The 144,179-nt window shown below is 41.1% G+C and overlaps 1 protein-coding gene across 1 annotated transcript; it reads left to right on the forward strand.

Moving 5' to 3' along the window:
• The first annotated feature begins 2,452 nt into the window (after nt 1-2,452).
• On the forward strand, nt 2,453-113,010 carry RAMP3 (receptor activity modifying protein 3). Its single transcript, XM_050937824.1, has 4 exons — nt 2,453-2,787; nt 32,446-32,475; nt 36,150-36,282; nt 111,150-113,010. Exons 1-4 carry the CDS (start codon nt 2,595-2,597, stop codon nt 111,403-111,405), a joined length of 612 nt encoding a protein of 203 aa, XP_050793781.1. The 5' UTR covers nt 2,453-2,594; the 3' UTR covers nt 111,406-113,010.
• Nucleotides 113,011-144,179: the final 31,169 nt, after the last annotated feature.

Consider the following 144,179-nt stretch of genomic DNA (forward strand, 5'->3'; position numbering starts at 1 on the left):
ACTTCAGTTTTCCTGAAGAGGTAAATTTGATAGATCTGCTGATGGGTGTGAAACATTATTAGTGATTGTCAGGCTGGTAATTGAAAGCCCCTCTGTAACTATAGTTACATCACATCAAAGGTGCTAATCCTAAAGCCTGTTTGCTTACAAGGTGGGTCACAGATACATCAACTTCTAAGAATTATTCATTTTTGTTCAGTTTGCTGAAAATGTCAGTTTAAGTAGCTAACCTGTGAGTTTAAAATAGCTTCACTATCTCCAAGTTAGTGCACCTTCCTTTAAATGTCAGTTATTGTTCTGCCATAGGGTTTTATTTGCATTATGGTTTTTCAGGAAGTAAGCCTAAAATGGGGGTGCGGGGAGAGTATCTGCTGAATGTTACAACTTGAGAACACTTACTTTCATAGAAGATATTTGCTACAGTTTTGTGCACTGACTTTTCCACTCTGAAGCAGACAAAGGGAATGAACATGTGACCAGAAACACTGCCCACATTATTTAAAAACAAAACTTGATTCTTTATTTGAAATGTTTCTTATGCTTTGGCCACATCTCTATATCCTGTGTCAAAACACATGGATTGTTTTAACAACCAGTAAATTAATGCTCATGAAGATCATGTCCACTCTAAGTCCTTGGAACTGTTAAAGACTATGATTTATAAGGGAAACTTGTCATCTGCCAAAATCCTAATTTTTTAAAAAAGAGAAACAATCAATAAACATCATAGGGTAGCAAGCCTGTGGCTATATAGAATTTCATGGTTATCATTATCTCACAGTGGTTGCTCAAAACTTCATGTGGATAGTGGGAATAGAACTCAGCTCCTCCTTTAGAAGCTCAAGTGCTAATAGCTGGAGGTAAAGAATGATCTCCAATCCCTATTAGTTGTCTAGGGCCTATGATATTTCACCAGATGTTTCCATCCAGGAGAAAATAGTGGCATGCACAGACTAGCAAGTTCAATACAATATCTTTAAAAACTTAATTCCCATCACTATATTATAATACCTATGACTTAAAAGGCTTTAATGTGATTTGTTTACATTTTCCATTTCTCTCAGCTTGGACAATACAAACTGGCCAGTCAATTTCACGTTTGTTTATAGTCAATTTCACTTTGCTTTAGAACTGCAATACATAGCACCATGCTGCAATGTTTGGACTCTCCAAATTGTTTTGAAAGGCTGTTTCCCTGGCAGTTTCCAATCAATTGAAACATTACACACACAGTATTTATAAAAATAAAGTTATACACAGGCACACACATAACACAATCTATATTATAACATTAGGTTTTATAAAAGTTTAGTTTTTTAAAATTCGAAATATTGTGGTTAATCTGACCTTACCAGTGACAGCGACTTCATGCACTATTGAAATATAATTTCCTAGATGCAATCTTTCTGCTTATCTAGAAATACTTTCCGGCTGCGTATGAAACTGAACAGCATACATGTTTTTTAGTTGTCTTGCTACGTCTCCAGGAAGCCTCTCCTTGTTGCTTCGGCTCCTGGAATTTTTAAATCAGGACGCTAACCTCAAATGCTTATGGATCGAGGAACATAGGGTTTAAATATTGATGAAAATGAGCAATGTATGGTTTCCCCTCTGGACATGATCATGCGGAGATGAAATGGCAGCATTAAAACACATTCAGCACTTGCTTGAGGCTACTGGCTATTCTGCTCCGGAATATATATTTTATTAAAGTGTAGCGGCTGCCGATCTATACATATTACATTTTAAATAACACATTGGCATTTGACATAACTCATGATGTCCTCAAGCAAATGTGATGAGAAAAAGTGTCGAGGAAGATATCTCAGCAGAAGTTTAGCTCATGGCAACTATGCGCTGAACAAGGGATCCCTGGCAGACGGTGCCTGCCCTGGACAGCCCGTGGGTGAGAGTTGCCAAAGAGAAGAGAGAAAATGCCCAAACTTCCCCCTTAAAGACTAAAGCTTTACTGATCAATGGGCAGCCGGGGCCGCCCCTTTTCTGTTTGGAAGGAGAGACTGACGAGAATACGATTAGTGCAGTCAAACAGATGGACACACAAGCCAGGAGAGACAGTCCCACAGACACAAAGGCACTCAGCAGCCAGGCACATAGGCACGCTGCAGGTTATCACCCAAGGAGCCACACAAAGACACCGAGGCGCTCAAGAGGCTCAGATAACACAGAGACAAGCACACACACAGCTAGCAGCTCCCTGCTGGTCAGTTTCACTGTCGCCCCAGACAGCTGTGCAGGCAGCCTCCTCTGTTGTGGGCCTCTCCCTGTCTCCTCCTTCTCAGCAACCTCCAGCTGCGCGAAACTTCCCATCGGCTGCCCTGGAGGATCCCAGAATAGCCACAACATCCTCCTCCTTCCTCCCAGTCCAAAGGGGAACCGGAGAAAGGGGGAGGAAGAAACAAGGCGGGGGAGCGGCGGTGGGCAAAAATGGGAAATGGAAGTTGGAGTTGATTGGTGCTGCTCAGAGGCTGATGATCACATCTCAGGGTAGGGAAGGGGAGGAGGAGTGGAGCTGGGGGAAAGCTTGCACGCCCACCCACCCCCAGTTGCCGCTGCTTCGGCTTTGATGCAAAGGAATGAAGCGGGGTTTCCTGAGAGAAGAGCGTGTGGTTGATCCGAGGTGTGTTTGCTGGTGGCTGCAGACCTGTCGCCCTCTTTCCTCCCCATGCGGGCGCTTTCCTCCAGAGGCTCTGAGTCCTGGTTGCTTCTGCTGCGGGATGGAGACGCATGCTTTCTGGCTAGTGCAACTTTTCCTTTTCGCGCTGTGGGGTAAGTACCTGGCTTGCAAGATGCTGCTCAGAACATCCCGGGCAAATGGTCATTAAAAAGCAACTGGAGAAGTTATTAGCATTCCTAACTTACTAGCATTTATGAATCTTTGCTGTTCCAGGAAGGTGTTTTGTCTTAAATAACTTAAACCGTTTATTATATTACCCCAGCAACAAAAGTGTTCAAGGTACTGGTTAGCGGGTTTCCCATACGAGATAAAAGGAATAGATTTTTGCCAGGCATCTTTAGCTGAATGTACATGTGGAAATGTAAACCCTTTCTACAAGTCCTGATTCTGCTGGAGAAGCAGAGCCCTTCCAGAAAGGTGATTTCATAAGGGGTTATTACATGCCAGAGAGAAAACAATCATTCACAACCTCCCCCTCTCTAATTCCCACCTCACTTAAATTATTCAGTAACAGTCTGAGTAAGGGAATCTGAAAAGAAGTCCCTCTCTAAGGCATTAATGAGTTTGTGGCTGTCCTCAAGGAAGATGTGCAGGGTTGTATTTTGTAAGGTTAGTGGCTTTTTAGTGTCAAAGGCATTTTTGTGAGACTATATTAGCTGAAGTCTGATTTTCACCTTATTTGCTGGAGCTGTATATTAAAAATAAAGACTGGGGAAAGGCAACTTGGATTATAAAAGAATAGATCATCTGTTTGGGGAGAGGATTTTTCTAAGAGCAGAAGGAATCTCTTCCTATTATATCAAGCACTGGGAACAGACCTCTGATAGTATCCTGGTGAGAAAGGAGAAGCTGTCTCCAACCCTCTCCTTGTTTCCCCACACATGCCTTAGCAATTAGTTACAGTGTGAGAGATATGTACATTTCACCCAGGGTATTGGTGATGCTGTGACAGGCAAAGAACCACCTCCTTCTCAGGCATGCAGCAGATGTCTGTTGTAAGACCCAGAGAACAAGACTGAATAAATGTAAAAATAAGATGCCAAATCCTGAAAAGCTTTGAGAACTGAATTGGGGTTAGCTTGATTGTGTACACAGGAACTGTATGGCTACCCCCCCCTTTGTTCTTGCAATGATATTAACTAAGGTAGCACATTTTTCTGTAAAATAGTTCAAAATAATCATCTTTGACATGGTAGCTCGCTTCTTATAGATTTGGCCAATTCCCGAAGTCCTCACTCAGGCACAGTGATCATTGTCCTTGAATGAGAGCAGCAAGATTGGTAACTTAGTTTTTGACCACCAGCCCAATTCAGCCAATTTTGCCAGATGAGTCAAGACATACATCTAACTTTCCAGGAAGAATGAATTGACTAACTTCTGAATTATATTCATTCTTTTCACACCAGCTTCAGTGTGGGCTCCCTCCCCCCGTTTGGGAAGGAGGAATTTTCATGGTCTGGAGGCTGGATGATTCTATTTAAGATTTGCTCAAACAGTTACTTGTAACTGTGCAGATACCTTTCAGATTTTTCACATTTTTTAACTTCGGTTTACACTATGTTGTTAATCATTGATATTTCATTTCCCCCCCCCCCTTGTAGCTGTCTTTAGGAATTCAGGATTTAAAACCTTATAGTCAAATCCAGAGTTACTGACAGAGTTTTATTTACACCAGTGTAACTTAGGTGATGACAGTGGAGTTACTCTTGATTTATACAGATGTAAGTGAGAGGAGAACCAGGCCCAGAGTATTTAAGAGGGTATTCCATGTACTTTATAGGAGATAAAAACTTGAGACCAGAAGTTAGAGATATTTACATGGAAAGGCCTATAAATAAGAGGAACATCTGGTTCTGACAATTTTCAGAAACTATGGGCCTCTAGTAATATTTTTTGCTTTAAAAAAAGTAAAATGTTCATTTTGGTGGATTTTTCTCTCAATATTGTTTGAAACCTACCTTATGCAGTCAAATGTTTTGTACATTTCCATTTAAAATGCATTTCAGAATACAAAGTTTCCTGACACCTAATGGTTGATTTCTTTACTGCTGAACACAGGGAAATAATCAGTAAATTCTGATTAGGAGAAACTTCCAGTGTTAGATTTTGCCATGACTCTCACAAGTGAAACATGTTTACTAAGGATTTATTCCCAGAGAATGAATGGACTGAGGACTAGTCTTCCTGTACCTCCAACAATTACACACAGATCTCATCAGAGATACTAACAGGTCAGTCCCAGACTAGAGTTTCTTGCCTACGCCAGTTGCTCACCTAACTGAATTTTACTGAAGAACTGATTTTCATGGTGGTCTACAACTGACAATGGATTGCTTTTGGTGAAAAGCAAAGGGATAGATTTTGCATGAACAGCAAAGATGTAAATGGAATCAAACTAATTCCCTGTTTTAAAACCAACTTTTTATGATTACTAAAAATTCACAATGTGGATTCTGACTATTATAAATGATACTCAGTAACAGTAGTAAGTCTAAGCATAAGCCAACTATAATTTAGCTCAGTGGTCTGAGCATTAGCCTGCTAAACCCATGATTGTGAGTTCGATCCTTGAGGGCAGTCACTTAGGGATCTGAGCCAAATCAGTACTTGGTGCTGCTAGTGAACACAGGAGGGCTGGACTCCATGACCGTTCAGGGTCCCTTCCAGTTCATTGAGGAAGGTATATCTCTATATGTATTTTTTTCTGATGACGAGTAATATAAACATGGTTCCTAGCATCAGTAATTCTTCAGGGATATTGACTTTAATTGAACACTTTGAACCATCGTTGTTCCTCCTTGTTTTTATTTCCGTTTGATCCAGTTTAAACACTGACCCTTGTGCCCTTTCTCTTTCGGTCAAATGTTGTTATGGTTGATCAGTCAGTGCTCCCGTTGAATTACTCAAGCGTATATTTTGAGAGCCTGTTCTGCACATCTATTTATCTTAGGTAATTTACGTGGCACCCATTACCATAGCATATTAGCGCCTCACAGCCATTAATGTATTTTCATCACAACATCCCTGTGAGGTAGGGAAATATTATTATCTCCGTTTTTTTACAGATGGGGAACAGAGAAGCTAAATGACTTGCCCAATGTCACACAGGGTGGAGCAGGGATTTGAGTGCACAGCCATTTAACAGTCCAGTAGCATATTTTACAAGAGTAATTGTTCTGGCATCCTTTCCCAAACATTCCTCCATCCAAGCTGTAAAGATGGTTGATTATTAGTAGCGCTGTGTCTATAGGTAAGGATGAAAGATGCTATATAAGTGTAAGAAGTTATCATTTATATTGAAACTTCATATTTTTTTAATTGTACAAGCATCTGTCTCAGCAAAACATGTTAAAGTAGAAATGTGATAACTATCATGATCTTTAGCACTTTTAATGCCCGGATCTCAAAATAGTCTACAAAATTGTAAAGTATCATTACCACTGTATTTTACAGCTGGGGAACTGTAGCACAGAGAAGCTAAGTGTTTTGCCAGAGTTGCCCAGCAAATCAATGTCAGATCTGGAAACTCCCAGGCTCCCACTCTTGGATCTTATGCTCTGGACTACACCTCCACACTGCTAATTATCACAAGAGCTGTATCAGAAGGACCCAATCCTGCAAGGTACTCGCGCGCCTTGTGTAAATGTAGCGTGCCCTCAAGTTCAACTCCATGTAAGGCTGGATTCTAGTGAGAAAGAGAAACGCATGAATGATTTTAAAAAAACAAAACCAATTGATTACATTTGAAAAAAACTTCCCTATCATCTTACTGATGAATCTGGTCCACTGTTTTGTGGCTGAAAGGGTTGGGATGAAGGGAGTGAAAATCAGCGTGAGAACAACATTGAATACAATAGATCAAGGTGTCAGTCAGTCAGATATAAGTATGAGTCTGTGTGTACTCTTAAAATGAGAACATCTCATTTTGAAACAGACCAGACCAGCTTAGCAATACACTACTCTGCCAAAGCGCTGCTCTCGTTTGTTAGGGATCCTGCATGTTTTCAAACAGCAATCAACAGGAAATAGAATCAACAAACACTATTGCTATCACTTTTGAAGCAAAGCAGACAAATGCTGATGCAGCCTGTGCTTCCAAGTTGCTGTTAGATCCTGGCACAGCTCCACCACTTCACAGTTTCCATCTTCCTTTCTCTCTCTCTTCCCCTCCCCCTGTAACCTGAAGATTTTTAAGGTCTGCCCAGACCCCAGTGTACAGACTCATACTCGGTACAGTTAAGGTGACTGGAAAAAATGTACTGTGTTCATGAGAGAGATCTTCTGAAATGTACATGGATGTACTGTGGGTGGCAGCAGAGAGCATCAAATATTCAAGCAAAAGCATGCTGGTCCCAGAAGTCAAGACAAGATTAGAGGTACAGTCCAGATTAAAGATAGGAGATAGACAGACACACACAAATTGGCAGACTGATTCTGATCCCATTCCACTGATGCAATTCCACTGAATTCAGAGGAGTTACTCCTGATTTACATAAGTTAAAGAGAGGGTAGCACTTGACTCTGACACTTTTTTTTTTTTACCTGGGAGTGAAATCGTCTCATAGTGTGTGATTTAAAAATATATATACGTTGTATATACACAAACACATACACACAATTTTATAAGGATATTATTGTGGACAACTTCGTGGTGTAGGACGGCTTTCCTCAGTAAAAAGTGCACTAGGTATAGTGGTTCTGCTTTTTAAGCCATATTTCTTTATTACGCTATCAAATTGTTATTTGTTTGAGACGCTGTTTCTTTCCACCACCTCAGTGCGGATTACAGAAGCTTACTCACTGGTTGCCCTAATGGCAAGCAGATGAAATTCCACCTACTTCCATCAAAAAAAAAAAGAAAAAGAAATTGCGCAAAGGCGTCAGTGAAAAACTTCACTCGCCAAATACACCTCTACCTCGATATAACGCTGTCCTTGGCAGCCAAAAAATCTTACCGTTTATAGGTGAAACTGTGTTATATTGAACTTGCTTTGATCCACCGGAGTGCGCAGCCTTGCCCCGCTGGAGCACTGCTTTACTGCATTATATCCAAATTTGTGTTATATCAGGTGGCATTATATCGAGGTAGCGGTGTACCATTTGTCATCCATCTGTGGCTTTGTTTACTTCTTGCATCTCTCTCTCATAGCAAACTACCTTTCCCCATAGTGCTTGAGCACATACACATTTCCACTGTAATAATGACACCAGTCTTAATTCACACCTTTGGTGGAAGTCTGTGTGTGGACACTTTCTGATTTAAAAATAAGAGTCCTATTTCAATAAAAACCAAAATTGAAATAGGACACTTATTCCAAAATACAATTTAATTTTGAAATAAAAGTGTCCGTACAGACTTGCACTGAAATATAAAGGTTGTTATTCTGGCACAAATTTACATGTAGGCCAGCCCTAAGAAAGCTATGACTAGCCCCAGAAAAGAGGTGGGAATGAGGGAGAGATCTTGATTTTAGTATGACTTTTGACATACTCATCATCTCATAAATAAACTAGGAAAATGTGGTCTAGATGAAATTAATAAAAGGTGGTTGCAAATCTGGTTGAAAGGCCATATTCAAAGTGTAGTTATCAATGGATCACTGTCAAACTGAGGGATGAATCTAGTGGGGTCCTATAGGGGTCTCTCCGGGGTCTGGTGATCTTCAATATTTTCATTAATGACTTGGATAATGGAATGGAGAGTATGCTTATAAAATTTGCAGATGACACCAAGCTGGGAGGAGTTGCAAACACTATGGAGGACAGGATTAGAATTCAAAATGACCTTGACAAGTTGGAGAATTGAGCTGAAATCAACAAGATGAAATTCAATAAAGACAAGTGCAAAGTACTACACTTTGGAAGGAAAAATCAAATGCACAGCTACAAATGGGGGATAACTGGCTAGTTGGTAGTACTGTTGGTAAGGCTCTGGGGTTATAGTGAACCCCACATTGAGTATGAGTCAACAATGTGATGCAATTGTGAAAAAGGCTTATATCATTCTGAGGTGTATTAACAGGAATGTTGTATGTAAGACAGGAGAGATAATTGTCTACACTGCAATTAGATGCCCATGGCTGGCCTATGCCAGCTGGCTCAGGTTGTGGGACTGTTTCATTGCAGTGTAGATCAGTCTTGGGCTGCAGCCTGAGATCTGGGATCCTCTCACTACACAGTGTCCCAGAGCCTGACTCCAGCCCAAGCCTGCAAATCTATACTGCAATTAAGCTGCCCCTCAGCCTGAGCCCCGTGAGCCCATGTCAGCTGGCATGGGCCAACTGTAGGCTTTTAATTATAATGTAAATATACCCTAAGGGAAACCTGATAACAGTTTTCAAATATGTTATGTGCTGTTACAAAGAGAATGGTGATCAGTTGTTCTCTGTGTCCACAGAAGGCAAGACAAGAAGTAATTGGCTTAACGGGCAGCAAGGGAGATTTAGGTTAGATATTAGGAAAAACTTTCTAACTACAAGGGTAGTTAAGCTCTGGAATACGCTTCTAAGGGAAGCCGTGGAGTTCCCGTCACTGGAGGTTGTTAAGAGCAAGTTGGACAAACACCTCTCAGGGACGGTCTAAGTGTACTAGGTCCTGCCTCAGCACAGGGGGCTGGACTAGAAGACCTCTCAAGGTCCCTTCCAGCCCTACATTTCTCTGAGTCAATAGGAAGCATTAATGTGAGCCAACAAAAGGTTTCCTAAAACTTTATAGGACTGCTCTAAGATAATATCTTGACTTCATGTCTTCCCTGAAACTAATCCAGAAAGTACCGGGGAGAAGTTTGTTCTTCACTGAAGTGAATGTCAAAAGTGTATGAGCTGTTACAAATGGTTCAATGACTAGAGAGGAAGACAGCCTCTGTCTTGAGAACAGCATGACCCGATCTCACTGGTGTCATTTAGTAGTGGCCTTCATTTCTGATGGGAATTCAGAGCTATGTTTGCCAAATGCTCTGTGACATTGTTTTTGCATCCTCTTGTCTGCTGAGGGCTACGTGTTTAAGGATCTGTCCTTTTATTTTCTGTATTTTTTTACTTTATCTTAAAGTAAAGGGTATCGTGTTCTCTATTTGTTGCCCAACTGTTTTCAGTTCTGAAGAAGTGGTGATTGGGGAAAGGGGATTAAGAGCCAAGTTGCTGGTCTGAGCATATAGAGAACTGCTGGATCAGCCAACAAGCAGTGATGCTGGAACAATTTTTATAGTGGGGGTGCTGAAGGAGGAAACCATGGATTGCTATTCCTAATTCAAGCCAGGGACTGTGGCAGCACCCCTAGTTCCAGCACCTATGCAGACCAGCCCTCCAGAAGCATTCCTGGCATGGTCTAAGGGCAAGCCAGGCACCAAAAGAAGCATGGACAACGTCCCTGATCCTTCAGACTCTAAAATCTTTGGCTAAGTCTGTATAGGATTGGGCACAAGAGAGCAAGAACAGCGAAGTTGTTGACATGCATGCACATACACAGCCCCAATTCTGTCTACTGCTGACTGTCTGAGTGGCAGAGTTGTGTACTAGGGAGTTTTTCGAAGGCTGGGAGGAAGAAATTCCCCTGACCAGGCAGTGCAGCAGCAGGAGTTTGCTGCTTCACGGCCAGTTGTACATTCTGAAGGCTGAAGTAGTATTTGCAGCATCTACAGCCTGCCCTGCGCTGGGGCAGTGGAATGGCCGTTTGATCTAGGTAGTCTCTCAGTCTTATCACCAAATCTCTGCTGCTTGGCAGTGCATAGGGAGCTTCTGTGGAGCAGGGTGTCTGGTTAGCAGACAGGGAGAGCAACCCCAGCATGGGCCCCTGCCCCACTTCCTGAGCAGTAGCAACAGAGGTGAAAGTAAGCCGATCCTGTCCAGTACAGCCAGGGCTGGCTCCAGGCACCAGTGAAGGAAGCAGGTGCTTGGGGTGGCCAATGGAAAGGGAGGTCATGTTTGGGTCTTCAGCTGCGATTCAGCGGTGAGTCCCTCGGTCCCTCTCTTCCTCTTTGAGCTGCTGCCGAAGAGGAACAGAGGGAGTGAAGGACTTGCTGCCGAATTGCCACCGAAGAAAGAAGCAGCGTAATGGAGCTGCCGCTGAAGTGCCGCCAATCGGCTTTATTTTTTTTTCCAGCTTCGCTGCTTGAGGTAGCAAAAAAGCTGGAGCCAGCCCTGAGTACGGTGTACCAGCAAGAGCCGGTACGCCGTGCTGGACTGGACCGGCTTCCCTGGTGATGATTTAAAGGGCCCAGGGCTCCAGCCACTGCAGGGAGCCCCACCCCCTTTAAATATTGAAAGACCACACCTCTTCTGGTAGAGGCCACGCCCCCACTCAGGACTCCGGCGTACCGGTAAATCCTTTAAGTTACTTTCACCCCTGAGTAGAACCCCCCCAATTTTGCTGCTAACAAAGCTCTTCATGTCACAGGGGAGATGTGGCCAGATGTTCCCTATATTGTGTTTTTAGATTACTGCATTTAATAGCATAAATATGCACATTCATATAACTGCATCCTTAATATTAAAGCAGAATTAGGCTTACACAGTTATAAAAAACAAACTGAGAAATAGAAGTTAAAATTCCTACAGAAACATTAACTGTCACATGGCACATGCGTAACCTCACCTATTCCTGTTTTACTGTTAAATGAGCAGCCTAATATAGTGTTGTTAAATGTATAGCATACAACAGGAATGCTCAAATTCCCATTTATGCCATAGACTTTGTGTGACCTTTGGCAAGTCACTTAGGCCCAGATCCTCAAAGGTATTTAGGCTCCTAACTTCAATTGATTGCAGTGGGAGTTAGGAGTCTACATATTTTTCAGGATCTGGGTCTTAGTCTCTCTGTCTGTTTTCCATCTGTAAAATGGGAACAGTAGTGCTTATCTACCTCACAGGGTGGTGCGAGGATAAAGACGTTAAAGACTGTGAAGAGCTTTGAGATCTACTGATGGAAAGTGTGATATAAGAGCTAGGAATTATTAGTGTTAAACTTAAGACCTAATGTACCACACTGAATATTCAAACCCACCTGGCATCCCAACTTCATTTCCATCAGCAGACACAGAAGGGATTTTTATTCTGAGAAACCAACCTGAATCCCACCTGACTGGCGTGCATTTCACCAGTGGTACATGTTCCCACAGTGTGAAAACAGCTGCCACAGAATACTCACTATTGAGCAATGGGGCAGAGTGAATATTGCTGGAGGAACCTTGGGCCTGATTCTCCTACATCAGTGCAAATCAGAAATAGTTCTATCAAAGCCAATGCAGTTACACCAACATGTAAGTGAGGTGAGAAGAGAATCAGGCCTCTTAAAACATTTGAATTTCCAGGCTTTCTTTATATTAGTTCAGCGATTTGAATGTCATATGAATGTAGTTTTTTGATGTTTGCATTTGATTGATTTTAAGAGTGGAAGAACATTCCTGTGCTTAATCAATATTGTTACCTTTTTAAAGCTGGGGTTTCCAAAGTGGTCTAAGGCCATCTGGTGCCCAACTCCTGTTGTGCGGTGCCCTTATGGCTCTGATGCAGGACTGGGATGTTGTAAAAGAGTTTGGGTCTTCTGTGTAAGATCTTATCTCTTGCCTACAGGACAAGTTTAGATGTGGGTTTGTTTTTACACCCAACCGTTATGTATTTTATCACCAAACCAATTTGTTTTAAAAACTTGTTTGTAGACATAGGCCCAGATTTGTAGGTTTGGCTCCACTCAGTCTTTCAGTGCATAACTGACTTAGGAAACTAGTGCCTAGAGTTTTAAGGCTATTTAGATGCCTAAGTCTTGTTGAAATAAATGGGAGTTAGAAGTCTAAATACCTTTAAAGTTGGGCCCTAAGTATCACTTTCAAAAACGATTTAAGCCCCGAGGTGTCTAAGTGTCATTGAAAGTCAATTAGATTTATGATCCTAAGTGCTTAAGATGCTTTTGGAAAAAAGACTTCAATTAGGCATTGCAATGCAGAGCAGAGCAACCGCTGAATATCTGTAAAACTTGGGGGCATACTCCAGAATGAACTCTTCGCCGGGGATAGAGTGGTTATTCCACCACTTGCAGTTTTTAAATCAAGACTGGATGTTTTTCTAAAAGATCTGCTCTAGCTCAGATGGCTGTAATGGGCTTGATGCAGGAATTACTGGGTGAGGTTCTATGGCTTGTGTTATGCAGGTCAGACTAAACAACCATAATGGTCCTTTCTGGCCTTAAAATCTGAGCCTCTATATGCTTTCAAAGTTCAGCCATTTTTAGTTCTATATTGGAAAAATGGTTAATTCATTTTGGGGGGGGGGAGGGGGGCGGGATGGAGAAGTGCCCCTCCTCCTTCTTCTCCAGCTTCATATAACTCAGCAATGGCTAAAAGGGCTTCCTTCAAACTTTCACCAAAAAAATTGCCTTTTATCTGAGATCAAGCATAGAAAATGTCAGTCCAAGAAGAACACTTTGGGGCAAGTGAAAGCGCGGAGATTACAGATACTGATTTGCAGCCTTAATTATAGCATTTTTACCAAACATATCTTGCACTGTGAAGAGAGATAATAAACACTTGGCTCAAACTGTGTCAACACTTCCATTTTAAATCGTATTTGCCAAGTTGAAACTTCTTTGCATTCAATCAAGTGACCAGAGAGTTTATGGATTAATCCTTTCTCAAAGCAGTCAAGGCTAGGGTAAAGCATGTGCTATTAATGCTGTCGATAAAGAATTATGAAAAGTCTCCTGAAACAATGCAGGGAGTTTGGCTGCCTTAAACTAAGCAATTGGTTCCAACTCTGTTATCTGTGCCCCAGCTGTAAAATAGAAGTTCTAAGCCTAGGGAATAACATGGGTATACAATTAGTTCTGATGCTTTTTTTAAAAACAAAACTTACGTTTGCTTTTGAGTTCTGACTTCTGTACAAACGTATATTGTTCTAGTACAACCAGACACAAGGCGTCTTTTAAAATCTGAGATTTTGTAGGCATTTTAAGTATTTAATCTACACTAGTGCCCTATGAGAGTTTGAGGAAAAAACATATCTGAAGATGGTTTGGATATTGTATAAAATGAAAATTGCTGTGTAGTTATTATGGTGCTTGATGATAGTGCTTTGGATCAAGGGATCACTACCTCTGAGCTCAAAGGAGAATCCATCTCAAAGCCTGTCCTTGAGAGCAGACTCACTTCTGTTTTCCAGCCTGATTTTTAGGTGCTGGAATATAAGGCATTAGGGACTTTTGTGTACTTTCACTGAGTTTGGATTACTTCCAGGGATCCAGGGGAAGAACTGAGTTTCTTGTTTTCCCATATAGTGTTTTCTTTTTTCGTTTCCCATGCGTGTTCATTGGCATACCCCTAACACAGCCCTTGTTTCCCAGTTTCCAGTGCAGCTGCAGATCATCTTCAAATAGAACATCTGTTTGTGCTTGGGCTGGAAGGTGTTGTACATGTTACCTTCCTTCTGATTTTTTATTAAAAACATGTTGAGATAAAATACAGCAGAAAGGTAAATTGACAAAAGCAAAGAAAGCCACAGTTTAAAGGTGAAACACAGACTAAGTCATCTTGTTCCTGTAAGTATAACTTAAGTGCTAGAAGATGTTTCTTGAACACTTAACTGTGAATGGCCTTGGTTTTATTTATTTTCAGTCATATCTGTAATAAATCTGCAGTGTAGTTCTTATTCATGAAGATAAGGAGGTGGATAGAGAAAAAAAGTGACAGGATTAACCCTCCACCTAATGTCTCTTTGTCCTGAAGTGTTGTCTTCACCACTGAATATTTTTTAAATGAACTGGCGGTATTTGTGAAACTTGAAGATCAAAGACAATAGAGCTTCAAACCTTTGCCTCCTCTAAAAAGAACCATCACAACTTTCCCTTCCTGGGGAAAACTCAATTCCATTAGCCCCAGTTCTGCCCTCAGCTGGACATGTGTAAATTCCACTGAAGCTAATGAGTGACACCAGTGTAACGGAACTGGGCTCTGTCATTTGGGCTCAAGTCATTTCATATACTAGGGGTCTTTTTGTGCAAACGTGAATTGTTGCAAACTTCCCGGCCCCCACAATGTCACTTTAGTATGTTAGAGAGACAAGGGGAGTGAGATAATATCTTTTATTGCACCAGCTTCTGTTGGTGAGAGAGACAAGCTTTTGAGCTTAGACAGAGCTCTTCCCTTGGGGCAGGGACCTATTATTTTATTTATGTATGGAGTGCCATGCATACCTACCATATGATGCTATATAAATTACAATATGTGCCAAGGTCTGGGATCTTGTTGCTACTTTGTGACTGCCATGGTGAAAGTACTATTCTGTCATAAAAAGTCTTATGTGCTCATATGAGACCTGACAACCTGGAATTCAGGACCGAAACCTTGGGCAGTTTCAAGAACCTCAGGCACAATTGTCATCTTATGGTACATATAGACTTTACTGGAAAATTGACTTTGATGAAATCACATAAACATTAGGACATTTAACCTGTTACTGATTAGCAGGAACAGGCTGCAAGAAGAGCACACATAAGCTGGGGTGGGCAAGGTAATTAGGGTGGTAATCTTGTTGCAAGGAAAAAACATTTCCCAGATCTCCTGTGATATCAGGATCTTGATTTAAAATGTCTGCTTCTCAGGGGAAAAAGAAGTTTTAAACCTCTTTAAGTATCCCGGGCTATAAACACTTCCTCAGGAGGGAGTGTGCTGTGACCCTCGTGTGTGAAACTTACGTGGGTCACTTCCTCTTCCCAAGGCTTAAAAAAATATAAGCTTATTTGGCTGTCCCATGCAGTTCCTGTGATTAAAGTCCTAATTTGCCTTGAGGGACTCATACTGTACTTGCCATTCACAGGTGAATAGATGTCGAATTAAGCCAGTATTGGGCTGACCTTTATATTTCCTTATTATAAGTAAACTTTATGCCACATCACCTTTGCTTTAGTCTTTTCATGCTTCTTTGGCTAAAGACTACCAAGCATCACACATGCTAAAAATATTTGCTTCCTGGTAATCATGTGGTGCATTGTAGATTGGTAGGCTAAGGGTCATATACGATCCTAGAGTCCCATGATTGTCTTCCATTGCAATCAGAACTGAAGGCAATACCTGTATAGGAATAATTTAGATAGCTGACATTTTTTGTACTTCGCCTCAGCTGTTACCTCTTTTTTTTTTTGCACGCACCTTAACCATAATGTTGCACAGCCACATCTCACATACATCTTTTAGATAGAGATGTTCATGACTATAACACACTTCATTTGGACAGAAACTGTTTCTTTGAGACAGAGGGAGCTGGGATCTAGTCCTGGCACAGAACTGGCTGTTAGGAATGCATTATCCCAAATCTGATGCTGACTTCCCTCTGTGGTCTTGTGTAAATCACTTAACGTACCTTCATGTCCCTGCTTGTAAAATGGGAACAACAAAACAATACTTCACAAGGGTGTGATGAAGATGTATAAGTTCAAATGGTTGGAAAATAAAATAGCCAAAGTATTATAGTGTCTTTTCAAACCCTTGGCTTTTCCCCCTTTATAGGTAGTGTCCTAGGATAACAATCATGCCCACTTAACCCTTTTGCTGCCGGCATCTACCATAGCAGGACATGGCAACGTGCAGTGCACTTGCTGTTAATAGCTAAAATGACCAGATATCCTGATTTTATAGGCACAGTCCCGATTTTTGGGTCTTTTTCTCACATAGGCACCTATTACCCCCCACCTCCTGTCCTGATATTTGACACTTGCTATCTGATCAGTCTATTAACAGCTCACTGAGGATTTTAGCACCTGGATATTACACTGATTGGTGTTCTATAAAGGCCCATGAAAAGATTTACCATGTAGATAAGGGATCACATAGGGCAAAATGCATCTCCATGTTAGACAGCACTGAAGTGGTTAAAGGAGTAGCACTTAAAATCAACTTTTAGTGATCCAGTCACAAAAACAAACAGAAAATTTAACTGGTAAAGGAAGAGTTATTAAGATTGCCAGAAAATGTAAATATCCAGTGACTTTTTGATGTTTTTGTCAAACTATATTTTATAAATTAGCAGAGCCATTCTAAAAATAAAGGTCTCTTACAGAAATGAATCTATTAAAGAACAGTTTTCGTGTAAAACTGGATGGACTGGGATGATCCCTAGCCTCTCTTTGCCAGAAGCTGGGAATGGGCAACAGGGCATGGATCATTTGATGATTACGTGTTCTGTTCATTCCTTCTGGGGCACTTGGCATTGGCCACCATCAGAAGTCAAGATACTAGGCTAGATGGACCTTTGGTCTGACCCAGTATGCCATTCTTATGTTATGTTCTGAACATTAAACATCCAGGCATACTCTGTTGAGAAATTGTGCAGAATATAATAGGGATGAAACCAATGGAGTTCTATAGAAGCTACACTAAAAACCCATATAATTGAAGGGGAAAAAAATCTCTTTCTACAGTTTTTTAAACTGTCCTTTAAAATTCTATAGCTGAAATAGAATTTTCCATAGGATGGTCCAAAAAGCCTATAGGAATGTCCTCATTTTAATTAAAATCTATAGAACTTTTCCATAAGGTGCATGTGCATTCAAGAATCAGAGTAGAGTGTTTGTGGTCCAGTGGCACTTAAAGATTCCAGTCAGGACCAGAACTCTATTGTTCAAGGCAACACATGAACATAGAGAAAAACACCAATGTGGCCCTCAAAGCTGAATTGAACATCTTATGATCAACCAAGTTCTAAGTTTAAGATTTCTCTCGCAACACAACCACTTGCAAATTACAGCGCTCCGCAGACAACTGCAAGGAATGTCAAGGTAACATCAGTGGGTGTAGGATCAGGCCCATTATATTGTATGGGAAACATGGATCATTGGTCTCCTGTCTTGTGTGGTAAGCAAAGGAGGAAATAATTCCCCCCCTCCCATTTTATTTGAAATTATAATTATCAGTATTTTTAAAGTGCACAGTGGCAGCTCCAGGCACCAGCGCTCCAAGCGCGTGCCTGGGGTGGCAAGCTGCGGTGGGGGGGCGCCCTGCTAGTCCCTGCGAGGGTGGCAGTCAAGGAGCCTTCAGCGGCTTGCTTGCAGGAGGTCCGCCAGTCCCGCAGATTCGGCGGCAATTCAGTGATGGGTACACCAAAGCCGCGGGACCGGCGGACCTCCTGCAGGCAAGCTGCCGAATCTGCAGGATCTGGGACCTCCCGTGGGTGCCCCACTGAAGGCAGCCTGCCTGCTGTGCTTGCAGTGGCAAAACAGCTAGAGCTGCCCCTGAAAGTGCATACACATATTTTCTGCTAAGGAAAAATTCATCCCAGTGCAAAGAGCTTGTGTAAGGCTCTCCATACCATTTTACACCCTTAATGTGTGATTCTTGTGTAGCACGCAGGGGCCTGCGCACAGACGTGAATTCAAAAAATAGCGATTTAGGAGTGTTTGAAAAGCTTTTCTGCTTGCCTTTTAACAGGTTTACTCTGGGTCATCTTTTGATTAGCTTAATTCTCTGCAATTCTGCACTGCTAGACTTGAATTGATGCAGATCTCTTGGAGAGAGCACCATAAACACCCTGCACGTGGTGCTGGGAGTCAGCCAAAAGCAGTTCCTTATTCCACCAGCTCAGTTATACTTTTGAAACAAAGGGATTTTTTTTCTTTCTTTTTGGAACAGTGTTCCTCTGGGAAGGATTTGAGCTATGGTTCCCCGGAGGGGAAAAATCTACTTGAGAACTAATCTGTGTAAGTGTTTGTGTCACCATTTAAGAACCTGAAGGGAGTTTACTTCATGCAAATGATGCTAACACTAAATAATTAGTTTCTCTGCCAGCTACAGATTAGTTGTTGTGAAGACTGTCATGTTATATTTCTTTCTGTAAGAATTACTTCATCTAAATTTGAATAAGACAGAAAAGTTATGATGGAATCATAATTTAACATCTCTGGTTAAGTTTTTGTTGCTGAGTAGGGGATTTAGATGCACAGTTCCCATGATAAAATAGAAATTTTGTGTCTATAACTTACTAGTCACCTTTGAAAGTCTCTGCTTGGAACAGTAACAGTGGGTAGAGCCCTGCACGGACATCAAATTTATATCCGCAGATGTAGAAATCCACGGACACAAATCAGGTAGCCGAGGAGCTGCAGGGCACTACCGGAAATGGCAACAGTGAAAACAGCTGCACGTATGGTCACCGCTCACAGGAGCTAGCACCCCACACAGGCAGCTCCTCCAGAGTTGCTGTATTGTCCCCCATTCCACCCAGTCAGGTGGGCACCAGGCTCAGCGGCTTGCACAATACTGGACTAGCACGACCACAGACACCTGATGCTGAGCCTGGTTCCCACCCAGGGGGTGGGGTTGGGAGCAGTACAGCCACACCAGAGGACCTGCCTGCGCAGGTGGGGTGCTGGCTCCTGCGAGCAGCGGCTGGATGTGTGGCTGCTTTCACTGCTGCCATTCCCAGTGGAGCCCTGCAGCTCCTCGGATATCTGCTTTATATCTGCGGATATCCACATCCACGGATATAAATTTGGCATCCATGCAGTGGTTTAACAGTGGGTAAGTCTACACTGCAGTAAAAAACCTGTGGCACTGAGTCTCAGAGTCTAGGGCTTGGGCTGCAGGGCTAAAAATTGCAATGTTGACATTCAGGCTCACACTGGAGTCTGGGCTTTGAAACCCACTTCCCTTGTGGGGTTTCAGAACCTGGAATCCAGCCTAAGCCTGAACATCTGTACTGTGATTTTTAAGCCCTGCATACAAAGCCCTGTGACCCCGAGTCAGCTCATCTGGCCTGCTGTGTCTGTGCCAAAGGTCTTTTATTGCAAGGTAGATGTACCCAGTAAGAAAAAGAGTTTAAAGTAAAGAAGCAGAAAATCTATCTCAGAGACTTTTGGGAATACATATTGGTTATTCAGAAATTGTTAAGTATTTATATATTGCCAGCAGTGAGTTAAGCGTGTTACAAATACGTGGGAGGACAGTGTTTCTGACACAGTTGAAGTAAGATTTCAGAATAATTGGCAGGCTTCTTGGCAGTCTCAGAAAGGGTTGGGAAGTTCTGAATTGACAGGGAGACTTGAGCGACTAGTAACATTAGTAACGTTCCATGTTGAGGTGCACTGATGGATGAATAAGAGAAGTTTGAATTACTCCATCTTCTGCTTTACTGGCTCTGTGGAAGGAGAATGCCAGTGCCCTAAATTCCCTTACCAATTCAAAAAACAAACAATGATATTTCAGACTCTTGACATAATATAGCGCTGCCTTGTACTGTTAGTTCCAAATGTTAAATACATAACTTAGTACCTGTTTTTCATACCACCTCTACAGGAATAAAAATTGATTGGGAGGAGTAAATAAAAGGGTCAGGTAGTAGGGCAACGGTCAAAGCAAACTGGTTTTTCATTCAAACAAACCTGGATCTCTACTAGGTTCTTTCTTTCTTTCTTTCTTTCTTTCTTGCTAGATTTTGGCTTAGCCCAAATAGTAAACTGGTAACACCATCTCTGGCTGCATTCTTTTCATGTGGCCTACAAATAATCAATGCTAACTCACTTCCCCCTCTGTGCCTCAGTTTCCCTGTCTGTGAAACGGGGATAAATGATGCTGCCCTGCTTTGTAAAGCGTTTTGAACTCTACCAATGAAAGAGCTATAAAGGAGATAGATATGATGATTACTATTATTAGAAAAATACAAAGCAGATTGGAGGAAACTGGGATATATCCCCAAACTCCCACTTCTAGTGAGCACAAACTACCCATTGTGGGAAATACTTGATTCCTCTTTAAAGTGCTGACCCTAAGGAGAGTCAGCTTACATACTTCTTATTACCTCCTAGCTGTGAGTGCATCCTCTGAACCTGTGCTGGGAGTAACCTCCCACGAAGCTGCTGTCTAGCTTGGATGCGATCTTGTAGTAGGAGCAGTGTACAGCGGGGGTGAGGGGACCTCCTCTAGGGCACAAGATCACTATACCTGCCTTTACAGATTTATTTAACCTTTTCACTTTTGTCCCTGTTCCCTTTCTGATGTAGGATTCCCCCCTCTGTCCCCCCCCCTCCAAAAACTATTTTAAATTGGGCCTGTGATATTTCTTTCATGCCTTATATTTGTTACGGCTGTTTGTTTCCTACTTCCTTCGTTTGTGTTGTGTTCCTTCCATTGCCCAGATCTCAGCTTCATTTGCCTCATTTCCTTTGCTGCTTTCGCAGTGCATTATGATTGTTCTCTCTCTCTCTCTCTCTCTCTCTTTTATTTTTCAATAGCCTGCTCCTCTCATAAAGGACAAACATATAATGGACAATTAGTACCAATGAGAACAAAAGACGACTTTCTGAACCATGCATAGGTACTTATAATTTGGGTTATTAAAATTATTGGAGGTGGGAGGCAACCTTTTTATTCAGATAATGTCATTTTCCCTCCCAGTACTGTAACCTTCATACATGTCAAAAATCAGGATGTTTCATATTAATTTTCTCTTTGAGGGTAGGCTGCCTCATAATCACCTCTCCTCCTCCACATCCATGCACCAGATATATTTTCTTATCTTATTTAGCAGACAGGGACTTAGTATAGGCCCAGTTTTTCAAAGCTGAGATGGATGCAGTGGCAGACATTCACTTGTACCTACCTATTTTTCAGTGCAAATACCCAATGTATGCACAAATGTCAGGCATATAGGCAGGTAAATGGCCCACTGGGTACCTTTGCCCCTCCTCCCCCTTACCTCTGTTGCTTTCATCTTAATTTAGACTTACATCCTTCAATGATATCCACACAGTGAACCCCTCCAGATGTTCAATGTTGCACCATGCATGCAATGGTTTCTGCTTCCTCAGAACAACTTCCAGGACTGAGGCCTCAGAGTGTAAATTCTTCAGGGTGGGGACTTTGCACTCTTGTAAATAATTTGCAGGCTAGTGATGTATTGGGCCCAAAGTTGAAGCTACCATCAGGCCCTGTGACCTCATATGTTTTTGTAAAGTGCCATACTCCTCTATGGTGCTCCTTTTAGGTGCTGCTAATCATAACAATCAACTGAACTATTAGTGTCATTTTTAGTTGCTTCTGTGATGGAAAATTCAGTCTTCAATCAAATCTTTGGCTCTTTGATTCCCAGCTCTAATGCTAAGACACTACTCACTCTTCCACAGAGTTCTCCACTCTCCAAAGGCCTGTGAAGAAGTTGGCGCTAGACACCCAGACCAGGGTGACGTTTCAAACTGAAACATTTTATTGTAACTTTTGTAAGAATACCATAACACGGCTTGTGCAGCCCCCTGCTGACATGTTTGTCTAGCACCCAAAACACATGCTAGGACCTTGCTCTGCTGACCAGTGCAATGTGTGGCCAACCTTTCAGCAGAGAGAAAGTGAGATGGAAATACAGCCGTAGCATTCCAACCAGCTGTGTATAAAATGGACACTTTACACCAATCTCCCTCCCCCCACCCATACTCATGCTGAATATTAATTCTGAGTGTTACGCTCACGGTATGCCTGTGCCTACTACAGTCGTCAATCATTGTATTAGAATATAATGCAAGAACACATCCAAGGGAAGTAAGCTCAGGTATTAGTGAAATTCTAGTCCTACTACTAGGAGTTACTGTAGTGCAAAGTTTCTGTAACAGAAACTGAAGCCAAGTGAAACTAGCTTGACTTTGGGTTTCATTATGAGCCTTCAAATTTGGGCCAGATGCCCAAATTTTTCAGGAAAACTGGTTCACATTTCATGCAAAACAATTTAAAGTTTAGGCAGAAGTAAGAACATTTAGTTAGACATTGTGGGCAATGACTTTTGATGTTGTTCCACTGTAAACAAGAATGCCCAGACCAAATGGTTTTAGTACAAACACTGGGGTTTTTCCAGTAAAGGAAATTCTGAATTCTTATGAAGACTTGAGAAGACGGTGGTTTCTATTTAAGCTCCAGCAAGCTACCTTCATGTGGGCTTTCCCATGTTGCCTGATTGCAGGAAGGGTGAGTTTAATTCATTTTTAGTGAACTATGGCAGGTTTCTCATGGCTTCAGCCCCTTCAGGTTGCATGTTGACTCTTGTGAGATCATCCATTTTCTCTCCCTACTAAGCTAGAGTGACAATCTCCCTGATCAAGATTTTTCCAAAGTGACTAGTGATTTTTGGATGCCTCGGTTTTTGGGTGCCCAACTTTGGACAGTTTGAGTCCGATTTTCAAAGGGTGTGCTCTCAGCTTTTTCTGAAAATCAGGGCCCATTAAATACAAAGGTAGTATCTGTTCTTAATTTCGACACCCTTAATCATGAGTGACTTTTGAACATCACAGCTGTTGTATTGAGCTGTCACACGCTGAGCTTGATCTATGTTACAAAAAGTTATTTTAAAAAGCACTTTATCCTCTAAGGTGAACAAGAACTGAACTTTCAAATTAATCTAATTAAAGTAAAAAAAAATGAATTCTGTGAGAATGACAGCTGTGAAAGTTGAAGTTCTCTGTATGGGCGCAGAACAGGTACAACATAGAATACAGCAGGACAAGCTTGGCAGTGCCTCTCCACTCCTAACCTGGAGAGATCTGTAGATAGATAACTTAGCCTTCATAGTCTGTTCTCTGCTGATGGTGCAGACGATGCCAGTTGCTAATGTTTCTGTGATGTGATTGTGAACACGTGTGGTAGGAACAGTACTGACCCATAGGCTGTCAAACAGCCGATCAGTGATGAAATATTGGTTACTTCTGACCTGACTAGAACCAGGCGCCTAGATGTGAGCAAACTGTTGAAATTCTCAGCTGTGAGTGAGTGCACAAGGACACAGTTGTTAGTAGCCTGAGAAAGATTTTTTTCCTCTAGCTGTTCCAAACGCACCTTCTAGTACAGCTAAGATGCAAGCAGATGCTTTGAAAACCAGTCTAGCTGTTGCTGTTTAATGACATGGTTGGAAAAACTAGATCACAATGTACAACTTTTGAACTCCTTTGGGAAGGGGAGGAAGGGCTTTGCTCTAGGATCAGCCGAGCCACTCTGCTTAACACTAAGCCATGGTTCCCTTAAAATAAATGGGAAGCATTTGTGAGAGAGACAGAAACTCGATTGTTTTACTGTCGATTCCCCCACCCCCTATACCTTCCACTGCTTATTCCTTCTCCTTAGATGTTCTTTAACATGAGGGCCAAGCTACTTTTCCCTGGCTCCTCAGTGACATCCGTTTGTAATTACAGCGCTCATGAGTAGCCCTAAAGGTCACTCTCTTTAGTGAGCTGTGTCTAGGCTGTCTGAATGGGAGCTCATGTTGGAAACGTCAGTCATCAATTTTCACTTCCATGAGCCTGTTCCAGTTTTCTCTCTAACATCTTGCAGGTTTATGGTTGTAGGCCTAATCCATTTTGCAGGGTTTTGCTAAATTATGATTCAGTCTTTTCAGGTCCATCATCTCCATTTACAGCTTAACATCTTAATGTTGTTGGTAAATGAAAATTAGGCTCAGAAAAGCATTGTAAAATCAATGGCTATGTTCAGCTGCTGGTGTAACCCAGGCCACAGCCTGGGATGGTGTGAAATAGGTCAGAAAGGGCATTCACAGTGGTGCAAAGTGCCTGAAACTCAGGTTGTACTGGAGGGAGGGCTGGCCTTAAGATATCCAGTGCAGCTCAGAAAGTGAGCTGCAGTGCCTGAGGAGGAGATGTTCCTAGGTTCTCCCAGGAAATGTATTAATTCAGGCATCCAGAGGATAGCCACTGCCTGTTGGGTGTCTGTGGAGTCCAGTCACGATATAAAGCTTGTTTTCCTTGGCAGAACTCTGACAGAGGGCAGAGATATAAACACTGCTGTCTCTCCTCTTGGGATGATTCTCTCTGGGCACAGCCTCTGACACAAAAGGCTGCAGGATGAATTTTGTTCAATATCTGGGTGTTTGTATTTTCCCATCATATATGATTCATTTACAAGTTAAGCCAAGATGCACCAGGGCAAATCCTCAGCTGGTGAAAATCATCATAATTCAGTTGAAGCCAATTGGACCATGACAATTGACATCAGCTGAGGAGCTGCTGCTTTCAAAAATCCCTTTTTAAAATTTTTATATTATTCTAATTTTTTAATCAAAATGTTGAGCAGGACTAACTCAAACACCTGACAGAAGTCTAAGAATATTGCATGGGCGCTATTACCTTTATCAACCAAACTTGTAATCCAGCATAAAAAGATAACAAGTTAGTTTGACAGGATCTATTTTCCATAAACCCATGTTGTTTGGCATTAATTATATTCCCCCCCTTTAATTCTTTATTAATTAAGTCCTGTATCAGTCACACCATTATCTTTCTCAAGATCAATGTCAGACTAACAGACTTATAATTACCTAGACCATCCCATTTATCCTTTTTACCTATTGGCTCAACATTAGCTTTCCTCCAGTCTCCTGGAACTTTCCCAGTGTTCCAAGACTTATTGAAAATCAACATTAATGGTCCAGTGGGGTCCTCAGGCAGCTCCTTTAAAACTCTTGGGTGCAAGTTATTTGGACCTGTTGATTTAAAAAATTATAACTTTAGTAGTTGGTGTTTCATATCTTCTGGAGATACTAGTGGAATGAAAATAGTGTTATATTATCTGACTACATCATCTATATTTTCCCCAGTACAGAACAAAAATATTTATTGAACACTTCTGCCTTTTCTGCATTATTATAGATAAACTTGTTACATATGTGGAAAAACCTGTAAAGCATGAATAAGACTCCTCAGCCATCTGAAGTCTCATCAGTGACTTTTCCTCCTGGCAGACGACATCCTTGTATTGAGGTTTAGCTGTTGACGATTGATAATTCTACCATTTCCAATTGGTAATGGACCAATACCATTGCTAGGATTCTTTATCTGCTTAATATACTTTAAAAACTCAGTCTTATTGTCCTTAACTCTGCTGGCCTTAGATGTTTTCTTGTGTCTCTTTGCTTCCCTTATCAATTTTCTACAACTTCTCGTTTATATTTACTACTATTAACTTCTCCTTTCTTCTGTTTGTTATTTATTGTTTTAAATTTTTTTTACAGTTACCTTCACTCCCCTTTTAAACCAGGTTGGTTAAAAAAACTAGGATATACAGTTAACATTGTTGTTTGCAGTATTGTTGTAGCCATGTGGGTCCCAGGACCACATCCTGAAAGAAATCTTTCCCCAACCCCCACTTCAACTCAAAGTGGTGCCAGACCCTGCCAGAACAATAGATGCAAAGTCAGCTGACATATCTTCACAACACACTATGATGATCAATACCCCCCATAAAACCTTTTTCAAGATCCATGGGTCCTACACATGTGATGTACCTTGTCCAGTTCACCAAGTGCCCCAATAACAACTATGTGGGTAAAACCAGACTATCACCATACTCTTGAATTAACTCACAGGAAAAATGACAAAAGACAAACACCGCATCATCGATGAGCAAACACTTTTCACAAAACCATCACTTCATATCTGACCTTTCAGTCTTTGTCTTCAAAGGCAACCTGTACAACACCTTCAAAAGACAAGCCTAGGAACTTAAATTCATAACTATGCTAGACACTAAAAATCATGGTCTTAATAAAGACAGTGGATTGATGGCTTATTACAACAACCTGTAACCCACTAACTCCTCTTTCATGTCCTATGATTGGAAAAGTGTTAATAGGCCACTTCACCTTGAATGGTCTCTCAGAATATGTGTTGACTACTTATGCTAAACTATTTGTTCCACTTTGTATTTAGTTGTGACACTCTGAGTACCTTTTCCAGACCTGAAGAAGAGTGCTGTGTAGCTCAAAAGCTTGTCTATTTCATTAACAGAAGTTGGTCCAATACAAGATATTACCTTGCTCATTTGTCTCTGTGAAATTAATATGGCACGCTGTAGCAAAAGCACTTAATTAGCACCTTCCCAGTCAGCTCCAATCCGGGAAATAAATCGGGGCTGATGGAAAAGGCCTGATGCCGGCTTGAGGATTGGCAACACCTGCTGGCCTGACAAGCCAAGGGCTATAAAGGCTGGGAGGGAGCCAGAAGGCAGGGGGCAGCCTGTGAGAAGTCAGTCAGGGAGGGAATGGGAGGCCTCCTAGCTGAAGGCTGACTCTGCCTGTAAAGGAGGAGAATGATCCTGTAAAGCTTGTACATAGATGTACACTGGTGCTGGGACGAAGTTAAGTAAATAAAGACAGGGGTGTCGCACAACCCTGAAGCCTCTCTGAGCCTTATTGGGGAGGGCAAGCGGGATCCAGGAAGAAGGATGGGTCATGAACCCTGTTACACACACATTAAATGGATTAAAATCTGGCTAACTGAGAGGTCTCATCATGTAACTGTAAATGCGGAATCATCTCTAATGGGTATGTTTCCAGAACCTTAAATAATTTAACATATTTATCAATGACCTGGAAGAAAACAAAATCATCACTGATAAAGTTTGTAGATGACACACAAATTAGGGGAGTGGTAAATAATGAACAGGACAGGTCACTGATAGAGTGATCTGGATTGCTTCATAAGCGGGACCCAAGCAAACAATATGCTTTTTAATATGACTAAATGTAAAGGTATACATCTGGGAACAAAGAATGTAGACCATATTTACAGGTTGGGTGATGCTGTCCTGGGAAGCAGTGGCTCTGAAAAAGATTTGGGAGTCCTGGTGGACAGTCAGCTGAACATGAGCTCCTAGTGTGATGCTGTGACCCCTGAAGGATAATGTGATCTCTGGATGCATAAACAGGGGATTCTCAAGCATGAGTAGAGAGGTTATTTTACCTCGGTATTTGGCAGTAGTGTTACTGCTGCTGAAATACTGTGTTTAGCTCTGGGATCCACAACTCAAGAAGGATGTTGATAAATTGGAGAGGGTTCAGAGATGAACCTCCAGATTGATTAAAAGATTAGATTTGAGTGATGAGTGATGGACTCAAGGAGCTTAATCTATTTAGCTTAGCAAAGAGAATGTTAAGGAATGACTTGATTACAGTCTATAAGTACCTATATGGGGAACAAATATTTAATATGAGTTCTTCAGTCTAGCAGAGAAAGGCATAAGCTGGTCCAATAGCTGCAAGTTGAAGCTGGAAAAATTCATGAAATGAGGTGTACATTTTTAAAGGTCAGAGTAATTAACCAGTGGAACAACTTATCAAGAGTTGTGGTGCATGCTCCATGACTGACCATTTTAAAATCCAGGTTGGATGTTTTTCTAAAGGATACATGCTAAGAATTATTTTGGGGAAGTTCTATGGACTGTGTTCTACAGGAGGTCAGACTAGATGATCACAATGGTCCCTGCTGGCCTTGAAATCTAAGAATCTATGTACTTTTAAGTAAGAGGATAGACAACTAAATTTTGTATATTGAACACTAAATGCTCAAGAGATAAATTTAATGTTTAATTACTTACAAAAATTTAAATAGACTGCATGCTGCATACCTACTTGTTAATGTAAAGCCAGTCTTCTGAGCATTTAGCTTTAAGATATTATGTGGATAATGGTATATTATGTATATTATAGAGGGGTAGCAACAGAATTTTGTAACACTGTATCATAGCTTATGTCTTACAAATCAGAAATAACTCTTAGCCTGTAGCCACGTCACTTGAAACTGTAATCCTGCTTGTTCTTACAAACTACGTGGTGCTAGGCCACTACTTGGATAGGATGGCACCAGGAAAGTTATGGGTTTTTTGGGAAGTGTCAGAGGTTGATTTAGTAGGAGTCATGTACACCTCTAAGGCAACATTGATCCAGCCCTGCAGCATGCTGTTAAGGGGAAATCACTGGTGGTGGATTGCTGTCTTTAAAAAGAAAACAAAGGTCTTCCTTAAACATCCATTGGCACTTTTTGTAAGAGTAGAGATATTAATCTCCCTATCCTGTCCAAATACCAATTTGGGTAATTATATTCTGCCTATCTGATGTCTATCTCTAGTTTCCACCGAGTACAATATTCTTCACATCTAGTCCTATACTAGTTCTGTTGTGCAATGTTACATTGCTAGGTTTCAGTCCAGATGTAGCTGCATTTCAGTAGTGAATAAAGGGATTTCATTGGTTTCTAAAGTTCACTTGTGTGTAGAATATGTTTGCATCAGTGCTTGTCAAATGCTTTGGAATCTTTTAGGAATTAAAATGGAATAAATATAAGAAGTTATGGCAATGTATTAACACTTCTGTGGTAACAGAAGATTAGGGAAATAAAATTGCTTCTGTCCTTCAGTTAATGAGAAATGGGATTGAAGAGAAAGTAATTTTTTCGAGTGGCAAAGACAAATTTTGAAGACTAGTGTAGATATGCCATAGAACACATTATACAGGGTATTCCAATGCTACCTTTATTGAGGAAAGAACTTCATATGCAAGCCGAATAAAACAAGAGGTACTTAACACATCCTTTGGGAAATATGTAATTCTCTAAAATCATCGAGTCTTGACAGAAATTGCAGCTTCCTGAATAAATAGTTAGGCAAGAGGGAAATATCAAAATAATATTCTCTGTTATGAGCTTTCAGAAGGCATGATGTTCATTATTGAAAAGTGTTTGGGGCACCTTTAGTAGATATTGACATTAGAGCGTCCAAATGCTATTTTAAATTTATATGGCAATTGAGGTACCATACAAATAATACTGTGGGGAAAAAAGCCAATACATAATAAAACCACACTCCCATGAAGGAGTTCTAGTGATAGCATAAATTGTAAGAATGAACCGTGAGCAATTTGTCAATGTCACCAGAACCCAGTGATTATAGCCTCTCTTTCACAATTATAGGGCAAAAATTCTCCTCTTGTGAGTCCACACTGTTACTTTCTATATTGCCCTACATCCCAGTGTAAAACTCATATCGACATCAGTAGGAATTCTGGGTCCAAGATCAGAGTGCAATGTGTGCAATAAAAGTCCATTGGTGCAGCTTTGAGAATAGGATCTCATGCTGGGGGTATGCCTTCCCTGCCAGAAAGACGTGTTTTTACCATGTGCATTAGCTGCCCCGCTGTAAAATCCTAGTAAAGATAAGGCACTCAAGTAGTTTTACTATGAAGTAAATAGGCAAGACCAATCGTGGGGTGGGGAGGTGGGATCTAGTGTTGACCTCACCTACATCATTGTAAAAACTATAGTGCCTTCTCTGCACTAGGATTTTACAGTGGGATGCACATTACTCATCACACAGTAAAAACACACCCTTTTTTGGCAGTGAAAACAAAGCCTCGATGTGAACGATTTTTAAATATATGGTAATAAAAGAACACTTGTTTCCTTATTGCTTATTACTTTCTCCTGTCTCCCTCCCCTGTCATTTTTTTTTACAACACCTGAGCATTTCCAAACCTGCCTGTGATCAGGTTTCTCCCATCATTTGCTAGAGAAGGGGGAAAAAATCCTCAATTCTGAAACTGTGGGGTGATTGATTGATTGCCTCCTGGCCAGAGAGGGTGGAACTAGGTAATAATCCATTAGATACCTGGGCCTTATAAGGAATCTAAGGGAGCTCAGTTGAAGGGGAGATTATAGAGGAGTCAGAATTCTTCTGCAGGGAGCAAGAGAAGCTCTTGTAAGGAAAGTCCTGAGGGAGGACTGTGAAAGAAGTGAGGGGATCTTAACATAGCCCTAGGGAGGGGCACAAGGCTCTTTTTGTTGATGGCTGATTGGAGCTTGTGATGTTGGACTTTTGATATCTCAGGAGGGAATGAGACTGAAGAATCATCTTACCTAGAGGACTGGGCCACAGAACACAGACAAAGGATGAGCCTGTGCAGCACAGAGGAAGTAGCTAATTGCTGTCCCACTGCCATGACCCCAGGTGGTATGACCAAAGAGGATCTCGCACTAGTGCCTGGTCTTATCTGTGTGCGTGTGTGAGATCCCTGCGAGTGTTATTTATTTTTGTATTTTTAAGTTGCTTTTTAAAAAGGGGGCACTGGAGCTGCAGATAAGTGCAATATTGACTCCTGATGCAAAGAGATGCTACAACTATCAGTAGAGATGGTTACGCTGCCACTTCCCACCCCATCTGTCCTGTAGCTTTAGCCTCATCTCCAATTCCAAACTGATTGACCCCCTTAGCTTCCAATTTCTGACCTGTTTACTGGTAACCACTGTAGCTTCTTTTTATATATGTAGAAAATAAAACTTAGTGGCAGCTGTGATTAAACCAGCAGCCAGTTAGTGTGTTCAATCTTAACCTCTTTTTTAACTATTGGTTCAATTAAGAATGTTTGTGAATGTATCTTCATAATCATTTACTAGTGAAATACAACAGGCTCTTTCAGCACTGTAATTGCGCTTTACTTGTAGCTATATGTATTATCAAAATGAATTTAATAGTCAATTAATTAGTAGGTTTTTTTAAAGTGGAATACTGGGCTCAGCCCTTCCTAAAAGAATGACATGATGTTGAATCATGAGAAAATTGTCAGTCGTGTCTCTCGTTATGGTCTCCTAGTTAAATTTTTGTCAAGAGAGGCATATATTATGCTGCTAAGTCAATAAAGGGTGAACTTAAAAAGGTTTGGAGGTTTGGGGTCTTACATGAATGTTTTCAGACTCTTTTGGTTGAGAATAGGCACAAAAACTATCTACCTTGTGGGACTTCCCATATTACTTTCTTTTGGTGAGATCAAAAATGCTATTCAAGTTTCTTTTCTTTTGACTGATGCTCTTGTATTTAAAACATGAGACTGAGAGCCAGGAGCTGTGTTCCATTGCTGGCTTTGCCATAGCCTCCTATATGACACCGAGAAAGTCTCTTAACCTCTCTCTGCTCTGGTTATCCCACATGTAAAATGCGGATAAATTCTTACCTCCTTTACCTGTTTTCTTATGGTAAGCTAAGTTCTGACTTACCTCGCAATGGTAACGTGAGGAATACTTCACTCATGACTGCAAAATACTTGGAGATCCTTGATAGAAATTTGTAAAGAAGTGTAATGTAAGATTTCCAGAGGAAATCAGGAATTGTAGGGGTGAACTTGTGGTTATACATCAAAACTTTGATTGCTTGGGAGTGGGTAGTTTTATCCTCCCCAGAAAATGTTTACTTAATCTCACAACAGAGTTGCCTGCAATTGATAAAGCACATTTTAAAATGTAGATTTTAAAAAGTTGGTGAGGAATCCACTACATTTACCATTACATTGACAGACTTGAAAAATATGTACTGCTTTTACTAAATAGATAAAACTTTTAGGTGTATAGTTGAAGCTCACATCCTTATGCTATCAAAGCATGCTGATACTTGCATTCCTGTTCTGCAGAATTCTAGTAAATTCTTGTCCAATAGAGGTTTGTACTTGTCCATAATAAAAGTTTATTCCATAGTAGAGGCTGAATTCTTCTTAGATATGGGTTCACAACAATTCTCATTGAATGGACTGGGGTTTGGGCATATATTAACTAAGACAGAATTTGTATCTATGCAATTTGAGCCATATTTCGACCTCCCACACTGTGCAATCTAGTTGACTTCAGTGATATTGCACAGGGTGTAAATGAGAGCAGAACATAGCCATCTGCATGAAGTTACTCACTTAGTTCCCTAAAAAGCCTGTATGATTTGTGTACATTAAAAGACAGATAAGAGGCAATTCTTTTTAAATAAATGTTGAGCAAATGTAAATCTTCCCATTTCTGATCAAAATAAACCCTTATGCCGGTATTTAGGGCATGTAGTGTGACTTGGAATGTTCTGTTGAATCATTAACTGTGGTCAAGATTACTTACGTATTAGATCCAATACGACACAAATTTTCATCATGCTGGAATAAAACCAAGAAATTCTAATCAGTCTCTTCTTTTTTTTTTCCTTCTAGTTAATGGCCTAATGACACTTGGATTTACAGGTGAGCTTTTTAAATTTCAAACATATATTACCTTTTTGTTGACGAGAGCCCTTTAAAAACACACACACACAAAAGCACAACATAAGAGGGTTCAGCTAGTCAACTCTAGACACTTTTGTCCGTTAGCAGTTTGCTTTTAATTTGGAATATATCTGGGGGTTTTTCAATATGTCCTAGTCTTTAACCAGTCTAGATAGTGATGGGAAAACTTTAAAATATCCTTTGGGTCTGATTTCTCTAAGAAACTTTAAGAATCATGGTCAGGGAATCAGACTGAAATGACTATGTGATCAGATTCTCTCATGAGTTGTGTCCCTTTAGTTTTAGAAGATATGCACTCATCAGGCTCTATTCATATGTTCTTTAAATCACACAAGTAAAAATATTTAATCTCTGAACAAAGCCCACCAAAAAATCCAAAGTCTACGAAAAAGAAAAATGGAGCCCACTTAGGAATCTGAGTAAATAGCTAGATTTTGTATTGTGGCCTAAAAATCAACGAATTTAGGTTTTATCACATCAAAAAATGAATTGTCTTTCAAGTTAGACCCCCCCCCCCACTTAGAATACACTGCCTCTAGCACTTTCCCACCCCACAAATGTAGTGAACACATCACTGCTGATCTCCGGTTGCCAGACACATATTGTCACATCAATTTTTGAATTTGCTCAGGGCTAGTGTTCATCAACATTAGCAAAATTCTGATGCACAATTTACCACCAGTGCTGATCCATAGATGGTTGGAAAAGTGAAAATACTAGTGTAGACAGGGCTCAGGCATTTGTTACTACCATTCTGTCTAACCCCGATCAGAGCAGAATTATATGACAAAAGAGTAAAAATCCTAAACTCAGCTTCATAGCTTCTACAATAACTACCACCAGAGATAAATTATGGGTTTGAATTTTTCTAATGCAGACAAAACCTTAGCCTCAGGAATCTTTCTTTGATAAGTGAAGGTGGTGAAAGAAGTAGGATAGGAATGACAGTGCTGTCACTGTTTGAAAGTGCTTGGAAAGCAATGCAGTGCTGTGAGAAAATGTAATGCCACCATCTTGGCTGACACACTTGGGACTGCACAAGGAACCTCTAGAGCTAAAAAAATGAGCTGCTACAACTTGAGCTAAAGAACCAATATCTCTAGCTGCTACTGTAAGAAACACCTATCATCTATGGATGGGGGACCTGTATCATACACCAGGGGGTTACACAAATATACTTTTCATTCTCAGTGAAGATATTCCTTTTTGTAATTAAGTACAGCCCCATCTTAGCTAAAATCAGTCTGTTTACCTGAGTCTTAAGACTCTAAACTATATGCATTGTTACAGATGGATCCATGATCAAAGTCCCAACAACTGAAGACTCCCAATAACCATGCCATTCTCATTTAGTAGTGTTCCTGTCTGACACAGCATCTAAGATTGTAATACAAGATTGTGGGTTTTTTTTTTTTAAATTTTATTTATTTATTTATTTATTTATTTATTTATTTATTTATTTTTATTCAATTAAAAAAGCACCTGGACTTGGTGGTAAAACATCCTTAGTGACAGGCCCAGATTGTTAGCATTTGCTGTTGTTATAGCAAATGTTAATTGAAATAACTGTAGATGACAGAGATTTGAAAAATCCAAACTAGTGGCAACCTTAAAGAAGCTCCTGGTTAAGCAGCAGTAAAGAGTTTTTCCACAGAGGAAAGCAGGTGTGCAGGTTCTCTGAAATCACAGACAATCCATCTCTCTGGAGCAAGATGGCAGGTTCCTCCTACCACTGAAAGGAGCCCATTCCCGAAATGTAACTCAATAATGAAGAGAAAGCAAAGGTTTCCTCCCCTTCCTGTGATGTAAACAGGGTCCAAATTAAAGTCCTCCTTTTTCTGGCTGCAGAAGGAAAAAGGCACAAGTGTGAAAGTCTTCCACTTCCTGATCTACAGACTAGATCCAAATAAGAATCCTCTCTTTTCTGGGGTATAAGCAGAACAACACAGTCTCTTCTCAGGACTGTAAGTCTTGACGTTCCTCCAACAACTGGCTAGCCCTTCCGTTGGGCTTCTTTCATACAAATAAACTGGGTCCTGTAGCACAAGCCCTACCTGCATCCACTTGCCAGTCATGTAGGCCTCTATCAGTCTGATTCCATGTTCCTGCAGAACTGTCGGCCTTCGCTCCTACTGGGTAGCCGCAGCCAACCTGCCTTATAGATCTCCTGGAACCCTGACAGCTAGTAAACCCCTGTCTTCACTCAGAGACTTATCTAATGCTCTGAAGGCCTTGGCATTTCAAACTCCTGAGATTCTACAGGGTGGAAGTGCTCTCATACATAATAGCCTATTTACAGATCACATTCCTAAACATTGCCGGCCCAAAGGTGTTTTAGGGCTTGCCATAAGTGTAAGCCCAGGTTAACTATTTTCTTTTCTTCATGGCAATGTGTTTATAACACCAGTGCCAACTAATGCTAGCCAATCCCTCTAAGCCAGTCCCATGAGGAGCAGAGTCTTCTACCGCACCCTAGAGCTGCTTCTACTCAGTCTTTTATTAGTGACAATTGATTTTAAAGTCCTTTGTAGATGAGATGTGCAAACAGTCCTGGTATTAAAAATATTATTGTATAGCTACAGCAAAACAGTTAGTTTAATGTGTTAAAGCTTGCCAAATTCTTTCCTAATCTATACTCTGACCTTAAACAAATCTATGTGGTCAATCACTCCATTTTGTCTTCATTAATAACACTTAGAAATACTATACAATTATAAATGCAACAGGATAGTTCCCTCTATGCTGGGCTTCTCAAGACAATGTAATATATGGTAATGTGGCACAGCTGGCTACCTCTAGCCCTGAAGGACATGCATGAGTTCAAATCCCACACCAGGATTTAGGCTCCCATTCAGTGATGATACTGCACTTAAATTATTATTTATTACTTTTTGTATTTAATTATTCCAATCGTTCTACACAAGTTGGTGGGGAAGGGAGTGTATTGCACTATTTTGTTGTAGTACTTCCATATGAGGCTTTACTGTCCATCTCTAGCAGCAGCTAGAAACTGCAGATCTTATGGTACTTTTCCAAGATCCGAATCCAAGTGTCATGGACAAAATTCTTCCTCTCAGTATAAAAGGTTTCTAATTTTTACGGTTTTGTGAGTTATCATGAGCATAGTTACTGCTGCCTTTGTCTGCCCAGTCACTGTAGTTCTAACCTATTCCTAAATAAAATAGTTTGACATATCTAGAGTATTAAAGGTTTGACATATAAAAACATTTTCTATTTTAACTAATGTCTACTGCATTATAGATGAACTAAGAAGGATTTTTTTTGGATAAAGTGTAGGACTTTTAGCCAAAACACTTGGATTCTATTCTTGGTTCTAGCACAGACTTTTTGTGTGTTCTGAGGCACTTCATCACACCATCTTACACCAGATCTGAATTTGGTCCTAAATTTCTTTGTGCTCATTTTCCTCATTTACAAAATGGAATAAATAACAATCTGAACTGGTAGTGTGTAAAGTTAAATTCATCAATACCTGTAAAGTCCTCAGAGATGCTTGAATAGAAGGGGTGATACCTTGTAAGTGCTAAGAGATGTGCAGAAAATAATTCTACATTCATGTTCCTACCATCATCAGTGTCTTGAGATTTAAAGTGCTCTCTGGCTTGTTCTAGGTGCACATCAACAAGTGATTGTCTGCAATGAATCGCTCATGTTAGAAAAGTTGCCCAGATGTGGAAAATCCTTTGAAGAGATGATGAAGAAAGTGGACTCTAAAAAATGGTGCAACCTAACAGAATTTATCCCGTAAGTTTCATGCTTTGGTCTTTATTATGTATCGCAGGGATCAGCAACCTCTGGCACGTGGCTCGCTCGGGTAAGCACCCTAGTGGGCTGGACCAGTTTGTTTACCTGCCGTGTCAACAGGTTTGGCTGACTGCAGCTCCCACTGGCCGCTGTTCGCCGTCCCAGGCGAATGGGGGTGGCAGGAAACCGCGGCCAGCACATCCCTCGCCCGTGCCGCTTCCTGCCACCCCCATTGGCCTGGGACGGTGAACAGTGGCTAGTGGGAGCTGCAGTCAGCCAAACCTGCCAATGCGACAGGTAAACAAAGTGGCCTGGCCCACCAGGGTGCTTTACCCTGGCGAGGCTCATGCCAGAGGTTGCTGACACCTGAATTATCATTTAAGGGTGTCAATCTTTTAAAAAGTCAATTGCATCAAGTGTCAGGAGCAGCTCTATAAATACCAAGGATGTGGTGATTCCCCACTAGAATCAATTTGGACATCAGTTTGTTTGTTGTGTTGGATTCAAACTCTCACAAATCTGGGGACAAATCCTGCAAAATTTGATGGGGGTATGGAGGCAAAACTTGCACTGAAATCAAAAGAAAATATTAATGACACGTTGAAGTTAATTAGAGTTCTGCCTGAGTAAAAACTGCTGGATTTGACTTTTTTTTTATTGCAGCAACAAAGTAGTATGAAAAATGGCTACGTAAACTGGCATCTCCATTACCATTCTCATCTGCTGCAGTCCACCTCACACCACACCCTGTGGTTATCTGAGATTTATATTCAGCACTTAGTGGATACATTATCTGGTACCTGCTGAAAGCAGATGTACCACATCTTTAATATTTATAAATTACTTATGTTCTAGATACAGTTTCGAACACTGAAACCCCATGTTCTTGATTCTCTATTGCACAGGGCTAAACTGTGGCTACCCTGCCCCAGGAGCAGTCCAGGAAACTGATTGTGACACAGATTTACAATCTACCTTCTAGTTTCTCCCTGCTCCTGGTGTGTGTGTATGGAAATGTAGCCCGCACCACCTACATGGGTGAGGGGTGTGTGTGCGCAAATTGGCTTATAGCCACACAAAGGCAAAATGAGGCACAGTCTCTGACTTGGAGAGCACCTACTCTAAAACATATTAATAGAGGTTAGTCAATAGTATCCTCATTGCTGATGTTGATTTAACATATGTCAACTGTCTTATTGTATCTATAGTGAATCCAGAGTTCAACACATTTAAGGCAAATGTTCTCTAAAGCCATAGGTTTCTCATTAAGTTACTAATGCAAGGTGTATTTTCAGGTACAACTACACCATTTTCTTTATTGACAGCAATATTTCATGCTGTCATTTGTTTGTGTAGCCCCTGCCCCAAGGTGGGACTAAAGCCTTCCTCCTGGTGCCTGCTGCTAGGCGTGGCTTCCCCTGTTGGGTCCTGGGTTCGTTTTCCTATGCCAGGTGTCTCCACCCAATGTGACCCGTCACTGTGATGTCCCTTGGGAGTAGATGTGTTCTTGTAATGTTGAACATGGTTTTCAGAAGTGTTGGCTATCCACAAGGCCAATTGAAATGGATGGGAGCTGTCAGGGTTCAACACCTCTGAAAATGAGGTTCAGGTGAACTAGTCCAGCAAAGTAAGAAGTAAACCGGAATGGAACATTTTCCTCAGGTCTGATATCAGTTTCAATCTCTCCTTACTCTGATTTTCTGGTCACTTATGGTAGCATGTTCTCTGCTCAAATGGTCCCTGATCCACTCCCCCCCGCCCATGACAAGTCATCTGTGGGGCTTGGAAAGAGCAGCATAGTTTTTTCCCCTGCCCCTCTGGTCACCAGCAGATAAGCTATCTGATAAAATGCGGCTTCTCTTCTGTGTCCTACTGCAGCAGCTTGCCAAGTGACACTTTGGGGCTTCCTGGGCATTTGTATCCTGAATCCCACTGAAACCTCAAAGTGAGTTAAAATGTTACTTGATCTGGCAGCATATTAGCCACCTAGATACCATCTTCTGTTAGTCCTTGCCTTTGCGTGCACAGGGTCATTCTAAAGGTCACTTTTTAAAATACATACTTTCCTTCAACTTTTAGGGCCTGGGTAAAATCACTGGTGGGAGGGAGGAGCAAGCGGGACATGCCTCTTCCACTCAACTTCTTATCCTCTTGCTTATGTCCCAGAAGTGTGTAGAATTAATGCATTCCACTCCTGGCTCCACCCAGTTTTTTCTAATGTAGTTGCTTTCCTGTCCTAAGACCAAATCCATATAGCTGGACTGGGCGCTGGGGACATGTGTGGGAGGTGGGTGGAGCAGGAGGAGGAATCAACTGGTTGTGGAATGACTGCAAAAAGCCTACTCCCATCTAGTACCTGGGGTAGCCTACACAGCCCTATGTGATCCCTTTTCAGCAGCAAGAGGGATCAACAAAGCAGCAGATCTTCTGGCACCACTCCTCCCCTCTATATATGTCCTACCCACACATTCTCCTAAAGCGAGGTAGGGTATCACTATAAGATGGGCTATATGCTATGTAAGGGGGATGCACTCCTGCTGTACCATTCACTTAGTCCAGAGCCACCTTCTCCTTCCCCTCAGTGCATCAGAATCTCTCACTGGTTTTCCTATTGTGGGACCATGGTAGTATGGAGGTGAGGGCTGGGTTTCTCACTTAATGAAGAAACTTGTTCCTCCAACCCCAGAGGCCCATATGTATTGTATTTGGAGGACTGCATTTGATACATATTAGCAGTGTGACCAGCATTGCCAACTGGTTGTCTAATTATCCCTACACTATGTTGACACTTGAAAATGATGGCTCCGTATAGCTTTCTTCTCTAGGACTAGGCAGTAGACATGCCTGCATGGAGGAGCTGAGAGCCTGATGAGTTCTGATAACTTACCTATATACAAATGCAAGAAGTATGGGTAATAAGCAAGAAGAACTGGAAGTGCTAATAAATAAATATAACTATGACATTGTTGGCATTACTGAAACTTGATGGGATAATACACACGACTGGAATGTTGGTGTGGATGGGTATAGTTTGCTCAGGAAGGATAGACAGGGGAAAAAGGGAGGAGGTGTTGCCTTATATATTAAAAATGTACACACTTGGACTGAGGTGGAGATGGACATAGGAGATGGAAGTGTTGAGAGTCTCTGGGTTAGGCTAAAAGGGGTAAAGAACACGGGTGATGTCGTGCTGGGACTCTACTACAGGCCACCTAACCAGGTGGAAGAGGTGGATGAGGCTTTTTTCAAACAACTTACAAAATCATCCAAAGCCCAAGATTTGGTGGTGATGGGGGACTTCAACTATCCAGATATATGTTGGGAAAATAACACCGCGGGGCACAGACTATCCAATAAGTTCCTGGACTGCATTGCAGACAACTTTTTATTTCAGAAAGTTGAAAAAGCTACTAGGGGGGAAGCTGTTCTAGACTTGATTTTAACAAATAGGGAGGAACTCGTTGAGAATTTGAAAGTAGAAGGAAGCTTGGGTGAAAGTGATCATGAAATCATAGAGTTTGCAATTCTAAGGAAGGGTAGAAGGGAGTACAGCAAAATAGAGACAATGGATTTCAGGAAGGTGGATTTTGGTAAGCTCAGAGAGCTGATAGGTAAGGTCCCATGGGAATCAAGACGGAGGGGAAAAACAACTGAGGACAGTTGGCAGTTTTTCAAAGGGACGCTATGAAGGGCCCAAAAGCAAGCTATTCCGATGGTTAGGAAAGATATAAAATGTGGCAAAAGACCACCTTGGCTTAACCACGAGATCTTGCGTGACCTACAAAATAAAAAGGCGTCATATAAAAAATGGAAACTAGGTCAGATTACAAAGGATTAATATAGGCAAATAACACAGGAATGCAGAGGCAAGATTAGAAAGGCAAAGGCACAAAATGAGCTCAAACTAGCTATTGGAATAAAGGGAAACAAGAAGACTTTTTATCAATACATTAGAAGCAAGAGGAAGACCAAGGACAGGGTAGGCCCACTTCTCAGTGAGGAGGGGGAAACAGTAACGGGACACTTGGAAATGGCAGAGATGCTTAATGACTTCTTTGTTTCGGTCTTCACTGAGAAGTCTGAAGGAATGTCCAATATAGTGAATGCTTACGGGAAGAGGGTAGGTTTAGAAGATAAAATAAAAAAAGAGCAAGTAAAAAATCACTTAGAAAAGTTAGATGCCTGCAAGTCACCAGGGCCTGATGAAATGCATCCTAGAATACTCAAGGAGTTAATAGAGGAGGTATCTGAGCCTCTAGCTATTATCTTTGGGAAATCATGGGAGACAGGGGAGAATCCAGAAGACTGGAAAAGGGCAAATATAGTGCCCATCTATAAAAAGGGAAATAAAAACAACCCAGGAAACTACAGACCAGTTAGTTTAACTTCTGTGCCAGGGAAGATAATGGAGCAAGTAATTAAAGAAATCATCTGCAAACACTTGGAAGGTGGTAAGGTGATAGGGAATAGCCAGCATGGATTTGTAAAGAACAAATCATGTCAAACCAATCTGATAGCTTTCTTTGATAGGATAATGAGTCTTGTGGATAAGGGAGAAGAGGTGGATGTGGTATACCTAGACTTTAGTAAGGCATTTGATACAGTCTCGCATGATATTCTTATAGATAAACTAGGAAAGTACAATTTAGATGGGGCTACTATAAGGTGGGTGCATAACTGGCTGGATAACCGTACTCAGAGAGTAGTTATTAATGGCTCCCAATCCTACTGGAAAGGTATAACAAGTGGGGTTTCGCAGGGGTCTGTTTTGGGACCGGCTCTGTTCAATATCTTCATCAACTATTTAGATGTTGGCATAGAAAGTACGCTTATTAAGTTTGCGGACGATACCAAACTGGGAGGGATTGCAACTGCTTTGGAGGACAGGGTCAAAATTCAAAATGATCTGAACAAATTGGAGAAATGGTCTGAGGTAAACAGGATGAAGTTCAATAAAGATAAATGCAAAGTGCTCCACTTAGGAAGGAACAATCAGTTTCACACATACAGAATGGGAAGAGACTGTCTAGGAAGGAGTATGGCAGAAAGAGATCTAGGGGTCATAGTGGACCACAAGCTTAATATGAGTCAACAGTGTGATACTGTTGCAAAAAAAGCAAACGTGATTCTGGGATGCATTAACAGGTGTGTTGTAAACAAGACACGAGAAGTCATTCTTCTGCTTTACTCTGCGCTGGTTAGGCCTCAACTGGAGTATTGTGTCCAGTTCTGGACACCGCATTTCAAGAAAGATGTGGAGAAATTGGAGAGGGTCCAGAGAAGAGCAACAAGACTGATTAAAGGTCTTGAGAACATGACCTATGAAGGAAGGCTGAAGGAATTGGGTTTGTTTAGTTTGGAAAAGAGAAGACTGAGAGGGGACATGATAGCAGTTTTCAGGTATCTGAAAGGGTGTCATCAGGAGGAGGGAGAAAACTTGTTCACCTTAGCCTCCAATGATAGAACAAGAAGCAATGGGCTTAAACTGCAGCAAGGGAGATTTAGGTTGGACATTAGGAAAAAGTTCCTAACTGTCAGGGTAGTTGAACACTGGAATAGATTGCCTAGGGAAGTTGTGGAATCTCCATCTCTGGAGATATTTAAGAGTAGGTTAGATAAATGTCTATTAGGGATGGTCTAGACAGTATTTGGTCCTGCCATGAGGGCAGGGCACTGGACTCGATGACCTCTCGAGGTCCCTTCCAGTCCTAGAGTCTGAGTCTATGAGTCTATGCCTGCATGGAGGAGCTGAGAGCCTGATGAGTTTTGATAACTTGTTGTTTGACTTCCCTACACTCTCTCCATCCCCTTCCAACTCTCAATGTTTTACGCTATGAGTCTAATACTGCATGCTATGCACTCAGTCTAAAAATAAGTTTTCATTCTGTGACAACTACACAGTTGGATGGCTGCAGTATATTTTCTGCTCATCTGAAAGATTTAAAAATAGGAAAAAGGAAGAGAAAAATAAAGGAATAAGCATTCCACTGAGTTGGCATTTATTCTGAAAAATGTTGAGGATGTGAAACTGTTCAAGTGCTCCTTTGCCTGAGGAAGCGAAACCTGTGGAAGCTGTGAAAGAACAAGTCTTCTCAGTGGAGAGACAGAAGGCGATAAGTTGCTTGTAAGGCAATAGAAGTAACTGTGATTTGAATTTAGTTGTCCTTCCCCCATTAAACAGGCAGGAAGAAAAGTGTCTTAAATACACAGAGGAATTCTTGTCTCCTTCCAAGGAAAACTTGGGAGAATGTATCTTTATGGTGTAACCTGGGGTATGTCCTGGGACAAGTATTGAAAAGATATGATATTGGGCAGTCTGATACGTTGGAGATCTTGGTCTCTTCTTGTTCCCATCACAATAATGGGAAGTTAGCTTAGTTTGCTGGGATCACAGTATGGGTATCATCATTATGGATGAGTGTGTTTTGCAACTTCAAGTTCTGGAGCTTAAGCATTGCCACTAATACAGATAATGCACTTTTGTAAGGAAGTATGTGTTTTGATTTATATCTTAATTGCACAGTTTCTAATTAAGGTCTCTTCTGAACGGAGATATTGCAGAGATGTTTAGCACTTTGCAGTAATACCGATTTTATCATGAGTATACCTTCATGCTACAAAAAGCAACACATTAAGGGCAAATTCATGCACTTGATGGATCTATTTCCTTCTCTAATATTTTCCTCTTCCCACCTGGGCAGCAATCTCATTGACACCCCTATGGGAGAAGTGTATGTGTGGGAAAAAAAACATGGTGTTGGAATCAAGATCCTGACATATGTTTGTAAAAAGGAATTTAAAATAAGATGTGGAGCAATAATTTAACATTTTAACTCATCAGACAGGTCATTTTTTCATCTTTCATGTCATTCTGCCCTCCCCCGCGCAAGGGTATGATCTGCACTATAACTATGTTATGATCTTCTGGGGGAAGTAAACTACTTTGAATCAGATTCTGATAACCTCATGTTGAGTAATATCTTAAATTTATGGAACTACTTGCAGAACTAAGTGCTACTCAACATGAGTAAAGGGATCAGAATCTGGCACTATTTATGGAGGATCAACAGGTTTCCTCTGCTGACTTTGCTAGAGCTGTTAAAATATTCATGAGAGAGATTTTAGAAGGCACCAAGGAGACTCAGGCTTCCAATTCTCACTGACTTTCAGTAGGCATAGAAAACCTCTTTTCCTATCACATCATATATCTTTCCAATATCAGATCAATTATGTTTGTGTACAAAGGTTAATTTTGTCTGACAAACCACCCTTGCTGAACAGCTATATTCATTTTAATTGAATAATCAACACAGTGGGAGAAAAGTATCAATCTTTTCCAATGTAAAATGATACTATATGCGGGGAGGAATTTTACTGTAAAAAAAAAAACACTCTCTAAGAAAGAATTTCAAATATGAGCAACAGAAAGACAAAGGGAAAAAAACTTCCTTTAAAAACACATTGGATGGATAAAATATTTATTGGCAATTTCTTGTCAAGACTGCATGCTCTCCTTAAAGTTTCATTGCATGGAGGAAATAGCAAACTCAGTTTCAGCTTTAGCAATTTAACTGGTAGCTGGAGGAATGATACGATGCTTTGACCTCAATTCATAGGGTATAAAAAAAAACACTATGAACTATAAATTAAATGTTGTCCCCTCTCTAGCTCATCTAACAGAAACATCTTGGATGATGAGAAAGTTATGATACTCAATTTTTTATTTGGAGTGAAGATACATAGGATAAACTTGTGAAGAAATGGCATTTTTGGTGATGGTCTCTTGTAGATCAAATATTTTGCTGGTAAGCCTGAAATATCTAGCAGGGCCTGATTTCAGATCTCCTTTCTAATGATAAAAATGAGTCATGGCACAGCAATCAGTGGAATGAAACTAATGTAAATCCAATGTCAGAGGAGACTTTTTTGTGTGTGTGTGTAGGGATGTTGAAAGGGGTAGAGCAATTGCTGCATTGCACATTCCATAACAACAAACCTTTGCTTGTAAGAATGGCCCTGAGCTTGCAAAATTTGGATCCCTATCAAAAGTTTGAGGGTGTTTGTATTTGGGATTCTGATTTTTTGGCCCACCTCGGTTGGCTTGTGAAGTAATTTTGTGTCTTCATGGTAAATAGTTATGCACAGTGTTGTGACAAGGTGACATAGCAATTATTACATTTACTGCTTGTCCAAAGTGTCACTAAGCAGATTAGGGTGACTTTAATTTGCTTTGTCTTAATTATGACCCAAAGTCTTCTGTTAAACTCTAATTTGGCTGCTTCATTTACAGGAAGCTTTACTTTTAACCTCCAATCTGACTTTAAGTCTTGGAAAGAAAATAAAAAAACATTATTGCCAACTGGTTTTAAATATACAACTTGCTTCACACCTGTTTGCCAAAGGTCCCTAATCCTGAAAATTGGAATACAAGCTTTTCAATTCTCACATGGAATAGGGTCTAGTTGAGAACATATTTGAATATACTATTAATGTTTCAAAAATCAATTTCATTTAACTTTTATAGAAGCACATTTTGGAGAATTTTTCTTCAACAGTTTATGTACAATGTTCCGCTCACATTTATGCCTATTTTTTGGAGTTATATAAGGGCACAGAAGGATTCAGGAGCAGATTTTCAAAAGTATTTTTTTTAGTTGTACGTATCTAGTAGGATTCCCCAAAAGTATCTAAGCTGGTTAAGTGCTTAACTCTATAGATTTCAATGTTTGGACACCATAGTATTCTAGTCTTAGAAATTCCTAAAATCAATAGATAAAATAGACATGTAAAATCTGCATTTGGAGATGTGCATTTATGATACTGGAGAATGACCAGTTTCTTCATGATCACATTGATGTAGGGTGACCAGATGTCCTGATTTTATAGGGACAGTCCCGATATTTGGGGCTTTTTCTTATATAGGTGCCAATTACCCTCCACCCCCAGTCCTGATTTTTCACACTTGCTATCTGGTCACCCTACATTGATGATTGGGCTTAAATTATTCTAGTTCAGAAATCTTCCTAGCAACTAAAATGTAATAATATATATTTTAAATGCCCGTAGGTAAATGCAGCATATTGCAGGCAAGTCAAATAGAATATAAAATTTAAGCATACGTAGTGGGTTAAGGACAACAGGTAGTTCTAGAGTGACTGCAAACGTTTGAGATTTGCAGAAAGCTTTTTTTCATGTAGTTTATCAATGACCGCTCCATTCATACTAGGATTTGGTCTATTGTTTGAATACTTTAATCCCTGATTATAATTAATCAGCTGTGCAATTAAAGTTCTAAAACATATGCTATGTGATGTGGATGAGTCCCATCAGATCACAATGAGACCATGGTCAGGGTGTTGACTGAAATGACCAGTTCCTTAAAGAGGTGGCCAGGGGAAGAGAAAGTTATTCACTGCTGTCTTAAGGCAGTCTTGATCAATGTTACTTATGGTAGGTATGTGGATTATTTTCCTTTTGGCAACTTTTGTTATCTAAAAAAACTGGTATTTTAATCAAGAAAGTTGGCTCCTGGAAGCAGTTTTTCAAAAATGAACAACACAAAAACCAATCTCTCTGGCAATCAGTCTCTCCTAAGCCTAATCTCTTTGTCAGAATATGTATCTTCAGTATTAAACCCTTGACATGCTTAGTGCTGTATTCTCTATTACTCTTAAAGTTTTTGGTACTGCATTCTCTGTGATGTGCCATCTCTAATGAATTCCCAAATTACTAATCTGAATCACTTAGAAGAAAATGTTATGAGGCCACATGGGTACCCATCAGGAAGATGGCTGCCTAGTCCTGGACGTCCTCACTTCCCATGTATCAATTAATTTCTAGTAATTACTTTCCTAGCAAATTGGCAATAAATTTCTGTCATAAAAGTTTAAATTAATCCCCTGGATAAACTTCAAACTGTTGAATATGGATTGCAATGAAAAAATGAGAGGCAACAAAACAGCAAAGCCTGACTCATCTAAGTGGCTGAAGGGGGAGATCACAAGGTCACTGCAGAACCTAGGTCAGGATATTGTGGCACTGAAAGAATTCCTCACAGATCTACTGGATTCCATCTCAAAAGATATTTGTGGCCTCTCTAATGATGTATGTGATACAAACTCTGAAATGGCTCTCTTGGAAAATGAGCTACATTGAAACCAGGGAAATTAAAGAAGAAACTGCCTTCTTAAAGCCTAAACTAGACAAACTAGAAGAAAAACAGTATGACTTAGAAAATAGACTTTGGCGAAGGTTGTTTCTTCTCTTGGGTATTGCAGAGGGTCTAGAAGGGAAGAATATAATCAATTTTCTTCAGAAGCTGTTCCCTGACCCCCAGCTGCCCCCATTAGATATTGAAAGGGCACATTGAATGCCTGGAACTAGAAGGCAGGAGTCTAGCAAGCCAAAACCCATCATCTTCAGTCTGCTGAAGTTTACTGATAAAGTAATGTTAACTAATGCTTCAGAAAAGCTGAAACTCTTATGTACAAAGGTCATAAAATTTCACTTTTTCCTGACTTCTCAGATGAGCATAACAAAAGAGGGCTGCATTCAATGGCCTAAAGCAAATCATGAGGGGCACCAAGATCAGATACAGTATCTAGTACCCATCCACCTTCCCTATGGATTTAGCAGGCTCCACAAGATTTTGCAAAACCACTTCTGAAGCTTGACAGATGCTTCAAATACTGAGACCAGATTTGAGCAAAAATAGCAGAATGGTTTTATCATAAAATACACACCTTGACAAGTTTAATAATTAGTTTGTTTTCCTATGTATCCTTGTAGACATGATAACTGTCACTTATATAACCTTCCAACTTCTCGCAGATAACCAGCTAGTCTGAACTCTTCTGTTGATCTCCTATAAAACTGAGCAATAATAACAACTGTATAGCATTGCAATACATAGGGTACATCTTCACTACCAGCCGTATCAGCGGGTAGCAATCTATTTCTCGGGGATCGATATATCGCATCTCAGGTAGACGCGATATATCGATCCCTGAATGAGCTCCTGTCGACTCCGGAACTCCACCAAATGAACGGCAGTAGCAGAGTTGACAGGGGGAGCCACGGACGTCAATCCCGCGCCGTGAGGACGGTAGGTAACTCGATCTAAGATACTTTGACTTCAGCTACGCTATTCACATAGCTGAAGTTGCGTATCTTAGATTGATTTCCCCCCCCCAGTGTAGACCAGCCCATAGGGTAACAGTTTAACACAAAGCTGGGGTTTATAGCACCATCTACTGACTGAAGTATTATCCGTACTAATCCGTACAACTTGCACTGCTAGACAGAATCTCTCCACTAATGGATTGTGTTATGGTGACAACAAGTCCCTTGAACAGTCAATGCTCCTGACTTGTAGACTGTAACCTAAAATAGAACTAGATATTCAATTTGTGGAGGGCATTTAACATATTATGAATACGATTTTGTATATTGTATTTTTCCTATTTAGATTTTGTACTAATTTATATTTGATGTATCAAATAAATTGTAAATTTACATGTGATGAGTCTGTATATATGTATAGATATATGTGTATGTACACATAAAATCTGTAGGTAGGAATATGTTATACATATTCTAGAATACCCATTGGTATTTATAGGGTAATATTTGACTTAAAATATTTAGAGACATTTAGACTATATTAGATAATCTAGGGAGGGGAGGGCTAGATGGAACTGAAGCCGTCAGGGATCTGACCATGTCCACCTGGGCTTGTTTTAAGTCTGTTAATTTTTTTTGTTTTGTTTTCTTTTATACATATACTTTGGAAGAGACATGATATTTAACTATAGATCTTTTTGTATACCTGATAATCTTAGAAGCTCATTTGAAGGCATAATTTCATTCAAAACTATACAGTACCTAATAAATATAAATATAGACCATATTCTAGAGATGTGGTTTTACAGGATCAACCGGGAAAAATATGTATCTTTAGAATAAGGTTATATATCTTAATACAATTTTTAAAACTTTGCCATGAATTTTCTAAGAGTATGCTCCTGGAATGTGAGAAGGCTTAATCAACCTTCCAAAAGAATTAAAATCTTGAGATACCTCAGATAAAAAAAGTGCTAAGTAGCTTTATTGCAGGAAACTGATCTAGCAGAAATAGATACCCACAGAATCAAGAAGAGGTGGGTTAGTGTTGAGTATCATTCATCATTGAATTCTAAGAGCAGAGGCATTTCCATCTCAGTTCATAAAACCATAACTTTTCAACATATACAGTTTTGGCCTGATCCTGAAGGAAGCTGTGTTCTTCTTGAAGATGGTTTCAACTCAAAAAAGTTAATCTGAGGAAGCATTTACAATCCAAGTGGAGGTAATACTGAATTTTTCAAAAACATTGCAGACATTCTTTCTAACAAAAAAGACATTCCTGTAATACTGGGAGGCGACTGGAATACTACACTAGACAGACATCTGGACAAGTCCAATTATATGAGACCCAGCTCTCAAAGCACAATAGGCCAACCATCACTATTAATGAATGAACTTGATTTAAAAGGTATATGGAGACTGAGATGCGCCAAGGAGAATGACTATACATATTTCTCTACAGTACATTCATCTGAATCCAGAATTGACTTTTTTCTGTGTCTTCAGAACTGATTCCAGCATGCCTAGAAGCAGCTATTGATAATACATTAATTTCAGATCATGCTCCAATTGTACTTAGCATCGATGCTGGTTATACATAATTAAAATGTTCTAGGTGAAAGTTGCAACAAAAAGATGCAAAGTTTTGTTCCATGGTTCATTGAGTCACCTCTAATTTCACACAAGAAAATAAGCACCCAGTTACCTCAGATACCCTCCTTTGGGAAACCCTGAAAGCTACTGTAAGGGGTGAATGCATAAAATATACCTCCTCAAACAGAGAGCGACTCAAGTTTGGACAATGAAGTAGATGAATTGCAGAGAAAGCCTAAGGAGGAACCAAATAACAAAAACCTGTGTTCTATAATCAATGCCCAATATAAATATAATGAATGCTTATCCTGCCAGGTCAAATTTGCACTCAACAGGGTCAAACAAAGATATTATGAGTGGGGAGATAGCGCAAGTAAACTGCTTGCCAGAAGACTTAAGATGGAATTAGCCAACAACAATATTTCTTCCTTAGTGCAAGAAGATGGGAGTGCCATCCTTGAACCAATAGATATCAATTTAAAAAATCAATTTAAGCAATTGTATCAAACTTTATATAAATTAGACAGTCAATTTGACTCTAATAAATGTGATCATTTCATTGAAGGACCTCTTTTTAATACCTTCACTTCAGAACAAGTGTTGTTTATGGACAAAGCTGTCACAACACAAGAGATTAAACAGGCTATAAAAATATGAATTCCAGCTAGGCCCATAAGATGGATGGCTTTCTGGAAGATTTCTGCAACACATTTTGTGATCAGCTATCTTCTATTCTTTCAAAGGCCTTCACTGAAACATTCCAAAAAGGAACAATGTCTTGTAAGATGAGAACTGCTTTAATTATTTTAATATTAAAGAACAAAGATGGCTGCAACTGTGGCAACTTCTGCCCCATATCTCTATTGAACACAGATTGCAAAATAATTGCAAAAATTTTAGTGAGACGACTGAACACCATGATCCCATCAATCATACACACAAATCAGTTTGGTTTCATTAAAGGAAAACTGGCTGCTAATAATATGAGAAAAATCACTCCCTTGATCCAGCAAGCTCAGATGTCTGATGTTACCTCCACAGCCTTATCTCTAGATGCAGAAAAAGCCTTTGATAGGGTGGAATGACCCTAATAGCTGCCCTAAAAAAATTGGCTTTGGACCAATATTCCTGAATTGGGTCAGTGTATTATACAACTCTCCCCTCACTTCCGTATCAACTAATAGAATTATTTCTCCCACATTTCAACTAGAAAGAGGGACACAACAGGGATGTCCCCTCCTGCCCCTTCTTTTTAAGGTTCCTCTTGAACCACTGGCAATATACATATGTCGGCATGCAGCCATTGAAGGTGTGACTCTAAACAGGAAAGAATACAAAATCAGTTTATATGGTGATGACATTTTGGTACGACTGAAGAATCCATCCTCATCAATCCCTTCTCCTCCCTCTATCCTTACTGGGGAGACTAGAAATAGCCAAAATGAATATCTGCCCAATAGTGACTTGTATCGTTAGCCTGTTGCCTTTCAAGGTCTCTCTCTTTCTCTTTGGTCAAATAAATAGGCTTATCATGCCATTTATATGGGATGAAAAACAGCCTCTCTTGTCACACAAGACCCTTAAAAATCATGGGGTTGCCAGATTTGCATCTATATTATCTAGCATTCCAAATGCATCCTATTGTAAGGTGGTTCCTCCGCAGTAGCTCTGTATATACACTGACCTGGTTTGAGATTGAAAAAAGCTTAGTTATGCCAATTGGTTCCCTCTCTTCTTTTATATACCCAAACCCTTAAGCAAAAATCCAATCTTTGCATCTACATGTGACATCTTGCAATGTGTTAAGATAATTACAGCAGCCAATTTTACCAGTTTTCTTCTTGTACCACTATGGGATAACTCTTACCTCAGGACCACAGAAAACTTCACATTTAAGACAAATTTGGTTAGAAAAGGGATTAACAAAAAATAAAGATATAATACAGGATGATAGACTGGCATCCTTTGATTTTATGTGCAACCAATATCAGCTACCTCTATCCCACAGTTCCTTCTTTCAGCAGCTATGCTCAAGGATTCATGCAGGGATAGGGGACAATTGGTCTGTTTCAACTCTCTCACCTCTAGAAGAACATGTTAAGAAACATGGACACAAAAGTCACTTTGCAGGAATTACTTATAGGTGGCTTACTGCTTCGCATTACCCTCCAAATCTCAGTCTCAAAGAAAAATCGGAAAGTGAACTTAGCCTTACTATCAGAACAGAAACCTGTGGCGATACTCTGCTTAATGTGAAATATACTTCAAATGCCTTATTCTTGTGATTCTTCCAGAACAAGATAATAAACAGGTATTTCTGAACACCAGAGTATTTATTTAAAGCTAGATTGGGAACACATAGTGAATGCTGGAATGCAAACAGTCCCCATGTCAACCTTTCATACATCCACTATACCTGTCAAAAAATGCGTATGTTCTGGAACAGCATATTCAGTGCTCTCTCAACAACGTTGTGTTGCTATTTTTTTCCTTCTTCAATCTTATGTATGTTATGGGTGCTGAATGAGTTGGCATTACCAGTTAAAAAATGGATTGCAGTAACTATTTTAGTGGCCCAAAGAGTCATTTTGAGAAAATGGAAATCTGCAATTCCTATCTCATACACAGAGTGGCTTAGTGAGCTCTCTACTACTGCCTTGATGGAAACAATGACTCTGTCTAATATAAATGCTTGGAAAAAATATGAAGATGTCTGGTCACACATGAAACTATTGTATGCTTTTTGCAGTTTAGTATATATTAGTCCCCAACACTCATAGGTTATGTTCTCACGTTTTTATCTATTTAGTCACTTCAACAGTTGATGGATCTCTACAGGGTCAGAGTTTTGCTTATTTGTTTGTTTTGTTTTTGTTTTTTCCAGGTTTTACAAATAATGAACATTGAATTTTGTTATTTATATGGTATTTCAGTCTTGTGCATGATTATATATGTTTTGTTTCATTGTATTTTGTATAAAATATAAACGACATAATACAAATAAAGTTTAAAAAAAGAAGAAAATGCTATGTGTATGCATTTCTTGTTGGCTGGCAGCTATGATAGGAGCAAAGATACATTTGTGTACATGGCATGCCATTAGTAACAGCTTCAATAATAATGTGTGCCATAAAAAAGGAATTTATAAAAGGTTTTGCTAAATTAGAAGTCTATATTTAGTAGCTGATATAATCAAATCTTGCTTTATTACCGTCAGCCTTAGCTACTGGTTCATCCTGGACTGGATATCTCTAAGCACAAATATGTTTGAAAGTTTATGAATAAGCTGGGTATTTTCAAAGTCTGTTTTACATCAGTACAGGTGGTTGTCATATTCTCTACTGCAGTCATTCCCAGAAGTACTCATGCTAAGGTGGAATTTTTAAGAATGATGTAGACCCTGTAGACATGGACAATATTTTAGTGACATCTGTCATTGGTCAGATATCACCACTTCAGACTGTATGAGCCTAAAATGGAAAAGCCTGCTATTGGTATTTTTTACAGGTAATCTTTATATAGTTTATAGCACCTTCTTTCTCAGGGGTGCATCCAATAACCCCATGCAGTGACGACACTTCAGAAGAAAATCTTCCAAAATGATCATACATCACAGCATGAGCCAACTAGCTCTTCTAGTGCTGCATTGACATAATTGCTGGAAGAATCACTTATCAAAGGTGTCTATAGGACCAAAACCATTGTGGTGCTCACTGCTGTTCATAGGGAAGCTATGGTGGGAAATACCTTTATTGTTCACTGACCACAAAACACCTCTGGGTTTAGAAGTATGTAAATCGTTTTTCTATTCTCCTCTGCCTGTTAAGTATTTCCACACATACTAATCGCAGATCATATGAATACTGTAAGATGTCCAGTCAGCAGCTTCTCTCTCTTTTTCTCTTAATACACTTGGGTGACATTTTTATATGTCTTATCGTGCCAATAAAATTGTATAATTGAATTCCCATATGTGCTTGTGTGGTTGGGGTTTGCCATTTGAAGAATGCAGTCCAAGGCCAGGTTCTCATTGAATTAGATAGAATGGGAACTTGCTTTCTAGCAGCAGTCACTAAATTCAGTAATTGGTAATAATAATTCAAGAGACAGAAAATAGTGCTGAGTTGTAATTCCCAACGTTTCAGTCCAATAACCAGTTATTCAGGGAAGATACTAGCCCTAATAACTTTTTATTGCTATTGGACTGAAATACAGGAATGTAGGATTTGGTTGCTATCTTTTGTCTCTTGATTTAGTTATGTATTATATATTTCAGTGCAAGGTATAATTCTATCTCAGTTATTTCTAGCCTGGGCTGCTGTTGCAAAAGTCATCTTGCAAGCATAAGAGCACATACCAGTTACCCAAAGGAAATATCATTTTGGGTTATGTCAGCCAGGCAATAACAATAGATCTGAAGGCTGAGGGTAAAATTATATTTGTTGCAGACAGGGAAGCAATGAGACACCCATGCCAGAGTATGGTGAAATGCAGAGGTTGCAACTTTATTAAATTATTAGCCAGTTATCCCCAAACTACCTGCCAGGGCCCTTTCAGGGCAGAATATAACTGGATGCCACTGGCCCTGGGTGGTAGTTTGATGGGTATGAAACAATGTACCCTCTACACCCCTAGGCCTGCTTGGGGACCCTGCAAGAATCTAGAGTCCCAACCCATTGTCCTCATCACACCAGAGAAATGAGATGAGCCCCACACTATGTGAGACATGGAGGTATACCCCCTCACCGGGCAGGCCCTGTGCCCAAGCAGCCCATTGGGTTTCTTGGACCTCACATATCAAACCCTTTCTTAGGCCACCAGCTGCACTGGAACTCACCAAAATTGTGATAAATGTAGTGTAAATCCCTAGACCAGACCTCTGGTGCTGGATGGAAAGGGACAGTCATTTGTCAATTTGTCATATACAAAACCCATCCAGACCTCAGTTAAGATGTGGTGATCAGCCTAGCACTTGGCTTCTCAAGAGATCCAATATACAGGTGGGACAGGGTGGAGCTGAAACAAAAGCCAAATTGAAGAGGGCAGAAACCACCTCTCCTTCCTCGCTCTGCAGGTGGAAGCCAATCAACTGGTCTGCCCTAATCCCAGTAATTTAATAGTAGCAGGAGCAAGGAGGGGAGAGAGGACTGGCTCAGAGTTTAAACAGTTAGAGCCAAGCCACTTTCCCCTCCCTGCTCCTGAGGAGGAAGGAGGGACCAACAGGAGCTACCCCACCCCAACCCAAGCAGGGTGGTGGTGTGTGGTCCCCATCACTCCTGGGCCCTCCAATTATACACGCCAATTAATGAGTGTGTGTATTACACCAGCAATCTGGTGAAGGAGTATGTATATTGAAAAAAAAATGGTTTCTCCATTTTAAAAAATATTTTTCTTTGGTGTGATCAAAATTCATTGTATGGAATCAGTTCCAAATAATGTCTTACAAATCTGGTGTCAGATCCAGAACAGCTGGCCACAGAAAGTTATAAATTACATTTTACTAAGCTCTCTATGCCCCAGAGGGTTTTTCTCCCTGACCAAGGGTGGGTTATGTTACGGCCAACCCTCCTCTGGAGTATCTGTCCGGTTGGGGCAGCTTTACTTCACACTTGGTTTGTATAAGAATTCTGCCACTTGGAGCTGCTGAGGGAGACACTTAATTAGCACACTCCCTGTCCACCCATGTCCTTCCTCCTTTTCTGCCAGATCCAACTGATGCTGTGGCCTCTGGCTTCATTAAGACTGCAGTGTATTGGGCTACTGCAATCTCATGTCCTGTGAAAATTTCCGCCAATTCACAGCTACCTCAACACTTACACTGGGATAAAGTGATGTAAGCGGCTAATGAATCTGGTACTTGATTTTTAAAATACCTTTTGGGGAACTGAGTGGCTCAGGGTATTGACAACAGAATGCCGAATCTGAGTTACCCATTCAAATCCAGCCGTATTTAGTAGTGAATCAATGAAAGCAGTTAGATATTCAGTATAAAATCACTTGGTGGTCTCTGTCCCGGTCGTAGAAGATGGATGTTCACATCATACAAAACATCTCATTGAACAGTTTAATCTGGGGAGATAAGGAATGAATTCTAACAGAGACTGTAGTATCATCAGCCCATGCACTCACTTCTACACTGTCACGCCTCTGCCTCTTCACTGTGACAGATGTTGTAGAATCCTCATCTCTCTGCAGAATTAAACTGCATTTAGGGCCCTCGCTACCAACAGAATGGACAGGATATTGCCTTTAGCCTGGTACTGTTATGAGGACAGTCACCCCGCAAGTATATGTGTACGTCTGATTCACATCAAAGTTAATTTGTAAAGCTAATGGGGTTATTTTTCACTAAGATTTGGTCCAAGGTTTTGTGCTGACTCCAGTCAATCACCTTATTTTCTATATAGTCTCAGTTTAAACTCCCCAGAGCACTTTACATCAAAATAAGTTACACACAGAGAAACAAGTTAGGCTAAATAAAAGGAAATATAAGTAAATTAAATTTGAAAACAGTGGACAAAATCTGCCCTTATCTTGCATTGAGCTAGAAAGTTTCACAAAGCAGAGGATCCAGCAGGGGAAAGTAAAAGCTCCAAACAGTGTGGTCCAGACAAATGCCATTTTCAGAAGCCTATGGGAAACCGAATAGAATAATCTCCCTGGGACATGTGGGATCAGTGTTATTTAAACAATTTGGGGAAGAGGGGAAAACTATGAAGTGAAAATTGAGCAGAGAGCAGCTATAGTGAAATACGAATACAGATAGTTTCTGTGGGGGGAAAAAAGGAGCAGAGAGGAAAAAGATTGAATTAAATATATACTGTATGTGGCATAACCCACTTTGTCTGCTTAGTTTCTGGTGGGGGAGAGGTGGTTCTTCTGTCACTGATTAGGGCTGTCAAGAGATTAAAAAAATAATTGTGCGATTAATCATGCTGTTAATAATAGAATACCATTTATTTAAATATTTTTGGATGTTTTATACATTTTCAAATATATTGATTTAAATTACAGCACAGAATACAAAGTGTACAGTCCTCACTTTATATTTATTTTTTATTACAAATATTTTCACAGTAAAAAACAAAAGAAATAGTATTTTTCAATTCACCTGATACAAGTTCTGTAGTGGAATCTCTTTATCATGAAAGTTGAACTTACAAATGTAGAATTATGTACCAAAAAAACCTGCATTCAGAAATAAAACAATGTAAAACATTACAGCCTACAAGTTCACTCAGTCCTACTTCAGCCAGTCGCTTAGACAAACAAGTTTGTTTACATTTCCAGGAGATAATGCTGACCGCTTCTTGTTTACAATGTCACCTGAATGTGAGAACAGGCATTTGCATTGCACTGTTGGAGCCGGCATCACAAGATATTTACATGCCAGATGCGCTAAAGAATCATATGTCTCTTCATGCTTCAACCACCATTCCAAAGGACATGCATCCATGCTGATGACAGGTTCTGCTTGATAGTGGTCCAAAATGGAGCGGACCGACGCATGTTCATCATCTGACTAAGATGCCACCATCAGAAGGTTGATTTTCTTTTTTGGTGGTTTGAGTTCTGTAGTTTCTGTATCTGAGTGTTGCTCTTTTAAGACTTCTGAAAGCACGCTCCACGCCTCTTCCTTCTTAGATTTTGGAAGGCACTTCAGATTCTTAAACCATGGGTCGAGTGCTGTAGCTATTTTTAGAAATCTCACATTGGTATCTTCTTTGTGTTTTGTCAAATTTGCTGTGAAAATGTTCTTAAATTAAACATGTGCTGGGTCATCAACCGAGACTGCTGTAACATAAAATATATGGCAGAGTATGGGTAAAACAGAACAGGAGACATACAATTCTCCCCGAAGGAGTTCAGTCACAAAGTTAATTAACACATTTTTTTTTTAACGAACATAATCATCATGTCCTCTGGAATGGTGGCTGAAGCATGAAGGGGCATACGAATGTTTAGCATATCTGGCACATAAATACCTTGCAATGCCAGCTACAAAAGTACCATGCATGTGCCTGTTCTCTCTTTTAGGTGACATTGTAAATAAGAAGCAGGCAGCAGTATCTCCCGTAAATGTAAACAAACTTGTTTGTCTTAGCGATTGGCTGAACAAGAAGTAGGACTGAGTAGACTTGTAGGCGCTAAAGTTTTACATTGTTTTGTTTCTGAGTACAGTTATGTAACAAAAAAATCTATATTTGTAAATTACACTTTCATGGTAAAGAGATTGCACTACAGTACTTGATTGAGGTGAATTGAAAAATACTGTTTCTTTTGTCATTTTTACAGTGAAAATATCTGTAATAAAAATAGTAATATAAAGTGAGCACCATACACTTTGTATTCTGCGTTGTAATAGAAATCAATATATTTGAAAATGTAGAAAAACATCTGAAATAATTAATAAATTTCAATTGATAGTCTATTGTTTAACAGTGCGATTAATCACAATTAATTTTTTTATTCATGATAAATTTTTTTAGTTAATCGCATGAGTTAACTGTGATTAATCAGCAGCTCTATAACTGACACATAGGAGATGATTCACTTTCACTAGAAAAAAATGTGGTCCATTTTTATTTAATTCCCTTTGGAAAAAAAATGTGATTGACCTTACACAGAGAAGGAGCTCTCAGTAAGTCTGTAAATCTAAAATGCGTTTGAAAGGTTTGCATAACCCTGAACCCTATTCAATTGCCCCATTCTTTGAATAAACTATACAAATGCTTACAGATAATTACTGGAACTTCAAAGTTAATGGGTTGTCAAGTCAGAAGCCAATGAAGGTCAGGCCTGGTCTACACTACGCATTTAAACCGAATTTAGCAGCTTTAAACCGATTTAACCCTGCACCCGTCCACACAACGAGGCCCTTTATATCTATATAAAGGGCTCTTTAAACCGATTTCTGTACTCCTCCCCGACGAGAGGAGTAGCGCTGAAATCAGTATTGCCATGTCGGATTAGGGTTAGTGTGGTTGCAAATCGACGGTATTGGCCTCTGGGCTGTATCCCACAGTGCACCATTGTGACCGCTGTGGAAAGCAATCTGAACTTGGATGCACTGGCCAGGTAGACAGGAAAAGCCCCGCGAACTTTTGAATTTCATTTCCTGTTTGCCCAGCGTGGAGCTCTGATCAGCACGGGTGGCGATGCAGTCCCAAATCCAAAAAGAGCTCCAGCATGGACCATACGGGAGATACTGGATCTGATCGCTGTATGGGGAGACAAATCTGTTCTATCAGAGCTCCATTCCAGAAGACGAAATGCCAAAGCATTTGAAAAAATCTCCAGGCTATGATAGACAGAGAACACAGCAGGGACTCAGCACAGTGCTGTGTGACAAGCGTAATGGAAAGCCAAAGAATCAAATGGATACTCATGGAGGGAGGGAGGGGGGAGTGAGGACTCCAGCTATCCCACAGTCCCCGCAGTCTCCGAAAAGCATTTTCATTCTTGGCTGAGCTCCCAATGCCTGTAGGGTCAAAAACATTGTCCGGGGTGGTTCAGGGTATATCTTGTCAACTTACCCCCCGCCTCTCCTCTTCCCCCCCCCATGAAAGAAAAGGGAAAAAAAATCATTTCTTGCCATTTTTCAATGTCACCATATGTCTACTGCATGCTGCTGGTAGATGCGGTCCTGCGGCGCTGAACAGCAGCATCCCCTCCCCTTCCTTTCCTGATGGCAGACGGTACAAAATGGTGGAATACCGTCATCATCCTGTGAGGCCTCCTGGCTGGCCTCAGTGAGGTCGGCCGGGGGCGCCTGGGTAAAAATGGGAATGACTCCCTGTCATTCCTGGCAGATGGTACAAAATGCTTGGTAACTGTCCTCTTCATAGCAGCTGGAGCCTGAGCTCCATCAGCCTCCCACCCCCCTTTCATGTCTAAAGAAAAGATTCTGTATTCCCTGGACTATCATAGCAGCGAGAGGTTGCGCTCCTCTCTCTCCCACCCTTTAATGTCCTGCCTGGACTATCATAGCAGCTGGAGGCTGCCTCCCCCTCATTTTATCTCGCTAAAAAGTCAGTGTTTCTAATTCCTGCATTCTTTATTACTTCATCACACAAATGAGGGGACATTGCAATGGTAGCCCAAGAGAGTTGGGGGAGGAGGGAAGCAACGGGTGGGGTTGTTGCAGGGGCACCCTCTAGAATAGCATGCAGCTCATCATTTCTGTGGGCTCTCTGGGGCTCTGACCCGAGCGGCTGTGCTCTCTGGCTCTCTAGTAGATTTGCCCCATATTTTAGGCCGGACTGACTCTTTTTTTAGACAAAACATAAAGAAGGGAATGACCCAGGGAGTCATTCCCATTTTTGTCCATGCGCCCCCGGCCAACCTCAGCGAGACCAGTCAGGAGCACCCATGACAGCAGCAGATGGTACAAAATGATTGATAACCGTCATCGCCAATTTCCAATTGCAAATGGTACAAAATGATTGATAACCGTCATCTCATCGCCAGTTTACAATGGCAGATGGTGCAATAGGGATGGTAACCATCTCTGCTACCTTGCAAAGGCAAATGAATGCTGCTGTGTAGCACTGCAGTACCACCTCTGTCAGTAGCATCCAGTACACATACGGTGACAGTGACAAAAGGCAAAACAGGCTCCATGGTTGCCATGCTATAGCATCTGCCAAGGCAATCAAGGGGAAAAAGGGCGCAAAATAATTTTCTGCCGTTGCTTTCACGGAGGAAGGATTGAGTGACGACATTTACTCAGAATCACCCATGATACTGTTTTTGCACCATCATGCATTGGGATCTCAACCTAGAATTCCAATGGGCGGGGGAGACTGCGGGAACTATGGGACAGCTACGAGATAGCTACCTACAGTGCAACGCTCCAGAAATCAACGCTAGCCTCGGTACATGGACGCACACCATCGAATTAATGTGCTTAGTGTGGCCGCGTGAACTCGACTTTATACAATCTGTTTCACAAAACCGTCTTATGTAAAATCGGAATAATCCCGTAGTGTAGACATATCCTAAGATAGAAGTGGGAAAATGTGATTAAATTGTTTACTCTGTGTTATAATTGTAGCTGCAGAATTTAAATACACAAGATGATTTAAACTGCTGAAAGTATCAGGTATGCTGTGGGACAAATGCAACTCCAATGTGCCTTTGAGAATGTTGAGAGGGAAAACAGGTTAATAAGGCCACTAAATGTAAATACCATGCATGAGTTAAGCTTGTATTCAGCAGTTTAAAGGGATCAGGAGTTGGAAAAAATAGCAGCCACCAAAGAATCAAAATAGTTGAACTATTTGTATTACAGTAGTGTGAGAATATTGTAGTCAAATTGCAGCCCTATAGTGGTAGCTGCTGTTCAAACACATCTTAGAGAATATCTCTGCCCATAAAAGCTTACTGTCTAAGTAAAACCAATTAGTGAACCAAATTTTCCAACCCTGACCAGCGAACACATGTCAAAATATGGAAATAGTAATTAAAATGATAATAGGGACCATCAATGAAGTGCCACATATAGAAAGAGTTCTGAATCCAAAATAAAAGTTTTATTAACTTTAGCTTAACTTTAACTATACACATTAGCTAAAGCCAGATTTGATCTAATCGTTTGGACAAAACCTGAAGTTCTTGCTTAATTTTAAAGTCAATTGGAGTTTTGCTGGTGTCAAAACTAAGTAAGACTTTAGCATCCGGCTTATAATTGGTTCAATTTACTGAAAATGACTAATTTTCAGAGGAACATGGTTGACTATGAAGTAAAGAAAAAAGATTAAATAACATTAATGAAAAAACTAAGCATGCAATAACTACAATGCGACCTAAGATAAACTCTTATTTTTGCTTTCAGAAAATTATATATTCACTGTTCTTTTAGTGAATGCTGTTGGCTAATTGGCCTTGTTGGCTGAGTGAGCATGGCAGAGAGCTCTCCAGCTCAAGACATTGGCTTTTGGCTATGCCTTTTTACCTCCTCCATTGACTACTTCAGGAAGTCTCACCTAGATGCTGTATTGTGAGCACATCCAGCTGTTGGTTTTACTACATCTGTGAAAGGGTGGCATAGAGTACAAATTTCAGATATGACCACTGGATTCATTCTGTGGCCAAGGTGTGACACAGTGTCATGTGTGGCAAGTACTTTCCCTTAATTACATATTTAACAGCCAAAACATGTTGGCTTTATTCTAAAAACCTACAAATCCAGTTTTGGAATTTTACTAAATAAGCTGCTGCTGGTTATGTATCAGATTTGCTCCTATGGAAGACAATAACAAAACAACATTACTTTCCTTTTGCAAGGCATGCATTTGTTTTCCAAAGTGAAGAGAAGCAGTTTATAAATCAGTTAGGCAAGGTCAATAATAATATTAATATAATAATAATTCATCATCATCATCATTTTATTATGAGTTTAGTCTTGGAGCAATCATGCTGGCTGCTGACAACCTCAATTCTTTATCATAAAAGGCATTCTGCAAGATAGTCTTTGCGATCTGTAATTTGAAAATTAAAAAGAAAGGAGCTCTACATCTTACAAAATCTCACCAGATTTTAACTCTGTGCCTTGAAATGATCCAAAATTCAATCTGTGAATACATAAGGCCCCAGCACGGTATGGAGCGGGCCCTTCTAACTACGAAATAAATGTGGAGACATTTTTAAAGTGCAGCTGTACTCTGAAAAGGGACTATATGAAAATTACATTGTGGAGTTCCATTTTTATTTGTCTCAATTATTTCCACATAAGATGTGCTTAGTTTACAAGTAAGAATATATTTTCCTCCTCTAACTGCTGGCCCAACAAACTCAGCCTGGTCTCTGAATGTCAAACTAACTTCTTTACTTCTTCCATATGAGGATTCCTTCTTGCCTATGTAGACAGAAAATAAAGCATGTTATTGCTTTCATCCTGGTAGAGATAGAGGCTGAAATATGATTCCTTAACATGGTTATGATTTATTTCTGTCTGCATAGGCAAAAGGAAAATGTGCTGTAATACAATTGAACCATGACTGCAATATTGGACAAATGGTTTCAATAGTCTAAGTGGATATAGGAATCTGGGTAGGCAGCAGAATTTTTCATAAACTGGAATTGCAAACCGACCTGGTTTCCATGCAAGAATACTGATTTTGACAGGTCTGTTCCACAGCTTGCAAATGAATTCTGCAGGTAGCTAGATTCCCGAGTTCCTTTTGAGGGTGTAGCAATGCTATATATTCATGATGCTTTATGCTGATATGATGTTTTCAAATTGTGATGCAACATCTGAAGGTGACATGGGGCTCTGGTTAATTATCCTTTCTGTTATTCTAAATAATTCTCCACCCATAATCCTGTGGATTATTTCGTTTTATTTAAATTTTAAAAGGTGTCATGGTTCTTGGGGTACCCAGGACTGTGAGTCACCTGGTTACCCCCTTCCCCCTTTCATTGAGAGGGAGTATTGCTTGTGGCTGGGCTTTAGCTCCCTAACACCACCAGCTACTCAAGCCCTCTCCTCTGGCTGGGCCAGCCCTACCTTTGCCTTGCAGTTAACAAGAGGTGCACCCCAATTCCTGAGGTCCCGTGAACATCTGTCTGTGATATCCAACCTCTGACATTGGCATATCCCAGAAATCCCAGATCCTGTGCCCCTAAGAAACAGTGCAACCCAGTTTTACCTTAAATCACTGCTCCTGTATAATGCACAGCACTTGTAAGCACATATAATACACCAGAAGAACATTTATTTAAGAGAGAATAGAGATTCCACTAGAAACAAGAGAGAGTGATGGAAACAAATGGTTCCCATATAAAACAAAATAATAAAGTATGAAGTAGAGCCTACATTAATAGTTACCTTTTCTACCTAATAGAGCTTTCCTGCCTTCTCTGCCTCCTCCCTCCTGCTAAATTTCGGTCTGTTGCAGAGCTGTCTGGTTTTTGAGGAACCAGAATCCAATCTTTCACAAAACACCTCCACTCAGCAAGATGTCACCTTAGTGAATGGATGCAGAGTGTATTTCTCCACCTTCTGATAAAACAAATCAATTTTTGTCTTTATTTACAGACAGGGCAATCCCCTATCTGTTACAATGTTCCTGTTTAACCTCCAAATGGTTTTGATTGTTTGCAGTTGACTTTAATGGTTATCCATTGACTGCTCTGGATTGGGGCAAGGGTAGACAACTAAGCCTTGACTTTACATCACCAGCTAACCCAAGGAGGGGATAACAACTCCATCCCACTTGAATGTGCCATCACACAGACACATGATTCTCTGATGACTAACTTCTACTCCAAGACCATAAAGCATAATGTTCAATTGTGTTACATTATTCCTTAAATCATACTCCTACATACATCTTGCAATGATGATGAGTATTGATATGTTATAAGCTTTCAGTACAGATGTCACATGCTGCTCTTTATGGATAAAAAACATGAAAGTGTTGTGTCAGGTATAGTGAGTTCGTCAGGTCTGAGACAGGAGTTGCTTGTAAAGAACAGTGAACCTTTTGCCAGTTGGCACCAGTGGCCGCCTCTCTGTCACAGAAGCTAGATCTGAAAAAAGTTGGATTATATTGTAAACTTCCATATAAATATCTGTCATGAAAAGGTAATCCATATTTTATATTTCCATATGGTGCATTGTGTAAGCATGTAAAAGTCCTAAAACCTATTACTAATATTATCAAATCAGTAAACTTATGTGCCAATGCATTCCTAAGTCCAGTCCACTGCTGTAATTTGACAAGATGTGGAACAGTGGTTCTCAAAGCCGGTTCGTCGCTTGTTCAGGGAAAGCCCCTGGTGGGCTGGGCCGATTTGTTTACCTGCCACGTCCGCAGGTTTGGCCAATCACTGCTCCCATTGGCTGTGGTTCGTTGGTCCAGGCCCATGGGGGCTGTGGGAAGGGCTGCCAACACATCCGTTGGCCTGCATCGCTTCCCACAGACCCCATTGGCCTGGAGCAGCGAACTGCAGCCAATAGGAGCTGTGATCAGCTGAATCTGCAGACACGGCAGGTAAACAAACCAGCCCGGCCTGCCAGGGGCTTTCCCTGAACAAGTGGCGGACCGGCTTTGAGAACCACTGATGTAGAAGACAGCAACACACTTGTTGAACCTCTTATTTTATAATCGTACAGTCATTGTTCTAACATTGTCATTTCAGAAGCTTCATGAAACCTGAAGAGCAGTTTGGTATAAAACTCTGAGCCTGTTGCTCAGTTCAGCAGCATGATGTAGACCTAGCCACAGCATAAACTAGCTAAACCTTACTACAGTTTTTCTTCTTTCTCCAGTTTGCATGCTTCTCAGATTCAAACACAGAGAAATCTGGAGATTCCTCTTTTGAAAACTTCTTTGAGATTATTATATGGGCTACATGAACAGTCGGAGTAGAAATACAGGCTCTCATGGTCCAGCCATTCTGGTGTTGGACTTCCAGGAGCTCAGATTTGGCAGACATGGAGATAAAATAATGTTGTTTATTTACATCACAACACAAATATTGTCATGCTGTAGCCTCAGTCCACAAGCGCCTGCACTCAGGAAAAACCATCCCCAAGGAATGGGGAGAAGGAAATGTGATTGGAACACCCTCTTCCTCTTTGAGGTAAGTGTGGCTCTCATCAGAGCACAGGAGACTTCAGGTCTGGCATTGCAATGTGATGGTACCAACACAGTCATTTTATTGGCTTCACCAAACTTTTTGGGTTATCATCCCTCTCACGGAAGAATTAACAGGAGGGAGCAGGAAGAAAGTTCACTGAGGTTCTACTTGCTGAGATTTCTTCAAATCATTAGAATAGATTTACCCCTGCCCTCCTCACTCCCAGTATGAGCAAAAGGGTAGAGTTGGGTCCCCAGATACCTCTAGCTCTGCTGCTGACTACAAGAAAAATCTACAAACTGAACGCTGAGCTCTCCATCACAACTCACCAAAAGCTCATCTGTCATTAATATGAGATTTCAACTGTTCAAATGCTCTTTTCAGCTAATCTTGAAATTTGTTGCAATCCTTCATTATGAACTAGTGATTACAGAAAAGAAATTGAAATATGACACTTGTACCATACATCACTGAAAGATTGTCAGTGAAAATATTGATAATTATATTAGGTTCTCCTTGAGATCATGTTGGGTATGAGACCTCCCTCCATGGTAGTGAAGTCAAGGTAGGACAAGGCCGCACTTTCTGTTTACCTGATTTTAGCCAAGACAGTTGTTGGAGGCAAGCAATAGGCAGCAGAGGCTGGTGTCTGTAAACTGGACTCTTGCCTTCTTGTGGGAGAATCAGTATACCAGTGATATCTTCAGGCACTCCTCTTGTTTACAAAGCATGACCATCCGATTGGGGAACAAAAAGTATTTGATCTTTTTGCAGACAGTTTACAAGGAGAAGAATCCAATCCAATGAATAAAATAGTTTGCAACAAATAATTTAACCAACTCTAACCACTGATTCAGAGAAGCACTTTTTAAATGTTATTGGAAGGGCATACCAGCCAACAGTCATGACACTTAAGTATTTATGAGAAAGGCAAGGATGATTTTATTATGGTGACTCATTCAAAGAAAAGGATCATTAAGGAACAAAGTATTAAAGACTCTTTTATAAGGGCAATGTGATTTTCTTTTTTGAAAATCTTTTAGGTGGTAGCATTTCACATTACAGTTTGTGTAGACTTGTAGCTGTTATGCAAACTAGCTAGCATACCTGGCATATTTTAAAAGCAGTAAAAATATTTAAAAAACCAAATCTTTGGTATGAAAATGAATACTTGATACAAACTTTTGATCTAGTTTTGTTCTGCCTGGAAGACATAGTCACTGCATTATTATGCTGTAAATCAATCAGCAACAAATATATTATAACCCAGATTAGCTGTGCAAAGGCATGGAGAACCGAGTTTTATTGCTTCAGGCTGTATGAGGTGTTAACTGTTGGCAGCATAACAAAGTAGGAGTTAATAGTACTTATTTGTTCAATGTTCAGTGCCTTGTTTCAATTATAAAAGTTTATTATATAATGATAATTTAAAAATGATTGTGTATGGTTAATTGACAAAACTCCTAGTTACCACTGCAATGCCGTTCTGTGAGAAAGTAAGTTCCTAACCATGAAATGCACTGTGGTGTAGCCACTGCTCACAATTCTTAAGAGATTGATTGATTTCTCCAGTATATTGTGTAAAAGTATATATTGTTGGCTCTATAGAAGAGGTTGAGGACAATTTAAAAAAAAATGAAATAGTGACTGTTAGAAAAAAACTGATATCCAAAAATGAAACCAGTTTTGTAAAATTACAGACTGTTTTTACGGTAAGAGTTGAAAGTGGAAGTGAAGAGGAGGGCTCCAAATGCTAAATGAATAGCTTGTATGAAGTGTAGTTGTATTTGGTCCCAGGATACTAGAGAGTCAAAGAGGGCGGGGGCGTGGCAATATTTCTTACACGTTGGTCCAATCAAAGATATTACCTCAGCCACCTTGTCTTTCTAAATGAATAGCTTCAGAATTAAGAAAATACATTTTTCCATGTTCAAGAATCTGTGGTTTGTTTTTCTAGATGTACACTATCAATGTTTTTCTATTGGCTATGGACAGACTGCAAAGAAGAGCATTCTATACTATTTAAAGAAAGCATCATTTTATAACATTCTATAGGATGGATTTTGAAAGGGGAAAGGATGCTGGTGTGGGATTAAGAAGATCTCAGTTCTATTTCTGGCTCTGTCACAGACGCTGTGAGACATTGAGTTAGCCATTGATCCTGATTTTTGTCCTGGGGAAATAAATTAATAGGCAGAGAGCCAGTGAGGTGGTATATGATAAATGTATCTCGCAGTCACACAGTCAATAGTTTATCACATTTGTAATTTACCACATGGATGTTCCCATCACATTTGTGAGGCTTATGAGTATGCCTACACTATGGAGACTACACAGGCTTAGCTACATTGGCGAAGTTATGCCCACATATCCCCAAAGTGTAAATGCAATCTCAGTGGCAGCTATATTGATGGAAGCATTCTTCCATCGACATAGCTGTGTCTATACGGTTCAAGAATGTGTTTTTTCATACCCCCTCACCAAAGTACTTATGTCAATTGAACGTTTAAGTGTAGATCAAGACTTAATGTATGTGCATGTGTGAATATATATATGTCCGTAAGGCTTTGGGATTCTTCAGGCAGAGATACATTGTATGGGCATAAGATATTAATGTTATATTATTATTACAAAAGATAGTCCAAAAATAAGTGTCTGTGTCCTAGGCAATACAGATGAGTGTGCTTCTGGTTCTCTGAGTGAATGATCAACTTTCAGGAAGATTTAGATTTACATGTTCATGGTGGAATTGAGGTAACTTTGGTTTTTACATCATTTGAATAGGAATTAGATAATGATCAAAAGCAAAAAAAAAAATTACTGGACTGATCAGTGATTAAAAATCACCAAAGACATTATTGGTCTCTTAAGTAGCCTTCATGTCTATCACAAATGAGTGTGCAGAATGGGTAGGAGACAACAACCAGTAGGGGCAGAAGTAGCCAAAGCAGGGGCTGCTGCTTGGGGGAGAATGGGGCTCAACACCCTTCCCATAGAACCCTCCTGGACCCAGAATGGAGCAGGAGATAGCTCCTTCCTCCAGGACTTTATTTGCCCTGTACTGATTGGCTGTTTGCTTCATCCCTCCCCTTCTTCCTCAATCTCTTCAACTCTATGGGCTGGTCTACACTAGGTGGGGGTATCGATTTAAGATACGCAACTTCAGCTACATGAATAGTGTAGCTGAAGTCGAAGTATCTTAGATTGATTTACCTCAGGACCTCATGGCGCGGAATTGATGTCTGCGGCTCTCCTGGTTGACTTCACTACCACCGCTCGCTCCGGTGAAGTTCCGGAGTCGATGGGAGCGCGTTCGGGGATCGATATATCGTGTCTAGATGAGACGCAATATGTCGATCCCTGAAAAATCAATCGCTACCTGTCGATACGGCGGGAGGTCTGGACTTACCCTAAGTCTCGCCCTTTACTCTTGTCTCTCTTTCCCTATTCTCATCACCCCTCATTCTCTTCAATGTCCCCTTCTCCTTCCCTTTAGCTAATTCTCTGCTAACTAAACCCACTTATACATCATCTATAGCTATAGCTATTGGGGCTAACATGCTGTTTGTTGCCATTACATTGTTCACTTTGCTTGTGGGTTCTACCCATTCTCCCACCTGGTGTCTGTCTTGTCTATTTAGTTTGTTAGTTCTTCAGGGCAGGGACCGTTTTGTTCTGTGTTTGTGCTGTACCTAGCACAATGGGGTCTGGGTCCGTGCCTTGGGTTCCTAGGCACTACAAATAAGAATAAATAATAACTACTGGCCCCTCTGCTTGCTTCAGCTCCTCTGCACTGAGGCCCAGATGATAGTCAGATCAGAACAGAGCAGCCACTCAGCACAGCAGGGTATCAGTGGGGGAGATAAGGGAATTCATCTCTATTTCACTGAGTGGGGAAAATGGGGGATGCATATTCTTGGCCTGGAATGAATTGGAAGGGGGAGAAGAGATGTTGCAGAAACTGGGGAGATAGTTGATTGGGATAGTATTAAGAGTTATTAACTATCTATTTCCATATAGAGACACAAAGTGGGTGAGGTCATATCTTTTGCTGGACCAACTTCAGGTCAGACGTGAAGAAGAGCTCTGTGTATCTCAAAAATGTGTCTGTTTCACCAACAGATGTTGGCCAATAAATGATATTACCTTATCTGCCTTGTCTCTCTAATATCCTGGGACCAACGCGGCTACAGCAACTTTATTTACATACAGTAGAACCTCAAAGTTATGAACACCACAGTAATTGAAGTTGTTAGTTAACTGAAATGTTCGTAAATCAGAACAAAATGTTATGGTTGTTCTTTTAAAAGTTTACAACTGAACATTGACTTAATACTGCTTTGAAACCTTACTATACAGAAGAAAAATGCTGCTTTTAACCATCTTAATGTAAATAAAACAAGCGCAGAAACAGTTCCCTTACCTTGTCAAATCTTTTTTTAAACTTTCCCTTTATTTTTTTTAGTACTTTACATTTAACACAGTACTGTACTGTATAGTATTTGCTTTTTTTGGAGTCTCTGCTGCCTGATTGTGTACTTCTGGTTTCAAATGAGGTGTGTGGTTGACTGGTCAGTTTATAACTCTGAGGTTGTACTGTATATACATACAGATCTCCTGTGTAAAGCACTCTTGTAAGTATGGTGGCAGGGGAGGGGGATATCTGCATCCATATTATGCAAAGTATATGGCCTACAGCTTCAAAACACCCTTGCAAACCTAACATACATTTGCAAAACTAAGCACTTTTTCATATTCATCTGTTCCCCCATCTTACTTTCATAATATCCTTTAATACCCTTTTCTGTAACAGTCTTATTCCTCTAATCCTGAATTTTTGTAAGCAGATATTGGACTTATTCCTGTTTATGAATTGTCCATGAGCAGGGTGCAATTTTTAGAAATTTGTTTATTATTCAGAAATGTAAGAGGATTTTTTATGAACAGATTTCAGCACATGAGTTGCTCATGAACTGTTCTTTGTAAGCTTTGTGTAGACAATATTTGTGATTTAATATTCAAGGTGTATGTTTGGTTATCTGATTCTCAAATTGCATTATTTCTATTCCCTGATTGGATGACCAAATTCATATTAAATAACAACCTCTGTCTCATCCCCAAATTAATTAAATTTTGTGCTTAAATTAATTCTGGCTACATGCCTGAAATTCATGTGCTACATACAATAAAACAAAACCTACCTCCTCGAAATACTCACAAAAAGAAAATAAGAAAGACACTGATGGCCAGTTTTATTTAGAAGCTTTGGAACTGTTTGTGGATGATTTTTTCCTCTCTGTTCACCAGCTCCAGTGGAGATATTTCTCAAAGCATACACCTGGCTGATCCATAATTTATGTTCCACAGATGGATATCATCACTTAGTTTCTCCACTGTTTCCAGTGACAAAACTTTACAGCATCATTTCTTAAAGTGCTTGTGATACTCTGGACTAAGTGAAGTCTTGGCCCCAGCAGATGACACTTTAAAAAAAAAGGAATCTGAAAATGCATATTTGTGGATGATCGCTAAAATTAATGCAGAGATCTGTTTGTTAATCACTGGCTCCCACCCCTTCTTTTCCTCCCTTTGTGTTTTTGCCTCCGAGTCAGATCAATGACTCAGTTCACAGGTGCCTTTAGGGTTGGAGTTCCAGCTATGCAGTACTGATCTGGATCTAAGCCAAACTCTCTCTGCTTGACTGTCAGCTCTGTCAATCTAAATTGAAAGAAAACATGTAGAGTTGCAGAGGTGATATGGAAACATCTGAGAAATGACAGACTCAGTCAGAGCAGTCATTAAGGGTGGAGAACAAGCTCTCCCCCCACATTGCAGTTTTCTCACAGACGTTATAGGATTAGATGAAAGCCGGTTGAATTTGGATTTTTTTTTTAGGGAGATTATTGGTTTTTCTAGTATTACAGCTGAAGATGAATCTTTTCAAGAAAGATAGCCAACTGTCTAAACAGAAATGGAAGATAACAATTGGTGTGCAAAAATGGCACATTTTCACAAAAACAGTTGGTAATTTTGTTCCAGGATATATCAGGAATTTCACGTTTCATGTCATTTTCACTTGAAAATAGGAATAGAAGAGCAAGTGGGCCCATTTTACTCAGCCATGTGGAATAAAAGTCATTTGAAGTGCACTGAAGTAACTTGGGATAATCAATCAAAACAGAACTGCATTATAAATGGATTCACTTTGAGAAAGGTTGTTAGGCATGTCTGTAGTTTATTCACACCATCTCTGATGGTTACAAGACAGTATTAGTAAGTGATTTTATCAGAAATATACAGAAAGGAATCTCTTCACCAAATCATTCACTGGAGATTGAAGGATGTAACTCTCAATGAGAGCTACAGTTACTAAGTATCCTGAAGGTCAATGGTGGAATAGAAATCACTTTTCCTCTTTTCTCTTTCCTCTTTCCTTTTTTCTCTTTCTCTTTCTCAGGATTGTGTGAGTAGGGCTCGGGTTTTCTTTGGTTTCTGCCTTTTTTGAGATTGGAGAAAGGTAGTTTTGGTTTATTTTGGATGTACAGGCTTTGTCTGCCACCCAGAATGGAGAAAGTCAATGTTTTGGAATGAAACCCTTGAGCTTTGGACCCACAGACACAATTTTTAAGAACTTGCTTCTGGAAAGTGTTTCTGTAAAGGAGTGGGTGCATGAGTGCTCTTGGTAGGAAAGCTTATTGGCTGTAATATAATGTGCAATATAGTTTTTGAATGAGCAAAACTATGGATGTGTGTGAGAGTAACTGTTTATCAACACAGGGATGCTCAGGAAAGTTAACCCAAATTCACTAAAGGTGTGAATTAAAAGTGGACTAGTTAAACTGCATTAAGTTCCTCTGTGGACAAGTTCATTAAGAATTAAAGAGGTCTTAATTCAGTCTGCCTTAATTCAAAAGTGAATAGTGTTTTGCCTTAAAGAAGTTTGAATGTGAGAGAAATGGGGAAGATGAGCTCACTGAATTTCTGTGTTCCAGCTGCCTGCTGCTCAGCCTATTGAGGGAATAAAAGTTTTCTTAATGAGACCAAAGGGAAATGCAGAGTTGACATGAAAGAAAGCATTCTAGCTCTTAATCTGGTTTTGTTGTCTCCTCAGCATATTATGAAGTAAAACTCTACACCTAAGTTTAGCAAAAAACAAAACAAAACAAAAACAGAAGAGGCTGTAGCAACTAATGACTAAAGTGTGTTTCCTCAATTAGCAGTGATGATGGAGTTCTTTCTGCTTTATCTCTCACTTTCCCCACATGATTCCGAGAGCGATGAGTAAGCTTACATGTGAATCTTCAAACGTTAACGGGTGCAGAGACAAGAAAACACATGGCTGTATTTGAATATCTGCCTCAGAAGCACATTTATTTCTTTTCCATGAGAAACACACACTGGTGACCTGAATCAAACCCTTCTGCTGATTAACTGGAAGGACAGAAGTTTTTCTTAGTCACAGGCCCACATTTTCAGCAATGTGAAGCCTGGTTTATTTGGTTCAAAATAAGTTAAAGGCAGTGTGATGGGTGTATAAATTCCACACTGCTGGGAAGGGGCTAGAAAGGCTCTAGGGGAGGAGGTTACCCCACTTCTCCACCCCTGCAAATCATGCATGGTAGGAAGGAGGCCTTCAAAAAGGAGGAACATGTAGTCAGCAAGGCGGCTGAGGAGGACACCCAAAGCTGGAAGCCGTGAGAGTGGCTCCTGAAGCAGCAGAGAGAACTCCCATCCTGGAGACCCCCCAGCAAACTCCCAGAGAAAGCCTGACAGAGAGCCTGATTCAGGTACCCAGCCACAAGGACTCCTGTAAAACTGCTGCATAGGCTTACCCAGAGTAAGTGGGTATTGCTGGCCATTTTCTCTTGAGTTGGCCCTGGGAAGAGTTTATTCTTAGCCACACTGGAACATTTGCTTCCCTTTTGATCCCTCTCCCCCTCCCCATGGTAAAGAAATATAAGAAGGCTCAGAAGGGGCGGAGCTCACAACAAGGGCTAAGAGTCAGGGACCTGAGCTGGGTCCACACAAAGTTGATAACTGGGCTTGTCCAGAGGCTCCAACCAGGTGGGAGAAGCTCACAAGGGGGACTTGTTTACAGGCAGGTAATTAATTATTCATGCTGATTTTTGGTCAGTTCATTTTGCTTGATGTTTATTCTCCTGTGGGCAAGGAGAGATAATATAACATTGGAGGTCTGAATGCTCTTTCAGCAAAGCACCTGACATATGATGTTTTGATAGCAGGGATATTTTTAATTGTGCAGCTGATGATGGGACTGACAGAAATTGTTAAGAACTTTACCTATTATGTTTTAACCAGCTGTCTTCTGCTTGGCAAGTCAGTTGAGGTGCAGAGGAGTTTTAACCCTCAGATGAGACAATATACTTGGCGGTGGATACCACTACTAGTTGTTTTCCTTTAGCAAGGATGGATGGGCTTTATGTCATTAAAAAAATCCTGTAAATATATTGCACTATCCCAAATGGGCTCCCTGATCATAGTCTGGCTCTGTATTTTATGTTGTCCTCCACCCATAAACATTGTCTGTACTAGCACATTAAATATTAAACTTTATATATAGTTTATTGGGCTGTTTTAACTCTTTTTGTGGAGAAGGGGTCAAATCCACGTACTTCTCTGAGGTGGTGGTGGGGAGATAAGGTTCACCTTAATATATATTTGTCAGCAATAAATACAACAGGTATCACTGAGCCCACACCCAAGCATGGAAGAGGTAAGCAGGGGCATCAAACTCATTTCATATGATGGGCCTAAACTGATATCCTGCCCCTGGGCGTGGGCCACATTCAGCAAAAGTTATTAAAGTAGAAATAAATAAAGATAAACCAGGCTGGTAATTACTTACATTTATTTTAGATTTTAGTGACTGCTTCTGCTGGTCCCAGATACTTGGTCTCTTAGCTAGAACCAATGCATCAACTTTTGGAGCAAGTGATGAGGCTGAGCCTATCCTGAGTATTGAGTTCAGGTGTGTTCACTTGGTTGAGAACATAGTTTAGATTTGTTGATATTAATGATGGAGAAAACTTGTTCACATGTGTATGTGTTCCCAAATATGGAAGGAATTCTTGATGCAAAGGACTTCAGTTTGGGATAATATTATCCCAGGTATTGATAAAACTTGGGAACACCAATACTAGAAAATTTGCCCCAGAGAGTCATACTGCAGTTAAATAAATTCCATTTGGAGCTTCTCTAGTACATCATGCAGACTGACAGAAAATGGTCTGCTGAAAGTTGTAATCTCTGGTTCCTGAAGTCAGAGAGTTGTTCTTAAAATTGCTTTTTTGATTCATCAGTTTTTCCCATGGCCCTTTATGTGATGTCATCAAATGGAGTCCAACAGTGTTATACAGTGATTTCAAGATAGGAACATGTGCCAAGTTATGCTGGGAAAGTTGCTTCTCCTACAGCTGAAACTTAGAATATCAGGGTTGGAAGGGACCTCAGGAGGTCATCTAGTCCAACCCTCTGCTCAAAGCAAGACCAATCCTGTCATGGTATCTTTCCCCAATCTGAACCTTAGAGTCCAAAAGTTGGGGTACCAGCTTGAATTCCCCTAAGCTTAATTACCAGCTTAGATCTGATAGCTGCCACCAATCAGGACTTGGAGTGGCTGATACACTCGGGTCCCCCCAAAACCTTCCCTGGGGACCCCTAAGACCCAGACCCCCTGGATCTTAACACAAGGAAAGTAAACTCTTTCCCTCACCAGTGCCTCGCCTAGGCTTTCCCTCCCTGGGTTACCCTGGAAGATTACCGTGATTTAAACTCCTTGAATCACAACACAGAGAAATCAGGTTTGTTCCCCCCCGTCTCTTCCCCTCCAGGTGTTCCCTCCCTGGGTTCCTGGAGAGATAGACAGATTCAAGCTCCGTGAATCTAAAACAAAGGGATTCTACCCTTTTCCCCTCCCTTCTCCTTCCCTGTTAAGTATAGACTCAATTCCCTTGAGCCTCAACAAGGGGAAAAAATCAGACAGGTAAAAAAAGCAAAACTTTTAATAAAAAGAAAGAAAAAGTAAAAGGTGTCTCTGTAGTTTAGATGGTAAAAGTTACAAGGTCTGTCAGCTTATAGAAACTGGAGAAAAAGCCTCCTCCAGCAGAAATACAATTTAAAATACTTCCAGCCAAATACACATCAGAACTCTACCAGCCAGATACACATTTGCAAATAAAGAAAACCAATTAAAAAGACTAAACCGCCTTTCTACTTGCACTTACTACTTGAATAGAAAATTAGAGCCTGTAGTACATCCGGTCACACTCAGATTCCAGAGAGAACAAAGCCAAACCCAAAAACACAAACGAAGGCTTCCCTCCACTGAGATTTGAAAGTATCTTGTCTCCTGATTGGTCCCCTGGTCAGGTGTTTTTGGTTCCCTGTTTGTTAACCCTTTACAGGTAAAAGAGACATTAACCCTTAACTATCTGTTTATGACAAATCCCCAGACAGAGATTTACCCCAGTTCCCTAAATGGCCGTCTCAAAGATTGAACTCATAGCCCTGGGTTTAGTATGCCAATGCTTAAACCTCTGAGCTATCCCCCATCCCAACTTAATTTTAGATGTTGTTATATACTCTGTAACTGTATATTCTGTTGCCCCTCTGTATTTTTGTGTTGAGCGAGTTCAGCTGCTCTGTAATATCTTACATGAAAGCAAATTCTTGAAGCCTTTATCTGGTACTGAAGTGACATCTTTCTCTTTCTGATCCATGAAACATTGGATCTCACCACACAATTCAAAATAGTGCTTCAATGCAACTCCTTCACTTAGCCACTGAACTTCAGTGTGATACAGCAGTTCTTGATGAATGTCACTTTTTCTTGACAGCCAGCTGAACTGGTGGTAGTAGAGACCTCTAGCTCAAATAAAATTCACAGTTTTAACATGATTCATTTTTAAAGTTTTACTACAGAGAGCTTCTCAATGTAAAATGCATTGAAAACTGCCAAACTGATGGTTATGGTTAGTAGTTCGCAATTCGGCCTTCAGTTTTATTACAACTCCAGCTTTCTTGCCCGCCATTGAGGGTGGCCAGGCTCACAGCTCTTTCCAATTTACATCCAGTTTGTTCAGAGCTTCCACCAAGCTGTTGAAGAGGTCAGTTGCTGTTGTATTTGCTGTTGTGTTTTTCATCGGCACCAATTCTATTAGCTCCTTTGCTGTGCACATGTTCTCATCAACTCCATGAATGAATGCTGCTAGCTGAGACATGTCACTTACATCTGGGCTTTCATCAGTAACAGCTGAAAAAAGTAGCAAAGGACTTTGCTTTTTCCTGGAGTTGACTGTTCAAACTCTCAGCTAAATCACTGATTCTCTCATAATTGTGTTTCTTGAGAGGCTAATGTTTGAAAAAACTTGTCACTTATCTGGACACATGATTTTTGCAACTTTTAGCATACAGTTTCTCAAAACTTATTAGTTTTGATGACACAGCTATTCCATGGACAGCCACACAGCCCACTGTAACAGCAACATCACTTAAATGATGAGTATTAATGAGCACTGATTGATTTCAGTAATTGTGCTAATTCAGTATATTTATCTTTGTGTAATTTTCCTGTGTACTTATCATTTCTCACCACAGCTTGCTTCATCGTGTCTTTGAATGTGGCATTCTTTTACCACAGCTACCTGTTGCTTACAAATCAAGCATGTGGGTTTTCTATTCACACCCACACAGAAATATGAAATTCTCTATTTCTTTTGAAACACACCACACTCTTGATCTACCTTTCTCTTCTTGGATAAAGACACGGTGGCCACTTGTCACAAGCTGAATAAAAAACACTGAAGGAAAGGAAGGGTAGAAGCAAGGGTATCCCTGCTTTCTTTCTTTCTGTCTGTCAGCCACAATAGACATTCATCCTTTGACTTAAAGTTTCCTTTTCTCTGACTTGCTAGGTTGGGGGTATCTGCTTTCCTGCTACCAGGTGAGTGTTCTTCAGTGCCATTTCCCCTCATCTGGATCCATACAAGCTTCTGCCAGACTTATGTCTCTCTAGCACACCTGAAGCACAACTAAGCGATTCTACACCTGTATACGAGGTTTTGCTGGATTGCTGCACTGGAATCTGGACTACGGAGGTGTGATCTCTAGAGCACGCTAGTGTGCTGCACTCTGACTCTTGCATGTGGACCCTGCTGGCATGCACTAAATATTCCTTAGTGCACATTGACGTGGTCCAGGACTATATCAGTGCACACTAGCAGGGTCTACATGGGGAAGTTAGAGTGGACCACAGTAGGGCAACTCTACAAATCACACAACAGTAGTGTGGATGCTGGATTCATGTAAACAAGCCAAAGATCTGATGGCCCTGAGCTAGAGAGAATTAAATAATAGAAACAGAAAAGGCACTTGATGAGTGCCTGAAGTATAAGAAATGGACCTTGATGGAGTTGAATTGCAAGGCCCAAGGTGCTCTTGTTAGAGCTCAGTATTAAGGAGGCTGAAGCATCTGCTCAATATTTCTTAGAGCCAGAAAAGAAAAATGCAGAGTAGAAGATAACTAGCTATGTAACAATTGGACCTTTGGAACCAACTTAAGCGAACCTGTGAAGATCCAGACATTAGCATTCAAAGTACTTGGACTTGAACTCTGCAGAGGCACGCATCAGTCTTAATCTAGCAGTATCTTGAGGATCTCAGCTTTGCAAGCAGAAGGACTTGAAGAGGATTGAGCTCTTCAGAAACTGACAGCAGCTCTTTGTGAGCTGACTACCAGAGACTCTCCTGGAACTGGTAGCTTTTCTGCAGAGGTTTATAAGGAATTTTTGCTCTCTTCTGGGATGTGATTTAGTGCTGGTCTGCATGAAAAGCATCAAGGAGAGACAGTTGCCTCTCTCCCTTGTTGCCAAGAGGGATAGCTCATTTGTTAACCCCAACCCCCACCCCAAATAAGATATCTGTGAGCTGACAAACAGGAAACCCCTATGGCTGAGCTGATTGTAAAAAGGTATCCCAAAGTTCTAGGAAATAGACTGAAAATGTTTATTAGCTCAGAAGTGCACCTTGATCAGACTTCTTGCATCCCCAACAGCCCTGTTTGGTCTTTTAAACTTCTTCAGGGATATTAATCATTGGTTGAAGCAAAGTGTTTTATCCCTGCCCCCAGTGGAAGGGGTTTAAGGGCTAATAGATCTTGTAAGCAGAGAAGGTGCTTTCTAGCTGCTGTCTCTGCAGAGGCTACTTCAATTGGAAAAAACTTTTGCTATGGATTGTTGGCATTCACGTTTCTCTGGCAAGTGGGGAGGGGACTGGTGTTAGGTTTTGATCCAGGGCTTTTTATGTTAAACCTTGGTAGATTTGGTGGTGATGCATTATCTTTCTACATGAAAGTGTATTCAGTGCTTGGAGACTTTTGAAGGTTAGGAGACAGAACAGGCTTCTGCAGTTACTAGGGCTACTTGTAGGACCTCTTTCCAATAATCCTGTTCTAGCTGTTGACAGCTCTAATTCCAGGAGTCTGATTTTCTGTTTCTTTAAGGCAGGTATTACAAAATTGTAGCACATGATAGATTTAAAAAGTGTTAATTGGATCTAAGCAGACACCCTTGCTGCCAGGCTGCAAAGTAATTCTGTTCACTGCTCATCTAAGATTTTGTTAGTGGTAATATCTGCCCTTCCCAGAGAGAGCAAAGAGGAATTAGAACATTTTTTCATAGCGATAATTGTCCCAGAGAAATGTTTCTTTTCTCACAAACAAGATCCTGTGTTGATCAGGTTACTTACAAAACAGTTTATTTCCAATAATCTTTATAAATTACCTTTGGCATTAAGCACCAGTTTAGCATAGTGGCAGAGACTATGCTCACATGCTTCAAACCTGAGCTCTATCAGTTATTCATTTCACTGACTTGAGAGGGAAAATAAAAGAGAAAATATTGCCATTACATTGTCCCTTTTCTAAGACACCCCAACACCGTGTACTTATACTGTCTACCCAACACTTTCAGGGACCCCTGCAATTGTCCTAGTCATCCATTCCTGGTCAATGACATGATTTATGCTCCATGACAGCACTCCTCTCTCTGAGAATCCTCACCTCATCTTCTGGTGATATTTTTATTCTACACCGACCAGCAAGCACCCCAGGTTCACTCCTTGGTGTCCTCCATGCTATCAGCTCAGTGATATGCTCCCTTGCTGTGTCTTTTTGCAAAATGTGCTGATGTTCTTGATGTGACACAGCAAATCAAGGCAGAAGTTAACCTTTTTTTTTTTTAATGTATTCACCACAGAGCCTATTCATTGCTTAATTTATACCTCAGGTTTTGCTGTTTGGTATTGAGTTCTGTAAAGTGTTTTGGGATAGTTCGCATCAAGTACTCCATGCAAGTTAAATGCAGATTATTATTTATTGATCTGTATGATCATAGTTACAAGGAGCCCTGATCATGGACCAAGACCCCATTGTGGTAGGTTCTGTACAAACACAGAACAAAAAAGATGGTCCCTACCTCAGAGAGCTTACGATCAAAGTATAAAACACAAGACAACAGGTGGAGACAGAGGGAGGAATATAAGGAAACAATGAGACAATATTGATTAACATGATCTACTGTTGTATGAAACACTAGCCATCATCAAATGAACTTACAATGGAATTTAGGCCAGAATTCTCTAGATACCTAAGTGCATGCTTAACCTCAAGTATTGACTTTAATATCACTACTCAGATGCATAAATTATAGCCCACGAATGCTTGCAGAGTCAAGGCCTTTGTAAGGGCTGGATTTAGAGGCAGGCAACTGACTGGGGCACTGGGCTTGGGGTGCCAGGGCAGGCATTCAAAAGTTTAACAAATGGATTGGGGGTGGGGTTGGGCACTAAATACGTTCCTCGCCTGGGGCGCCATTTAGTCTACGGACAGCCCTGGCTTTTGTAGTGAAAAAATGCACATCTTAAGTTATAGTGTTTTTTGACAACAGATGGCAGCTGTTTTTAACACTTATTTTGTATTATCATGAGCAATTAAAATTTTGTTTTCAGAAAGTTAATACCACAAGATGTCTTTACATTGTCTGAGATGATCAGGTCCCTTGCTGACCTAATTCCGTCACTCCTTTTCAGCCCCCAAATCTCTACTTCTTCATAATCCTTCAGTGACCGTGTCTAAATGGCTGCCTAACACTATTCTTAAATATAAAAAGCCACATTGGAAAAAAATGGCACTGGACTGCACATGTAAAGTGCATATGCACAGATAACAGGTAATTGGTATAATACTTGTAAAATATAGTTGGGTGCAATTTGCAAAACAGGTTTGTGTATATAAATGCCTGCTTATTCACATGTAACTGAAAATGTTACTTCTGCAACATAGCCATCTGTTTTTTCATTTAGCACAGAAAGACAAAGCAAGGCAAACAGGGAAAAATATGACAAGTGTATGAGTTAGTTCATATTTGGGTAGGGTGCTTAAGAAGTCAAAGTCAGCAGCTGCATTGCAATCTTTATGTAGAATGTTTTCCTTTTAGAGATAGCATTCTGTGCACTTAGGACATTCACAAATTAGCCAGGAAGGAAAACATATATATTGGAACAATAAGAACTCGACATTTAGCCTTCATGCACATTGTTCGGGTTCCCTCAGTTTTGTTGTATCTGACCCTGCTGATCAGGAGATGTCAACAAATATGTCAGACCCCTTTTCCTCCTGTTGTTAATTTTCATTTACTTTCAGCTGTGCTGATATGCAAGAAGCAATGGGACAACAGATGTCCTTGTAACAATGCAACTTATTAATACTGGGCAAATGCTGCTAAGGCATTCCTCAGGCTTTCAGTAGTGTTGCTTTGAATACGTTTGGAAGAGGATGAGACTGACAAAGCACCACATCAGCTGGTATTATGGCAGTCCTACTTACTCAGTCTTCAGAAGAATGAAAATGAAACGAATGAATGAAATAAATATTTTACCAATAAGTGGTGGTGACCTCTAGTAACCTCTAGGATCTTAGTAGTGCAGCCAAATGGAAACTTTCCTCTAGCGCATGTGGTTGTGTTCCTGATTCAAACTGCAACAGGAGCAGAAGTCTCAGTCTGAAAAAGGTATCTATCAGATTAAAGAGACTAAGTTTAAAACTGTTCAGTGGGCCATAAATGTGGACTCCTGATATATTTTGATTGCATATCTTTCACAAAGCCATCCAGCCTTGATCTGAGGACATCAAGAGATGGAGGATCCACCTCTTCCCTTGGTAGTTTGTTCCAGCAGTTAACCACCCTCACTGTTAAATATGTGAGCCTCATTCCCAATTTAGATTTCTCTGGTTTTAGCTTCTAACGATTGGTTCTTGTTATACCTTTCTCCACTAGATTAAAGAGCCCTTCAGTACTTAGTATTTCTTCCCTGTGAAGGTATTTATATACTGTAATCAAATCACCCTGCTAGTGTGATTTGCTTTATTAATAAGTATACCAGTCCTGAAATGAGATGGTTAAAATAGCATGCAGGGCTATTCCGTCTTCCAGGAATTTCAGTCCAACAGCAGTGCCTGAAGAATAGACTCTAATCAGAACTCAAGGCAGAGAGCAACTGCTCACATAACTCCCTTTCTCTATTGAAGCTGCATCTACACAAACCTTGCATAACCTAAAACTAACACAGTACAACATGTCTTCCCAGAAGTCAGAACTTGCTTCTACTCAAAGAAAAAGCAAGTGGAAGACCATATGTAACCGTGCAATCTAGTGATGCCTATTTGAAACATTATATATCATATGCTCGAACACATCAGCAAAATGTGAATAGTTGGATAAATGTGGGTGATTTCAAACATGGAATTACGTACCATCTCACAAGCAAGTTAGGTATTTAACTAAAAAACCTACCCTCAATTTATTAAGGAGAGTCGTTCCTTTTAATATATCAGGCTTCATCCTGTCATACTGAAAGAAGGAGAGAATGTCTCATGACACCACTCCATGGCCAGAGGAATGTGATGCTAGAAGCTAGGCTTTCCACTCACCATGATAACAGTAATAGCTTTCATCAGTAATGATTTTCAAGACCCAGCTTCCTTCTGTGTGTGCCTGGGTGTGTGTCTCCTGAGCATAAATTGAAAGTTTCCTCCAATTTTTTTGACAAGGTGACGCACAATGACTGGCCTCCATCTAAATAAAAACATCAATGACCCCACATATACAGAAATCACTAACACTTCCTTAGGTGTGACTGAATTCAAAGGTCTGGTGTATTGTTCATTTGAATGATTTCTTTCTCAGCTCATTTCTTTATTGCATACCATACATTTTTCCAGACATCAAAATAAAAATTTTACAAGATGTTGTGGGGGGAGAGGAGAAAGAGAGTAAATGTGAAAACTGAGTTCTAAATAGTTGCAGCAGAATCACTAATTGTTAAATTCGCTTTAACTGGTTGTCTTTACTGCTCTCTTTTTGATGGATCTAGAAATCATGATCTTAAGTAGTCAAAATGCCCAAGGATTATTTAATAACATTTATTTGTGCTTTTCCTCATTTTTTTGACTATGGCAGAAAACATGTACCATAAAAATGAGATATGCTTTCAGCAGAGAATCTTGGATGCTATTTTTCATATAATTATTGATAACTTTCACTCTGTATAATAGGTACATGATATTTAACCCATGATGCTGTGAGGAGTCTTGGGAGGTCAGCAGTCTTCCAACTGGAGTTGTGCAAAACTTACGAGACACAAAATTCACTCCAGTTTTTCAACCTATTCACTGAGTTTGGGCTGGGTTTTGTGTAAGCCTAGGTTGACTTCTGGTTTGGGGTGAAAAACACATCAAGCTGGATAAATTTGCATGGGGTAGGACTAGGAAGAAGGCAAGCTTTGGTGGTTTCATTTGAGCTTTGTTTCAAGTTTCTGAGTTAGTTCAACAAGAGTGTGTGAATCTTCTCAGACCTAAATGAATTTGAACAAACTCTGGGGATGGAATCCACCAATCCCCCTTTTCATCTTAGACATCTTCAAGACAAATATAGAGCAGCTTCCTCTATCTCAAACAGCAGGCAATACTGAGCAGTCACGATTTCAGTCTTTATGTAATACACAATTGATAAATGCTTACAGATGCTTTCTCTTTTAAAATCTTTAGCTTGCATGTTGAAAGATAATTTATCTCACATAATGAGAGAACTCAGCTGTTGCTGTAATACGAATGAGAGAGTCTGAATAGGTGTAGATTCAAGGTTTAGCCACAATGTTTGGTGGAGAGTGAACCTAACATGATGATGTTTATAAGCTCTTTAGGCCTAGGGTCCTGTTTGCCTTTGTGTTTTGAATCATGCCAAGCACCCTGGTGGGGTTAATACATAAATAATAAATATGCTAACTCAGAACAGCCTTCATTCTGGGGCTGGGTTCAGGTGGTAGCAGGGGAGAGCCCCAGCCTCAAAGTGGCCAGCTTGCTTCTCCTTCCTGTGTTCTAGGGATGGCTTCTCTTTGTGGCTTGTCCTCTCTTGCCACTCATGCTCTTTGGATGGACATGCAGAGCCTGACTTCACTGGACTGGCATTGTGAGACAACGATATATGATAATCTGATTTAATTTAGCACATTACAAAGAATGGTTCCAATGGGTTCACGTTTTCTTTTGCTCAACTGTGCAGATTTGAGTCTCAGTTGAACATCTTGTTGCAACTGATCACATTGCCAGGGTTGACGCCCGCATACTGGATGGTGACTAATTCTGTTTTAATACATGGGACATCACTTAGCTACCTAGTCCTGGGGAATGATTTGTCTTTTTTTTTCTGTTTAAGAACCTGGATAGGTATATTTCAATCTATTACTACTTCTTTTATGGCCTGGATTATTCATTACTCATGACTCTGGATGAAAAGTTTAGATGGGGCTCTCTAATTTGCCTGGTCACACATGGACTCACCATGGGCAACATTTTCCCCCTGGTATGTATGGCAGATGTGGTAGGAAGAGGACAGGTGCGCAGGGAGTCTTTCACTTTGCCCTCCAGCTCATCCAGGCAGAAACAGAACCAAACCTAGATATAGCACTTCCATGGCCAGCTGATGCCCCTGGAAGGTATTGTGCTTGGTGGTTTGGAACTCCTAGTTCCCTGAAAACATTCTGCTTTCTGGCAGCAGGTGCTGGAGGAATGCACAGTTCTCCTTATTGAAGAGATCGTAAGGAGAGCTGCTGAGTGTACTGCTTCCAGGCCTCTTCTCCTTTTTGCCTGAGCTATTTGACCCTGCATAGGCAGAATAGTTCAGTAAGCCTCACATTGAAAACCACAACTCTGCTCCCATGTCCCTTTGCAGCTCCAGAGCAATGGTAGATTTTAACCTTAACTAAGGATACTTTTGAAAGTGCTCTACTGTATCTGTCAGTGAGGTCTCCGTGCTCTGTTTTGGAGTCCTTAGTACACCGTGCATATCTGCTTCCACATGAAGAAGAATGTTCTGTTTCATTCAAAGTTTCGAGTGGGCCATAGAGTTGGGATAAAGGTGAATTTTTTTTCATTCTCATTTTATTGTCTTATTTAAGAGGTGACTCAATAGCAGAAGCAGCCCTACATATTTAACTAGCCTGGGATTTCTAGTAGGGGTTCAGCACCTAATTCCCTTAAGCTTTTTTTTTAAAAGCCAGCCCCTTAGTGTTGCCTAGTGGCTAAAGCACTGGACTGGGACTCAAGAAACATGGGTTCTAGTCTGCTGGGTGACCCTGGGCAAATTGCTTCATCTCTCTCTGCCTCAAGTTTTCCATCTATAAAAAGGGGTATTGATATTGACCTGTTGCTTTGAGATCCATGGATAGTAAGTGCTTTATAAAAGCTAAGCATTATTAATATTTTATTATTTATGTTTTCTATTACTTACATACAAACTTCTGCAATAATATTAACTATTGAAATGGTGACGATCTCAAATACCATTCGCGTGCCTTTACATAACATACTCGCCCAGTCTCTGGTTAGGAAGCAATTATTTTGTTTTAACTAAGAAGACATTTGAAACCGGGAGTCTTCAAAAGCTATTGAGTCCCCACAGCTGTTTTTATTTATTTCTTCTTCCCTTTGGTAGTGTCTGGTCTGTCACGCACTGCTTTGATGTGTGGGTTGTTAAGTACAGATTTTTGGTGGAGCAGTACAGAAACTAATCTGAATTTGTGCCTTTTACAGCAAAAGTTGTAGGAGATAGGGCTTTCTTTATTTAATGTACTTGACAGGCTGATGTGTTTTCATGCTTAACCCTTTACCTGTAGCTTGTGCAGCACAGCAGGGGGAGCTGTGAGAAGAGAGATCCTTTGTTGTATGCTTACTTACAATGTTGGTAAAGCACTCAGATCCCACAGCGATAAATTGGAGAGGGTTCAGAGAACAGCCACCACAAGAATGATTAAAGGATTAGAAAACATGCCTTATACTGATTGAGCTCCTTAAATCTATCTATTTAGTTTAACACAGAGAAGGTTAAGTGGTGACTTGACTACAGTCTAAAGGAACCTACACGGGGAACAAATATTTAGTATTGGACTCTTCAGTCTAGCAGAGAAAGGAATAAAAATCCAATGGCTGGAAACTGATGCTGGACGAATGCCGACTGGAAGTAAGGCATACACTCTCAAGAGTGAGTAATTGACCACTGAAACAATTTACAAGGGTCATGGTGGAGTCTCCATCCATGGCAATTTTTAAATCAAAGGCGGATGTTTTTCTAAAGGATATGTTTTATGAATTGTTTTGGGAATGTTCTATGATCTGTGCTATAAAGGAGGTCAGATGAGAAAATCACAACAGTCCCTTCTGGCCTTGGAATCTGAATGACAAGCATAGTATAAAAGAGTTTTTCCAAGTATAGTCAGGTAAAATTCAACTATTTGCCATGGGTACTTACATGGCCCCCAACACTGTAGTATTTGAGTGCCACACAGCCCTTAAATGGATTTATGTTCACCGTACCCCTTTGAGGTAGGGAAGTGTTGTCCCCATTTTACAAATGGGGAACTGTGGCACAAAGAGATTTGGGGCTAGATTTTCAAAGGTATTTAGGTGATTAAAGATGCAGATAGGCACCTAATGGGATTTTCTGAAACATTTAGGTGCCTCTCATAAATTTCAGTGGTAGTTAGGCACCTAGGTGTTTTTCATTTTCTTATCTGCATATTCAGTCCCTAAAATACATTTAAGAATCTGATGTTAAGTGACTTGCCCACAAAGTCAGTGGGGGAGCCCACATCACACAGGGAATCTGTGGTGTAGCCCACATATCCCAAGTCCTAAGCTAGCACCGCTATTACTTCGTCTTCCTCTCTTTAACTGTATTACCAGCAGCCAAGCATTCCACCTACCCCATCTTCTGCTCAAATAGAACAGAGCAGGTGATGGTCCCTTTTGAAATGCAGCACCACACTTTTCTGTAGATGATAATTCCACTCTGCCACTCCCCTGGGAATCCAGTTACAGTGGCTGAATCTTTGCTACAAGCATGGCAACGCTTCACTGATGGAGGCTTGCAAGTTTGCTGAAATGCACTGAAGCAATTTAGCATTCTCTCTATAATCAGGTTCTCTAAAGGTTTGATGCAAAGTCTAGTGAAGTAAATGGAAAGACTCCACTTGATTTCAGTGGGCTGAGGGTCAGGCTCTCAGTGTAGGATTCACTGTATTTGTTCTAAACAGTTCAGGTCTTCAGTTATAACTAAAAAATAAAGATGATATTGGCATGCAATAACTGCCTAAGCCTTTCTCCTTTAGGGACTTGTTCCTGCAAGGTGCTGAGCAGCTCCTGGAGATGCTGAATACCTTCAGCTTCCACAAACTTCAGTGAGAAGTGAGGGCACTCAGCATCCTTGTGAGTCAGGTTCTAGGTGGGTCAGTTCAAATCCAGCCCTGCTCAAAATATAGGTCAACTCTCCTTACACATTGAAAAATATTTACCATTTTCCTCCATGGGCTTCTAGTACAATTTATTTTAATGAAGTTAGAAGGTAAGTCTCTATTATTTCAGCTAGATGTAGCTTTCTGATGTTGGTGGGTTGGCAAGGGGGTAACTAGAACAGCCTTCAGACAGAAATGGCCTGTGCAAAAGGAGTTTGGTGGTTTGCACTCAGTTCCTAATAGACAATCACAGAGGCCCTGCCACAATAGCAGCTAATTGGCAGCCTCAGCGGAGAGGATAAATTGAATAAGCCATGGAATCTGAACCATCCTTATCCCTAGAAGTGTTACATCGGGGTTAGAGTTGGGTGACAGAAGTGGGCAGTGTGGGGGGCAAGTTTGTAGCACCACTGCCCATGCTGTTCTGTACATAAATGGGGGACTCCATTTTTTAGGGTTGCCGATCATGCAGCTTATGCAAGCATTGTGTGGTACACAATTTAAACAAACAACCCCTAAGCAATCCATCTGCAAGGGGGCTCCAAGAAGAAAAAGGAACAGAATCGCTGCCATTCTGATTGGCTAAGGTCTTTCTCAACAGGTAAAAATTTGATTTAGCAAACAGCTTTCTTTTAGTTCTATTTAATCCTCATCCTCCTCTCTGCCTCTCTCCTCCCTTCTCAACTGTCCTCAGATTTTCTATTAAGTTTTCTGGTCAAGGTTCAGGAATTTGAACTCTTTTTCTAGTCTCAGAACTTTAGTGTGTTTTAAATGACTCTGCTTTCTTTCAACATTCAGTTGAGTAACATCTCCCCTCTCGGTGCCATATTTTCTGTGCTTTGTCAAATGTTAATATTACTGTAATATTGGCCTGTAAAGGACCAGAACAGACCTTCTTAAATAGCACCAAATGCAGTCTTCAATCCTATTTTCAGTCTTACATGTTAAGTTCTTTCTAAATTCAAATAGCGGGGTGGCTGCTGTGTTCCAGAATGTGTTGGATTACAAATAACCTTGGTTAAAAAAAAAACAGCATTAGTATGCCTCAGAACTTTAAATAGGTTTGAAACAGAAACTTAATTGCAGTCTTAACTAAGGGTTGACTAGTGGCTGCTCTGTCATCAAAAATGGTGTTTCAGTTGAACTTTCAAAAGGCTGTAGTTTGAAAGTGAACACAAGCAAATTCTGATTTAATTCTGCTGTATTTAAAGCATTGATTCCCAAGAAGTCATGACTTAAAACTAGCATCCGACAAATCCTGTCTTTTCCTTATGTTGGCATAGGGCATATGAAAGCTGAAATGTCTTGTTGCAAGGAAACTTTTATTCACCCTGTTTCAACCCTAACCCTAAACCTAACCCTGTAGTGTTTATGTTCAATCAGCCACATGTGTAACCCATGTTGACACAGTGTGACTCTTATTTCCCTCTGGTGGCAGGAGCATGTATACAGGTTTATGAATCTGCAGCTGTCTCTAAGCTAACAGTTCTGAGGCTTTAACTCAGAATTTTAGATCCAGGAGTCATGGCTCTGGTCCCCACAGATAACTTGACCAGGGGCATTGTTACATATGGTTTTCCCATCAGGTTATATCATAATTAGGGAGAAGAGTATAAAGCTTTCCAAATGGTTTCATTGACTAGTGTGTGCCTTGAAACAGTATATTTTTACATGTATCTTTCTTGATGCATTTTTTTCTCCTAAAAACTAATCCCAGATTATTTTTATGAAGTAGCTCAACCCACTTCCTTGCTTTGATTTAGTTGTGCCCCTGCAGAATTTGTGACAAGCTTTGTATCTTGTGATAAAGAAACAGTTTGCATAATATTTTAGGAAATAATAGCTTAAAACTAGCTCAAGATATTGCCTCTGAAGCTTTTGAGGCAGTGTCACAGAGTCACCGGGGCGATGCTCTGGAACTACTCCCTACGAAGCCAGTCAGGACTCTGGGGGTGCAGGCCTCCTCTCTCTGAGCATACCGTCTCCAGGGCAAGAAGCTTACACAGCTTCAACCTTCCTGGGTCTGACCTTGGAGCATTCAGCATCCGCTTCCACACCATGTGCTTCTCACAGCAAGTCTGCCCGGGCGGGGCTCCTGGGGAAGCCAGAGGGCCCTGCCCGCAACTCTGCAGTCAGACGTGACTCTCAGCCAGCCGGTAAAACAGAAGGTTTATTAGTCGACAGGAACACAGTGTAGGACAGAACTCGTTAGCACAGAAATCAGTGACTTTCAGCCAAGTCCATCTTTGGGGGAGGGGAGTCCAGAGCCAGGACTTTGGTTCTCCCCCTGAGCCCCAAGCCAGCCGAGACTGACTCGCTTCCAGCTGCCTGGCCCCTGCCCTGCCTGTTGCTCCTCCTCCGGCCTTTGTCTGGCTTCCCAGGCCAAGAGTCATCTGGTTGCATCCCCCTCCTGGGTCTCAGGTTACGAAGGGGCGTCCATAGCATCCATGCAGGCAGCTGGAACAACCCCCCACAAAGATCACACATGCTTATTCCCACCACTGAGACATTGGTGCAATACTAGGGTTACCATATTTGAACATTCAAAAAAGAGGACACTCCACGGGGGGTGTCAGTCCCGCCCACAGGCCATCCCCATTCCTCCCATGCCCTTCCCCCACTCTGCCACAGGTCCCGTCACCACACTCCTCCTCACCCCCTAGCCCGCCACTGGCTTGCTGCATCCCTCCTCAGTCCTCCACCCACCACCACTCACCTCCTCCCACCTGCCACTCACCTCCTCACTCCCCTGTCAGAAACCCCCATGCCTGCCCCAAGAATCCCCGCCTGCCTCTGGCTCGCTGCTTCTTGCCTCCTCACCCCTACCTGCCCACTCACCTGCTGCTGGCTCCCTTGCCTCTTCAACCCCTGCCGACCTGACCCTCAAAAGCTTTCGGTTCATAGCTGTACTGCTGAAACAGAGCAAGCGCACACAGGAAGCATGGCTGCAAAAACCAGCATGCATTTTGCTAGATCATTTCAACCAAATCTGTTTGGATCTGATCTGTGGTGGGACCCACTGAGAAGCATAAGCGGTCTCTACAGAGATTCAGCCTACTCGGGGAGTTTCCTACTATTTGGCGGTTGGAGTTTATTTACATATTTTAATCCCAAACCAGAACAGCCTCTCTTTAAAGAACTGGAGAGTCCAATATCAATCTTAGTAATATGTTGCTTTCAAAATTCCGTGCAGGCTACTAATATTAATGGACTAATAAATCTGCGGGGTGCAGAAACTGGAAACAGGTGATTGATTTCAGCTTCCAGATTTAAGGCTGGGGGGTGGGGGAGGGAATCCAGCTTCCTTTGCAGCTTCTGAGGAGAGAGGCAGCAAAGGAGCTTGTTTGGCAAGCTGCACTTCCCAGGGCAGGAGCCAAAGCCAGGCTCCAGCGATCTACAGGGGCACAGAGGCGGCCGGCGGCATCCTAGTGTGCAGCTGCCTCCTCCCCGTGCTCCAGCTTTCCTGTCTCCTGCTGCTCTCCACTGCGGGGCCCGAAGCAACTTCCCGCCCCATCTGAGCTCCGGTTGCTGCTGCGTGGGGGAAGCACCTGTCTGGAGGCACATGGGCTGGAGAGTGGCGGGAGCTGGGAAAGTTGGAGGCGGCTGCGTGCTCGGATGCCACCCACCACCTCTGTGCCCCCAGAGCCCGGTGTTGGCTACTGCCTTGGGAGCAGCAGCAGTAGGTGGTGCAGGACTAGGAGGGATGCTGCTGTGGACTGTGACCACCAGGCAGAGTAGGGTTTCCCAGGAAATATTCCTGACCATCGCCAGCTGGCTGGCTTGGCAGGAAACCTTCACAGCACTGATCCCTATGGCCAATGACCTGAACCTGGGAGTTGTAAGTTACAGCCACTTGGGGTCCCCTTCCCCTCATGTTACTAGGGTCACTACACATCTGTATTTTCCTGGACATTTTTAGATACTTAAAAATTCCTCCTGGGTGGCGATTTAAAGACTAAAAAGCTGGACATGTCTGGAAAAATATGGACATATGGTAACCCTATGCAATACACAGGGAAATGGAGGCACACACAGCATTCATGCCAAACAGTAAGACTTACATAGGTTCACATACAACATAACAAGGGGAAATCCCCACTTCGTCACAGGCAGACTCATCCTAAAGAAAGGAGGGGGAGTGCACCTGTAGCACTGCAATGTTACAACCCCATGAATCGGCTCCAAGGAGCAAAGCAAGCCCTTGATTTGGAAGACAAGAGTATGGGATTGACCAGCTATGCTTAGCATTCCAGGCCATCACATGTGTTTTTGTATGTTCTTTTCTATGTACATTTTGTTGGAAAGAAATAATGTTATTATGTCACCAAGGGTTACACTGTGCCATTAAAGTATGGGACTGAGTGGTGGGTAGTATGGAACTGCAGAGCCACAGAGAGGTGGCCTGGGCATAAGTTACTGGAAGTCCTGGCCCATATTGCTACTGTTTCACTCTTTAGGTTGGTGCAGCTTGCTTACTCCTCTGTAGCCGGCCAGATCATCCCTGCCCCATTTTGGAAGGCTAGTGCCTGTCAGGGTGCTAGCCAGGAACAGACCTGTATTCAGGGGAATTCAAGGGTGCAGATGAGGTTTACACACCCATAAAGGGTCCAGCATAATCTGTCCCCAAAATGACAGCTGGCCAAGAGTATATCTATAGTATAGCACATGCAGAGGTACGCCTGGTCTACACTTAATTAAATTGATGGAGCTGTGAAAAATTTCTTGCCCCAGTGCTGTAGTTAGGTTGATGTAGCCCCCATTGTAGATGCAGCTAGGCCGGAAACATTCTTCCATTGGCCTAGCCTCTCAGAGAGGTGATCGGCTCCAGCAATGGAAACAAAACTTCTGTCAGTGCATGAAGTGTCTATAGTTCAGTGGCACAACTGCGGCACTGTCATGGCTGTAATGTAGACATACCTGTAGTGTAAACTCCCAAGCTGCCCGAGCAGTGCACCTCACCTACAGGAACCATGTTTTGGGTGGAAAGGACAGGTCAGTTTTCCATTCCACCCCGGTGTTCTCTCCTACAACTACCAACCAGAGTGCTAATTAGTTATGACTGTGATGTAGACGTGTGTCCATAAGTACTGGAACAAGGGCTGCTGGGGGTGCTGCCGTACCCCCTAGCTTGAAGTGAATTGCGTTATATACAGGGTTTACAGTTTGGTTGAATGGCTCTCAGCACCCATACTATAAAAATTGTTCCAGCACCCCTGTATGTGTCTACTACTCTAAGAACTTACCTGAGACAACCAACTCATTTCACACAGGTCACTGAATAGCCATATATCTGATGGTAATGACTGGGGCTAGTGGTCTGTCAGGGTAAGTGGTAGAATAGAGAGGGAGAGTTATTCAAGGGAGAAAAAGGCATATGTAATGAATTTATATAAAATAAGGTGAAGTTAAGAGCTGTCTCATTTAAATCAAAATAGCCTTTCTTTCAATAAACTGTTCAGACCCTTTAATAGCTTCTAATAGTTTAAACCACTTAAAACTAGCATACTCTTTTGATAAACACCATTAATTGCGGGTATTATTAATCTCCTGGCTTCACGGAATTCAATTTTTTACCCCAAATAACTCAGCCTTGGCAATTCTGCTGGTGATAAGAGTGGTGGCAGCTCTTCCAATACATTCTCTTCTCTGCCTCAACTGCAAAGGCAGCAGCTCTGTAAAGATGGCTCTTAAGCCAAATAATCTTCTATGGGGCAGATTCTGATCTCCCTGACAGGATCAGGGTCCTGCCACATGAAAACACTGAAGGATGTGTGTGACCTTATTGACCTCAGGAATCCCATTGATGTCAGCGGTGCCCAGAGACTGATCAAATGCTGTAATATAAGTGTGTATAGCATGATCTATCAAAAAAAAGACATGCCATTGTGATGGGCTTTAAATGGTCTACAACAGTGGTTCCCAAACTTATTCTGCTGCTTGTTCAGGGAAAGCCCTTGGTGGGCCGGGCCTGTTTGTTTACTGGCCGCGTCCGCAGGTTTGGCTGATCGCGGCTCCCACTGGCCCCGGTTCGCTGCTCCAGGCCAATGGGAGCTGCTGGAAGAGGTGCAAGGGACGTACTGGCTGCCACGTCCAACAGCTCCCATTGGCGTGAAGCAGCAAACCGCGGCCTTTGGGAGCCGCCATCGGCCAAACCTGCAGACGTGGCAGGTAAACAAACCGGCTTGGCCCTCCAGGGGCTTTCTCTGCACAAGCAGCGGAACAAGTTTGGGAACCACTGATCTACAATGTTAAAAAGTTATTAAATGGTTTTTAAACATTTTTTATTGGGCAAAAAGGAATATTTTGATTCAAATAATACAGCCTGTAATATTTTCCCTTTTTCATGACCTACACACTTTTCTTCATATCATTTACCAAGTCTCACTGCTGGCCCCAATCATTCATTACCATCTGATGGCGGTGATAACTCTCATGGGACTGTTTGTGCATAACTATGCACGTGCTTAAGTGTTTGCAGGATTGGGGCTTGCATCTGTTTTTACTTCTAGTTTATTTACTCCTGATTTACACCAGGGTGTAAGGAGGTGAGAATTAGATCCCGTAATTTGGTTTTTGGAGATTTTTTTGGGTCAAAAACTGGATAAATATGGAATCAGTGACCACCCACAACCACATGACATACCACTGGCCCTAGTATATGTTCTGAATCTCCTCTGACCTAGTCCAAATCTGAACATGTGATCCCTACATCACAGGTGGTGTTTAATAGTCATAATCACCAGGATACAGCTCAGGCAGGTTTGAATGCAAAAGCCAGTGGCTAGTAAATGCTGATGTTTTAATGCAATCCCTCCAGTGCCAAATTATCTTTCATACCATGATACTTACTAGTATCAAACATTTTTCTTCCTGATTCTACCCTTTTGCTGAATACAGGCGCTTCTGTTGTTCAATAGACACTGGGCACATGGTATCAGAGATGTTGCATAAATGAAGAGCTGCTCTTTATATTTACATATTCCCCTAAATCTTTAGATATCTGACAACAGTTTGGTATTAAATTTTGTATATTAAGATTCTCAGTTAGGTTTAGTCAACCACTTTTCATTCTCTAGAAGCCTGTTCAGGTGTAAATATCTCAAAAGGAGTCCGAGTGTATTTATGGTTTTCAGCCCCGAGTGTGTAAATCTGTCATGTCGTCCATAATTTAATGTAGTAACAGTCAACTATACTGCATTTTCTCATTAACCTGGTTGTTTTCCACTTTCATGTTAATTTCCTTCCCTATGCTTTGTGGAATTTTATTTTCTTCTGGCTGAATTCTGTGTCATTCCCTACAAAATGGAAGATGTGATTTAATTAGGGATGTACAATCTACTAATAATACCTCGCTTCTTATATAGCACTTTTTAACGTTAGAGCTGAAAGTGCTTTTAAAAGGCAGTCAGTATTATTATCATTGTTTTACAGATGGGGAAACTGAGGTACAGGCAGGGAAGTGACTTGCCCAGGTTCCCACAGCAGGTGATCTGGATTTGTGTATGAGGTTGCTCCTTTTGGCCAAAGGGAAGCACTTTATCTTTGGCAGTGTTTAAGTGAAGGAGAGTTAGATGCAACCACAAGTTCACTTAATTAAATGTTCATATGAAAGAAGTAGAGAAGCATTCCACATTTTTACAGTGTCTGCTTTGTCCAATATAGCTGTGGGGAATTGTTAACCAGAACATTAAATTGTCCTTGTGTAGTGATGGGGAAACCTTCAGAGATAATCAGCTGAAAGGTTGGATCCTTAATTTAAAGTTTATCTAAACTATTCATACTCTTTAATTCTGCAATATTTGGCTGGGAATCACACAAGAAGCAGCTTTCTTGGGAGTTTTTTTTTTGGTACTTCCTGCTTCCACTACAGTGGAAATAACATGAGACCAGCCTTTCTCATGGTATGATATTTATAATTATTATTATTTCAGCACTTCTGGTTCTAGTTCTGGCAGGGACGTGCAAAAATGAAAGAATAAAAATTAAGACTTTTATCTGAATATTGTTTTGAAGGGAAGCTGCTATTTTTTTCAGACTGGTTAAGCAATTCCTATTTATTCAGGATAAATGGCCTGAAACAGATGAGCTTTTTTCTTCTGACAACCCCAAGCTTTTTCCTGAGGCAAGTTCAGAGCATTGTGCTAGATATTTGTTCTATAGTTGTGTTTCTAGCTTGAATTCCTTTCTCCCATGATGTTAAATGAAAAGTCACACTATTGGCCAGATTCATTCCTGATGTAATTCCACGGAAGCAAATAGAGTTGCAACAGGGATAAATTTGTACTATGTCACTTGATTACCCGATTTGAAACCCATTTTTAGTTAGACATTTCTAGATTGGAGCTGTGCTTCTGGGATGGAGACTCATGTATTTGATTAACATATACTGTTAGTTGAGAGGTATGAAGTGTTTGGATTAATTAAGAGGTCAGTACTATACTAGAATTTCAAGCAGCTGTTTTTAGAGGTGCAGGTAGCCTTGGTTGGGGTGATTATAGCTTATCCTATTGCCCTTGGGATGTAATGCTTAGTATGGTCCATGAATGGGACTCCAAGCTTCTACAATACTACTAGTACTACTTAAATATAAACTGAAGGTTAGCTAAATGAGGAAGCTTGTCCACTCTAAGGAATACAAAGAAGAGATTTTATTTCTCTGTTAATTTAAGAGTGCTACATGAGAGACTTTGGAACAACAAAAGAAGAGACTGTCTCTAGAAAATCCATTGCAAGACTTAGACTAAACCCTGAGAATGCTGAGACAGGACTTTGGGAGTTTAGTCTGTAATGTGTGAATACTCAAGAGTGGAAATTTGATCAATAAGCTCATGGTTTATGTACCTTGCTATCCGATTTCAGAGCTTGATTTAAAGAACTCTCAGAAGCTTAGGGCATAACATAATGATGAAGCTAATTGTATAAAAGGTAGATTGTGACATTATGGTGAAAGTTTTCTTAAAATACATTACCCAGGTAAGGCAAAGCAATTTCTGATGCTTATTGCAAAGTGTCTGAGGTTCATAGGCGTATAGTCAAACAGTAAGTCCATAGTCACAAGTATGGGAAGATTCCACAGAGTTAGCTAACTGCATGCATGGTCCATGTGTGATAGAATATTATTGGATTTCTCTGCTAGTTTTTTCAGTAGTTCCAACAAATGAATTTCTGGATCTGTCTGATGTGGCTTGACATATAGTACTGTACATGACACATCCCGATCTTCTATTCCTTTGCATGGAGGGTCCAGAAAACACTTATCAGGACAAATGCACATTTCTGCACCAATGAAGATAAGTTAAAAGGCAATCTGAGACTGCATGTATGAATATTCATTAAAATTTCACCACAGGCAAAAAAATCACTGAAAATTCATGTTTTCACATCTTTCAAAAAAACAGCAACACTCTATTGCTGTTGTGATCTGAATTATTCTTTGTTTTCCAGAAATCCTCAAGTGAAGGACAAGAAAAGCTATTTGTGCTCTGAAAACAATATAATTGTTTTGCGAATATGGCAAATGTCTGAGAACGTACAATTTATTCCAAGGAGGAATTTGGCAATTTTTGTTGCTATGAAAAGCTGTTTGCTAACATATATTGGTAATAATTTCAAATGTGACAAAATATGCAGTTTCTCATGAAAGCATGCACAAGTATTCAGGTTAATGGAACATTACTCACAGACACAGCTCTCAAGTAGTTCAGATTTTTCCTTATCGTCAGTCTCACAACGATGTGTTGCAAAAGCAGTTATAATGTAGGTAAAACATTAGTATTTTAAGGCATGAGGTGTTAAGTAAATGTTCTGCAGAATTCTACTTACGATAACATGTGTGGATGTGGATTGGCTTTTAGGGATTCAGTCCTTTGAACACACTATACCAAACCTAATTATTTTTATCTTACTATTTGGGAGAACTTGGCAGCTGTTTAGTTCAATTTCTTTGGACTGTATTAGACTTCAAATACAAAAGCAGTGGGTCAATTTTTGCTGAACTCAGCCAACAGTAGTGGAAAAAGTCCTACAGAACTTAGAAAAGAATGATAACTTTTCTATAGAATTTGTAAGCCATCCTGTAGAATTTGATGGCAAGAATATAGTACTTAGATTTACAGAATAATTTATATTCTCTATACATACTGTCAAAGTTAGAGTCAGGACTCACAGTTTGTCAGACCACTCTGTTTTATTAGCACAGCGCTCTGCTAATAACACCCAGATAATGTGAGCACCATGCAAGACACAAACTGTCTTATTTATACAGATAAAAGGGTGAGAACTTAACAAGATAACGAAGGAAGCAGAATCTGATACGTTTACCTGGGCTAGGCATACATATCTTATTTCCTTACTAACTATTACCGATCTTCTGTTAATGTTTCGCCATTAGCACCATTGTTTATGCCTAATGTTTCTTTTCCTGGCACCTGTATTTCAACATTTCTTATTTCTGCTTAAAGGTACATACAACATTCCTTTAATCCATTCTTATTTTTACAATATAATTCATTCTACTTTCACAATCCCTCCTTTTGGTCAAGCTACGCCATGACCAACATTTTATTGGGTTCCACATATTAACCGTTCTTTATCTCTTTGTTCATCAGCGATATTCAAAATCATCATATTAGCACTCTGTTTTGGGGTAGTCACCTGGGTGCCATGCCTTACACAATTTTGGATACAACAGGAGACTAACTGAAAACATGCAAAAATTATTAGGATTCCAAACAGGATAGTTAGGGCTCCCTGAAACAACCAGTTTCCTATGCCAGAGAAATTGAACAGGTTACTTAGCCACTTCCATAAAGAACTCGGCTCTTCAGGGGAAGATATGCGATTTGTTCTAAGTGGCTAGCGCGATCTATTATCTCATTGGTATTGTCAGGGATAAACACACAACATTGTTTTCCAATGAGAGCACAGGTCCCTCCTTTGGCCGCCAGCACTATGTCCAATGCCTGATGGTTTTGGAGGGCCAACTGTTGGATCGCCCCTGTTTCTTTGCCCAGGGCTCTTAAACTTTCTCCAGTTTTATTTGCCACTATTTTAACTACTGCTTGTAACCTCAGGAGCCTTTTTGCATGGTGTATTACTCCCCCAAGTGGGATAAAGGAACTGCCAATAGCCTCTTCCCAGGTATTATTACTATTCCATATTGTGTTAAATGGACAAGGTCCTCCAGTGAGGTCTGGGGAATTGAATGGGATAGCCAGGACAGGAACACCAGTTTGAGAGTGGGCTGGGATGTGGCTGCAGACCCAGCATTTAGAAATATTAAGGGTCTCAGCTATCCACACTTGCTGCTGGATAGAAGAATTGTCATTGTGGACACCCCAGATCTTAAGACACCAGCAGCCGAGGAACAGGCGCCATCAGAGGTGCATGTTGGAGGCAGGGCTCTTCTGGTTCTGACAACCTCAATTGAGGGAACTGCAGTCACGGTTTTACGTCCACCAGGCAGCAGGCACTAGGCTCACTACTGCTCCTTCTTGGGCCTTGCTTTAGGTTGTCATCTGCTTCTGGCAACCCTTACGAGAGTGTAGATTGTAAGGTATTGCAGGCTGTACCTCTACGTCTTCTTCTGGAGTCAAAATTGACTCTGCATGGTCCTGAGGTGGTGATTGGTTCACTCAGGGTGGTGCATTCTTACACTGCGAAGCATGTATCCACTCTGCGATGCCAGACAGTTTAGTAGCCATCTGGGTAGTAAGCAGTACCTGATGCTCTTTAAGTCTTTTTGCTTCTTTCCTTGACTCTGGCTATAACAATGGCCTTCACACTTTTATCTTTTCCTGATGCATACATTTCTCATTCACACAAACAGATTGAGAATACAAACAGTAGTATTTTACATCGAGCAAAAAGGCATTGCAAATTAAACCTTGCTAAGTTTTACAATTAATAACCAAGACAATTTACATTGAGACCCAGGCCTTCAATGTTTCTCTAATTTACTTAACATAGACACAATAGAGATTCCTATCTCTTACTAACTAAATCTTAAAACAAAGAGTTAAGAGAGGGCCCAATTTGTAATGCATATGGGAAAACAGAATCTTATAGTCCCAGAGCGTCATTTCTTTCTGCTATTCAAAAAGGGTGGCTAGCAGGATGAAATCAAATTATACATTAATTCTTATGGGACATTATAAAATCCTCCTCCTACATATCCCCCTTTTGATACTAAGATTATTAATCGCCAGTGTCACTTCTTATTTAGTCCATGTAATAGAAAATACTGGGAGGTGATTTGGGCCTGTGGCTTTAGTTTTGCATACATTCGTTTTATCCACCAGCACATTTTAAACTTTTCAATTAAACACATACAATTTAAAACCAAAAACAATTAGGGTTAGTAACATTAGTATGCCATTAGTTGTGGGAGACCATCCAGAAAATATGTTATACCAATGGTAAGCTGTTATGTCTTTCTGCAGTGGCAATTCTTAACATTTCCCTATTTGCATGTATAATATGAATGGTCCCATTTCCCACATTGTTTTTTTTTCTGGGAACTATGTTACCTTTTTTACCTTTTAACAGATGATTGGTAACTGTTTGCCATTCACTGCCAAAATTGATAGAGAACTCAGCTAAATCAGTGCTTACAGTAAGCTGAGACTTTCTTTTTGTTGTTGTTGTGGCAAATAGTAAATGTGATTATTGGTAAACACAGTACTTACATTACATTTACATTTGTCTTCTGGTGGGTTGCTAACACTTTTTAAACACTTTTCCCCAAGAATTAACACATACACATAGCCCATTATACAATACTTTGGTCTAACTATTAATTTTATCCCACATATAGGATCCTAGTGAGATGCCTTTACTACAGGGCTTTGGAGCAACAGCATGGATAAGCATACCCACTTTTGAGAAGTCCACTTGGTACAACCTCTGGTGTCCAATAGTTTCCCTACCTCCCCAGCCCACTGGATTGAGGTCCAGGGCAGACAGAAAGATCCCAGGTGCAATCTGGGGAGTGGGCTAACTTTTCATATCTTTGCTTCCAGAGCCTGTTGGAGTGTGAATTTAACAACAATTTCTTCACTTAACAAATTTTGTCTCACCGTACTGGAGACATACTGCATTTGTTTATATTGATAGGTATCAAACAATGATTTTTTCGCTTTGCTTTAATAGATGCATTAAAATCTTAATATTTTCTGATATTACCCAAAACATCTTCTGTTCTAAATATCTGCATTTCAGACATTCCATAGCTATCGCAGTATGTTCTTTTTACTTTCATTTGTTCTGTAGCTGGTATTAGCTTTTTATGATTTTCTGATAGACAAAAATAACATTTTTCTACCCCTTTTTGGGGTGGCATTTATTATTGCTTAAAATATTCCTTTCTTTTACAAATACCTTTGCTGATTGAAGGCAAAACAGAGGAATTACCCCCATATTTTCCTGTGGTTTTTTTTTTTTGTTCTATAGGCAGGCCAGGTTTTAATGGCTTCTACTTTTTAAGGGTTATGGGGAAATTATCCCACTGTTTAGTCATTAAATCCATGCATGAGGTGGTGTACCTCAGTTTTTCCTTTTACATAGCAGACCAAGTTTGTAATGTTTTTCCTGCTGTGTTAAGCTTTAAGTTTATTCACAGGTAATAGCTGAGAAGCATCATTACCATATTACCTTATAGGATTTTTCCAAAAATCGTACACACTATACGTTGTTACAGGGGTACTTACTAACATTAAATTTATTTCAATGTTTAATATTAACAATAACATTAGCATCAAATCTATTAAAGGTATCTTGTTATACCATGTCTTTTGTTTAGGCAATTTCTTTTGTGCTGGAAGTTCTGGGTAATTTGCATCAACACAGGCTTGGCTTTTGAGTTCAAAGCCATCAGCAGAGCTCAGAGACTCTGTCTTAAAAGGGACACAATCAACTTCCACCAGAGCTTTGATTTCTTTTCGCTTTCAACTCCTGCTTATAAAACACACTGAGGTCTGAAAAAGAAAACAGTCTATTGCGGCTCTTTTTGGAGCCCCAATAGGATTTTAATTCAGTAGCATGTTTCATTTGTATTTCTTTTACCCCTTTCTACAATATACACTGCACATGTCCTAGGGAAAATGCACATTCTTTCTATACTATAACTTCTTAAAAACATTAGCCATATTCAATTTTTACATAAGGTGTAATGGTTTCTTTTGTTCTTACAGAGTTTTTAAAGTGACAGTCAAAGTGACAGTCTGATTACACAGAGTCATTTTAAGGCTCAGTGTTTTTAACATTGCTTCTTTTTGTTTTGTGCACCTCACTTCTGCTATTGCTTCAGAGGATCACTGTTAATTTCTTGTTCTTTCACTACAGCTCTTATCTGCTATTGTTACAAAAAAAAACCCAACCAAACAAAGACTAGAATCTCTCCCTATTCTTCTGATTTTGACTGCCCTATTGCAGCCATGACTTGGTCTTTATTTAAAAACATTTTACATTTTGTAAAGAATCAAGTTACCCCTTAAGGGGTAAATGCTAAATCCCAAAGCCAAACAACATTAATTACCTGTGTTTTGCAAAAAGGTCTGTCAGTTTTGCAACTTTGAATTAAAGAGTCAAATGAATTTGTAGTGGCATTAAAAACAAAAACAAAACCAATTTATCTTACACCTACAAAACAGGAGTTTTACAAACCAGATATGCTGGTTTAGATTCTTAGAACTTTACACATTTTCACAGACAAATAGATACATACACATTTTCTTTTCCTTAACATTCCTTTACACTGCTTTGTTTTTACATAGCTATATATATAGTTGGATTATTTACAGGCACTCTTTTGGAAAAGGGCCCATTTTTCCTTAAGAATGGCTGCAAAGAAACCAAGAATTCTCTCTTTAACATGGTCCTTTTTAACATTTTCACGAAGTTTAACTGCTTAATTCTCTCCAGCCTCTGTAGAGTTAACTTTTCACTCTCTTTCCTTAAATCACTTGTTTATCTCCCAAAATGACACCTTTATCACCTCAGATTTCACCATTTTAAGTATTGTTCCAGGGGTTCATGCCTGCACTTACTGCTTTTCTTACTCCTGACACTATGCCCTTAGGGCTTCCAACCTGTTTTTCAGGGTATGGCTACACTTACAGCTGTACAGTGCTGGGAGTTACAGCTGTCTTCGTACACCTGTGTAGGGAAAGCGTTTCAGTGTGGCCACACTGACAGCTACCAGCGCTGCAGTGTGGCCACATTAGCAGTTTTGCAGCGCTGTTGGGAGTGGTGCATTGTGGGCAGCTATCCCATAGAGCACCTTGTCCCAATTTGGCACCGTAGGTTGTGGAAAGGGGACGGAAGGGTGTGAGTCATTCCGCTTCCTGTCCCAACGTCCCGTGGTGCATTGCTTCACATCCCAGCAGTCACTGTTTTTCCGTCCACGTTTGGCGCCATTGTGAGTCTCCCAACGGTTTCTGTGCAGCGCGATTTCTGTGGGAAATGGAGCCAGAACTGCTGAGGACTTTGCTGATGAGTATCGCCAGCACATCACGTTTGACAGTTGAGCTATTCCTTCAGCTCCAAAGTGACAGTGAGGAGTCCGACGATGATATCGATTCGCCTGATGCATATGACACTAAATTGCTTGTGGCATTCACGAAAATGCTCAGCATTGTGGAATGCCGCTTTTGGGCTCGGGAAACAAGCACTGAGTGGTGGGGTCACATCGTCATGGAAGTCTGGGATGACGAGCAGTGGCTGCAGAACTTTCGGATGAGAAAAGCCACTTTCATGGGACTGTGTGAGGAGCTCGCCCCCACCCTGCGGCGCAAGGACACGAGATTGAGAGCTTCCCTGCCGGTGGAGAAGTGGGTGGCTATTGCAATCTGGAAGCTGGCAACTCCAGACAGCTACCGATCGGTCGCAAACCAGTTTGGAGTGGGAAAGTCGACCGTTGGAATCGTGTTGATGCAAGTTTGCAGGGCCATTAATCACATCCTGCTAAGAAGAACTGTGACTCTGGGGAACGTGCAGGACATTCTGGATGGCTTTGCACAAATGGGTTTCCCTAACTGTGGAGGCGAGATAGATGGGACGCATATTCCTATTCTGGCACCACCCCACCTAGCATCCGAGTACATTAATCGGAAGGGGTATTTCTCTATGGTTCTCCAGGCACTTGTGGATCACCGTGGGCGTTTCATTGACATTAACACAGGCTGGCCCGGAAAGGTGCATGATGCACGCATCTTTCGGAACAGTGGCCTGTTCAGGAAGATGCAGGCCGAGACTTTTTTCCCAGACCAGAAGATCACAGTAGGGGATGTCGAAATCCCCATTGTGATCCTTGGAGACCCCACTTACCCGTTAATGCCTTGGCTCATGAAACCGTATACAGGGAAGCTTGACAGGAGCAAGGACCGGTTCAACTACAGGCTGAGCCGGTGCAGAATGACTGTGGAGTGTGCTTTTGGCCATTTAAAAGGGCGCTGGAGATCTCTGTACGGGAAGCTAGACTTGGGGGAAAGCAGCATCCCCGCGGTTATATCCGCGTGCTGTACCCTCCATAATATTTGTGAAGGGAAGTGTGAAACATTCAGTCAGGAATGGACCTCCGAGGTTCAACGCCTGGAGGCTGAATTTGCACAGCCAGAGAGCAGGACTACTAGAGAGGCCCAGCACAGGGCTACAAGGATTAGGAATGCCTTGAGGGAGGAATTTGAGGCTGAAAACCAACAGTAATGTTTGATGCCTTGCACGGGAGTGAAATGCAGTGGTTACAATGTTAGCAGGAATCTGTTTTTCCTAAAATGATTTGCAGTGCCTGTTTCTTTCCTGGGCTATGGTATCTTTCACTTTCTGCAATAATAAAGACTGTTTTCAAAGCCAAGAATTCATTTATTGAAAAGAAAATAACTTTCTTGACACACAAGTTTTTGGGAACCTAAAAGGGCAGGGGGGTGGGGTGGTGAACTGTACAGTCACAGGTTTGAATATGTCCTGTCTGGAGTGCTGTGCAATGACTGCTGCACTTCAGGATGCCTATACTGCATGGTGATGGGGGTTGAGTGCAGAGGGTAAGGGTCGTAGTTCTCAGGGCTGGTTGGTGAACGCACAGGTGTTGGGGGCAGCTGGTGGTGGTAAGAACTTGGATGCTGGGGAAGGGGGTTTGGAGCTGACATTGGGGCACAAGGGAAAGAGCTTTGGGACGGGGAGGCGGGGCGGCACGGTAGTGCTCTGCCTGCATGGCTACGAGTGACTGGATAGAGTCCGCTTGGCATGCCAGGATGCTTATCAGCTGCTTTGTGCTTTTCTTCTTAGCCGCTGTGTTTCTCTGGCGGAACCTGCTTTCCCTTTCCCTCCAGTCCTGCAGTTTTTTCCTCCAGTCCTGCAGTTTTTTACTCTCTCTGGCAGAGTGATCCATAATTGCTTTCAGTATGTCTTCTTTGCTTTTTCGCGGCTTCTTCCTGAGGTTTTGTAGCCTCTGAGCAGTGGATGATATGGGCAGTCGAGTAGCCAAGGACACTTTTCAAAAGGCAAAAATGGCAAGAGTTAACACAGGATGCATTGTTTATAATCTCACGCAGACAGTTATTCCCACACAGTGAAGGAGTTTACAGTCTTCACTTTAGCATACTTTTCCCATACCAAACAGAGCGCACCTAACCCACAGGAGCCAGGAAATGGTGAGTAAGGGGGAATGATTGCTTCAGGGATGTGCAGGGGTTTCTGTGCGTTGGGGAAAGCAAACTACTGCAGGGGGCACCTACACTGAACACTCTCCCAACATTTTCCATAGGAGTTAATCCTGGAAGATATCTCACTGCTCCGGGTCACCTGGGAAGAGTGGGAGGGTCTTTTACAGCAATGCGGATTCTGCCCTGGCCCCTATGCAGCTTGCCTGTGTGCAGCAATGGTCCCTCCACCCCTCACGACACAGTGGCATGGATGCGTTAGCCTGACTGGGACAAGGACCACAGTGGATCTCCCTATAAACTTGCGCAAGCGCATTGCCCAGGCTCTGGCTGAAACTTTTGAAGAGATTACCTAGGCCGATTACCACGACGTGATAGACCACATCAATGGGCTATTCCACATCTAGGCATGCATGCATGCAGCCTTAACCCCCACTCCTCTCCTGAAACATTTCCATTCTGAAAATAAAAGCCGCTCACCAGGAACCCGCTCCTCTGCTTGTCCGTCACCAAGTACCGGCTCCTGCGACTGGCTACCTTCCTCCTGGCTTGAGAAGAGGTCCTGGCTGCATGCCTCTTGGGACTTCGGTTTGTCTCCCCCCACCCCAGTACCCTCAGTCTTGGTTTCCTCCTCCTCCTCCTCTCCCTCTCGCCCCCCACGCTCTGAAGTGTCCATCGTGGTTGTCGGATTGGCAGTGGGGTCACCCCCAAGTATTGCGTCCAGCTCCTTGTAAAAACGGCAGGTCGTGGGGGCAGCACCGGAGCGGCAGTTTCCCTCACGGGCTTTGCAATAGGCACTCAGCAGCTCCTTTACTTTAACTCTGCACTGCACCGCGTCCCGGTCATGGCCCCTTTCCAGCATGGCCCTTGAGACCTGCCCATAGGTATTGTAATTCCTACGGCTGGAGCGCAGCCGTGACTGCACAGCTTCCTCACCCCAAACACTGATGAGGTCCATCAGCTCGTCATTGCTCCATGCTGGGGCTCGTTTGCTGCGTGGAGGCATGGTCACCTGGAAAGATTCACTGATTTCACTCCACACCTGGCTGAGCAAACAGGAAGGAGATTTTAAAAATTCCCGGGGAATTTAAAGGGCAGGTCACCTGAGGCCAGGGAAGTAGAGTGAGAACTGATGAGCAGAGTGGCTGAACAGGCATTCTGGGATACCTCCGAATACTCTGGAGGCCAATTACAGCACTTTTCATGGCCACACTGGCGGAGCAGTGCTGCATCACCAGCTCTGCAATCGTTATACCCCAGGCAGAGCAGGAGTACAGCCAGCGCTGCAGCCAGGGAGATGCAGCGCTGTATGTGCCTTGCAAGTGTGGATGGTGAGTAAGTTGCAGTGCCATAAACCCACCACCAGTGCTGCAACTCTCCAGTGTAGCCAAGGCCTCAGTTTCTTTATCTATTGCTTGCCTGCTTGTCTGGGCCCGATCCTGCTTTTTTTTCTTTCAATGAACGGTTTGTGAGTGATATAGTGGCCATTTCACAATTTTGAAAGAACTGTTCGAGGAAAGGGACCAGGAAGGGTGGGAGCTAGTTGAGGAGCCCCCCCCCCTTGCTGAATTGGTAGTGGAACACTAAAGAATCAGTTTTTGAGGCAAACAACAAAGGGGAACAGAACAAGGGGCTTTTTGTCCTTTTTACAATGAGATGGGAGTATGAAGGGGGTTGGGATCGATCCGGGGTGGGTTTTTTTTGAGAACGGGGTAAAGGGAAGTGCTCAGTCTGGTGGTGGAAGAGGAGGCTTTTAATAAAGTTTTTAACTTATTATTTGAATATTTGAGAAAGGCGAGTTTTGATTTTCTCCACCTACGATTTACCTCTTCCCACCACTGCATGAAACAATTAACCTCTCCTTTATCCAATTTAGTTTTAGGTTGGCCGAATTTGTCCTTTAAGACATCCACTCGGTCTTTGTTCCAAGATTTTAACAGTGGCCACTGAGTTTTGGGATCCCCCTGAGTTAGCCTAGACCATTTTCCCAGAAATTTACAGGAGTCTGGACCCTTTTTACAGGAGTCCAGACCCATCCTAAAATACATAAATGAGCTGGCGTTCGTTTAGGGAACTGTCCCAACTTAGACGTCTAGTTACCCATACCAGAGGACTTCACACACCAATCGTACAAGAAGAATATTCGGGTTCATCAGAGCGATGCCCAGTGCAATACACAAAAGGAGCCCACAGGCTACTGCCTCAATAGCCCTTGCTTTCATACCAAGGGTTTTACCCAAAGTGCGGTGTGGCTGCGATTGTGCAGATTCTGCTCACTCACACCGCGGAGACAGGAACCCTTTGGTCGGCCGATCCCCGGACGGAGATGGAACCCAGACTCAAACACTCCACAGAGAGGACGGATAGATACAGAGACAGGACAGTCCTCAGTCCAGACAAAACACAGAAATAATTACCTGACCAGATTCCTGATGTCAGAACCTGGGATCCCTACCAGAACAGAGCGGGAACCAACAGGTTAGATGGCATAGACTTCACTGTGGTTGTGTGCCTTTCTGTTCTGGTGGAGGACCGCTCGGGCCAAATGCCCAGGTGCCGGCTGCTACAGTCGTCCTACAAAAATGGTCAGGAATCACACAGCCCCAGTGAAGACAGTTGCCAGCTCGGTGGAACCTCCAAATTGTCAAAGTTAGACTCAGGACTCACAGTTTGTCAGACCACTCTGTTTGATTAGCACAGCGCTCTGCTAATAACACCCAGATAATGTGAGCACCATGCAAGATGGGAACTGTCTTATTTATACAGATAAAAGGGCGAGAACTTAAGATAACAAGGAAGCAGAATCTGATAAGTTTACCTGGGCTGGGCATGCATATCTTATTTCCTTACTAACTATTATGGATCTTCTGTTAATGTTTTGCCATTAGCACCATTGTTTATTCCTAATGTTTCTTTTCCTGGCACCTGTATTTCAACATTTCTTATTTCTGCTTAAAGATACATACAACATTTCTTTAATCCATTCTTATTTTTACAATATAATTCATTCTGCTCTCACAATACACATACCTGCACACCTCAATTCTTATTAAGTCCTATTGTCTATTAGGAGGCATTGCGTAGCCCAATGGATATGCCTTGGGGCCCAGATCCTTCCAGGTATTTAGCCACCTTTCTGCCTCGTTAAGCATCTAAATCCTCTGTTAAAATGCCATTGACATTTTCAAAACCACAGCTCAGCTACTGCCTAATCCCAGAGGTGCAGAAGTCCCCAAGGTGCCTAAGGGTATGGCTACACTTGAAATTTGGCAGCGCTTTGAAGTGTGAGTGTGGTCAGAGCGCCAGCGCTGGGAGAGAGCTCTCCCAGCGCTGCACATAAACCACATCCCTTACGGGTGTAGCTTGCAGCGCTGGGAGCCGCGCTCCCAGCGCTGTGGCACTGATTACACTGAGGCTTTACAGCGCTGTATCTTGCAGCACTCAGGGGGGTGTTTTTTCACACCCTTGAGCGCGAAAGTTGCAGCGCTGTAAAGTGCCAGTGTAGCCAAGCCCGAAGTTTAAATTTACTGGCATTTGTAAAGCGACCTAGAGATTGCCCTGCTGGTAACAAGAAATTCAGAGCCTTTGCTCAAGCCAAAGCCCTGGAAACCCCAAAGTGGAATCTCAAACTAGGCAGGGGAACAACAGTCCTGCTAATGGGACCTGATCCCATAGGTGGGCTCTACAGCTGCCTACGCCTGATACCTCTCAGACCTCATGGCAGGAGGGAAGAATGCAGGTCAGCAATATGTGGGGCTTGCGGAGCACAGCTCCTGCACAGAAGACACATGGGGGCACATGGAAACAGAGGGCCGGAGTTACAGAGAAAGAGACATGGTTCTGGCTGCTTGGGCATAGGCTAACTAAGCAGCTGACCTGGCTTAGGCACCCAACTTCATGAGAGGGTTTGTGGCTGAAGATCCCAAGCAGAGGGAAGCACACTAGGCTGGCCCCTTAGGGTATGTCTATACTGCATCCAGCCCGAGGTGACAGGCTTGAGTTACCGGGGCTCACACTAGACAAAATGCCATCTACACAGCAATTCTTAGAGCTCCAAAATGCTGTGTAGACATATGCTTTGGCACCCAAGCCCTTTTTTTCACCCCATTCCTCTCCTTGCCATTTCAGTCCCTGCTATCTGCGGTGGCTCACAGCTCAGCTTGGTGGCTTCAAAGGATACCTTCCTTATGTGGCTAACTCTCCCCAGGCATTGTCTGAGCAGCTTGGGCCTAACTCAGGGCTGATGATTCCACTAGGTAGCAGAGCACTGTGGAGCATCGCTGCAGTACTTTTAAGGCTCTGAGACCATGCTTCTATTCCTGGCTCTGACATTGTCCTGCTGGGTGACCTCAGGCAAGCCACTTAACCGCACGGTGCCTCAACTTCCTCATCTGTAAAATGGGGATAATGATCCTGACCTCTTTTAAGTGCTTTTAGATATATGCACTATACAAAATTATTATAATAATCTCCAGGATTTTTGAGTAATTTCTCTAGAAGCATCATTACTATCAATGGATATCTATTTCATTTCTATAGTATACTAAATTTCTATAGAATCCTATTGGTCTCATCCCTATTAAATTCTCTTCCATTTTCCATTAGGGATTCTATTGTTCAGAAGGTGCACTGAAGCGTAGTCAGACAGGGGAGAACAACTGAGTTGTTGTATTATTCTTCAAGTCCTTTGGGAGTGTCTCTCCCATATACAGCTAGTCCTTTTTAGATTCTAATTTAGTCCAGGACATAAAGGATGGAAACTACTGGAATGTTTGAAGGTCACTATTAAAATAATTAGAGGATATTATTTGTGTTTTATTTTTAACTTCTTTACTGTTAGTCCCCTGCTGCTCTCGACCATCACAAAAGCTTCTTTTTTCTTCTTAAAATGGTTGTATACTCTACTCAGTGGTTCTCAAACTTCATTGCACCACGACCCCCTTCTGACAACAAAAATTACTACATGCCCCTGGGTGAGCCCTGCTGCTCTGTGTGTGTTTGTGCGGGGGAGACAGAGGTAGAAGGGGGGGGCAGGGCAGAGCCCCGCTGCCCCAGGCTCAAGCCCTCAGGCTTTGGCTAGTCCCAGGCCCCAGTGAGTCTAATTCTGGCCCTGTCAACCCCATTAAAATGGGATTGTGACCCACTTTGGTGTCCCAACTCACAGTTTGAGAACCACTGCCTACATTTTCATGCTAGTGGTGATGTGCCAGTGCATCTGGGTGTGGTCTTACACTGGCCATTAAATGACCTGGTGTTTGCATAGGAAGCTACAGGCAGTGATTTAGAAACTGTGCCAGCCCCAGTAGGAAGGGGGTGGGGTAGGGACTTTGACCTGTGCCTTTTCACAAAGCCGCTGTTTTCTCCTGTGCACATGACGTTAAGAAGGTAGCCATAGACCTTATCCATGCAGTGTTCTGCCTCTGCATGGCAATAACATGTCAGTGTCACTCCTTATAGAATTGAGTGCAATCCTTGACCCCAGTGCTGAGTGGTTCACCTCCACTACTGCACTGCCTGGGATTGAGTCACCATCAGTTCCCAGGGGTGTTATTTTCCTATTGCAGGAAATGTGTCATTCAAAGGCAATTACTGTACTCATATATTGGGTGGAGGCAGGGGCTCACCGACAGTAGTGCAGCATGCTGTCCCTGAAAGCATCAGGTAGTCTCTCCTTCCCTTTGAAATAGTTTTACTAAGTCACACATCACTGAAGGGAACATTGCAAAGTACAACAGACAATAATTCCTTCCGTCCCCTCTCTATATGCTGTCCAGACACAATTCAACTTCTTAATTTCCTCTTACCTCTGACCACGCTACTCCTTTCCAAATCATGTTGGCTCATGATGCCATCATAATAATCCATCAAATTATTCAATTTAGTTTATCGTTTCCTTCCTCTCAGCATAGCCTGTACTCATAAATACAAACTTTGGTTACTTTTAAATATTATCTGCATCGTTTTGTATGCTCTACAGTGCTGAGATTAAGTGCTACGTGCTACTGGGTGTAGCAGATCTCTCTTAAGGGTGTAGACAGGCATTAGAGTCTAACTCTGATGCGGGAAAGGTTAAGATTTAAAAAAATAATGCTTTATTTAATTTTTATTTGCCCTTTCTCTGATTATCACATCCGTGCACAGCAGGAGTGAAATTATTATTCAACAGTTCATGAGCTCATGCTGGGCCTGCACTTGGCCTCAGCCTCCTGCCCAACAACAGACTACGCATGAATTATTTATAATTCACTCACCGTTTGTTGCAGTTGCCACATCTGATTTTTATGCGTATTGTTGATACCTCTGCCAAGGGAACTGCCTTCTAATTTTACATGAGTTAAAATGAGAGGGTGAACTACAGGCCACATTAAAATCACTGGGAGCTTTGCCATTGTCTCCAGTGGAGCCAGGATTTTACTCAGCTTGTCTAGAAGCCTGACCGGACGACTAGGAGTTAGGAATAGAGTATTCTCAGCTCTGCCTCTGACTCATTGTGACAAGGTGCGTGTGGTCTCTCTAATATCCTGAGAACAACATGGCTAGAACTACACTGCATCTGACTCACTGTGTCATCTCTGGCAAGTCACACACTGCTTGCTTTTCCAAGGCGCTGAACACCCAGAGGTTCAATTTATTTGCTTCAGCAGAAGTGTCTACACTGTAGGTACAACCATATACATTAGACATGTGATAACAGTTTTCAGTTCTACTAAAACCATATAAATCAAGTGAAAAACACCACGAGGTTGAACAGATTGTCAGACAAAGATCCTATACAAAGGCAATGTCAAAAACACTTTATTGCAAATGCCAAAATGTTGTCCGTAGTGACTGAAATAAAATTACTGTTTGATAAACCATGTTTTAGAGAACAAAAAAACCTGGAATTCCAGAAGGTTTTTTATCTGGTGAGAAAACCAGGGAGAAGATCTATTTACAGCCCATCTGAAATATCTAAAAAAATCCCAAAATTACAGCAGTCTAATTTTTTTTAAGAGAAACAAAATAAATGTTTTATTCAGACTTACTTCGATGTTCTTCTCTTTCTAGGTATTACGACAACTTCAGCCTCTGCACAGAACAGGAAGCCAGCGCCGCGAGATGCTTTTGGCCAAACCGACTTGCACAGGGCTTCATCACTGGAATTCATAAACAATTCTTTTCAAACTGTACATCAGAAAAGGTCCACTGGGAAGATCCACCAGATGAAATTCTCATAACTCTGATCTTAATCCCAGTATTGCTGATGGTTGCTATGATATCTCTAGTGGTGTGGTGCAGTAAGAGAAGTGACATTCTAGTGTAAGTCACGGCTCCTGGCTTTTCTCATCCCATTCCTCTCTCTCTCTCTCTTTTTTTTTTTTTTTTTGGTAACGAAAAGAAGAATCAGAAATATCATATCTGCTGTGCTTTAACCTGTCAGGTACTATGGGAGGAAACTGTCCTGTATTCAGAGAAACATTCTGCCTCTACCTAAAGTCAATGCTTCTATACTGCAGGTTTTCAATGTTGCTTATGCAAAGATCTTTTTTCCCTCCTCAAAACCGATAATCGCAGCTAATGTGTAATGGAATTCACATTCAGTTCTGGATAATGGGAGACATACGATGGCAAGTGAACATGCTAACTTCAGCAGAGGTAAAGCTTCTTAGCCAAAGTTAAAGCTTGTCAATAAGGTTCGTTTTCCAGTGTGTGTGTGTATATATACACAATGGGTGAGTAACTTGTAATATTGACAGTGGGGCTCTTTTGAAATTTTTATGCTGGACACTTGAGGTTTTCATTTGTGAACCTTGTGACTTGAATGGAAGTTTGTCACCAAAGGAAATTAACATGGATGTTGCTGAGGGACACTTTCTTGGTGGTGAATAAAAACCACACACTGCCAAGGACTAGATGTATTGTCTTGGTAAGAAACAATTCATATGGCCAGTGGATTATCCTTGTGGAGAAGAGACTGTGCTAGGTTAAGTAGTTTTTAAAATGTCCTTAAAGATGACTTCTTAGAGCTTGCTGGCTTGAGAACACACTCCAGGAAGGATGCAGGCTTTTCCCCACAGGTGGAAAATGAGAGGAAATGAGTTGACCATGAATTTACCAAGGACTGGTGAAGGAACTGTCATATGCCAGACCCATCATTTTATTTTTTTAATTATTATTCTTATGTTGATGAGTGTATTCACTGTGTGCTCCTCGTTTTCACTTCACCCTGAATCTTTTGTGCAAGTGATGTCCTGTAAATAAAAAAAGATAAGAAGCTATGTCAATTGAGGTGCCTTTCAGTGTTTGAATACTTCATTTTTCATCACTTACAGAATGTGGAAGCTTATGTTGGTAATAGCAAGGCAGTTTGAATGGTGCTTGGAATTGACAGAGGGCAGAGAAATGGAAACAGATTCCATTCAACAAGTCTATATTCGTCATATTCCTCTGTAATGAAATATTTAGATACAGTATTCTCCAAATAAAATAACTTTAGTACCTATTGTAAATTTTTCTTGTCTGTCACATGAAGTGTCCTCCAAGCCAAATATTCCATTTTTACAAGTGCTTCAAGATCTTTTGCTCATGAATACACATTTTCATACCTCACACATTTAAATAAAGTACAGCTATCTGTGTCTTCTACATGTATTAGTTAGATAGTCTTCTTTAAGATTTTGTCCTAGTAGCTGGGATGTGGATCCATGTGAACAAAGTGTTGCTGGATCTCAACACAGAAGTGCTCCCTGTATGAAAATCACATATACGTGGAAAGTTACAGTACCTATATATCTTGGTTTTCACATTCTTTCCCAATATTTTAATATAATATAGATCTGCTTGCAGTCCTATTGGATTGGTTATATTGGTAGGAATGACTGGTTATGTCAGATATTTCCTATGTATATTGTAATAGATACTGATTCATTCTCTTCTTTGATGCTAATAAGTTAATATTTGTAAAAATGTTTGAAGAAGAAAAGTGATATGTGTTAAACATTTTATTATATTAAACATTTTATTATATTTAACATAAAGGTAAGAAACAGCTATTAAGGAGCCTGGTATGTTGTTGTCATTGTGCATTACCTAGACTGACCTTGGAAATTACATGATGGTGAAAGTATGTTGTGTTTTGATTATGCCTCCCCAGAGGATAACTATTCTGCTTTTAAACCAAAAATTATCTTTAAATGAACTGGTTTCCAAATTCTATTTGATTATCCTCATTTGTTTTGTTTCACATTTTCCCCGTAGCCTAGGACTAAAACTTTCAAAAAAGTAACCAAGTCCCTCAGGCACTTTTGAAAATTATATCCTAGATTATATCATTTAAAATGAAACAGAATTGGTACCATCCCATCAGAGAGGTAGGAAAAGAGTATGAAAAAAAATGACGGATTTTTGCTTCACAGCTAATAATGCTCAAAAAAGACAATTTTGCAGACACAGAAATATCAGTTTTCCCTGGATGTGAAACCTGATACAATCCTGTTCAAGATCTCTTCCAAACAGATTAGGACCTTCCACTATTGTTGACAATGTAGAGAGAGCATTTAAAGAAATGAGTGGGAAATGCCATTGGCAGTCAGTCCATCCAAGGCAAGACTGCCAAGAGTGCTGAAGCACTTCTAGCACCCAGAGAAGCAGAGAGCAGGCTGTCCAATCTCTAGCAACTCCATTATATTAATAAGAAGCAACTGAAACACGTGACTCTTCTGATTTCACTTAGAATGTGGTCCATGGTTAGTGAAGGAAACAGTCAGGACTCCTGAGTTCTCACCCTGACTCTACAAGTGATTTGGGGCAAGTCATAAAAAATCTCTGTTCCACTTCTATTTAGAGCTTCCCGGGTCCTGTGCTAAGCAACCCTTTTCTGGGTCCAAGACTATTTGATAGTTGCAAATTAATTTTATATTACAACAGAGTCTGAGAGGAAAATGGACAGACTAAAAAAATCTAAACAAACTCACTGTGCCAAAATCCTATTTAGAATTGGAGTAGAGTTCATGCAGGGGAACACTCTGCAAAGAAAAATCAGAAGGCAGTGCTAACACCAAAGGAGAACTAGTATCCTTGCTAAGCAGTTTTGAAAAGACAAGTAGTACCACTGATACGAGGAGACAGAAACATAGATGCTTAGGGAACTGACCAAATGTAGATGCTGAGCAAGCTTAGGCACCTACAGGGTTCTGTGGCTGTTGAATGGGGGTTTTGTGAATCCCAGCGCGGTCTGATTCTGGGATTTAGGCATCTAAAAGTGGCAATTAGGCACCTAAGTACTTTTGTGAATCTAGCCATTAGTGGGATTTTTAAAAGCAGCTTGGTACCAACTCTCATGAGTTTAATAGATGATAGGTATCCTAGTTCTCTGCAGAATGGCCATAATAGCATTTCCCTACCTCACAGGGGTAATGTGAGGATAAATAATTAAAGACTGTCAGGTGCTCACATACTGCAGCAATCAGGGTCTAGGTGCCAGATTGACATAAATTTAAAAAAAAAAATCAATGGGAGCTGAATTCAGGGAGAGCTTTTAAAAATTGAGTCCATTAGGTGGCATCTTTTCTATTGCATCACTTAACAAGAATAGCGGAGTACAACACAGAGTAGTGTAATTAATTGGCAGTAACCTTTTATACTTGCAGGGATACAGTTTTATTATGCTCTACTGTGAGCTTTCACAGAGTCCTTTTGACATCTTCATTCTCATGATGCTTCTGGTTCATTTAAATGCAATTTTTGGAAGACACTTTCAGGACCATTAAAGATGCAAAATGATCATGCAATGGGAAGCTATTATTACCTTAGCAGTTGTTTGTAACTGAAATTCCTTGATTTGTGTGGTAACTAATGGCACTATTCCTTGGAAAGACCATAAATGTACCATCTCAGTAAACAGATAGCTACTGCCTGGGAACACAGATTTCACTTCCACTGCCATTGTGCTTTTAAGGATATTGAAGCCTTTAAAAAAACTTTTACCTTGTATCTAATAAGCGATTATACTTCAAAGCTTAATGACCGTACCATCTTCTCACCATGAATTACAATGGAAAAAACCAAGCTGTGAAAGCGCAGTGGGCCGTGTACACAGAAGACTAAGCTGATCCCTACCTCCCTTCTCAAGAATCCTTCAACAGGAACGTCACACACAGCTCATCCTTCAAGGGGATGAGCCTGTACTTTGCATGTGGAGTAACTGTATTCACAGATCCTGTAGAGAACAAGTACAGTTTTATATACAATATATACCCACTCAATCTTGGACAGGCACACTCATTCCAAATGGACAGTTGGTAGTAGGGATGTGGGTGTCTCTGCACATCCCATCTGTTAATTTGTATGGTAGAGCCTCCTTCTGGTATCTAGAATATGCCATTTCACTGCTTCTCAGGAACACAGTGCCAAAGGGAGCAACAGAAGCAATGACATGGGGATTGGCTAATTGCTCACCTAGAAAAGCTCAGGTTTGCAGTTGTGTCTGGTCAGATTTCTTCTGCAGCTTTACCTATATGTGGTACATCGTACCGCCTAAATTTAGAGAGGGCTGTCATGCTGATTGCACTTTGGCCTCCAAGGAGGTGGATCCACAAAGGTACTTAGGCCCATATGTTCCATTTTGAGGCTTCACTGCAACTCACAAAACTCTTGCCAAACGCTCTAGGTGCCTAAGGGTCTTCCTCTTGGGCATATGTCCTGTCACCTCACTCCAGGGGTCCAGAGGTGTGTCTCCCACCTATGCCCTGGAGCAATTCACGAACAAGGGGAGAGACAGACATCTGGCCACCTAACGCAGAGGTAGCCTGCCAGATGGGGTCCCACTGAAAATCTGGCCAGAAATCAGGAGCCCACCTAACAACTTTTAGCCCAGTGGTTAAAGCACTAATCTGGCATGTGGGAGATCCAGGTTCAATTCCCCCATCTCTGCCAGGAGTGGAGGGACAGGATTTGAGCAAGGATTTCCCACACCTTTCACTTGAGAGCTCCAACCACTGACATATAGGACAGTCAAGTGAGTGGGTAGGGTCTCTCCTGTTGAAGCTATTCCACTGTGGATAAATGAGAGAGATTAGAGCAGGGGTCAGGACCTACGGTCTCCCACCTCCTGGGTGGGTGCCTTAATCACCTAGCTACAGAATTAGTTATTCTCTTTCTCTTTGGCCCAATGACTGCTCTGCTTTGGATAAATACTTAATAGTTTCCCTCCCCACCTCCCATCAGCATGTCCTATAGCTCAGTGTTCATATCCCCTCTCCTCTCTGGCAGACAGGAGGTGATTGAACCTGAGTATCCTGCATCATAGATGAACGTTCTAACCACTGGGCTAAAAATCATAAAGGTGGATACCTCCTCTGACTGTTGTGTGTGGAAAGAGTTAAGTGGGGGAAACACCCCCTGCTCCTCCAGCCATGTTGTGTGGAACAAGTCAGGCACCAAAATCATTCAGGCACAAACCACTTTAGGGACCTAAACCAACTGACTTCAGGAGATGGGTTCCTATTTGTGGATCACTTTGAAAAAGAGGCACTTACATCTGCAGGAAGGCACCTATCTCAGTGAGGGGGCAGGGATTAGCACACACCTCTCTTATCAGCATCTCCTATTGGCTCTCTACTTAGCATGCTGGCTGGATCAAATCATGGTGTCGCTCAGGGGTCTGTACTGGTACCAGTCCTGTTCAACATATTCATAAATGATCTGGAAAAAGGGGTAAGCAGCGAGGAGGCGAAATTTGCAGGATGATACAAAACTACTCAAAATAGTTAAGTCCTAGGCAGATTGCAGAGAGCTAAAAAGGATCTCGCAAAACTGGGTGAGTGTGCAACAAAATGGCAGATGAAATTCAATGTTGATAAATGCAAAGTAAGGCACATTGGAAAACATAATCCCAGCTATACATATAAAAAAGATGGGGTCTAAATTAACTGTTCCATTCAAGAAAGAGATCTTGGAGTCATTGTGGATAGTTCTCTGAAAACATGCACTCAGTGTGCTGTGCCATTCAAAAAAGCTAACAGAAAGTTGGGAATCATTAAGAAAGAGATAGATAATAAGACAGAAAATATCATATTGCCTCCTTATAAATCCATGGTACGCCCACATCTTGAATACTGTGTGCAGATGTGGTTGGTCCATCTCGAAAAAGATATACTGGACTTGGAAAAGGTTTCAAAAAGGGCAACAAATATGATTAGGGGCATGAAATGGCTGCTGTATGAGGATAGATTAATATAACTGGGACTTTTCCTCTTGGAAAAGAGATGACTAAGGGGGAATATGATAGAGGTCTATAAAATCATGACTAGTGTGGAGAAAGTAAATAAAGAAGCGTTATTTACTCCTCATAACACAAGAAGTAGGGGCCACCAAATGAAATTAATAGGCAGCAGGTTTAAAACAAACAAAAGGAAGATTTTTTTCACACAACGCAAGTCAACCTGTGGAACTCCTTGCCAGAGGGCGTTGTGAAGGACAAGACTATAACAGGGTTCAAAAAAGAACTAGATAAATTCATGGAGGACAGGTCCATCAATGGCTATTAGCCAGAATGGGCAGAGATGGTATCCCTAGACACTGCTTGCCAGAAGCTGGGAATGGATGACGTGGGATCACTTGATGATTACCTATTCTGTTAATACCCTCTGGGGCACCCGGCATTGGCCACTGTCAGAAGACAGGATACTAGATGGATCTTTGGTCTGACCCAGTATTGCTGTTTTTATGTTCTTATTATAAGATGCCTGTCTCTCCCCATTCATCATACCGAGATCCTACATGCCTAACTCAGGCTTTATGGATCACAGTATTGTTCCTGTGATTTTTGTAGGTGCCTTGATGCGGAGTGTTGCAATGTCTAAGTGATTAGATGATTTAACTCTAGTGAGCACGTATTTCTTTGCTGCACTAAGCATTCACCTTTGGGTGAGATCAATCCCTGGAGCAGAAGGGCAAGTGGGACTGAAGTGGTGCATAGATTTTATGTTGGCCTTCTGCACAGAGATGCATTTCAACAATAAAGAGGGGAACTAAATAGAGGTGCAGTAGAAGGGCAAAGAAGAAAACAGCAAAAAGACCAAAACGCTCTTTGAACTGTTGAGACATGGGTGTTGTGCTTTTGCTGATTATCTCTGAATTATACCAGATGAAGCAGAGCACATGCACTTTTGCCAGTGAACCAGCATATGGACTTATTGATTCAACCAGCTAGGCAGACAAAGGCAGGATTTGGTTAATTGTTTTCTAGTTGATGCTTGAGACATCATTGTTTCTTGCTACTAGTGACCATTTTTCAAGCTGAGCTTGGAGATGGAAGATGCTGTAGCAGAATCACAACCTCTGAGCAGTGTGAACTGAGATAACAGCTGGGTCACTTATATATGTTTTGTTGGGCCTGATTGGGGTAGTGTAATAGGAAGGCTTAAAATCACCTGTGGGTTGTTTGGTCTCAGCTTACAAATATAAAAGCCTCAGTTGAGTTGTGCACCTATTGAAAGCTGGGAGGTGGGCTGGCATAAGCAGACTTGTGTGTGAAGGCCCCTCTCCCAGCCTAAGGGGTGGGGGTACTGGATCTGGGATTCAAATAATTAAAAGGGACAGCTAATAAATAACAGGGTCAGGAGTAAGAGTCACAGGTACAAAAATCAGGGTACTTAGTGCAGGCTTAGCAGTACCTTTAATTAAGAGACCCATCCATGAAACTGCTTTTCCCAAGAGATACTGTATTTTTCATCAGTTTTGTGGAAAGAGGCATCCACCAGAATCATTTTACTTTGTTAGGGTTTTTTCCTGGAGGAATTCCCCAGAGATTTTTTTTTCCTCCTGGAAGAGAAACTAACTTGTGGGACAAAATTTCTGATGAATTTTCATGAAATTCTCATGTCAGCACAGGATGGGTCCTAATCTTTTGTCTACTAAATTTACTCTACATCTGTTTTTTGTTTGTTTTTAAAGAAAAAGGTCAGCCAGAAAAGTTTGACCAATATAGGACTTAATCAGCATATTGCAGCTATTTTAAACAGCTTTGGATAAAACACCAGTATCTGAGAATCATGGCTGATGATACAGCAGAAGCCAATCCAATGATCATTTCTGCCAGCCAATTGGAATCATGGCAGGGAAATCATTGATTAAAGGTATGCTGTCCCTGGAAGGTTAGTAGAGGTGGCATCCTGGATTAAAATGCCATTTTTTAGTGATAGCTGATTTTGTGATCCACAGAATAAAATACCACAAGAGATCTGCCAGGCAAACATTCCATCTCCCTACACAACTTCTAATGATAGAAGGTATAAAGAATCAAACAGTTAGCATGTTTTTGTTTCTTTTCTAACTGCCATTGTATTAAGGCAATGGATATACATGGCTTTGCTCCAGCTGGATGGGGTACACTGGTTTGAAATAAGGCTGGCTATTTTTGCTTTAAATACACAAGTGGCTCTAGAGAGTGGATTGTGGTGTGGATAAGTAAGGCAAATACAGCAGATAAGCTTCTTAGCAAAAGAGATGCTATTCAAATTGTGTGTAAGAAACAGTGCCACCTGCGTGTGGTGTAAAGAAGCTGGTTAGAGGTGAAGGAACACACACACCTAGATGTATGAGGTAGGAAAGATTTCTCCTATGAGTTACCTATCCCTGTAGGAAGACTTTGTGCTAACATTTGTTGATAAAAGTCAATGGAGCGACACTGATTTACCCCAGTTGACTATCTTCCCAACAATGTTTCGCTAATATGGAGAAAACTACAGTAATATAATCATTCAGCCATTTAGATGCACATCTAAACTACATAGAGCCCTCAAATCTTTTGATATTTTTTCCTCATTTCTGCAAAACAGTAGCCTATCATGCATGCCTTCATTAAAACAGAAAAAGGCACTATGCCATAAAAGTACAGATGAATAGCTACTCTATTACAGTTCTATCCTACTGAATGTCTATTTGCTGGGAACTGACACCTGGAAATCTGTATGCAGTGTTATTGTAGCTGTGTTGGTCTCTCTCATATCCTGGGACACGGTGGACAAGGTAATATCTTTTATTGGACCAACTTCGGCTGGCCAGAGAGACAAGATTTTGATCTTACATAGACCTGAAGAAGAGCTCTGTGTAAGCTTGAAAGCTTGTCTCTCTCACCAGTGGAAGTTGGTCCAACAGAAGATATTACCTCACCCATCTTGTCTACCTGGAAATGGGGATGTTTTAAGGATCTTGGGGTAGTCTGGACTATCTGACAGCTGATTTTTTGGGTTAGTAACTAGCAGCATCACATGAGACTGGTTAATTGGAAGTTTACAGCCATGGACTCCAGAACTATTTGTAAAATATTCTCCAATTACGTTTTTGATCATTCTACCAAACTGACAGATTTAGATATGAATTGAAAAGCAATTTGAGATTCATCCAAACCGTGCTTTGAACTAAATGAGTAACTCACTGGTATGGGCTTCTCTGTTAAATTTTCTCTCTACTCCCAATGATAATTATATGTTCCAGTGTTTAGATTCCTTCCTCCTGCCCCCCAGGAATCATATAACTAGTCCATGATTTTCCTACAACCCCTGTGCAGGGGGTAGCATGGTGCTGCCCTGACTGAAGAGCAGTGCATGGAAGCAATTTCTTCCATGTTCCACCTTACCCTAGAGAAGTTGTCATGACTGCTCCTTAGGGCCTCCCACAATACAAATAAATAAGGGGGAATTGACAGCATTATTATGTATCTGTGCAACCACCAAGATACACTCCAGCACATAATCAGAGGAAGCCAAAGTTTACTGGTGACTTAAGCTTTTTGAAGTAGTATCTCAGCTCCGACTAGACAAACTTACCCAGAGAAGAAAAAAACTATATAAAAATATCCAGTTAATCCCAAAGTTGTAAAGCTATTAGGGATAGTTATTAAATGTCACATCTGTTGTTACTCAGCACCACAAGAAGAGCATTACTGAAATAAACAAGCTCCACCACAGTAAGATTCTGTATCTAAAGCTTCTGTGTCTAAATATACCTGAAGATTTAGGTGTCTAAATATTAGCCCCCTTGTTCGAAAATTTTAGCCTCAATGTGACAGTGGGGTAAACACACACATCTAAATTTTGCTCTTATGCCAGTGTAAATATATAAAAACTCCATATTTACACCAGTGTAACAGACTAGAATTTGTCCCACATTTCCCAGAGTAGTTAGAGAAACAGCTTGCTGGATGTTGATACACAACCATTTTCTGGAGCTCTAGTGCTATGAGCAGCTGTGCTCTGCTCTGGCTCCCCCGACTAATATCTCTGCTGAGATTCATAACCGGAACAATCTGTACAAATTGTAATTAAAAGTAGCCTAGGATAAATGTATCCTGTGTATTGCCCACTCATCTTCTCCCCTAACAAGGAAATAAAATACCCCACTTCTAGAAGCCAGAAAGGATAGATATGTGCATTAAGCTCTATAGTAAAGTGTATAGTTAAGCCAGGTGTTTATTGAGGAAAGCTTAATTACCTCAGTAGAAATCTCATTAACACTGGGCACTGTCACAGTTCATGGCAACTATACCTGTATTTCCCCCTTTTGGGTCTAGCAGGACACCCACTCTGGGCTACAGGCTCCTGAATGGTCACCTCTCTTGGTTAGAGACCCACAACTCTCTCCTGCCTGACGGGTTTTTTCAGGCTGCACCATTCCCTGCCTATACTGATTTTTCCAGCAAATCAGACTGGCTAAGGAGGCCTGCTTTGCCTTTTCCCAAGAGGCTGTAAACAGTATAATTGCCTAGAGGTATAAATTATCACACATTTTCTAAACAAGCACATTATTCTTCATGTGAAAGCATTGGAGAAAAAACATTAAAACAGAAGAACCTAAATGCATGCTGATAAGCATGCCAGCGATCACCCCAACTCCAACAAGGACTCTGGCAGGTGTTGCAAACCCCACCAAGGGGTTTTTCTGAGGTTACAAGTTCTTAACTGAATGTTCTCAGAACAATCATGTCCATGCGTTTGAGTCACTCCTTTATGCTGTTTGGGCCTCAGATGCAGTCCTCATGTAACAGATGATCAGCAGTCGAAAGGTAAAGCTTCAAAAGGCCGAGTTCTTTCATAACCAGAGAGGGTACCGTTCCTAGGGTTTACATTAGTCATGTCTCCTCCCAGCGACATTACATACAATCCCACAATATATAAACATTTTCATTTTTAAAACAAGTAACTTTTAACACTAAGTAATTCCTTATGGAATTAAATTAATCCAGTAAGGTTTGTCCAGCATATTGTAGGAAATTACCATGTGTGTCAGTCACCATTACAAACTCAATTTACCAACAGTTGCAGACCCATGGTATCTGAGATAGTTAGTTTGTATTCTAGCTCAAATGCTGTGCTATAGAAACTCTTGTTGAATGTAGATTTTTGATGGTCTAGTGTAATAGAACAGGATAGTATCCTTTTAAATGATTAGAGTCCTTTAGCGGCCCTCAGCCTCCTATGTTTGAGAAGACCATAACCTCACCAGAGCGGCAATTTATATGGAGCTAGGGCTTGCATGTCGCATGTAGTTGACAAACATGCCTGTTTAGTACCCACTAAGTAGCCACTATGCCCACGTGGTTCATTCATGTGAAGTTTGTTATGTAAAGAAGACAAATAGCAACCCTTGTTGTAAATATAACCTATGTTCCCTCCCCACCCATTCAGCTCAAATACCTGTAAATCCAATGGGTGCTGTAGGGCGATGGGTTCCCTTGAGAGGGGAAAGCAGGAATCTAGACGTTGGATTTCAGCACAAGACTTTCTTAACCTTCCTCATCAGGTGTGGCTATTATCTTCACTCTGCTGATCTGACTAATGTCACTCCCCAATATTATGGAAGCACTGCTCTCCAGCACGTCATCTGCCTGCTCACTAAACAGTCTCATAATCTTTGGCCCCCATTTGTCTCTTTAGAACTCCACTAATGCTCTTTGCATAGCAGTGGAGAGAGAACGAATATTCATAGTGACCTGCCCCCACCTTCTTCTTTCCCTTTTCTCAACTCTTCTCTCCTTTCTTTCACCTAATCCTTCTCTCATATGCTGGCTATAACTGAGGAGTGAAAAGGAATATGGTTAGTTTTAAACTAGAGCCTAGTGTGCCTAGATTTCCGGATAGATGAGTTCATGTATATATTCCAAGAATCAGAGGTGAAAACTTTCAAACTTGGGTTCCTAGAACTAGGCACCTAAATCCATATTTAAGCACCTGAAAATCAGGCTATTTTTATTAAGAAGTGCAAGCCACCTCCATCTCCATATATTTCAGCTTTGGAGCTTATGGTTGTTCAGCACTTCTGAAACATAAGACAGCCTTTATTTAGGTGACTAACTCTAAATTTAAGAGCCTATTTTTACATACCTTGAAATTTGTACCAAAATAAACAAGCCTCCTAGGTAGGAAGTTACATGTAACACTAAGAATCCTGGCTGGCTTCATTTCAGTATGATGGAAATGTATAGCCTTAAGTAGTATAATTCTTTGAGATTTCTAAAGTCAGCTAGGGGAATAATCACACAATTCCCACAACAGCAATGTGAGTCAGTAGCCATTAATTCAGAATAGTGAGATGGCAGTAAACAATGACTGGAATTCACAATTTTAAAAATAAATTCTCTATCCTGGCTATCCCTTGATTGATTAGTGTAACACGGAAAATTCTGCTTTGCCTAGCAACAGCTTTTAATTAGATGTGGTTGGAAAATTTTGTTTGAAAGATTTTGCCTTTGGAAAATGCAATTTCAACAAAACCTAAATTTTTCAGGGAGTCCATTTCAATGAAATTTCATCTTTTGAAAAAAACAAAAAATAAAACCAAAACCAAACCACTGGATAGTTTTCAAATGTTGAAACTTTCCCTTTCAGCACTTTCAGTATGAAAAGTTTTGATTTTTGTTTTGAGATGAAACATTTCTATTGACCCATTTTTTATTTTTACAGAATTGTTTTATGAAAAATTTGAGACTTTAAAAAAAATCTCAATTTTCATGTGATGGAAGTGTTTTCTGACCAGCTCAACTTCTAATCATAAAGCTTTGATGTTAATTTGGCAATCTCAGATGACAATTTTATTTACTTCTTGTTCTGATCACACAAAAATGCTGCTGATAGTCACGTTTCATAATTCTGTAGCAGTCTTTCCATGTAAACTAGTCATATAATTGGAATTAAAGAGCATATTTAGGATCCCTAAATTGATGTATACTGAATAAGCATGTAATCTTATAACTTTAACCCTTGTCCTTCCATACCCTCATCTCCCTTTAATGGTTAATCACTCATGTGTTGTGCCACATATTCTTTTAGATTAACTCTTTGAGGCAGTGACCATGTATTTGTTATATAAAGTACTTAGCACACATTGGGTACTGTAAAAATGTTTTTACAGGAGAAGCTCAGATTCACATATGAAAGGACAATAAAGGGTGTGAGTGGGAGAATTAGATGGCAATGAGATATGAAGCTGTTCACTCTAGGCTACTGGTTCAGTTTTGGCCTATATCAATAATGAAAGTCCTAACTATCTGATGGTGGCTCATGTGAACTGAATTGGTGGTCTTGCCCCATTTCCTTGTGCATGACTGCATACCACAAAATACTGCAGCATAACTGGCATCCTTGTCGGCAGTTTCAGTAGACAGGTCAAAAACTAAGGAGCATTTGAGACAAATTACCCTCCTAAACTTAGATGTGATCCTTTCAGGTCAAGATTGAAGATTGATGGACAGGGCCGGCGTAACCCATTAGGTGACCCAGGCAGTCGCCTATGGCGCTAACATTTGGGGGGCTGTGACCGCGGTGGCCGGACCTTCCACTGCCTCTGTTGGGGGCGGCATTTCGGGGATGAGACTTTCCGCTGCCTAGGGAGGCAAAAAAGCTGCCGGCGCTCCTGTTGATGGGACGTGGCAAAGAAGTCAATGGCTTAGCTTTACTTGTTATGTGGATAGACAGAGAATCTTTAGTCTCTAGGGTTGTCAATCTAGCACAGTTCATAAAATTCCCTTGTAAAAGAGGAAGATGCAGAATAATACTGTAAGAGGGGTGGCCTGTCTCCTTCCCCCATTCCCATCCCAGAAGGATCTGGGGAAAGCATTTTTCTTTAATAAGAGTCCAAACCTTTTAAAGAAAGTTTGTCTCAACACACAGCCAATTCAGGTATCTTTCAGGGGTGGGTAGTGTCCCATACAAACTTAAAAAAACCCCACTCAGTCATTTATAGCTTCCCAAAAATCTGTTCCAAGGTGCAGCTCTTACTTCAAACCCTGGGTGACCAAAAGGTTCTGTCACAGAGTCTATAAGTTCCTAGGAGTTGACCCACTCTGGGGTTCAGTTTACAGCTGCCTGCCCAGAGATGGCTTCCTTGTAGATTTCCCAGAGTCAGCCTCCTCTCTCAGAATTGCTCCGGGTTCTTTCTATCAAGCAGCAGCCGCTTCCCTGTGCCAGGTGTTCTGGTTGGCTCACCTAGAAAGTCTGCTCCAGCCTTCAAGGCTGCTGACAGGCCGCTCCCTCATTCCCTCTTACTCTTTGCTTTCTCACAAATATCTATTTAACTGTATGTATGTGACCTTGGGAGCCCTCGGTGCCAACTGGCAGGGAGCCCAACATACCATAATGTCCATTAGGCTCGACACACTCTTTGCCCCAACATGCTGTAATAATCTGTATCTAACAGGTGTTGCGTGAAGTATCATATGCAAACTGGTAACACGCTGGTCCTGAAAATCAACTCTCTTCCTTTTGCTTACTTTTACAACCCATCTTAGTGCTGTGTATTATGGTGGAGAGCATAACCACAGATGACATAACAAGCTGTTGTGCATAGTGGCTGGCTCTTCGGAGACAGTGAACTTGGTGTCCCCTCTGTGAGGGTCTAGTAAGCGGGACTGGATGCTGCAGGGGAGATGGTTTCGGTGAGACTTGGGACCTGAAAGGGTTGTCTGGGTCACCCTGTACAGAGTAACTGGGCTGATGACAGCTTTGCTGGACTTTTATGCTGTGGACAGGCTGCTGGTGTCAGGGATCTGAACCATAGCTGCACAGCCTAATGATACCCAAGGTTACTGAGCAGGCAGTGACAGAACCCCTTACTGGTCGGGGTGAACTTCCAAAGTGTCACAGTGTATACAGGGTGATCAACTTATTCTCCCTTTGTGTGAACAAAGGGTTTTTATATATAGGAAAAGAGATCTGAGAACACTGCAGACTCACATACCTATTGTGAGGCTGGCAACAGCACTTGTAAAGTCTAGCACATGTAGCCATCTATTCTGGCAGTTTCCTTCAGGACTGAAACAAACAAGCTTTCACATGACACAAAAAACCAGTATTTTGTACTTTGCAGGGCTTGATTTTGGGGAGCCTTTGTCTTATTGAAGAAAGAAAAGGTGCAGTATTTTAATTATAGGAAATGTTCGGAAGTTACCAATCACATCATTTTCTCCAATTAAGTGTCCCCGTGATCTTGTAGAGCAGACATTTAACAAAGGGATACTACTACTCCTGTGTTTGCCTTTGAGATGGCTGGCCCAGTGGATTAATGCATTAGCTCTCCATCTTTGTATATGCTGGTTTCAGTGATTGTTTAGAAAAATTAGTTTGATGGGCTTATCTGACTCCCTATTTGTATAATAAAATCACTGCACAATATTTACTTTATTGCATCTGAGGGAATTTGGAAACCAAGGAAAAATATCAGAATAAAACTCATATGCTCATAGCATGCAAACACAGAAATTAGATTAAAAAACATAAAATGCCCTTTCAGGAAGGTGGCAACATAACACTTTTTATTCTTAGAATATAAAACAATAATGCACAGTGACCAAACAGAGAGAGACAAAGCAGACTGCTCCATAAGGCAGAGAGGCACAGCTCAGTCCACTTTGTTCTAGGCTTTGTTCCGGCTTTTGCTAAATCACTGCTGCTCCCAGATCACGTCGCTTCTCTAAAGAGCCCCCTAGTCTTCAGATAGGATCAAGAATATCCCCCACATGTAAAGTGCTGTCTTGCAAATCAAGCCCAGTCCTCAATATACCACAAAACCAAAATAACTACATTCCAACAAGAAAGCATCTACAATATTGCTAACACTGATCACATACCTCGCTACATATGATAGTGCTCACTTTTATACACTGTGTTTCTGTGGTTGCCTGTAGACTTTCTAAAATTTTACAGTAACATTTATTATTTTAATCTGATTTTTCCCAAGAAAAAGCATGACAGCCCCTTCTTTAACTCTTCAAATATTCCATATTCAGCAATACTCATATATGTAGTCTGCCTAGAAGTCAAGATGACAAATGCATTTTCTGGGAGGCAGAAGTTTACTAGTAATCATCCCTACTTTGGCCCAGTCCTAAGGTGACACTACCTAGGATGTCGACAGAAAACTTGACAATGGTTAGGCAGCTGATGCACTGAGATCACTGCCTATCATGCTAACTATTACTGCCTCTTTTGTCTTCTGGTGCTCTCATCTGCCTATCTGAATCCACCAGTTGTCACTTGTCTTGGATTGTAAGTGCTTTGGGGTAGGGACCATCTTTAGGTTGCATGTTTGTACAGCACCTACCACAACGGGGCCCTGGTCTGCAATTGGGGTTCCCAGGCAATATGATAAACAAATAATAATATGAATACTAATAACAATAGATCAGAAATCATTTTGTAACAGAAATTATTCTAGTGTCTTTAATTGTGTTACGAGATAGGACTGCATCACACAAAGAGTAAGTATAAAAGGTAAGAAAGCTACATTAAACTGATCTGTGAACTTTTCAGTGTTATACTTCAAAAATGCTAACAAAAGTTCTTAGAACCCCCAAATTTTGGTTACTGTTTCTTGTCTGTAGCTATACCAATTAAGGGCCTGATCCTTCACTACAGAAGTCAATGAGAGCTTTGCCATTGACTTCAACTGGTGTGGAATCAGACCCTAAGTACATGACCAATAATAGGTAAGGAAATTTTAACAGAACATGGGCCTGATCCAAAGCCAATCAAGGAGTAGAGGCAACACTGTGTCAGAAGCAGGCACTGACAGTAACAAGGTAATACTGACAGTGAATAGTGAGGGAGGAGGGAGCAGCAGTGGGGAATCTAAACTCAAGTGTAAAGTACAAGTAGTTTGAAAAATATCCTGTAGACTGGGGAACATTGTTCTCTCTCTTGGTATCATGATAGCCAATATCTTAAGTGTAACTTTTGAAGAGAGTGTAGTCTTAAGACATATGCAGAAGCAGGTTCATCAGATCAAGAGATTTATGCCCCGGAATTATCTCTTAAAAAAAACATTTTAAGAAATCTTCTATGAATTTTTTTTTTCAATTTAAAGAACCTTACATTACCTACAGCAAAACACAGATGCATCTGGAGAGAGAGATACTAGAAGGTAGCTGGCAAAAGAGATACACAAACTAGAAGACGTAGCATGAAAAGAACAGAGATTCTGGCTGGGTTTTTAATTATAAAATACTACTATCACATAACATCTTGCAAAAAAAAATTAAGCACTCCAATTTCTGGTCTACCAAGTTTTCAACAGTAGATTAGTTTGGTGGATGAGGAGTCTTCAGGCAACTGTCTTCTGGAGCTCATAAATTCAACAGAATTAAGGTGTCAGACTTTCTGAGTGCATAGAAGCAGTTCTTAGGAGCTCTGAGGGAGTTTAGGAGCTTTAGTCTGTGATGCACAGAAAATAAACACCACCTGAATAATGACCAACAGAGATGACTCTTAAAACTAATTAAAATCATACATAGACTCCTGTGATGTGCAGGAGGTCAGACCAGATGATCAAGGTGGTCCCTTTTGGCCTTAAAATTGGAGACTTCACTGAGAGTATACCAAATAAGTCTCAGAGCCACCGACACTATTGGTGGTGCAAGAATATGCTAACTGTCCTTATACAGTAGAACTGGCAAGAAAAATTGTCAACAATTGAAGTCATTCTAGGCAAGAACACTTTGATGACTCAAATTGTGTGCCCTTTCAGTGACTACTCAGACTGACTTTACATAACCTTTATGAATGATGGCAATGACTGTGGCTAAAGGTGTCATTCTCTGATGTAGAGAGGAAAGGATGGAAGTCCATCTACTTGCACTTAATGGCTGAAGTCGATGACAGAATTTGCACTGGCAGAGAAATTACATTCTAGCTACACTATAAATTCAGATGTCTATTGTGAGGAGAAAAACTCATGAATCTTTAAGTGACATTCTTCCCCCCCCGCCCCCCAGATGTTCATTAGACAGTGGAGAGAAATAAATGTTAACAAAAACAAAGACCTTGAGTAGTCTCACCATAAATATCTCCTCATCTCACTGTTTGACTTTCAGTACCTTGAATCTTGTGATATTTTAATGTTATAAGTTTTATCCAACTGCTACACAGTCTGAGTAGCCAAGAAGTGAATTGCTAATCTAAAAAACAAAAACAGAGAAACAAAACAATCTTTTTTGGACAAAAAACTTCTATACCTTTTTTATACCTATTGAAGCAAAAAGAACATAAGCCCCTTTTTTTCTTTGCAAGTCTTTAGTGACGTCTAAAATGAGTGGAAAAGACTCAAATATGTTTAAAATGTTAAAATATGTATCTGCAGGGTTGAAAACCCATATATGACTGCACCACTAATGCACAATAAGCAAAAAATGAAACTGATTCTAAAGAAAACTGACCCTAACTACTGTAGCCTAAGGATCCAAATAAAATGAAAACATTACGCAAAGTGAATATATGGTAAAAGCAAATTAGATAGTTAAAATTCTCAAAGTTTTGTAAGGGCCATTAGTAAGAGAAGTAAGATGCCAACATAAGAATTCATATGTTTAAAGTGCCCATTTAAGCTCAGCAGAAAAATAACTAAAACAAAACTTAAATTGAATTTATACTTTAGTGTGAGTGACAAGGGATATGAAGTTATTTTTTTCAAAATGCTGCACACGCTTCCCTTGGACATGCTTTCCTCCAGCAGTTTAGTAAATCATTCATAATAATTAATGCTTATTTGTTTTACTGAGCCAAAAAGCATGCTAGGTGCTTTATGTCTTATATAGAGGACAGTGGATCTTCAAGGCAAGGACAATCTATGGGCTCCAGTCCAAAAAATACTTATACCCATTCATAACATTGTTTAAGGGAGCAAGCCTACTGATTTCATGTTTCATTCTGAACATTTTTATATGGGAGTAAAGTTATGCATAAGTGTGTGCAGGATATGGCCCTATGGATGAAATTTACCCTGGTGCAAATGGCTAATACAAAGCCAAGTGCTACACTTTAATCCTCCAGGCTCAAGAGCTAGATAAGTGGTACTGGCCCTCTCCAGAGGGCTGAATTTTACTCTAAATGCATGTAAGCAAGAATGTCTTGGTGGAGTACTAATATACCATATACTGCTACAACTGGGACGTAAAGGAGGGGAGAGGAATTATATGGTCCTGTTAGATGAAAAAAAATGGCAGTACTGTGCCAATAGCTGATGAGAATATTAGGAAGTTTAGACTTGAAATTAGACGAAGGTTTCTGACCATTAGGGGAGTGAAGTTCTGGAATAGCCTTCCGAGGGAAGTAGTAGGGGCAAAAGACTTTCCTGGCTTTAAGACAAAGCTTGATAAGTATATGGAGGGGATGTTATGATAGGATCACTAATTTGGGCAATTGATCTTGAATTACCACCAGACAGGTCTGCTCAATGGTCTGCGGGGAGATGTTGCATGCGATGGGTACTGAGTTGCTGCGGAGAACTCCTTCTTGGGTGCTGGCTGGTGACTCTTGCCCACATGCTCAGGGTTTAGCTGATCGCCATATTTGGGGTCGGGAAGGAATTTTCCTCCAGGGCGGATTGGCAGGTGCCCTGGAGGTTTTTCGCCTTCCCCTGCAGCGTGGGGCACGGGTCGCTTGCTGGTGGGTCTCTGCAGCTTGAGGTCTTCAAACCATTTTTGAGGATTTCAATAACTCGGTCCTGGGATAGGGGTTGTATAAAATTGGATGGGTGGGGTTCTGTGGCCTGCCTTGTGCAGGAGGTCAGACTAGATGATCAGATTGGTCCCTTCTGACCTATGAGTCTATGAGTCTATGAGAAACTGTTAGAAGCATCAAAGGGAGTTTATACTTCAGACAAAGGAAGAGCCTGAGGAGCAGCTTTTTCCTTGTCTAAAAGTTACACAAGATGTTGGATGATTGTGAAGCAAAAATAAAAGTAGCTATAAACTAATTATAGTCATAATTATAGTTATAATTGTAGCGTACAAAAGCTTATGCTCAAATAAATCTGTTAGTCTCTAAGGTGCCACAAGTACTCCTGTTCTTTTTGCTGATACAGACTAACATGGCTGCTACTCTGAAACCTGTAATTATACGCTGTGTCTGCTGGGACAAGCAGACAACAAACTGGAAGAACAGAATAATTTTTAGCCTAGAACGAGAGAGCAAATATTTACATAGCAGTTGGATGGATTTCTGAGTTTTCTTCCTTCCACCTAGAGTATTGTTTAACATGCTACATCTTCTGCAGCTGTATAGAACCAAGGAGTGTATCCTTTTGTTTTGTTTGACTAAAATCTGATATGTTTCTTTTCTGTGTTTCTATCGGTGGTCGTGTTGATTGAGGAGTGAACGTGATACTCATGAAAAGGGCTGTATTGACAACCATGTAGATCCAAATCCTCTCCTTTTTGAAGGATGGGTACATCATGGCCAGCGTCGCTGAAACTTCTCCACTGTCTTCCCAATGCAACCCTTACCTGGAATACCACAAGAGTGAGAGATAATGGATGACCATTCAAAGTCTACTCAGTCCTTGGACTCTTTTCTGAGACTGCCAGTAAAAGGTGTCCATAAGTATGGATAGTGATGGGTTTAGTGATGTGGTTGCCTTCCTACCCAGACAAAATAAATTGGGGTTCTCAGTTTAGTATAAGTGGGGCACTGGAAACCCATCAGAAAGTAAATTTCATGCACCATTGAGCTGGTCTGAATTTGCATTGGCAACATAGAATGGGACTCATTAGAGCTGTGTGAACCTTTCAAGATCAGATTTTGTGGTACTTTCTGGCCCCTTTGCATTGTTCTAGTGGCACTAAGGAACTGGAAAGTAGTCTGATGTGGCCATCTGGGAATTCCACAGTGGGAGAATTCTCAACTGGACTACAGCCAGCGTACATGCCTCCTGTGCCAAACCCCTATGCATCCCTGACATATGAGATGCGGCTGGAGCATGCTATGCTAAATCTATCATCAGCTGGTGTATAGTGCCTCGGGAACCCCTTTTAAAGAAGGAAACAAATGGGATTAGAAAGAGAAAGACATGGGAGCACTAGCTAACAGTATAATACAACTAGTTAAAAACAAAATAAACTCATTTATTTTCCACACATTGCTGCAGTTATGCTGGATCTGTTACTTTCAAAGGTAGTGACAGCAAATAAACTTAAAATCACTAGTACAGCAGACATACATAAAACATCTTGTTCATTTTGAGAGATTACAAGGCCCAGCCAGATTCCCCATTCTAAGTCCAGGGTAGCTATAACTGGCACAATCTTTCAAAATAGAAGAAAGCTTCTATAAGCAACCCACATATAAGAATAATGAGAACCATAAAACACTGCAAATGAAATGCTCCCTGAGCCTTAGGATCTAGGCTAAAGTGAATGATGGTGACTAATGTGACCACCATACATTGTTTATTAAAATCCCAGCAGGGATAGTTCAGATCTGAGCAATTAGCAGATCATTTTTTATTATTCCCACAGTCATGTGATCCTTAGCCCCAGGGAGTCTGTGGAGAGGGAAGTGCCTGAGAAAAGAAGAAAATGAAAATATTTAGAGAATTATTTGATGTGTTTCGGCTCTGTTGCAGCTGTGCTTAGAGGGATTTCTGGCTGCATCTGTGACTTGGATTAAGATTGTGACTGAACAGTACCATCAGTGGTTTTTTAGGGTTTGCTCTGAGAGTGGGGATGAGTGATCTGAGCCCACTCAGGGCACCAAAAATTAGGTAGTATCTACTAGTGTTGCACATTATTGTATTTCTTGGGGCAAAGGAGATTTCAAATTCTGCCCTCATATAAGATTTCTAGCCCATTCTTTTGGAGCAGGGGTGTTTATTTATTTCCTTGCTGGCACTTACCAACCAGCACTGATAGGCATCTCACATAAATAATGTTGGACCTGGTTCTGCATGCTGGTCTAGGAAGCTTGAAGTCAACAGAACTACTGCATAAGTGAAGTAGGATTTGGCCTAGCTCAGGAAAAGCCAAAGAGGAACAACAGGCATTAGGGCAGATGAATATACTGAAAGGAACTGGCCTAAGGATTTCTGGTGTGCATGAAATTTGGTTTCATTCCGAATTGCAATGAAACACATTTTTATTGGAATTTCCTCTGAACTGCGATTTCCAAAATGAAATAAGCTCTTCGGGACTGGCAGCTGCTGACCAAAACTGACAAGACTGAACAGTTTCAGTCAGCAGCTGGTAGGTGGGCAGCTGTGGAAGCTAGCTGACATGGAAATCTGGACACCCAGGGATCACTGGCCATAGGTGCCGACTTCTGCTGGTGCCCGTGTGTGCTCGATCCCCACCTTCTGCCCCTGCCCTTCCCCAAAGTCCCCGCCCAAACTCTGCCCCCTCCCAGCCCCTATTCGAACCCCTTACCCAAATCTCTGCCCCAGCCCTGCCTTTTCCCCGCCTCCTCCCCTGAGCACGGCATGGTCCCACTCCTCCCTTCTTCCCTCCCAGAGCTTGTTATGCCATGAAACAGCTGTTTTGCAGCAGCAAGCGCTGGGAGGTAGGTGGAGAATCAGGGACTCGGCATGCTCAGGGGAGGAAGCAGAGGCAAGGTAGGGGAGCTGGGAGGGGAGCTTGGCTGACAGTAGGTGCAGAGCACCCACTAATTTTTCCCTGTGGGTGATCCAGCCCCAAAGCACCCATGGAGTCGGTGCCTATGTCACTGGCTGGGGATAGTCTGTGGCAAATTTGCCTCAGAGCTGTGGACAGCTACAATTCCAGGGCCAGGCAAGCAGCACAGTTGCCTCTGTGCACCTGCTTTTGGGGGTGCTAAATCTCTGCTGTTCAGCTGTTTTTTCCCCTCTACACTCTGGCCAGCAATTTTTGCTTTGTCGATTGGCTTTGTCTGTTTTTTTTTTGTTTTTTGCTTTGTCTCTGCAGGGTAGGGGTGGAGCCACTCCTGGCCATAGACTTTAAAAGTTCTTGCCAGGGTTTCCAAGCTCCCAGCTTCGTGTCATAGAGCCTGGAGGCCTGGAGAGAGCTTCCAGAGCCTGTCAGCTTGGGATCTGCATCAGCTTGCCAAGTGAGCTGGCAGGAAGCTAGAATGGCTTCTGACAGACCCTGTCTGTGATTGGATGAAAAGTCATCAAACCGGAAGCATTCTCACAAAACATTTCTATTTTGTCAGAAAACTTCTGACCAGCTCTGTCACCGACTTGGGCTATGAACAATTTATTGAACATCCAGGCCTTTGTCATCTCATCCATCACAGACTCTAGGCGGCAGGTGGGGGGAGGGAAATTGAAAACTTCTTATTCAGCACATTCCTTTTCGGTATATTTTGTAAGTCAAAACATAATGTTGTAATTAGTATTAAAAACTTTAAGCCTTTGTTTTGTGAGGACTATGCAGCTGGCACCTCAGATTTTACGAGCCAGCTGGTAAAAGGATTCTTATTCCGTTTGAAACTAGTCATATTTGACTGTGCTGTAGCTTGTCAAGCGCTGAGGTGGTTGTGCTAAGAGTGTTTATTTATTTATTTAAAGTGTTGGTGCCAGTTGTCATCTCCATCCTTCTCTCTTCCCTTCTTCTTTCAGGGTCATGTCATGGGGCTTAATCTTCCAGCCTGTTCTGTTAGGGCCTTGTCATACCTGATGCACAACTGCCTTTGACATAGACTGGAGTTGTGCACACAGATTGTGGTTCTGTGACCCTCAATGAAGAGGGAAAAGAACTCTTGGCATAAAATCATGCTCCTCTGCACTTGAGCAACATCATTCCTGTCTCTGAACTGCTATCAGTCATTCTATTTTTAAAGAAAACCATTTGGGATTTACTTGAGATCTGCCATAACGAGGTCTTGGACTGTATAGGAAACCAAGATTTTCAAAAGTAGCTATTGATTTGGGGTGTTTCTCTGTCTGTCTCTTTCTCTCTTTTTTTGTTTGTTTGTTTTTTTTGAATGCCCAACTTGAAACACCTTAAAAGATCCTGATTTTAAAAAGGCCTGAGCAACCACCCTTTGAAGATCGGGCCCTTCTACAGTGTCAGGAACACACAAACCATTTTTCCTTGGTATGTAAAGCCCCAATGTTCGAACATGGGATGTGAATGGAACTGCCTATGTGCTTAATATCAAGCATATGTGTTTGTATGTGCAGGATTGGTGCCTCATTTTGGAAATATATTGGTTGTTTCGCTAACTCTTCTCTCTTCCTGGAGTTCTGTCAATCTATGCAGGAATCTTTGCCTCTGGAAGGTCCAGCTCTTTTCCTATAGCAATGAAATGTGCCTGTATTCAAGATTGTGCATGTGTTTATTTATACATTTCACTAGCCTCTGCTTCTGGTGCCCCTTTCCCATGAGACACCTTCATATAATCTCCTCAGTGATCTTGAAAGAAGCAAGAACATCAACCTCAGTATTATAAAGCAAGTAGTTCACTGAGATTTCCAATCCAACCTTCTACAGTCTAATACTCTTCTTTTAATTGCTGCTACATTTGTATCTTGAATACTTGGGAGAAGTATATTCTCCTCATAGCTATTCTTTAAGAATCAAACACTACATGCTATATGTGTCTTTATATTAGGAAAGCAAAAACAAAAGCAAAACCCCAAAAGCAAACCTAAGTTCTCAAGTTGTGGCGTTTTACATCAGGGTAAATCCATTAAATCAATGGAATTATAACACCATAAATTGGAATAACTAGTGGTGAATCAAGTTCCAAGCCTCTAGATATTTCAAGATATTTGTGAATTCTGAAATGGCCACCCACTCAGAAAGATGCTGTATCTATCAACTCCTTGAACCTGATTCTCCTTATTTACGCTGGCATAAATCAGGAGTAACGCCATTAAAGTGAATGAAGTTACACTGGTGTGAAATAGATGTAAATTAATGGAGGTTGGTAGAGCCCCACAAATCTGCGGCTATTCCCTTTATACCATGTTTGTGAATTGCAGCTGGATGAGGATCGAAAAATTATATCTAGAGCCCTGCAAATCTGAAGATATCTGCATCCCCGGATGCAGATATCCGCAGACCATGTTTACAGATCAGATGTGAATACAAATTTTGTATCCTAGTAGAATACAATCTCTAGTCTCTAGAGATTAAGGCTCTTATATATTATTTTCTATAATCTATGATTTGAAAATGAGTAGAGTTGGTCAAAGTCTGTTTCACAAAAACTTTGAAAAAAATATTTGTCCTCTTGACATTACTGAGAGTAAAAGTGAAGTGACTTTCCCAAGGTCACATGGTAGGTCAATTGAAGCACCAGATCTTCTGAGTCCCAGTCCAGTACTTTTATTCTCTGGACTACCCTGCCTCATTCATAATCATTTTCCAAATTCTCATTTAGTTTTTTTTTTTGCTGTGCTCTATTTATTAGTTCTATCCTGAATACACAGATTTCATTATTTCATGTTGATGCTCCCTCTGTTTAATTTTGTGAACAAACTTGAGATCATTAGAGTCCCACTGACTTGTGTTTCTGATCATTTCTCCATTAACTCAGCTTCCTCCCAGTCCCAAAGAACACGCTGTGATTTTATAGCTATGCCTTCCGAGGAGGTTCCCTAAGTGAGAGTTCAATTGTATCTTGCTACTTTCCAGTTGGATCTGAACCATATTGTTATGGGAGGTACATACAATTCCCATAGGCCCCACATATCACCAGCATTATAAACATTTCACAAGGTTAAAAACATACCATTCAATCAGAAATTACTGGTGGCCAGTGATCCTAGATCTAAAGAAATAGTCGATGGTTATGGGCCAGATTGTGATACCTTTACTCACAGTGAGCAGCACTTTACTTGACACTGACTTCAGTGTGACTACTCATGGGGTAAGGTGTTGCTCTATGGGAGTACAGAAAGCAATGGCTCTAGTGAGTACATTGGGCACTCCTAACTCCTCCTCTTCTCATTATCATCTTATTATTTTATCATTACTTAATGTACTAGCAGTGACCTTGGGTATTTCCTACGTTTAGAATGGGAAAAGCCATGAGTACCATTGAAACCCTACCTCCTGGTGAAAACATAAATGGAAACCATTTTAAGGGCACCTACCCTAGTGTTTGAACAGTCCTTAGGCTGAAATACAAATAAACCATCTGCCGAATAATGAAAACTTTTCTAAACATCATCGTTTGCTTCTGGGGCTAAATTAATTGACTAAGTTACTCATTGCCCAACCCTGTTCATTGTGGCTCAGTGTGATCCAGAATTCGTCTGTCTGCCATTATGGGTTCTCAGCACAATGGAGTTTTTAAACTGGAAACAAATTGGTTTAGAACATAGGGCCCAACACAGTGATAACCCAGTTTAGCATCTGCAAACAACAGACTTCCAGCTCATGCCAGGACTATGTACTAAAAATGATTCTGGTTTTGGAAAAACTATTTTACTTTTACCCAGGTTCTCTGGTGTAGATTGTGAATCAAATGTTGTTATGCAAACATATTAGCTTGTTTCCCTAACTGCTAATTCTCCCTGCGGCAGGAAAATCCACAGCGCGGAGAACTGTAAGTAACATTTTATTGATGATTTTATGTTTAGCATGCACTGATTGCTCTGTCAATCTTCTTGGTACTCTCTTCCCCTGCATCAAACAGTAAGGCAATACTTCTTGTGTAACCAGAAGATATCTTGCTTTTTATGGCCTATAACATGCAGCTGTCAGCCACAGCCCACACTACATCCGCTTTTATTTTAAAACTTTTTTTGTTTTGTTTTTTCCCATCAGAATGGATTAATCACCTGCTTGATGGGAAACCAAGGTGATGACCTTGAGCATGAACTGGATTATCATACTTAAAATAGCATGAATTTGTAGGAGAAGACACTGACAATGCATTCAGTACTTTACTAGGAAGCAATTGTTCTAGTGCTCACAGAAGCAAAATGATGACCAATGGGGAGGGGCAGTGGCTTGCATATTGATGCCTGGGAGGGGATATATTCATGAGGTAAACACAGTATTAAATCATGATCTATGCTATGAAAGAATCGATGAACCTCTGGACTAGCCACTGAATTGTAGAGCTATGGCATGCCATGTGGAATAACCTGAAAGCAAGAGTCAAGGGAGACAAAATTTTGTCCATTCCCTAAAAGAACTGACCCTCAACTAGTGTGCATGTGTCTGCATAAAATATACAGCTCCCTGAGATCCCTATTGAATCTTCTTGGAACCCTGTGAACAAATTAAATATCTTTTCTTCAGAGCAGAGCCGGTGTTAGGCGTAAGCAGACGAGAGGTGAAAGTAAGCTGGTATGCGCTGGTATGGAGGACCGGTAAGAAAAGGACACTGACTGAGGGAGGGAAAGAGAAGCCTACTCCCTGCATAAGAATAGTTTAAACTCAGTTGTTCCCTGATGGTTCAGCTCCCAGGGCTAGGTTTCTGGCCTCCTTGTTAATTTCACTCACAGTAGCTGGGGGGAGGGGGTCAAGGGGAGGGTGTGTTTGACCATGGCAGGGGCAGTCCCTGTCTGCACCCGCGAATGAGGCGATCTCTCCTACTAATATACACAACAAATACAAGCATTTGGCTGCACAGCTTAAATCCTGAGCTAATAAAAGCAGGTGGAAGGGGAAAACTCATTGTCACATTGGTTTCTTGTCTCCTCCCTTCCCCTCCTCCAGCTAGGCTGGAGAAAAGGCTCTGAATTCCTCCCCATTCTCCCCAGCAGCGGTTATCCTCTAGGCTCTAGCTTGCAGTAGACTGGCTGAGATGCCTGTTATTGCTGCCTGCAAAAGAACAGTTTAAACTCAGCTGTTCCCTGTGCAGTTCAGTGCCTAGAGTTAGGAGCCATTTCTGGCATCCTTGTTAATTTCACTCTCAGTTGTTGTTGGGTGTGTGTGACCATGGCAGGGGCAGTTCTTTTCTGCCCCCGGGATGAGGTGATCTCCTAAACACAAAATCAAAATTAGGAACCATTTCCAAGTTCAAATCTATCCCATTCCCTCCCCAGCAGAGGATCATGGTTGTGATGTCCAAACTGCTTGCAGATCCTCTTTGAAATGTTGTTGTTTAAAAAAAAAAAACATGGAGAACATGGTGAAAAGATGTGTCATGATCATTAGGGTTTATTTTGGGCAAAGCAATTTTGCTAAAGCAACTAAAGATTTACAGGGAAAGCAAATAGCCCCCATAGACAAAACCACAAAGGGATTGGAGGGGAAAACTGAATATTCAGCGAAATTATTGTGCCTCCTTTGAAAGAAATAGTAGTTTTCATTCCAATCCACCCTCTTTCTATATTGATTTAAACACCTGAAATGTCCTTAGGACATCGGGTGCAATCTCATATCTCTTTTTGTTTTGTCGTGCCTGCAGAGTGCAGAGGCTGAAATTGATACAACTTTCTTTAAATATCTTGTATATTTCATGAAGTCTATTCCAGTTGTCTTTCATTCACCCCTGACTTTCCCTTCCTCTCCTCCTCCCTCCCAGCTCCCTCCCTGGCTGGCTGGCTGTGGTCTTTGCCTTGATTACTTCTTGGCAGACCCAGCCCAGCAGCACCTGCTGGCTCTCTGCAGGCAGCAGCCCACAGGGGCCAGTTGCTGGGGTCGCTGCTGGTCGGTGGCAGGCTGCAGCTGCATTGTTTGTGACACATTCATACACATATACACATACATACAGTATGTTTGTGTATGTATGAATGTGTGTGTCACAAACAATGCAGCTGCAACCTGCCGCTGACTGCCCTGACCCCAGCAACCGGCCCCTACTATTGTATTTTAGTAGTATTGGAGATCCTCTCATCCAGGCGGCAGAAAAGAACTGCCTCTGCCATGGTCACACACAGCTTCCCCTCCCCCCGCCACAACAACTGGGAGTGAAATTAACAAAGATGCCAGAAACCTCTCTTAACCCTGAGGGCTGAACCATCAGGGAACAACTGAGTTTAAACTGTTCTTATGCAGGAGGCAGTCTCCCTGCTGCAAGCTAGAGGGAAGCCTCTGCAGCAGCTGCTGAGTGCCAGGCAGGGGGAAAGCACAGAGCCGAGCATCAGCAGCCTGGCTGGAGGAGGAGGAGGGAAGACAGAGAAACATGTGACAGTGAGTTTTCGCTTTTTCAGGCTTATTCCAATAGTAAAGTTTTATTACTGACAGTACTGGTAGTAGTAATAGTAGCTTTATTTTCTCTATCTATGTCATGCAATGGGAGGGATCCATGAAGTACGTAGGAGAGGTGGGTGGGCTGCTTGTGATTGAACCATATGGGTAAGAAATGTAAATTACTTTCACCCCTGCCCAAACCCCAGGGCTCCCAGCCGCCTCTGCAGCTGGTAGCTCCGGGGTTAATTTAAACAGCCTGGCTCCTAGCTTCAGTTGAATCCCTGAGCCCTTTAAATCCCGATTTAAAAGCCCCAGGATTTAAAGGCCTCACCTCTTCCGATAGAGGCCATGCCTCTTCCAGTTGAGGTCCCTCCCCCTCTGCAGGACTCTGGAGTACCGGTAAGTCCTTTTAAGTTACTTTCACCCCTGAATCAGACTAAGCAATTGCTTAGAGCCCCTCGCAGCTCAAGGGCCCCCATTTGCTTTTTATTCTGTTGTGTGTGAGGGGACCCCCAAAATATTCCGCTTAGGGCCCAATGGGCTAGCACTGCCTCTGCTCCAAAGACAAAATTAGTACCTGACTCCCTCCCTTTCCTAAAGCCAGTGCAATGAAGCCAAACATTTTCACAAGTGATTTTCCCCAACCTCCGCTGTGCAGCTAGGCACAGCTGTGAGGCTATTGAAGCCATATGCATCTACATATATGCCAATATACGTACACATTCAGCTTTATTGTGTAAAATGATTTCTGACTTGGTGTTCTTCCATTTCTTTCCTCCTGTCAGTGACATATTTGGGAAGCTTTGCCAAATCACTTTGCAGCACAGCACTTAGTGACAATCCCTTCTTGCATAATTATGTTGGCTGAGAAGCCATACTAGCCCCGGCAATAGCCTCAGGATGAACAAGAATGCATGGTAAGAAATTCAGCTGCTTGAGCAGATGATGTAAGTGCACAGCTCCATAGCTTACGGATGCCAGATGATAACGGAGTTTCTTTAATACTAACTCCAACCTTACATAACCCTGTCCCCAACGTATCAGTCCATTGACTCTCTTTGCTCTTTGGCAATAAACTCTTCTTGCCTTAGCCCTCATCTTCACTTGCAACATTTGAAGCTTTCAGTTCCTACCCATCTCAATATGGCACAGTCTAGCCCAAGTCTAAATGTTTTTTACCTGTAAGTGTATGATAAATACAAATTATTTTCCTAAAGTGTGTCGTGATGATTTATCCTTAAAGAACTCCAACCAAACTTGCTGTATCTTTTATTATACTATATTGAGTTGAGTACTTCAGAATAGCACTAAGTATACAAATAAGATTCTAAAACCCAAGAAATATCTCAAGTTCTCATATGGAACTCCACTTTCTACAGTAGATACTTTCTACAGCAGATACTAACTAAATATGAGCATTTTTATTGTAAAGTCATGCAATTCTCATGACATCTAGTAGCACAGCACTATAGCCTTCATCTTTCTGAAGCTGAAGCGACAAATCAATCACATTTCACTAATGGTATCTCTACACTGCAGCTGGAAGCAAGGTTCCCAGTTATTTTTAGCAGGCTAGCTCAAGCAGAGCTAGTGGCTGTTTGCCCTTGGTGGGTTGCAGCTAGGATCATGCTTCCTTAAGAGCAAAAAGATGATGATTTTTGCAGCCTGATTTCAGCATTCTAATAGCTCCCCCATGGTACCTTCAAAATTTCCATGGAGTTTCTACAGCTGTTGCTCTTTGAGGTTTTTCATCTGCCTCTGCTCATCCCTGTGTCTCAGCAATGGATTTGTATATCTTTCTCCACTTAAAGTATTTTTATTTTTTTGTCTTGCTTTCCAACAGCCATTGCTCTTTTTCATAAGAAATTTTACACTTGCTCCAATTAAAAATGTTGGTGCCTCTAAAAGTCTGCACCTTGCTCTGAAGCACCTGGTGAGGGACCCTGTTGAAGAGAGGATACTGAACTGGATGGCCCACAGGTCTGATCCAATATGGCACTTCTGGTGTCTTTTCTTGTCTATGACCTAAAGTATGCAGCAGCATATGGAATCAGTGATTCTTTGGCTTGACTAAAGGTACATTTTGCTCTACCACTAACTATAGACTGGAGGGATCTTTTGTATAACTAATTTTGTGATTTAGAGTAAGATTTTTTTTTGGTGAGAAATGGAGGGGGGAAAGCAATAAAACGTGTTTTCCTCTGCACCCCTCCCCCCCCAATCCCTCCCTTTAGTTTCACTAATCTAATCCTATCCCACCAAAATATTTTCTCCTCATCTGCTGCTATAATTTCCTACAAGATTTAGAATGGTAAAGCTGGATCTGAATAATTTGACTGTTTCACTTTTCTCAGGGAGGTTATAGTATCACTGCTTTGGAAACAACTCTTTTGGAAATTCTACAAACCAGCTGTATTCTTTCTCAATTCATAGCTGAGCGGATATAGTTTTATAGCTAGGCTTTAAATCTTGCACAGGACTGCTGCAGGGTGACTGTAATGCTGCTATCACTAACTACAGTATTAAGAGTCCACTGTATTATTGTTGTAAAGGAAAACTTCTATCTTTATACGTTATGACACTGGCACTCTTTGCTTAATCATTTCAGTGGCTAATGAGTGTACAATGAATAAACAGTCTGGAAATATGTGGCCATATAAAAATAAGCACAATAAATGTACTTGGGCTCTGTTAATGTTAAGGTGGAGTTGAGGAACCGTAACAGGGTCATGGTTCTTAGAGATGATGTATGAGCAGGAAACACAACAGCTTGACTTGCAGATCTCCAGGTGAGTTTCTAGGGCTCACCTTTTAAAAAAAAGACCAAAACAACTGCCCCTTCCCCAAAAATAAACATTTATAAATTGAGCAAATTTTATTTGGACATCACACACAATGGATTAATATGGAATCATGCAGCGCTATCGTGTTAGAACAGGCCCACACTTTAGAACCATTCCTGTTAGATTACCTCCAATCTGTCTGACTTTTAATGGGTGATAGCCATGTTTATCACCTGTGAGGAGGTCCTCAGCATTCTGCGTGTGAGGCCCAGGCTGAGTTCCAAAAATATATATGGATGTTAAGCAATTGTAGTAATCAGTTATTATATCAGTAATTAAAAATTACCAAGTCATTTTTTTTCATAACACATTTTTTGTTTATAATATACTATGCCAACAGGCTGCAGCATGGAGTAAAATAGTTGGTATAGTGAGGAGAGTTTTCACAAATTGGTATTAGGAAACTAATCAGAGTTTACTGAATTTATGCAGACACCAATTTTTAAACCTTAGCTCTTTAGCTATTAAGTCACTTTTGAAGCCTAAATCTTTAACCACCTGTCTCTGTATTTAGCCACCTAACTGAATAGCCTGATTTTTCAGAGGTGTTTAAGTCCCCAACTCAGTGAGAAGGAGAGAAGGATAGATATTAAGTCATGCTAGACAAGATGTCATTTGAACTGCATGCCTTTAATATAAATTCCTCCATTTACCCTTTGAAATAAAGTCAGCTAGTAAAATAACACAAAGGGAAATATTTGGCGGCGTAGCAGATATCAAGTCCGTATTGTAGATGATGTAATTATTGCTAAATCCTCTCAGAGTCTAAGAATGATGGAAAGACATCAAGTTACGAACAGCAAGATAAATTCAGACAATATCCATGACATGATAAAGGATATAAAGTACCTGGGACATGGCCTCTTCTCGCAAGCCATCAGGCCAGCAAGCTAAAAGCAAGAGCGAGCATGGAGCTGCCAT

Source organism: Gopherus flavomarginatus, chromosome 2 (genome assembly GCF_025201925.1).
Source record: "Gopherus flavomarginatus isolate rGopFla2 chromosome 2, rGopFla2.mat.asm, whole genome shotgun sequence".
In the NCBI taxonomy this organism is placed as follows: Eukaryota; Metazoa; Chordata; order Testudines; family Testudinidae; genus Gopherus; species Gopherus flavomarginatus.

Bases quoted from the DNA above. Each gene is read 5' to 3' on its own strand.
- RAMP3 (XM_050937824.1), top strand. From the start codon at position 2,595: ATGAAGCGGGGTTTCCTGAGAGAAGAGCGTGTGGTTGATCCGAGGTGT. The intron at 2,788-32,445 runs GTAAGTACCTGG...TTTTCCTTCTAG, and splicing joins TTTCCTTTTCGCGCTGTGGG to TTAATGGCCTAATGACACTT. The intron at 36,283-111,149 runs GTAAGTTTCATG...TTCTCTTTCTAG, and splicing joins AACCTAACAGAATTTATCCC to GTATTACGACAACTTCAGCC.